We start from the raw sequence: 144,179 nt of genomic DNA on the forward strand, positions 1-144,179 counted from the left end.
TTTTGATCTTTAATTAGTTTTTATTTAATAATTTTTATTTATATATAATAGAGTGTATTTGGAATTAAAAGATGTAAAAACTATTAAAATAATAGTTGATTGTAATAAAAAGATTTATCATAGCCATATTTGTAAGATTAAGTGATCAAAATTATGCATTCACATGCTGAAGCACTCTAAATATGTAGAAATAGAAAATGAAAATGTTAATATTGGAACATATTTTTTTGTTAACTTTCTGTATGTTAATTAAACACCAATGGTTACATACGATCATACAACTACTTTGCTTTTGGAACTGATTTTTAACTTTCTGTGTCATGCTCATACGCCAATAGTTATATATGATCATCGATTCACACACACATAATATTATATATATAAACTGAGTTATTAATTAACATAAAACAATAGGCACAGTATCAGATGAAAAATTAAGATCAGATTACTTAACATATATACAGATGCATCCCCTAAGTTTACCAACACCATCCAAAAGTGGAAATTACACATAAAACTGTACCTATATTGCTTTACTTTTTCTCACCATTCTCTAACTAAGCAACACTAAACTTATTGCTCATATAAAAAAAAAACTAAGCAACACTACACAAGTGGAAAATATATGTAGAACCAAAGTATCGCACCCCAAAAAAAAAAGCAAAACATAGAAAAATATTTCTCCATTCATACTTGAAACTTAATTTGCTTGTCAACTAACTCCAGGATCTCAGCAGTGACTTCATCTAAATGCACAGTTTTCTGCGCATCAGCTTCAATGGCCATGTTCAGATCCAAAGAAAGGTATGGAATTTTGTCTTCTGAGTTATTAATATTCTCTTTCTCCATGTTTTCATCAGAAGATGGAGAAGTAGTTGTTGCAGGAGAAGAGGCTGAACTAAAGTTTTGACAGCTGAAAATGACAACTGCATCCTTGAGAGGCACAGATTCACCCCCGGGAAGTGTTATAGTGCCATTTTGAATTGCTTTCTTAACACCCTTTTTTGAAAAGTGATCAACTTGCTCCAAATCTTCCATGAAGAACACCCTATGAGGATTCTCATTCACAGCTTCCCCAAATCTCTGAAGATAACTGCCACCGAACTCATCTCTTGCTCTTTTATTTTTGGACGCATCATTCGTGGAATCACCACCTCTTGAGGTGGAGAAACTGCTTACACCAATGGAGACAAAGTTACTGTAAGAGCCAAACACAACTTTAGCTACCTCTTTTGAGACCATTTCTTTTGCTTCAGAATCTATACCTAGAAAGAAAAACCAAGTTTCTTGTCTATCTTCTCTCTTCACCAAGTGATTCTCTCCTTTTTTCATTCCTGACCTGCAAAGAAGCAAAGTGCTAGCAATCTCCTTAGCCATTTCTTTATTTTGTGGAACCTTTTTCTGCAATGCATCACTGAGAATCATTAGATTCTCTTCATTATGCTCCTTGAACATTTGAGTGCTGTCCAAACCTTCCGCTGCCTCACTTGAAGAAGCAGAATTGGGGCTAGAATTTGGATTAGACAAAAGATCTGGCTTAGGGATGTTTCTCTCTGGCATGAACATTATCAAGTTTCCTTCATAACACTCATCACTAACACTAGTCTCAGTGTATAACTCACATTCTTTGGGTACTTCTTTTGGTTCAGAAATGACTGGCCAATTTAGGTGGGTGAGATTCAAGCTAGACTTTCTTTCATGTGAAGAGACTGAAGTAGGGGATGAAGGTGCGGATGAAATGAACAAAAATTGTTTCTCAAGATTGGAAGGATAACCATGTGCTGAACTGCAAAATGAGTTCCATTTCTTGCAGATATCTTTAAGCTTAGCATTTTCCTGGTTCAAAACAAAAACGAATAAACATCAGTGCAAGACTTTTGAGCATAAATTAATACCTTATCATTAAGTATTTTGAATTAAGAGTGATTAACTAATGGTGATGATAATTAACCTGATCATCCATCACGTGACTTCTCTCTTCCTTGCAATTTTTGAGCCATGTTGGCAAGGTGGTAGTGCAATCTCTCTTGCTTATAGTACTGACGGTGCTTTTAGCTTCTTTTTCAAAATTCAATGCGCAGTCTCTGCAGCAAGTTAAATGTTTGCGCACTTTGGCCCGTTCTTCAAAAGATTCGTCCTTGAATGTTGCCTTGCTTCTCTCCTGAACTTGAAAATCACTGAAACAAAGAAAAAAACCAAAGTATCAGTACGAGGCGTTCACTAGTAGTAATAATAATAATAGTAAAAGCATTCCAAGCAGAGTAATGTAGAATAGAGAAGAATGATAATTAGTTACCTATCAAAATTTAAACCCAGGCTGAGGCTACCAACTGGAACGGTAAAAGGGTGAAGATCCCAAATAGTTTCAAGAGAAGGGTGACATGCTTTGCCCTTCATGTATGTTCTAAAAGTTGATATCCCCATAAGCCACAATCTACCATTCTCACCATTTCCACTAACTAGTTTTTTGAGCTCCATCACCATATGCTCCACAGAACTGTAATAGTTTGTTCTTTGCTCACAATAACTTGACCAGAACTCAAACAACCACTTGAGATCACCCAAGTATAGAATAAACCCTCTTCCAACGTGACTTTTTACTAGGCTTCTAAGCTCTAGAAGCTTCCTTTCAACCTCCTCCTTGCTAATGTTCCTGAAGGAGAAAAGAGGAAGACTCACAAATTGCACAAACCTCAACTCTCCTTGAGGATTCCCTCTCTCCAACCTTTGCATCACTCCCCTAGCTACTCCCTCAGCACTAGCAAGACTCTCCCCAACAATTACTGTGTTTCTCCTCTTGCTCACAAGTGCATTCAAAGCACTAGTTACATCATCTACACCAGCAACTTCATCACTAACATGGTCCATAGATTTGATGAATGAGCCCCCAAATTGAGTAAAAGATCTTGGTGGGGACATGTTCCTACCACCAAGAACTTGAAGCTTGGTGGTGTTTTCCTCGGAAGCTTGTTCTTGTGAACAAACTTCCATTGAAACAGCTTGTTCAACCCTGGTTTTAACAAGGGCACTAGAGAAGCCAGCTTCTCTCATGACCCTGCTAATACTAGGGTCATCAAGGATAGAGACTATGAGCTGCTCCACCTCAATCTTCAAGGCCAAAATGGGCTGCTGCTGGTTCTCAGTGGAGCCACGGCGTTGGTGAGCTTGAGCTCGCTTGAAGGCTGCAACCAAGGCATTGGAGAGTGAGGGAGTGGTGGAATATGAAGGGCTCAAAAGAGGGCTTGGAGTGGAGGCTGGCAAACGGTTGAGGGAAACATTGAAGCAAAGTTCTAATGCCTTATATTGGAGAGGGTGAGAGTGGCATTGAAGGCAAGCTTTGCGGAGAAGGCCAGTGGAAGTAGCAAGCATGACAGTAGCAATATGAAGAGGGGTCACTTGAGCATGTCCTCTTCTTGTGGCAAGAGTAACAGCTTGCTTAACTAGGGTTGCAGCTTCTGCTGTCAAAGCCTGTAGCTGTATGCTGCAAACTCCTGCTCTCATCTTTCCAATTTCTTGCTTCTACCACAAAGAGTATTTTGAAGACTCTTAACTATATAGAGATGTTGTGTTTAGAAGAAACAAGTTAAATGGAGTTTGGTTCAACAATTTTTGGGGTGGAAAGCAATAATAAGATTTTAGTGGAGAGATATTGGTAGTATGAGGAAGATGCAGATATATATTTATATATAGTGGTAGCTTATACTAGTGCATTTGAGGACACCAAGACTAGTGACTGCGCCATTGATATGATGAGGGTTTTGTGCCTTTCTTGTTTCTGAGGGAAATTTTGGCTTTGCATGTGAAAGTGGATTGCATGTGATGCAACTTTCTCTCTCTCTCTCTCTCTCTTTGGTATATGTATGTAAAGTTATGTGGATTATCAAAAGCTGCTTCTATTCAATCTTGTGGTACTATAAAATATGTTGCAAAGCAACAAGCTAGCTTTAATCACAGTGAATGGAATAATTGCTTTTGTCACAAATAAGCTCAAAACTTGATGATGGAAAGACAAAGAGAAAAGAAGGTGAAAAAAAGAAAAGAGGGAAGTGTATAAAAGGAGGTTGTTCTGCCAATAACGAGGTAGTGAAGAAAAAGAGGAGAGGACGGTCTGTCTGTTTGAATGGACAGTGAACAGTGGTTGTTGATTGGCTTTTCTTTTGTCTAATCTCGAGGAGATCAAGCTTAGGAATAATAATAATCCTTGAATGATTGATGGAATAATGATTCACTAAATCGAATAAAATACTAATAACACATCATGTCAATGTTCTTCAAATGTGTCTCTTTGTGTGTTCTCTTCTAACTTCTAATTCGTTCCAAAAGTTTGCTTTCTTCTGCATTTAGTATGTCCAAATCATGCTTACATAAATAGATAGTCCTGTAATAAGATGACAAGTTTGAAGAACATCGAAAATGGCTCATATGCATATATAAAATCATGGTTTTCACTTTCAGAAATAACATGACAAAATAGATGATATTGCATACAATTTGTCGGCTTTTACAAATGCAACAGAAGATGGCTAAGAAATGACGTGGCATTTTCTTTAATTTTTAACATGCTGTGCCAGATTTTTGCAAGCTTAAGGTAATGAGAAGATGCACCCAACATCTAAGGAAAAAAACACTGTTGTGAGTTACAGATAATTATTATCACTACTAAAAAATCATTTACATCACAGTTTCAATATTGGTTGGTAAAAGGATACGAAAAAAATGCACCATATATAGCCAGAGTATTTAGATATATAAATGCAGATTTTTATGTTATATATAAGGATATGATGTAAAAAGTAATTTTTATGTCAATCAATAACTATTATTGTATTCAATATATAAAACTAACTTTTTATTCTTATGACGTAAAAAGTTTACCTCTTTTTTAAAATTTAATTTTTATAATACTTCTTTTTTATTTTTATTTTTTTCTTCTTGGTTCATAATTTATGTTGTTTACCTTTGAGTCCTTTATGTATTTTTGTTGTTGCGGGTGGGTAAAGAAGATTTCTCCATTATCTTACTTTTTTTTATTAGCAAAATAAATAAATAAATAAGAATTACTTTAGGGTAATTTAACCTTTTACCAACACTCATTTTGAAAGAGAGATCCTATAAGTTTACTATAAGATGCCAACTCAAATCAACCGGAAGAAAAACCATACAACACCAACCTACACAACAAAAGTTCTTGATCAAGAACAAACAAGTCACCGGATCAAGACACCAATCAAAAAAAAAGAAATAAACAAAAGCAAATTTAGTTGTAATCTATGACTAAACCTTTAGTTAAACTAAAAATAAATAAAATTCAGAATCATCAATCTCTCCTTATTTAAAGATCTTACAGTTGTGTTGTGTTAAGAAGTTCTTCTTGTTATTAATAATTTTTTTCACCCAAATATGACGTGATTTGATTCAAATTATTGCACTAGTATATATAAAATATTTTTTCGTATTTCTCACATTATAAATAATTTTGTCTTATCGCATATTCTATTTATTTATTTAGATGCATAAAAATATATAGAAGTAATTGTAACGCATATATATCCATTAACTTATTATTGTTATTATTATACTTACACAAAACAATTATACTCCTTTACATAATTAAGAGTTTCAAGTTTTCTTTTTAATTTTATTATTATTGTCTTGTATGGGTCTTGAAGTATTATTCTTGTTTACACCATATTTGATCTCTAATGGATAGGGTGCGGTCCCTCTAAAAATGTACTTTGATGTGTATGTTAGGATTTAGTATATAGTAGGTGAAAGCAATAAATATTGTTCAATGGTATGTACCTTTATCTTGGATGTAATGCATATTTATATGGTCATAATGGACTCTCGATTATGGGTTAGGATAAGCCGCAAAGTTAATCTTGATGTTAAAGTAAGCTTTTGTACATTTGATTAGGTTAATTGTGTTATACAGAAGGTTAATCGTTAGTTTCATTATAAGAAAATCATTAAATAACTACCAAATTTAGAGACAAAAAATAATTAGTCATTATATTGACTAAATTAGAGATTATTTTATAAACTAACAAAATATTGGTATCTAAAGTGATTTTTATTATTAATAAAAAAATTATGAAATAATTTTTAAATTGGTATCTAAAATACTTATATTTTATATTACAAATTAGTTTATGGGATACTAATTTAGAATACAAAGTAGTAATTAACTAAAATCTTGGTAACTAATGGTTAGATACCAATTTAGAAACTATTTTATAAATTTTTATTAATAATGCAAATTACTTTAGATACCAATATTTTGTTTTAGTTTATAAAATTGTCTCTAGTTTAATCAAATAGTAGCTAGTTATTTTGGTCCCTAAAATTATTTTTTATTTAATAATTTTTCTGTAGTGTTTCCTAAAAGGGCAAAAAGTAATAAGTAGGAATGTACATCATCATCATCATAAAGATTTTACCAACTATAATTCTCACATTCCATACTTACATTGATCCATGAGAATCCCTATGTATCTTGGATTTGATCAAATGTTAGTTTTTCATAGGACATATTTAATATGAGTCTTTCAGAAGGTGTGAGTTGATATTTCATTTGTTAAATATCTTCTGATGTATAGATTTGTATGTGGTCTATAATGTTTTGTATGTTTGTGTTTGATGGAATTGAATTTCTTGTGGATGCTAATTAAAATGTTTCATTTTATATACACTTTTCTCATGTTAAAAACTTGTTTCAATAGTTCACCCTTGAATGTATTGTTAGTGTGATGATCTATCCGAAAGAGATTAGAGATTTAATTTTGACCCATTTTCTAAAAAATTGCATATATATAAAGTTGTATTTTGAAATACTTAATGATTTATAAAAAAAAATTATGGTGGATAAAAGGAATAAATGTTGATAAAGAAGATGGATATGAGAATATTTATAAAAAAAAATGAATGAAGAGATCTGTCATATTTAAATTTATGTTATTGGATTAAATAATCTACAATTCATATTCATTGTTATAAAAACACACAAATTCACAACACATAAATTAACATCAACTTATTAAATTTAACTTAAATAAATATTAAAAATATATTATATGAATATAACCTAATTGACTTTAGCTTAAATAAATAATAAAATTAGTGTTAGTTTAGTCAATATTAACTTAAAAAAAATATAAATACTTAAAATAAATAATATTAACATATTAAGTCACTATTAACTTTATTTATTTTTAATATTTATTTCAGTTAATTTTAACTAAGCCAAAACTAATTTAACATTAACAAATATTTTACTCATTGAATAAAGTTAAAAATTAGTATCTAACAATAACTAAACTATATTAGTATTGACTTAGACTAAACCAACACTAATATAACATTAATACAAATATTTTATTTATTAAAAAATTAAGTTTAACTTAAACTTGGCTAAATCGACTTTATGCTTATACTTACATAATATAAAATTAAATTTAAAAATAGAAACTTACGCTTTCTAACCTTAACAAAATTTATCTTTACACTAATATCACATTTTAACCAATATTATTATTTAAAAAATAATGTAATATTTTTATAACAATATCACATTTTAACCAATATTTTTATATAACAGTTATAATTCTTTAATCCTTGAATTATGTAAGGGATTAATATGAGAATGTTATTACTCTTCTTTTGTTATAAAGATAAAAATGTTTTTATGTTTAATGAATTGAAAATATTTCATTTCTTATCATATATGTATATACATATTTTGTGATATGTGATTTATTAAATTTAAGTTAGTTTACATTATGTGTTTTTTTGGTTTATAATGATTTATATGGTGATATGAAAACATATAATAATGTAGGTCAACTATTTAAAGAATGAAACTAAAGAAGTTTATTATATTTTATGTTCTGTACAAACATATTCTAGGTATCCAAATATACATTCTCAGTTCACCCATAACTGAATAACTGAAGATTCCTTTCTCCTAGGTATATCCTACCATTTATGATGACATGTTTTTGTTAAATAAGTTTATATATATACCTTGATTTAATTACTTCAAAATAAAAGTTTAAATAATTTTTTGCTTAATCTACTATTTAATCTCTCTGTTTTAAAATCTGCAATTTTTTTAATCTAGAACATCATCTTCATTTTTTTTATTTCTTGCATTTTAATTAATTTAAAGTATTTTCATAATAACGTAAATTTGATATGTTAAGTTTACGGCTATTGAATTAAAATAAATAAACAAAAAAGTATGTAAAACTAATTATATATTTTTTTCAAATTGAGGGATTCAATGTTTCTCTTTTTTAAAAAATAGGAAGATGGTGTTATTGAGTAAAAGATTATCAAAATTGCATTTAAACGAAAATCAATATAAGTTTTTCAAATATTCCATTTAACACCTCATTTGATATATTTTTCATCATCAAATAATTTTTATGAAGTTAAATTGAATAACTTAAATATATTTTATTACAAATATTAACATGAAATGTAGTTAATAAGAAAATTATAATATGTTAACAATACTTATTGATGATCTTAACATATAAAATAGTATGAAAGGTTCCTAGATGTAATTTTTTTATTTCTATATTATTTTTATTTATTTGAATATATAATTTTTATTTTCCTTTTTAATTATTTAAATAATATATTTATTTATTTTCATATTATTTTTATTTATTTGAATACATACTTTTTTTTTCTTTTCCTTTTTATTTATTTAAATAATATATTTTTCATAGGTTATTGAGCTAAACAGTGTCATGTCTCATGTCAGTTTTGTCCCATGTTAGATTATCAGGAGTCAATTATCTTTATGTATCGTTTCTTTCTAGTTTTCTGACTTTCTTAAGACCGTATAATGAAAAATTATGATTATATGACGACTTATTATGATGGTTATAATCTACTTGTCATAATAAATGAAACAATGACAAAATTGTAAATATGAATTCATTTATTATGTCTACTTATCATAATAAGTGAAACAATGGCAAAATTGTAAATAATAAATAACTTTTTATGTTGGTTATTTTTTTAAGTGACATCATAAAAACTTGTTATATCCGTTAAAAATAATATATTATTAAATATTTTTACATATAACATTTTTTTTGCATAGAAACATTGTTTTCAATCTCTTCAATTTTTTCGTGTGAATCGTCCCAAACTTGAACTTTCAATAAAACTCCATTCTCAACCTTAGCACGCATAACAACGATGGTCATGATCCCGATCCTTGTTGAAGATCTCGGATGCCGGTGTAAAACAAGGAGATATTAATAACAAAAATAAGTGGGAAAAGAAAAGTCCAAACCAAACAAAAATAAATAACTTTTTGGTGTTTCTTCCTACACCCTTACATTTTTCTTCCTGCACCCCTACATTCTCCAAAATACTGAAATTACCCTTTATAGTTTTGGATGATTATGGAATAGGAATTCTGGAAGACAAAAAGTTAAATGAACATAGTTAACAAATAACATAAATATGCATGGTATATATGTTTTCGATGAAAAGCTTGTGACTAGTTTAGGCCGATTAGATGGTCTTCCTTGTGTTGTTGAGGGGTTCTTGTGTTTGAGGGGACTTTAAGTAGTAGGTGTTCAAGTTTTATCATTTTGACGGCTTGGTTGGAGTTATTTGTTTAGTAGGTAGGTGCTGACACTCTTTTGGGGTGTGCTTAGATAGGGTGAGTGGTATGCAATTCACTATAATATGTATTAGGGTTGGTTTACTCTTAAAGTGGACCATATTTTTTTTCTTGCTAATAAAAAAATTGCATGCAATTGTTAATGAAAATACATGAATGAAGATGATAAAAGAAGGTATGTGCACTTGACCTTCTCTGTTTTTTTTATCAGCAAAAAATTATATAATTAAAAGGGACACTTTAGAGGTGTCATAACCCTTATACAAATACCAAAAGATCGTCCAACTAGGATACATTCCTCTAGCACTACAGCATAAAGAGAAAAGGCCTAGACCTCCCCACAAACTAATAGAGCAATGCACTAGGCATACCACTCTCTCTAGCTGTGCCACATCAATATGCAAAAAAAAATAAAAATACCCTATATTAAAGAGTCTTCTTTGACCATAATGCTTTCTACATCTAATTCTTCTTATGTCCAATTCTCCTTGACCATTCCCATACATCAACTAGCTAGGCCCAGAAAAACAAGCCCCAAAACTAGGCACAGAGTACCAACAATAGAAGCATAATCTCTACGTTAACTAAGTGTGTTGCATAGATTATACCAGCAACTGCATTGTTCTGGCTTCATTCTGTCATCCTTGCACCCACAACTTGCACTAAGAATACACCAACTGAGTCGCATCTGACTTAAGGCAAAACTTGGCCAATTCACCTTGCTTCCTCTCCTCCACTATTTGCCCAAACACAAACATATTAATCAAATGTTGCCCAATATCACAGAAAAAACATAACATTTGTCATTGGCCCTGAATTCTTAGCCTACCTTAGAGCCTAAACATCCGCCCTACTCTTGCATCACCATTGGTCAGGTCTGCATCATTAGGTCCACTTCTTCATAGTTTCACATTTAGGGGACACACTACTGCTTACCGAAGACACCACCCATAATTCTGCTTTTCTAACCAGATATCCCAACCTTCTAGCCACATCTTCAAGCATACAAAACACTTATGCCTTATCGTTCCTCAATTACCCATACCTTTTGATACATATGAGAGGATTTAGTGCCCAATCCAAGAAAGAATGGTTAAATAGTTGCACCCTATGTTTCATCCATAACCACAATTTAAGTTGTGCCAAATGAAATATTTCCTCTGAGTCAGCTACCTCTTGCTTAAAGACAACGTTGTTTTTTTGTTCCCAAATACTCCTTATTATAGATGCCCACGTACTTTTCCAAACTTCGTTCTACTTGTTACTAACGTACATTAAATGGAAGCTCTCAAAGTGAATTCTCAAATCCTTATGGTATACAAACAATATGTCAATCCATCTTAGACAAAATAACCACACACTACACATACTTACACTTCAGAAACATGACACATTGCACAAGTAGTTGTATTTATTGTCACTCTTCTCCTAATTAAACCTTCTTTGTGTTATTTTTATGAAATCCAAGTCACTCTAAAAGCTCTATTTATGGAAATAGATGAGTATGTTTTTCTTGAATCGTGTAACAATCATGTGGACTATGAGTGATCAACTTTAGAGTAGATTTATTCATCCGATGAAACTGCTGCATAATGACAAAAGATTTATAAAATGAAACAATTATTTAAAATTTTAATAATATGAATAGAAAGTCGAATGAATTCATACCAGATAAACATTTATTAGTCTTGAAAATCTCAAACATATTAATGATAATAATTTCAATTATGTTTTAATATATATATTAATTACTGTTAATTCATTTTCCTTTAGTTAGTTGACTTAATCCATAATGTTCATATCCATTTTGGAATTATTCAAATATATTTTGATAAAAACAACTCCAAATCTGTTAAAGAACCAAGACATCACTTATGATTTCATTTTTATACTTCTTCATTCATCTTTTCCAGTAATTGCATTTTCAATTCATCATAGTTTAGTCTTTTATAATTTCCCTCCTCCTGACACTAAGTTAGGTTAAACCTACTTTTTATTATTCGATTTTGATTTAAATTATATGTTCATAATCCACCTTTAAATAATTTTAAGAAATTTTTAGTGTTACTTATTTATAATAAAAAAATAAAAATATATTTTGTATACTTCTACTAAATATAAAAATATTAATTTGCATGTTCTTTAAATATTTGAAAGCATGACTATGGGAATTATAAAATATCATTTAAACTTTTTTTTACTTTATTTTGTTGAGACATACATTTTGTTGATACTAGTCTTATAATCTCTTGCTAGGAAAATATGTTGTTTTGTTATCTTAATGATAACTAACCTTTTTTTTTTTAGAAATAGATAATAATGAATATTAATAAGATAAAAAATAAAGTTTTTTCAATATACTGTATGGTAGATACGGTTAAACAAAAATACAGTGACAAGGGCACACATTTTAAGGAATCGAACTTTTGTGATTCTTGTCTACTTCTCTAATAATTTTTTTTTAAATAATAACTTGTAGTTATAATTATTAGAAAAATTAAAAATAGTTATATTTTTATATCTAAGGTAGATATATTCCTTCATTCCTAAAATCAGGTGTAATCAAGAATGTTTAAAAGTGGTAGATAAGATTATAAGTTTAAAATTTAGGTTTTATAAGATTTTTTAGTTGGGATGTTATCTAGAATAAATCACATTATTTTAATAATCTATACACATCTTCAAAATTAAAAAGTTTTTTTATTACATTTCGTAATTGGAAAATGAGAACAAATAAAAATAAAAATGTTATGTCGATTAATATAAAAAACTAACCTAAACTATATAATGTTAAACAATCTATAAAACACTAACAATTATGTTCATTACATGAACAACAACAGCATGTTTATAAACCTATTAGGTATCTATCTTAAATACTTAAAAAAAAATACTATAGAAATCTTCAATATCTGTAAATCTATGAAGACACAAAAACTACAAATTTGATATTTATTTAAAATCTACCCTGTGTATATAATTATAACAACAACATCAAAAATTCATATATATGTTAATCATTTCATGTGTTCTATCATTATCAATTTAGTAGATTTTAAAACACAATTCAAACTATACATAGATATAGAAATGGATATGAGTGAGTGATAATAAAAAAATTTCAGAGGAAGAACAGTAAAGAAGAACAGTGAAGGATGGTATTGGTGGACCGTTTAAGCATGCAGCGGTGGATGGTGGGGTGCTGCAGGGCTACAACATCAATGTAAAATTTGTCTTTATTTATAGAAGTGTCATATATTATTTGTTTCTTAACTTTTAGTCAACTTTAAATTATGATGTCAATAAATATTTTTCAATTAGTTACATATTATCAGATTAAAGATAAGTTTTTTTATTATATAAGATTCAATTATAAAAAATAATTTGTTTTGAAACATCAATAAAATAAGATATTAACAAGTATGTAGTCTTGCATTAAAATAAAAGTCACAACAATATGATTTTGGAAGAATTTAGATCAAAATAAAATAAAATATATATAACAAATAAGATAATCTACTTTTATTATGTTACACATTTAACACTATTCATCAATGATAAAGTTGATTATAAAATTTACAAATAAATATTACATAAAAAATAAGATACGTCTTTATTACTATATTAATTACACTTAAATATTAAATATTTACTTGAATATTAAATAACCTTTTATAGAAAAACTTTCGACAGATAACATTAACAATTTATTTTATTAAATAAAATCAAAAATCAGTGTTTAATATTTAAACAAACTATATTAGTATTAGTTAAGACAACACTAATATGAAACTGATATAAATACTTTTATTTATTAAAAAATTAACTTCAACTGACTAAATCGACTTTATTCTTAATTATACTTACATAATATAAATTAATTTTTTTTAATTACGCCTTGTAACCTTGATAAAAAATTATCTTTCTGATATAAGCGACTTACTAATATCACATTTTAACCAATATTATTTAAAAATAATTTAATATTTTTTATATAATAATCATAATTATTTAATCCTTAAATTAAGTAAAGGATTAATATGAGAATTTGAGTTATAAAGATAAAAAAAAAATATGTTTAATGAATTGGAAATATTTCATTTCTGCGCACGTACATATTTTGTGATATGTGAAATGTAATTTATTAAATTTAAGTTAGTTTACATTATGTGTTTTTTTGGTTTATAATGATTTGTATGGTCATATGAAAACATATAATAATGTAGGTAAACTCTTTAAAGAATGAAACTAAAGAAGTTTATTATATTCTATGTTCTGTACAAACATGTTCTAGGTATCCAAATATGCATTCTCAGTTCACCCATAACTGAGTATCTGAAGATTCATTTCTCCTAGGTATATCTTAACATTTATGATGACATGTTTTTGTTAAATAAGTTTAATATACCTTGATAATTACTTCAAAATAAAATTTTGCTTAATCTATTATTTAATCTCTATTTTAAAATCTGAAATTTTTGTAATCTATAACCTTATCTTCATTTTTTTTTTAATTTCTAGCATTTTAATTAATTTAAACTATTTTTTCATAATAACCTAAAATAGATACGTTAAGTTTGCGGCTATTGAATTAAAATAAATAAAAAAAATGTAAAAAAGTAATTATATTTTTTTTTTAAATTGAGGGAATCAATGTTTCTCTTTTTTAAAAAAAATAGGAAGATGGTGTTGGTGGATTGATTAAAAGATTATCAAAATTGCATTTAAACAAAATCAATTTTAAATTTAATAAGGAGTAAGTTTATATTAATTGATATATAATATCATAACAATCTCAATAAAATTTCTTCTAATATTTCATTTAACACCTCATTTAATATATTTTTCATTTTGAAATAATTTTTATGAAGTTCAATAGAATAAATTTAAATAAATATATTTTATTACAAATATTAACATGAAATTCAGTTAATAGGAAGATTATAATATGTTAACAATACTTATTGATGATCTTAACATATAAAAAAGTATTAAAGGTTCCTAGATGTAATTTATTTATTTCTATACTATTTTTATTTATTTAAATATATATATATTTTCTTTATTTTTTTTCCATTTATATTTATTTAAATAATATATATTTGTATAGATTTCTGTGTTAAACAGTATTACTATGTCTCATGTAAGCTTATCATGACTCATCTTTATTTATCGTTTCTTCTCAGATCTCTGACTTTCTTGGACCATAAATATTCAATTAGTTTTTTGGACCCTCGTGTGCAAATAATCAATATGATTTAATAAATATTAATTCTCTTTCACTAAATTTTCATTCATTTCATATGTTTTATTAATAACAATAATTTATTAATCATATGTTAATTAATAATAAAACCAAGTTCTTAAATTTTCATTATAAATGATTTATTTCATTTAAACTGTCTGCTGCAGTTAAAATTAAAATAATAAAGGAAGCCCACATCGATCAATCTGTGAGTATATACAAACTAAACATTACTATGCTATTCCGTAATGAGCTTCACTACTACTTTTAATAAATTATAAACCTAATCATTGTTGGAAAAAATTGTCTAATGTTGTTTCTTCTAAATCTTATATAAATTAAAATAAATTTAATTGTGTTGAATAATCAAATTAACATAATGCTTTGATTCTAACAAGTAGATATTTATAGTTTACAAAACAATTTAATCATGTTTTTTCTTGCTTCATATATGAATGTGGAATACCAACAACATTCTTGTTAATTATTACATACTATATATGTCTAAGTTAATCAAAACTTTAGTTTTTGTAATGTAAACAACAAGATCATATGATAAACATTTTTATTCATCATTGTAGTACAGGATACAAAAGTTTGTGAACCATGTAAGAGTCTACAATGAGTACAAACTGGAAAACCATGAAACATAACTGAAGAAAACACAACACAGGAAAGAAAAACACAAACACAGTTGCATGATTATTAAGTCTCTGCATGTTTTATTATCATACCAGGATCACTGAACTCTTGGATATAGCTGCATGCACAAACACATTCACATGTTACCACCAGTAGGTTTTGGTGGATTAGCATAAGGATCAAAGTTGGGAACAAATCCACCTGCTGCTCTTGAAGAAGAAGCTATGGACTGTGATGGATCATAATCAAACATTCCAAAACCATGAGGGTAAGGTGGATAAGGAGGGTTCATCTCAAAGGGAGGAGCAGAAGTTGAAGCACGCCTCACAGACATGCGTTCTCCTTCACTCTGGCGATAGCGAGTGAGGTAAACAGAAAGAGACTGAGCATATTCATCAAAACCAAGCTTTCCCATAGCCCACAGCACATCTTCAGCAGTCACAGTCTTGCGCTGCTCACGCTGGCAGCGATCATTTGCTTCAGCTGTGATGAAACTGATGTACTCAGAAACACATTCTTGCACAGTCTCCTTTGCCTCATCAGAAATCTTTGCATGCGGTGGCAAAATCTTCCGCATGATCCTTAGCACATTGGCGATTGGCATGTACTGATCTTGCTCCCTCACACCAGCCATAGCACCTGCAAGATGATAATCAAATGAACATAGTTAAAAAGACAACGTAGATATGCATGCAATAATGGAAGTACATGAATGAAGATGAAAGCAAGTGACCTTCTTTGTGTTATTCGTATAAACTTGAGTCTCTCTAAAAGCTCTATTTATGGAGAGAGACGAGTATGTTTTTCTTGAACAATGTAACAATCATGTGGACTATGGAGTGACAGATCAACTTTGGAATGGATTTATTCATCAGGGGAAACTGCTGCATAAGGACAAACGATTTACGGAAGAAGTGAATTGCTACATAATAACAAAAGATTTATGGAAGAAGGTATCACTTATTGCTTAGCCAATGAAACGAGATATGCATCACGTGAACTCGTATCAGAGAAACATTTATTACTCTTGAAAATCTCAAACTTATTAATGACAATTTCAATTCTGTTTTAATATATAATTAATTACTACTAATTCATTTTCGTTTGGTTGACTTAATCCATAATGTTCCTATCCATTTTGAGATTATTCAAAGATAGTTTGATAAAAGCAACTTAAAGGACATCACTTATGATTTCATGTTTATACTTCTTCATTCATCCATTTCAATTCACCATATTATAATCTTTTATAATTTCGGTTAAACTTAATGATAAATAAGAAATAGATAAAATATATTTATAAAATAAGAATTTTAATCTACTGTATACCATCAAAATGACAACGGCACACATATTAAGAATTCGAAACTTTTGTGAATATATACAGTTGACTTCTATAATAATTATTAAATTTTTAAAAATAATAACTTATATTTGTAATTATTATAATTAATATTTCACATATACTCATCTCAATAATGATAAGATTATAAGTTTAAAAAATTTAGGTTTTGATGTTGGGATGTACTAAGAAAATTAAAAAAAAAAAATTACATTTTGTAATTGAGAAATGAGAAAAAATAAAAAATAAATATTTTATGCCGATTAATATAATAACTAACCTAAACTATATAATGTTAAATACGGTATAAAACCCTAACAATTGTGCATAATTGTTCTATCACTCTTAATTTAGTAGATTTTAAAATAAGTACAAAATATACACATATAAAAATAAATGGAATAAGGAGGTGAACGGTGGGTTGTAGTGGTGGACAAGAACATGCAGTGGATGGTGGGTGCTGCACAAATGGGGTTGCAGCAGTGATTCTTGGTTTAATCCTTATCAAAGTTTGTCTTTATTTATAAAATGTCATATACATTTCTTTCTTAATTTTTAACCATCTTGAAATTATGATTTAAATAAATCTTGTTCAACTAGTTACATATTATAAAATTAAAAGTTTTTTTTATTATATAAGAATCAATTACAAAAAAGAATTTGTGTTGAAACATCAATAAAATAAGATATTAACAAGTATGTCTTCTATTAAAATAAAAGTCACAGCAAGATGATCTTAAAAATAATTCTCAAAAAAATAAATTAAAATTTAATTATATCATAATTCTTATAATTATTTTTCTGCCATGCTTTTAAATTATTTTTTATTTAAACTGAGGAATTTGTAGAAAGAATAAGATTGTTTTAATAAATTTATTTTAAAAGGTGATAAATTTATTGTTGTTAATAATATAATGATAAAGTCATCAGAAAACAAAACAAAATCATAATGTTATTATTATTACTATTATTTAGAAATTATTTTATGAGAAAAATTATTAAATAATCATTATTAGTAAATAATTATTTTCCATTAAAATAGGAATAAAAATGATAATTCATTATAGTATATATTTTAAATAAGTAAAATCAAGATATCATTATGATAAAATTAGTTAATACAATTTTAAGTAGATAAAAACCTAAAGAATAAAAAAAATTAATACATTTTTCGTACAAATATTAATAGAATAAATAAACGCATAGAAAAAGGTGGTTAGATAATTACTTAGAGGAGTGAATTGGTAGAAAGTTAGAGTTTAAAATTAACTTCCTGAAAATTGTAAAAAAACAATACATGTACACACTAAAAAGGAAATCTATTCAACATTTTTTTTTGAATGTCTTAATGTTATGCATATTTGAAGTTGGATTGAACAAATTTTCTTTACTTCTCGTTTCTCTAATGTGAATGATCTCCTTTATTTAATTAAGACTGATGGTAGTCCTTTGGTTAATTTGATTAAACTTGATATGATAACTTGATGATAGTCCTTTGGTTAATTTGATTAAACTTGATGTGATAACTTTTTCTATATGGATGATATGGTGTATGATGAATTATGCTAAATTTCAGATTAAAATTGATGTTTCTAGGGTCATTTCAGTCATTAAAGATTTCACTTGTCTACTGAGTAATTCATCTAAAAGTTTTATGCAAAATGATAAGTTTTACTTCAATGTGTTTAAGTTTTTTTTATTAATACTCGTAGTTGTGAAATTCTATCTCATCTTCCTGTTAGATGGGAGATTTCTTCTTCAGGTTGGGTTAAAATAAATACTTATGGTGTTGATAGGGGTTCTCCTAGTCTTCCTAATTGTGGTGGTATTTTCCGTGGGAGTATGAGGGAGTTTATTGGTGGTTTCTCTGTTTTCCTTGATGTTCAGACTGCTTTGTTTACTGAGTTTTATGGAGTTATACATGCTATTGAACAAGCTCAAAATATGAGTCTTACTAGTTTATGATTGAATGTGATTTTGCCTTGGTTTGTGCTGTATTTACTGTTATGACTAATGTTCCTTGAATTATTTGTAATAGGTAGAACACTTGCCTTAACTACAATGGGAATCAGGTTTAGGGTTTCTCGCATTTTTCATGAAGGGAATGCATGTGCTGATAAGCTTGCTAACTTAGGCTTTACTCATAGAGAGTATTTTCATTAGTATAGTAGACTTATATCTAGTCTTTTCTTAGAGTTTTTTATTAGTAGGTACAAATTACCTATGTATCGTTTAAGTTAAAATATGAGCTTTGGTCTAATTCCCCAATATTTTCTTGTATTTTATTTATTTTTTTCTTTTAATAATATTTTTTCATATGGTGGCAGATGATTGTTATTACTTAAGGTGTTAGTCTAGCTGAGATGTAAGTTTCATAGTGATGCCTAACATGAGAGCTTTAAAAAAAATATATAAGTAAAGAAAATGAGTATAAGCATAACTTTTTAAATTGGTTAAGTAAATACAATGGATCACTAGTTTTTTAATTATTTTTAACACATTAGACTAGATCATCACAAAATAAGCAACACAAAAATAATATATCACATATTGATACTAGTTCACCTGTTATGTCAATTTTTTCTTAAGACAACTACTTAAGATATTCTACGATAACACATATTTTGATCTTTTTATTTGGATTTGTTAAAATCATATTGTGGCTTTAAATAGCCTGAATTTTGTTGATTAAGATATTCTACGATAACACACTTCATTTACGTGTGCAGTTTGGAAGCGCTTTGTTTCTATTGTGTGCTAGAAGAGTGTTGCTTTTAATAATCACATCACAAATATTGTTTCTTCGGTTTGGTGCAATTGGGTATTATTGCTCTCTAAACATGTATGTGGTTCAAATTCTAGATAATAAGTGTGCATGGTAAGACTTGATCATTCTCATAACACTTTGGTCTTTCCTCTTTACCAAAGTCATGCTCTGTGTATAGGTTTTGTGACGTGGTCTATGTGAATTTATTTGCATGAATGTTATGTTGGAAATTGTAAACCATTTCTTATGAAGCTATAACAGAAAATAAAATGGTTAAAATTATGACATATTATTCGTCTTCTTTATTCTTCATTATCATTTTTCTTTTTACTTAGCATGAGAATTTGAAGTAATTATGAATGTCACAACAACACTAGGAAGGACATTGGATTTAGAAGTAGAAAATAAACATTACATTGACAATTAGATGTTGAAGTATGCAAAATCAAGGGTTGAATTGTTTAGGAATCATTTTATCCGATGACTAGCTTTTTTAAACATGTTTTCCATATGACAATTTTTAAATTTTGTATAAACTTGAACATATTAACTTAAAATTTATAGTTATTTATGTACTAGATTGTTATATTTTATTTTGAAAATACCTGCTTGAGAATTATGCTTATTGTGCATGGTATGTTATACAAGAAAATGAATATATCACAATTTTTTTAAAAAAATACATTTTTTTTTATCTAGGTTATTGTTAAACTTATTATAAAAAGTATTATTTTCTTTAATTGATTTGTATTTAAACATCATAAAAAGTAACACATTTTATGACAGTTAAAATATTATCTAAATGACATATTTTATAATGGTTAAAACATTATCTATCATAGAAAATTATATTTTTTTTTACACGTATTAACAGTCACAAAATGTTACTTTCTATGATGATTAAAGGCAAATCGGTCATAGAAAGTGAATTTTCTATTACAGATCTTTTAAGTCTATCATAATACTTTTTATGACGATTGTACACTGTCATAAAAAATACATACTTTTTATGTTATATGTATCTATGACCATTTTAAAATCGATATAAAAATATATATTTTAACATCATAAATTTTTGTTGTTGCATTAGTATATATTTAATTGCTTCTTTAAACCTCTTGTACACATAACTAATATGGTTTAATAAGTATTAATTCTCTCCCACTAAATTACCATTCATTTCATATATTTTATTAATAACAATAATTTATTAATCATACCTTAATTAATAATAATAAAAAGTTCTTAAAAGTGAATTGTATTCATTATAAGTCGTCTATTTCATTTAAACTTTCTTCAGTTAACATTATAAAATAATAAAGGAATCATATTACGTCATGTGCTTTTCTACTTTTAATAAATTAAGTTGGAAATGTCATTTCTTCTAAATCTTATATATAATAAATAATTTAATTTTTTTGAATAATCAAATTAACATATAGTTGATTATAAGCAAGTAGATGTTTGTAGTTTAGAACTTTTAAAATATCTATATAAAAATAAATAAATATTTAATCATGTTTTTTCTTACTTCATATGAATCATATGAATGTGGAATACTCACAACATTCTTATTATTTTGTATTATATGTCTAGGTTAATAAAAAAAACTTCATATGAATGTGAATACTCACAACATTCTTATTATTATGTACTATATATATATAAGTTAACCTTTATAAAACAACAATCTTAATGATGAATATTAATAAGATAAAATGCATTTATAAAAGGAAAGTTTTAATATAAGTTATGATTATTGTCAACTTTCATAATAATTATTAGTTTTTTTAAATAATAATTTATATTTATAATTATTAGAAAAAAATTATATTTTTATATTTAAGTAATTTTAAAATCACTTGTATTCAAGAATATTATGAGTAACCAAAGACATCTATGATTTCATAATTGCATTTTCAATTCACTATAATTTAGGTTAAACATACTTCTTTTTTTTATTATTATTCAATTTTGATTTAAATGATAGGTTCATGATCCACTTTTAAATAATTTTTAGAAAGCTTTAGTCTTATTTATTTATAATAAATTTTTTTCAAAATATATTTGAAAGCATGGGAATTATAAAATATCATTTAAACTTTTTTTACTTTATTTTACTGAGAGAAGTAGTCTTATAATCACATGTTTTTGTATGGAAGATGTTGTTCTGCTAATTTAATGAAAAATAAGGTTTGAAATAGATTAATAATGAATTAATAAGATAAAATATATTTATAAAATAAAAATTTTAATATATTGTATACGTACATATAGTTAAAAATATAATATGAGAATGACATATTCTAAGAAATCGGAATTTTTGTGAATATTGTTGACTTCTATAATAATTATTAGTTTCTTTAAAATAATAATTTATATTTGTAATTATTATAATTATAAAAAAAATGTTATATTTTTATATTTAAAATAGATATTCTCCATTTTAAAAACAGGTGTAATGTTTAAAATTTAAGTTTGATATATATTGGAGTGTACTACAAAAAATATAGTTGATCATCTAGAATTAATCACGTTATTTTAATAATATATGTAAATACTCATCATATTAAAAAGTATGATAGTATTCCAAATTTAAATATTTTTTACATTTTGTAATTGAAAAATGAGAACAAATAAAAAATAAAAATGTTATGCCAATATAATATAAAGAACTAACCTAAACTATATAATGTTAAACAATGTATAAAACACTAACAATTATGTTCATTACATGAACAACAACTGCATGTTTATAAACCTATTAGGTATCTATCTTAAATACTTAAAAAAAAATACTATAAAAATCTTCCCAAACTACAAATTTGATATTTATTTAAAATCTACACTGTGTTTAATTATAAGAACAAAAACATCAAAAATTCATATATATGTTAATAATTTCATGTGTTATATTATTATCAATTTAGTAGATTTTAAAACACAATACACAATATACATACTTATAAATGAGTGATAATAAAAAAATTTCAGAAAAAGAACAGTGGAGGGTTGTATTGGTGGACCATTTGAGCTGCAGCGGTGGATGGTGGGGTGCTGCAGTAAAATTTGTCTTTACTTATAAGAAGTGTCATCTATTATTTGTTTGTTAACTTTTAGTCAACTTTAAATTATGACGTCAATAAATATTTTTTAATTAGTTACATGTTATAAGATTAAAAAAAGTAAGTTTTTATTATTATATAAAATTCAATTAAAAAAAAAATAATTTGTTTTGAAACATCAATCAAATAAGATATTAACAAGTATGTAGTCTTCCATTAAAATAAAAGTCACAACAAGATCTTAAAAATAATTCTCACAAAAATTAACCTATAGTTTATTATAAGTAAGTAGATATTTGTAGTTTAGAACTTTTAAAATATCTATATAAAAACAAATAAATATTTAATCATGTTTTTTCTTACTTCATATGAATCATATGAATGTGGAATACTCACAACATTCTTATTATTATGTACTATATCTTTAAGTTAATCAAAATCTTATATGTCTAATTAGTTAATCAAAATGTTTAGTTTTAGTAAGGTATAAAATAGTAGAAAGAGATTTTATAAGATAGCATTTTATCAATTATGAATATTAATAAGATAAAATAAATTTATAAAATAAAGGTTTTAATATATTATATATAGATACAGTTAAACAAAATAAAATGATAAAGACACTTATCTTTAAATATTTTTATATTTAAGGTAATTTTAAAATAACGTGTAATCAATAATGTTTACCATTATTTCAAGAGTGGTGGATAAGATTATAAGTTTAAAATTTATATTTATAAGTTGCAGTGTATGAGTAAAACATCATTGTTAATTATTTAAAATAATTAAAAGTTTTTTTTTTTTACAAATACTTAAAAAAAATAGGAGAAATGAAGAGGAGGATTAGATATCGTAGTGATGAGAGTTTTATATTTATAGAAATGTCATATATATTTGTTGGGTAACTTTTAGTCAACTTTAAATTATGACGTAAATAATTTTTTTTTTCAATTAATTACATATTATAAAATTAATTTTTTTTATTATATAAATTCAATTATAAAAAAGAATTTGTTTTGAAACCTCAGTAAAATAATATAATAACAAGTATGTAGTCTTTCATTAAAAAAAAAGTCACAACAAGATTGAGCTTAGAATTCTCACAAAAATAAATTAAAAATTATATTATAATTCTTACAATTATTTTTTCTAGTATTCTTTTAAATTATTTTTTATTTAAAGTGAGAAATTTAAAGAAAGAATAAGATTTTTCTAATAAAGAAAGTTATGTTAAAAGGTGATAAATTTATTGTGGTTAATAATATAACAATAAAGTCAAGAAAACTCATAAATTTTATTATTACTATTATTATTTATAAATTATTTTATGGGAAAATTTTGTACGTAGCTAATATATATATATATATAAAAGAATAATTGTTAGTAAATAATTATTTTTCCATCTAAAATAGGAATAAAAATGATAATTCATTATAGTATATATTTTAAATAACTAAAATCATGATATCTATAAAACTAGTTAATACAATTTTAAGTAGATATAAACCTAAAGAATAAAAAAAAAATTAATACAATAAATAAACGCATAGAAAAAGGTGGTTAAATAATCACGAGTGAATGGGTAGAAAGTTAGACTTTAAAATTAACTACATGAAAATGGTAAGAAAAAAATACATGTACACATTAAAAGGAAAATTGAATTGGGTTAGATAAATTTGAAAACTTTATACAAATATAATTCAAAAGACTTTTACGGATATAAGATATAAGATGACTAAAACAACACTTATAATAGAAAAAAAGGGCGTGTAAAGTGCTTTCGTATAACAACTTTGGAAAAACAAATTTTAAGGAAATGTGCTATGTTAACTTCTTCTTATTTGTCGAGGGAGCTTTATTTTACATTTAAAACACTTCTAAAATGATTTATTTTTAGTTTTAAAATATTTTTATTTTAGTTGTAATAAATTAGACTCAATGTTTATATTTGTTTTAATTTTATATTTTTAGTTAATTGATTCATTTACTATTTTAATTACAATTTTTTTTAAAATATTATTTTTAGCTTATACGATTTGAATTGAATTATATATTTTTAGATTATTTTCTATCACTTTTTAAAGTCGAGGGAGATTTGTTGAATTTGTGTATGTGGATTCAATTTTCCTTGTGTTTAACTTAGACTTTTGTAATTGAACTTATATACCTAATTAAGATTCATGTTGTTTTAAGCTCTTATTTAATGTTGATTAGACAATATATATATATATATATATATAACTTAAATATTCTTTGAACAATGAAGGAGAACAGATATTTGCTTTGCTCTTAAGTTTCAAAAATTGTCTCTTCCTTTCATTTTCTCTCTAATTTCTATTTGTCTCTTCCTCTTCTCCTCTTCTTTGTGTTTTTTATTTCTTCATCAATTGAGAACTAATTATTGAAAATCAATTCAAGGAATCATGATGAAACAATCCAAATTAATTTTTGTACCAATTGTTTATTGCTCTAAGTTTGTTTTTCTTTCCTAGGTTACAAATACAAATTCTATACAAGTATATTCTACTTTATTTATACAAACCATGCTTCTGTCTTTATTAGTGTGTATGGTGATTTTTGATGGCCCGTCATCAAAAAGAGTTGTATATATCTTGAATAGAATATGTGAATTGACATATCACCTTCTTGAATTTATTTTCAATTTTATTGCTTTCTAGTTCTATTGTGTTTTATTTTTATTGTGTTTTACATAAAAAAAAAACCCTTCAAAACTGGTATGAGAAGAATATTTAGATTGAATACAATCAATATGTATCCTCTTATAATCGACTTAGGTTATACTCTATATTACATTTTTTTTAAAGAAAAATATAGTAACTTCGATTTCAAAATTACATTGAACATCATTCCACTAATCAAATAAATGATTACTCAAAGTACATTATAATCATTTCTTATATGATATGTTTAAGATTTAAAGGATTTACGACACATACCTAATATAATAATATTATGGATAATTGTATATATTAAAGAACTAAAAATTGTTAAAGAAAATAGAAGCCAAAATTAGTTTGTTAAAAATATAAAGAATAAAATTATAATCAACCAAAAAATATTTTATAATTTTAATTCATATATTATAATATTTATACTCTTTTTTTTACCTTGTAAATAATAAAAAAACATAATAAATAACTTAGTTATTACCCGTGGCAGTGGAGAGAGTAGTGAGGTTCTATGCTTGAGGTGCTCACTCACTGCGACAAACAAACCATAATCGATAACAATGGAACCCTTCTCTTTCTGCACCTCACACTTATCCATACCCACTAACACCACCATTTTCTCCGCCACACACCACCCTCCCTCCGCCACCGTCACCACCACCACCGTCTCCTTCTCTCTCAAACCTCCCTCAGACTCCGCCACCCCTCGCCGCCCCTCCAAACCCCTCAAAACCACTCCAACCTCAAACCCCCTCGCCAACAAGCTATGGCTCACAAGCAAACTCTCCCCTCCCCCTCCTCCGCCACCGCCACCGCCTCCGCCGCCACCGCCGCCCGTAGATGAAACCGGAACCATCGCGGAAGATAGCGGCGGCGACGAAGGCTCCAATTCCGATTCCTCAACCGATTTTCGACAGCCGGGAAAGATCTTCGTGGGGAACCTTCCGGCGTGGGTGAAGAAGCCCCTGGTGGCGGAGTTCTTCCGGCAGTTCGGGGCGATACGGAGCGTCATTGTGATCAAGGGGCACCACGAGATGGAGCGGAACGCGGGGTTCGCGTTCGTTATATACGACGGCGAGGACGAGGTGGCGGACAAGGCGGCAATGCGAGCGGTGGAGTTTGACGGCGTAGAGTTTCACGGGAGAGTGCTAACGGTGAAGCTGGACGACGGTAAGAGGATGAGGGAGAAGAGTCAGGAGCGGGCGCGGTGGTTGGAAGGGAATGGCAACAAGGGAGAGCATCCATCCTCGTGGCATGAGGAGAGGGACGGATCGAGGAAGGGGTTCCAGAAGGTTCTAGAAACCCAGCCCGAGAATTGGCAGGCCGTTGTGACAGCCTTCGAGAAAATTAAGAAGGTTTATCATCTTCTTTTTTATGTATATATATAAACTTTCTTATATAAGTAGTTCCTAAAGAGGTCTGTTTCAAGTTATGCTGTTGCATTATGACAAATTGCACTCTCAAGATTATTACATATGTCTAAAAATGTGTTTGGTTAGCATTTAAGAATTCTAGGAATACATTTTGAATTTTAAAATACTTAAAAAAGGAAAAGGAAAAAAAATAGGTGTTATACTTGGGTTAGTTGATATAACTTCTTACATTTCCATGTAAATATAACTTTCCTATCCTTTTAGTATAGGAATTCATAGAATGTAGATTTAGACCTACCTAACTGTGAGGTTAGAGCTGTCCCTTACTTATGTTCTCTTCCACTAGGTTTTAATTTCATCTTACAATGCATTTAGAGTTAATCTTACAAAATTGGCTTAGAAGATGAAGGTTGTCCTGTATATTGTGTAACAGGCTTTTTTGACTGGAAAAAAATGTGTGAAGGCATGAGAATGCAAATATTCTGCAAATTAAAGATATCCAAAAACCATTTTTGGTAATCTTCTAACTACCATGGGATAAATATTCTCCTTTATCACATTCCAAGGAATATCCATCAATCTAGTCACCTCCCCCATACTCAACCACAATATCATAAATACATAAGACTTACCAGAGATAATCCTTTCAAATATATAAGCAATGAATTAGACAGGACTTTGAGGCACATTACAATAAAAATACAAGAAAGTGTATATTTTACTAGCCTCCAAGTTCTAATTTGAAGAGGTGCTTTATAATACACAAGAGAGAGTAATACTTTAGGGATGGTTTATTCATTGGTTAATTGTGTAGTTTTTTGAGTAAAGTAGAGAAGTAGTTACTTGCTGAGGACACTTCTGATTGTACAACTATTTCACTTTTGTTTCAATAACATCTTAAAAGTAGAACTTGTTATGATTTCTAATTCCTTGGCATTACAAGGACAAGGCATAAAAGTTAAATTGGTTGATTTTTAAGGTGTTACACTGACTGACATTTTGACATTACATGAACCTTTAGGTAGCAGTGAAAACAGTAAACGAAAGTAGAAAATCATGAAGAGTTGTTCGGTGTTACTATACATGCTTCTCGAAGTAGGAAATAAAGTAAAAACAGAATGTTTTCTGAAACCAAACTTCCCACAATTGCAATTTGTAAGGTTCATCCATGAATTATGTGTCCTGTGTACCTAAATAATAACACAAGTGACATATTGGTAAAAGTTATATCAAAACAAGGGGGCTTGAATATGATGGTTTAGAAATTAAAGAGAAAAATTTATATTAGACTCATATCATCAATGAATATGTAAGGAATTAAAGTTGCCATTTTGAAGACACAAGCATTTTTTTTTGGGCCTCGAGTTCCAATTACTAAAGGGCAATTGCTAAGACATTTTTTTTTGTATTTTTCTTGTTGAATAGGTGGGTCTTGATGCCAGCGTGTTCTGTTTGATTTTTCACACCCTAATGTATGCAATAGTATGTGTCTAAATCTAAAGTCTCATAGTTAATGATAAACATAAAAATCATTGAGATAAGGGAGTAAGCATTATGGTAAATGCTACTTTTTTTGTTATTGGTTAAAAATGCTTGTTTACCTTTAATTATTAAGTTTGTCTATTTCTTGTGTGAAATAAAAGAAAATAAAATCTATGTTTTAGGTCAAAGCCAATACTTTTATATTTATAATAATGCTTCCTTTTATTTTGAGAAAAGGTAGTTACATTTTTTTCTGCATACACATAAAGGTTGCAAGGAAAATTTTAGTGTGCATCTTCGGTAATTTGAATTATAAGTAATTGTTCTTGGATTCATTTCTTTGTCATTAATTTTTCAGCCTGCTAGAAAAGAATATGGTTTAATGGTTAAATATTATGCACGACGAGGGGACATGCATCATGCACGCCAAACATTTGAGAGTATGCGAGCAAGGGGAATAGAGCCTTCTTCACATGTGTATAGTAGGTAAATTCTTTAAATATTTTGCACTAGATCTGGGGTATAATTTGAATATCAGCATCAACTAAAATTGTTTTTAGCTTTTAAGCTATAGCCACATTATGATTGTCAGTTGTTATCTTTTCAGAGATGAGTAGGAGAATGAATCAATTTTTCTTTGCAAAGTTGAATATTATTGAATATTGATTGCGAAAAAGAATATATAACTGTTGAGTCTTTGATATTTCAATTTTTCATCCTTCAAACAAGGTTCTTGGTTGAGATCCCACATCTACTAAAAATATCACCAAATTATAATATATAAGTAGGTATAAACCTGACTTTACAAGTGAGTTATGTTAGGTTTAGTTAGACTTAAAGTCTATTTTTTAAGATGGTATCAAATTCTATCGTGGCGAAATTTGTTGGGTCTATATCGTATTATTCACTATTAGGTCGTTATTGAACCACTCACAAATCTAGTATCACACTTGAGATATCCAGTTTTTAGATGTGAGGTGGTGTGTTGGAAATCCCACATTTTTTTCTCTTACAACTTTGTTTCTTTTCTGTCTCTATATACAGAGAAGCCTTGTTATTCTGGAAGTAACTTTTCATCAATACAAATTACCTTTTTTTGTTTCTCTTTTATTCTCTCTCTCTAACTCTAGTACTTCTTTAGGGATTCTATTTGGAATTCTGTATTTGTTATGTTTTTTCATTTTTATTTTGTTCTTTGGTTTAAGGAGAATTTATCCCCATTTTTTGCACTCTTTATTCTCTTCAAAATTAATTTTAAAAGCACAATGTTTATTGTTTCTTCTGACTTTAATAATTAATACATGTTAAATGTTTGCAGTCTGATTCATGCTTATGCAGTTGGTAGAGACATGGAAGAAGCTTTACATTGTGTTAGAAAGATGAAGGAAGAGGGCATTGAAATGACTATAGTGACATACAGTATAGTTGTGGGAGGATTTGCTAGAATGGCCAATGCTGAGTAAGTAAACCAGATAAATTTCTCCCATTAATGTATCTTTTTATTGAAGTATTTTTTCTACTTGTTAGTTTTTTCTATCTTTTGGTCATGTACCCACTATCCTTGAAGATTAAGCTATTAGGTGAAGTTATATATTGTTGTTTTTTTGTCTCTAACTTGCCTCATTACCTTGGGCTTGATGTATGATTAATACGCATGCCCACTTTAAATGTGCTGAAATTTTAAATTTTATTATAAATTTATAAACAATGTAGCCTGCAAGGATTGAATTCAGACTACTCGGTTGTTGAGCTTTGATACCATGCCAAAGGGGATAAAAGGAAAGGTGCCAAGGATGATTCTTGTGCATCTCTTGTGTGACTAGTCCAAAACTATCATTTTGGTCAGTTCAGTGCACTGGGATGAATCTTGAAAGGATAGTTTCTATACCATTTTTTTTCTTTTGGTTGAAAAGCTTTCTATTTATTGTGTAATGGAGAAACTGAATCCAAACAACAACAAACTTTCAAAACTTATAGTAAACTAATTCCAGAATGGAATCGTAGCAACTGATTGCCACTGGACTTTAGAAGTAGAATGCTATTTTTTCCAGTTTTTAAGGAAGTCATAGACCTGTATACTTTATTGTGAAAGTTGTTTATGTATGTTAAATGACATCAGTAACGAGGCCATTTGTTTGGCCCTTCTATTTTTCCCCATAAAAGGCTGGTAAAACTATTAAGTTGCAACACTTACTGTTGAGCTCACTTGGTCTTCTCATACCCAACCACCAAAGTGTGAAGACTGAAGTGAACCGCTATGGTTGGGTTTGTTGTTTGTCTCTGATGTCTAAGTGATTTGATATTTTGGTTATTTTCGAATTTTCTGGTTTCTTCCTAAGTATTTCATTTTCACACTTAAAATAACCCCACTTTCACATTTCTTGGTGCTTGTATAAAAGTTTTGATTAGTTCAATATGGGGAAATAATTTGATGGCCTGTTCATAAATGAGTTCAGAGTAATGCATGAGTGTTTTATCACTGAGGTAACTATTTGATGTTGTTTTGGAAGTGCTGCAGATCACTGGTTTAAGGAGGCAAAAGAGATGCTGCCATCTTTAAATGCTGTCATTTATGGTAGCATAATTTATGCGCACTGGTAAGCATGAATATTTCTTTCAAGGGTTTATTTTTATTTGGTCAAAACTGTGCTACTCCCTCATATCTGAATCCACCACAACTAGTAAAGAGAAAGTTCAACTATACCATTGTCAGCTGGGACATCCTTCATTTCAAGTTATAAAATTGATTTTCCCTTCCTTGTTTTAGAATTTTAAGGTGGAAAGTCTCCAATGTGAGGTGTGCGGGTTTGTTAAACACAAGTGTGTAAATTTTCCCATTAGCAATAGTCATGTCCCTTTTTATCTTGTTCCCGCTAATGTCCCTAATATCTCAAGTGCTAAATGGTTTATAAACTTTATAGATGATTGTACCCGGGTGACTTGGGTTTTCATATTGAAACACAGATTTGAGGTTAGTTATGCTTTTATTCAGTTTGTCGCAATGATTAATAATCAATTTGGAGTCAATATTATGAGAATTAGGTCTGATAATGCCAAGGACTACTTTAATCTTGAGTTCAACTCTTTTTACGAAAGAGGGGATAATCCATGAGTTTTCATGTGTTAACACACCTCAACAAAATGGGTTTGTTGAAAGGAAAAATGGGCACTTACTAGAACAAACTATAGCTCTACATTTTCAATATCATGTTCCTAAAAAATTTTGGGGGAAGCCCTTTATATTACCACTTATCTCATCAATAGATTGCCCTCTAAAATCTTAGGATCAAAGAGACCCATGGAAGTTCTATCCTCATTTTGCTCATACACAGACCCTACAATTAAGCTCTAACCTAGAACATTTGGGTGTGTATCTTTTCTGCACGTCCATATAATGGAAGGGGAAAATTGGATCCTAGGGCTGTTACATGTGTTTTTTAGGATACTCAACCTACACCTAATGAGGGTGGAGAATTTGGGAAAATCCTAGTTTATTCAAGGAGAGAAAAAGGCCATTCTAGAATATGTCCATGTCCGAGAATCCAACCTACCACCATTACATGAGGTAACTATTTCTAATCCTATAAATTTTGATAATTCTAATGAGTTTTTATATGAAAATTTAGAAGTCCAGGTGGACCAAATCCTAGACATTCCCATTGCCCTTAGAAAGGGAACTGGAACATGCACCTAACAGACCCAACAATCACTTTACCCTTTATCAATTTTTTTGTCCTTTGAAAAGTTCTCCCCTACTCACCAAACCTTTCCCACAAATCTAAACTTTATAACCACACCTTCCTCTATATCTGAAGCATTATCTGACAGGAAATGGAAACAAGCCATGGATGTGGAAATGGAGGCGTTAAACAAGAATAGGACCTAGGAACTTGTCACCATACCAATTGGAAGCAAAACCAGTTGGGTAGGGTGTAAGTGGGTATATACGTGAAATATCGTATTGATGTAACCATTGAACATTATAAGGCAATGTTAGTGGCCAAAGGATTCACTCAAACCTATGGAGTGGATTACTTGGAGACATCTGCCCCAATTGCTAAGATGAACGTGGTCAGAGTAGTATTGTCATTAGTAGCAAATCATGGGATCTGCTGCAGTTCAATGTGAAGAATGCATTCCTATATGAAGACCTTGATGAAGAAATATACATGGAGTCGCATGCAAGCTATGAAGGACAGGTTGCTACTAGAACTATTTGCAAGCTAAGAAAGGCTTTGTATAGGCTGAAACAATCCCTAAAAGCATGGTTTGGTAAATTCACCAAAGTTATGACTAGTCTGGGTTACAAGGGGAGTAACTATATTGTTGGTGTATGTTGATGATATTATAGTAATGAAGGATGGCAGAAGGGAGCAGCAAATGTTAAGTCAATGTCTTGCCACAAAATTTGAGATTGAGGTGGATAGACATTTTATCAAGGAAAAGCTGGACAATAGCTTGATTTCACCTGATGTGTCCATTCAAAATCAACTTGTAGACATATTTACCAGATGGTTGAACTGCATTAGCTTTGAAAGGATTATATCCAAGGCCGGAATTTCTCACCAGCTTGAGGGACAGTGTCAAAATCGTTCTTTTTATTCTTTATTACAGATGTGTCTTTCTATTAATACTAGGATTATGTATTTAAAAAAATCCCGTAATTACATGGATTTGTTTTCTTAGAATTAGCTCTTTATATTTCATAACATAACCAGCAGACTCATGTATTTATAGGTTCAATGACCTCATTATTATTGGAATATAGAAGAAATATATTATTCTTTCTAAAATTGATAAATACTAATTAAGTTTTTAGTGCTAAAATTTGGGGTGAACTGTGTTTGGTTCCCCAAATTAAAGAAAGTTCATTTTTGTCTCAAATTTGAAAAAAAATGGTTTAGTCCCTAAATAATAAATTTGAGGCACTAAAAGCAATTCTAAAAAAATCATTTTAGTCCCTCCAATTTAGTGTTTAGGGACTATAAGAATATTTTTTTTTGTATTTGAGAGACTAAAATGATTTCTTCGTCAGACTTATCCTAAATTTCAAGGACTAGAAACATAATATAAGTAGCAATATTTGGCAAGAGAAAAAAATTGTTGATCAAGTTGTTAATTAATTCAATATTAGGTAAAAAGTTAAACTCAATTATTCACTAATGTGTTTAATTTTTCTGTCTATTGTTACATTTCTGTTTCTGTAAATTTCCAACTTTTGTTTGTTTTCAAATGATTGCCATTTCATCTCAATTTTCTTCCTTTGTTCCTCTCATTGTTTATGATATCCTGATGCATTTTACAGTCAAACATGCAATATGGATCGAGCTGAAGCCTTGGTGAGGGAGATGGAAGAACAAGGGATAGATGCTCCCATTGACATATATCATACCATGATGGATGGTTATACAATGATTGGTAACGAACAAAAATGCTTGATTGTGTTTGAAAGACTAAAGGTATAAGCTCGTTCGTAGTTTATCATTTTCATCACCATTACTTTAGTCTTTCTTGGTTCTAGTGTTGGTATGTTATGTGTTTATTGTGCTGTCATCAATTGTATATTTTAAAGAAAATCCACACCATAAGAATGTTGAATACTAAAGGATGACTAGAACATAAAAAGTCTATTTTGGGTATCCTTAAATGAGAGTAAATATTGTCCTCTGTTTTTTTGCCTATACGCTAGCTAACATTAGTGCTTTAGTGATTTTATAACCTTTCTTCATATTGCAACATGATATTCTTCCCAATGCAACTATCATCTTTGTTTCTCAACATTTATTTATAGTATTGAATAAATGATATTTTTGGACTTGAAATCTCACAAAAATTCTCCTAGCCAGCCATGCATTTTTCCACTCCAGCCATTGGCTTTCACATAAAAGCAAGTGATGGATCATCTTCAGTCACAGTTGCTAAAAACCATTGTAGATTAGCTTACCTCCCCATGTTAGGCTCGGTTGGGCCTAGTCCAAATCAAGATGAGTTGGATTGGTCAAGCAGAGTCAGGTTTGGTTAGGTTGGGCCAAGGTTAGGCTGAGTCGTGTCAAACTCAGGTTAGGTTAGGTTTAAGTCAGGAAAGGTCTAGTCGGATTGCGTCCAAGTCATGCAAGGTCAAGTTGAGTCAAGCCTAAGTTAGGCTGGGTCCTGACAAGTTGGGCTAGGCCCTAACCCTGCAATTAAGTTACAAATAATAAAAATCAAGGATCGATTTACAATTAATGTAAAATATTTAGGGATCAATTTTGCAATTTAGAATATTTTAAGAACTTATGCAATTCTAATAGTATGTAGGAGTTATTTGAAGTCTTATTTTAATGTTATTGTGGGTCAAACAAGTGTTATCGTTAATTGGCCATGACAATGCCATCGCAAAAAGCGGTTGCTGGATTTGTCAGTGACCGCCATAGCAAGGTGGTGGCGAATCGGTTTTCATGTTGCAGATTATAAGTGAGTTTTAGGCCTAATTCAATATTACTAAACTAGCTTGTAATGTGAGGTTTGCACTCTCTTATATATTGTAATTTAACCATATTCATAGTCCATGTGGGATCTCAAACATGATCAATTCATTATAAGTTTATTTTTTACGTTTTCCAAGTTGTTTCTCAATGCAGTTTATCTGTCACTATGCAGATATTAATAGTTTTTCTTATAATATTTGTAGATTTTAAAAGAAAAAGGTGGTAAACTATTTCCAATTGTTTTATTATAGTCTAGAGTTACTGCATCAAGCATACATGTTTCTTTAAGTTTTGTTTCTTATCACAAGTCTCTATATCTTTAAAATTTGTACCCTTTATTTGTTAATTTAGCATGTGTTATATTTCTCACATAGTCACTGATTTACTCACATAGTCAATGATTTACTAACATAGTCACTAACTATGCAGATATTAATAGTCACTAACATGTGTTAATTTGTAGATTTTAAAAGAAAAAGGTGGTAAACTATTTCCAATTGTTTTATTATAGTCTAGAGTTACTGCATCAAGCATACATGTTTCTTTAAGTTTTGTTTCTTATCACAAGTCTCTATTTCTTTAAAATTTGTACCCTTTATTTGTTAATTTAGCATGTGTTATATTACTCACACAGTCACTGATTTATTTGGATATGGTATCTAAATCTGTTATGCATTGTTGCACTCTACATTAAATGACACCAAAATATTTTTTTGTTTTGATGAAGGAATGTGGTTTCTCGCCCTCAGTTGTCAGTTATGGTTGTCTTATTAATCTTTACACCAAGGTAAGATATATTACACTTTCTACATTAATTGGATCATTTATACTTTCAGTAGTTACTGCCTGCTTTTCTTGCAAACATTTTATTGAAGTTCATATAGATTTTTTTAATAAAACGGTAGTGGTAAAGCATCACAATGTTAATTGTCAACCCAACTATGGTGACACCACAATTAACAATAATCTGCAGCACCCCAATCCATAAAATAAAGGAGATGAAAACAATAGTGGGGGTATAATAAGGATGTTAAAATCTGTCTCTGAAAAAATCTGAATTTATAAATTAGCTGGAAAAAGTGGGGCTATAACAAAAGAAAATATATTATCCCACCATGCATAGCACTTTGAACTAATACCAAAATTGGCTAGCTTATTCTTACAATACTTCCCTAAAGATATGAGAGACACGAGGGTTTATCTTATCATGTAGAACTCACCAATAAAATTCACATTATGTAAGGCACTCTTCATATTAAGATTAATATAAATTTCAAATATATGGAAATATTAATTATTTAATGATGTTCTAGGGAATAAAAAAAATACAAGGGAATAAGCAAACTAGGAATGTGAAGCAGTGAGAGTTTGGATGTTTGACAAGAGCGCTCAGGTTTAAACATCAAGCGATAATCTGCCAATTTGAATAAAAGTTGTTCATTCTAATGAAGAAAAATAAGCTCCCCTGCAATTATCAATCCTTTTATTTATCTGTTAAATAAGTCTCTCTTATCAATTATTAATCCTCACTTTGATCCTTGCACTCTGTTATGAATTAGTTTTCGTTTTCATGAATTCTCCTTTTGAAAACTATGAAAGTTCTGAGAAGTTAGACCTTTTTTTTTATTTTAATTTTGTCAGAACAGTTTTTAAGACTGTCATACTATATTTGAAATACCATGATCCAATATTAATGTTTTGAATTCAGAACCAAATCCCTTGCAAAGCACATGAAAACAATATTTGACAGACAATTCATTTCCAGCTAATAAACTGACCATCATGTTCAATCTGTTTTATGTTTGACACAATTTCGCTCAAGCAAACAAACGTATATGCCATCAATAATTCTAGCTTGTTGATGCCAATCTGTTTTATCTTTTTTTTCAGATAGGAAAAGTTTCTAAAGCATTGGAGATAAGCAAAATAATGAAAATGAGTGGCATAGAACACAACATGAAGACATATTCCATGTTGATCAATGGATTCTTGAAGTTAAAAGATTGGGCTAATGCATTCTCTATTTTTGAAGACTTTACTAAGGATGGTTTGAAGCCCGATGTAGTTCTCTACAATAACATTGTAACAGCCTTTTGTGGAATGGGTAATATGGATCGTGCTATTCAAATGGTCAAGCAAATGCAGAAGGAGAGGCATAGACCTACCACACGCACATTTTTGCCCATTATACATAGTTTTGCAAGAGCTGGAGAGATGAGGAGAGCCCTGGAGGTATTTGATATGATGAGGAGGAGTGGCTGCATTCCCACAGTACACACATATAATGCGCTGATTCTTGGCCTTGTTGAGAAGTGCCAGGTAACCTGTAGTTGATAAAAAATTGTTTATTATAAATTATAATAAACAAAGGACATGACTTGGTCTTTACTTTTCCTTATCTTTATATGTTTATTTATTCTATTTTCAATAACTAAATAAATTTCCAAGAAGCTAATAAACACGCATACATATACAGTAGTTATAATGCTCTTTCTAGATAGGAATCTAAATTCGCCTGAATTTGCTTAGTTTTAGTTATTTCTTGAAGTTCTGAGTGCTGGAAGCTGTTGCATGCACTGGCTTCCATTGCTTCTTACTGTTAAAGATTTCAACAGTTCTGCGTGCTTTGGGAAACACTAAAATAAAGGCTAACCATTGATGATAAAAAGTGTTAAAAGGATTTCTCAATGATTAAGAAGGGGATAGAAGAGAATGGGCCAAGGGACCCACCACTAGAGTCATGGCCGGAAGAATCCATTAAGGTTGGGTCTGGTTTTCCTGAGTATTTTATTATTTTCACTCTTGGCTACAACATAAAGTTGTTTGAAGGACTAAAAGGAAAATTTTCGTATGAGAGGATATGACCTATGAACACACTTTGTCAAGAGAATACACTTTCACAAAGTGAAGGATTTACAAAGAAATGTCTCTCTCTCTATCGACAGTCTATATATTTAGCATTTAAAAGATTTGGCAACAACACCGACACACGTTGATTTTATACAGAAGATCATTAGTTTGGTTTACATGGAGAGTCTTCTGTTATAGGCGTCTTGAGAAAAACTATTGAAGCTTGCATGTTGATTGTGTCCTTATGTCTGTACTTTAGCAGAGGTTGATAGCATTTTCATTGATATCTTCCTTTGTTGCACTCATCTTACTATGCAGGGAAACTTTTCTTCTTAACATCTCTTCATATTACTAACAACACCAAATTTAGCATACAAACTTAGGGATGGTTGGCCTACTGTTTCAGAATCATTGTGGGAATTTGTAACTTGCATTTGGTGAAGAGTAAATGGTCTAACAAATGAAATTTGTCTTGTGTTGTACACGTGTTATTAGCGTCTACTGATATCATATTGATGTCCTCTATAGTCGTCGTCTAATTGTTGTACATAGTGGCTTGTGTTATATGTGTGGTTTCAACTGTCTATTGCTTTCATGTTGACTTTCTCTGATAGTCATCGTTTAATCGTTGTACGTACTCTATACTATCTTGCTTTAGCTGATCAAGCATTTGGGTGGGGCCATCTTATTCTCTTTAATTATAAGAACCCTTTTTTTCCAAATACACACTTAGAGAGACTATAATTAGCTCATCAAAATTTAATATTATATGTTATCATCCAAACCATGGGTTGTCTAGATGAAACTATATTTATTGATCAGCATAGACTCTTCCAAAAGGTCGTCTATTCACGTATCAAACTGTCTCTATATGATTGGATTACAAAAATAGATATACTGGGATCTTTCTGTTAGGTTTCTTGTTTTAGTGCTCATACATTATATAACACTTTCTGTAAATAATGTTACATTTCTTGTAGATGGCCAAGGCTGTAGCAATATTGGATGAAATGAATCTGGCAGGCATTAGACCGAATGAACACACATATACAACTCTTATGCAAGGTTATGCTTCAGTGGGTGACACTGAAAAGGCCTTTCAGTACTTTACAGCGTTGAGGAATGAGGGTCTGGAGATTGATGTCTATACCTATGAGGCATTGTTGAAGGCGTGTTGCAAGGCAGGCAGAATGCAGAGTGCCCTTGCAGTCACAAAAGAAATGAGTGCAAAAAAGATTCCAAGGAACACTTTTGTCTACAACATACTAATTGATGGGTATGAATAAATTTCATCTGACCATCAAAATTGAAGTTTTCATTTTGTCTAACTAACATTTGCTTATATATGTACTACACGTGTGTGTGTTCTTGAATGGTGACATTGTCTTTTTTTGTTGATATATTTTCGATGTGTACGTGCTTGGAATCTTTAATATTTTTATCCATTAGCGGCTTCACAACTTGCCTTGTATTTTAGTAACCTTGTTTACTTTCTTAGTTGGGCGCGGAGAGGTGATGTTTGGGAGGCTGCAGACTTGATGCAGCAAATGAGAAAAGAAGGAGTTCGACCAGACATCCATACCTACACGTCTTTTATAAATGCTTGTTGTAAAGCTGGGGATATGCAGGTATGATAAATTTAACTTATTAAGTTTGTGATTACTTGAAGTGGACTAAAAGCAAGGGTACAAGTGTTTCATTCCTTTCATCTTCATTGAGTGTTTGGATAAACTTCTTCACAAGCACGTTTGTAAGAAGAAAATAAGAAAAAGAACCAAAAGTTTATTTTTAACTAATGAAATTTTAGCTTTAGAAAAAAAATTATTTTCTGTTTATAGACAAGTTTATCCATAACCACCTTAGGGCATGGTTTTGGGTGGTAATTTATTTATATAACCTGTTAATCAGTTTTTATTTTCTTCCTGCCAGAAAGCAACTGAGATTATCCAAGAAATGGAAGCATCTGATATAAAACCGAACCTTAAAACCTACACCACTCTAATAAATGGTTGGGCACGTGCCTCTATGCCTGAGAAAGCTTTGAGTTGCTTTGAAGAGATGAAACTAGCTGGATTGAAACCAGACAAGGCAGTGTACCATTGTCTTGTGACATCTTTGCTATCAAGAGCCACCTTTGCTCAATCATACGTTTATAGTGCCATGTTGTCTATATGTAGAGAGATGGTAGAGTCTGAGATGACTATTGACATGGGAACTGCGGTTCATTGGTCAAGATATTTACGCAAGATTGAAAGAACAGGAGGGGAACTAACAGAAGCCCTACAAAAGACCTTTCCTCCTGATTGGACCTCACATAATGTTCTTGATGTCAATAGTAAAACAGAAACTGCAGATCTTGAGATTGATGATGATGATGATGATGATGAAGAAGATGAAGATGTTAACTAAGTACATTATAATGCCAATGGAATCAATTAAGATGATGCCATTATGATGAGGATTATGATAATGTTATCTCATAGTCATACAGTTTTGAATTATGTATTGTAAAGGGTATTGGCAGAATGCCATGATTGGTGCTAATCTTTTAGGCATTAAATTCTTTTTTTTTGTTTCTTTTGATAGAAATAGGAAAAATAGTAATTTTGTTCAACCCCCTCCCAGCAGGATCCAGAAATTACTGTGGATTTTAACTAATTTTGTATTCAATAAAAAAATCTTGTAAGATTTATACTGATTTTGTAAATAAATGCATAGTAGGTAATTTAATATATATATATATATATATATATATATGTATTCTTAAAGCTAATGGTTAGTTTTATTTAGAATAAATATATTTATCCATATAAAGCCCTTATTTTTCTTTTATTTAAATTTCATCTATAAAGTTAATTTAGTCAACATATACTAATTTTAGTTCAATCAGATATAAGTTCTATATAAATAAATGTATTATTATTATAAATTATAAATAACCACACAATATAAGTTATTTAAAATTTAAAATAAAAATTAAAATCTAATCATATCTATTAGAAAATTTAATGTATATACTGATGGATTTATCCTATTGATTGTTTAATTTAAATACAATACGATTCTAAATAAATCGATATAATTTTAGTGATTACCATTAACATTGAGTGATCTATTATTTTTACATATTTTTAATAACTTTATGAATAAACATTTTATTTTTATTTATTATTTTTTTAAGAGAAGTGATGTTTAAATGTATTAATGAATTGTTAAAATATTTCTAGTTAATTAGATATTAATTAAAAACTATTTATAAATAATAAAAATTAATTAATTTAGATATTAATAGTTTTTTAATTTTTAAAATAGTATCTAGTAACTAATTATTTTTAGTCTAGTATAATAATTAATTATTAATTATTTTTATTTTCTAATATTAGTTTTTATTTATTATTTATTATAGTATATTAATTAATATCACATGCTAAATTACAGTAGTTTATGACAAAAATAATAAAAATAATCATAATAATTAAAATATAAAATAACTTTTATCAAAATTAATAAAAAAACGTTAATCAACATTATTCTAAAAGTAGTAATCCAACAATGTTTTCTAATAATGTTTTTCAAATATACTATATATATATATATATTTATATATACTATATATATGTTGTTTAATTTTATGAATTACACCACCGTTTTAGAAAAAAAAATACGTTGAGTGAATGATAATACTTTATAAATAAATATATTAACGTAATATATTTATATATTATAAATATAATATTCAATTCAGATAATTCACAATATAGAAAAAGAAGAATTTTAATTCGTTTACTCCTAATTATAATTTTTACTCAAATAACTTTTTTGTCCGGTATATTAAATTAATATAACCAAATCGTTTTAAGAATGACTTTTAATTTTTTTTAAGAAAATAATTAATTGATACTTGTTTGAAGAGAAATTGTTTATGATTATAAACAATATATACTAAGTTTGAGAAAGAATAATTCACATGTGAATAAAAAAAATCATAAAAAATAATTACATTATAAACACAAATGAGTTACATTTATACATTCAGGGGAAAAAACCCTAGACCCTAAAGACTTTCAAGGGTTGGAATTGTGTTTTTATTAGTCTAAATTCACACACACACACACATATATATATATATATATATATTACTTTATATCTTTATAAAATTAAATTGTAGTAACTCACTATATACAAAATAATAATAATAATAGTAATAATAATAAACTTATAAATTATAACCTCAATACTAACTAGTATTTATAAAAAAAACACATGTGAAATTATTTAAGGAGAAAATATAAAAAAAATCCGGGTTAAGTTAGTCAAAGAAAAATCCTTTTGTTCTTTTTTGAAATTTTTATTACAATATAGTTTTAATATCATATATTTAACTGAGTATTTTTTTATAAAAAAAATATAAGCATATTAAAAACAATTTTTTGAGTATATGAAATTAAAAGGTAAGCTTATATCACTTTTTTCATAACTAATAATAAATTTAAAAGAACAGATTTTATTGAATTTAAAATTTAATTTGTTGATTTTCTAGTTTTACCTTTTAAAATCTAAATAAGAATAAACCCTAAAGTAGGTGCAAAACCCTAATTATAGAAGAGACTCCTTCACTCTCTTCTCTTCTCTTCTCCGCCTCTCCAAATCTTTTTCCTTCTTCTCTCCGTTCTCTCTTCTGAAGTGACTATCATTCTCATCTCTTCTCTGTTGTGACAGCGGTTAACACAAAATGGTGAAGAAGAGCAAGAGTACGAAAACCCTTATTCCTATTCTTTGATTCCAGTAGTGTGCAATGTTTTTTTTTTAATTAATTTTTAATTATTGTGGTGGAATTGTTTCGTTGCAGAGAGTAAGAGTAAGAGGGTTTCGTTGAAGAAGAAGTACAAGGTGATACGGAAGGTGAAAGAGCATAACAGAAAAAAAACAAAGGAAGCGAAGAAGCTTCAGCTGAGTGGGAAAAAGAAGGTTGAGAAGGATCCAGGTATTCCCAACGATTGGCCCTTCAAGGAACAGGAACTTAAAGCCCTTGAAGCTCGAAGAGCGAAGGCCATTGAGGAATTGGAGCAGAAGAAAGCTGAACGCAAGGAGAGGGTAATTGTTTTATCTTTATTAAACTTCCCATTTCATGCACTTTTCTTTATCATTGATTGTGATTTGTTATGTTACATGATAAGTTAAATGAATAAATAAATAAATTATGGTATAAGTTTTACGTAAACCGTGTTCTTGTAGATAGTTATTCATGGACAATTGGGTTTTGAATGTGATAGGAAGAAAGATGAATGACAGATGATAATGAGGGTGTTTGATTGCTGTTGGTATATTCAAGTGTTTTTGTAGTATTATATCCGTGCAGATTGATGTCCACTTCAAAATGGGGATGGAAAGTTAAGAGTGCTACGAAGAAAAGAGAGTCATTTGTGATTTCTGCAGTTAGAAACTCACTATTCATTACTTTTTTCAGGCTCGTAAAAGGAAATTGGGCTTGCTAGAGGAGGAAGATGACTCTAAGTTGCAAGAGAATTCTAAAAAAAACAATAATGATTTTGGTACCGCTGGGAAGACAAGAGGTGTGAATTTATTTGTAATTTGGTGACAGTTTGGTTAGTTTAAACTATCAAGTGCTTACTTGCCTATGTTCTTACATTTGTTATTTTTGGTTTTATAATTCCACAGATAGCTCAGATAGAGCCTTTTACAAGGATCTTGTTAAGGTCATTGAAGCCTCTGATGTCTTACTGGAGGTCCTTGATGCCCGGGATCCCTTGGGGACTCGCTGTCCTGAGATAGAAAACATGGTGATGAAATCGGGTCCTAATAAACGTCTCGTCTTGCTTTTAAATAAAATTGGTAGTTTACTGATCACATTTCATTCTCCTTTCTCCATTTTGGAATATTTATTTTGCACTGGCTAATCATTTGACCCTTATAATAGATCTTGTGCCTAAAGAAGCTTTGGAAAAGTGGCTCAAGTACCTTAGAGAAGAATTACCTACAGTGGCCTTCAAGTGCAGCACACAACAGCAAAGATCAAACTTAGGGTGGATATCTTCTAAGAAGGCCAAATCAAGTGATATTTTGCAACTAAGTGATTGTCTTGGAGCTGATACTCTCCTCAAATTGTTGAAGAATTACTCAAGAAGTCATGAGGTAACATATTTAATGGTGATGGCTGTTTGTAAAATTGCAATTTCATAATGAAAAAATTGTGCTGAATTGGTTGCTTGTGAATCATTTGACAGAGTTACAATTTTGGTTCTGATATTGTGCTTCCCTCCATGGAATTATTATTATTCTTATATTAGAGTTAATTTGAAGAAATGTTTGTAGGTGGATGTGTATTGTGCACCTGGCTCCAAAAGAAAAATAAAGTGGTAGATCACACTTTTTCTTCACATGTTAGTATAAATTAAATTATTACTAAACCCTATGTCTATAGCACAGGTTCCTAAAATGATATCACCCCTAGTCTGTACTTGAGAATTGTTGGCATTGGTGTGCTCTATATATTGCTGATGCCTTTTTTCTGCATCAGCGTTTCCTGTGTAAGATAAGTATCAATCTTATTACACAGGGTTTTTTTCAGAATCAGCGTTTCTAGTGTAAGATAAGTATCAATCTTATTACGAAGGGTTTTTTCTCACTATTGTGGTGTTGGTGATATTTTATCTATTGAAAATGATTTTGTTATCCAATATATTTTCTCCAGAATCAGAGTATAGAAGTGTCTGTTTAAGTGTAATTCAAATCTAGAAAAAAAGTTTGTAAGGTGAAGTTTACACCTAGTTGCACACACACACCCATATATATGTACACATGTATTCTATTGTAGTCATATCTAGATGACACTGGAATGTGCCAATTTTTGGTCAATCACGCAGCAAAACTAAAATTAAATATTTTTAGTTGGAAGAGTATGCTTTAGTGGACATCTGCATGGGTTATCATTTGCTACCTTTTGGGAATTTTGCATTTGTCTGATTATTTATTTTCCCTCGTGTAGTTACTTTTCTAGTCTTTATAATGTCTATTGCTTATCCATTAATTGTTTTGTTTTTTTCTGCTTTTTTCCTTTGATTTTAGATCATTCATTGTTTTGTTGGTTTGCTTCCTTGTCTTGACAGATCAAGAAGTCAATCACTGTGGGTTTGATTGGCTTGCCCAATGTGGGTAAGAGTAGTCTTATTAATAGTTTAAAAAGGTGTCATGTTGTCAATGTGGGCTCTACTCCGGGGTTAACAAGATCAATGCAAGAGGTTCAATTGGACAAAAATGTTAAGTTGCTGGATTGCCCTGGTGTTGTTATGCTGAAGGCTCAAGAAAATGATGCTTCCATTGCTTTAAAAAATTGCAAGAGAATTGAGAAGTTAGAGGATCCAATTAGCCCAGGTATACTAAGTTGCTTCCCCAATTATTATCTGGTTTATTCAGGTGTTTATTTGCATTACTGCATTTCGAAATGAATGGTAGACTATTTATAGGAATTTTACATGAAAAAATAGTAAAAGAAAATGAGCTTGTGATATTGAAGAAATACTAGTCACAGATTGCAGTTTTGCTAATTATTGGTGCATTTGGTTTGACTAGTTGCTGCATGTATAAGGGTTGCACTTTGTCCTTAAACTTGTGTGTTATAAGCAGAGGTGCTGTTGACCCATTGTACATTTGATTTAATATCTGGTTTGGTGTGAGTTTCTTATCCTCTATTGCTCCATTTTCTCAAATAGAATGACTTTCATTTATAAATTCAATTATTTCCTTAGGTTTCTATTTTTGCAATATTTACAACTTTAGTTTATTTTGTGTGTTACAAATGATGGTGTGAATGAGGTTAGTCTTTGGGCGCTGTGTGTGTACATTTTTATTTTACTATATGGTTATGTGTGGTTTGATCTATCATGGTCAGAATGTTGGTGATAAAAGCACCTTTTCATTAATTATTGTTACTTATAAAATAGAGTTCTGTTAGGTTTTAAAATGCAATTGATAGGTGATGTAGTAGAAAGTTGGATTTTTCTATGTGAAGGCTGTTGGATTATGTTCCCTGTTGTCTTGTTTTAAAATTCTATGGTTTTACATTTTGTTCAAATATAAACTAGTGTTTGATTTAGTGATTGAAATTACTTAGAAGTTTGCACCATACAATTATTTTTATTAATGTAAAATCCTGATTTAAGCTGTAGTGACTCTTGTTAAATAAATTGAAAGACTTATTCCTTTTCTTTTAACTTGGACAATGCAGTGAAGGAAATTCTAAAGCTCTGTCTGCCTGAGCAGCTGGTAACTCTGTACAAAATTCCCAGTTTCAATGAAGGTGATGTTGACGACTTTTTGCGGAAGGTAGCTACAGTTAGGGGAAAGCTCAAGAAGGGTGGAATAGTTGACGTTGCTGCTGCTGCAAGAATCATTCTTCACGATTGGAACGAGGGTACACATACATGGAGTTTCTTAAATTATAATCAGAGAAATTGATAATTTTCTGTGTTTTAAGTTAAAAATGAGGAAGAACTGAACGCAGAAATTTCTCTTACTGTGTCTATGTTTCAGGTAAAATTCAGTATTATACCATGCCCCCAAATAGGGATCAAAGTGAACCTTCAGAGGTGAAGATAGTTTCTGAACTTGCAAAAGAGTTTAATATTGATGAAGTCTACAACAATGAATCTTCATATATTGGGAGCCTTAAATCTGTTGATGACTTCAATGCTGTTGAAGTTCCTTCAAGTCAGCCTCTCAATCTTACTGAAATGATGTTGGAGGTTTGTTTCTTGAAACCGTTTAGACTTGGAAAAAGATTCCTTGGGAATTGACATATTGTTGATATCAATCGTATACTGGAAATTTGAATGTTTTCACACTTATGTTGTAGGATGAGACACAAATCAAGTCAACTGACCAACACGAAGGTCCGGAAAATGTGGCTGAGGTGGATGAAATCATGGAAGATGATGGTGGGAAGAACAAAGATAGAAGTGTAGCAAGTAAGCAAAATGAAAAATTGTATACTGCGGACGGTATGCTTAATACAAAACTGAGGCGCGCAGAGAAGAAGAAAAGAAAAAAGGCTAAGAAAGCCTCCTCGGATCCCATGGATGGTGATTACGATTTCAAAACTGATTACTTTAAAAAGGGAGACTCAATGGTGGATTCCGAAGACAACCAGAGTGAGGATGATGATGAACTAGTCAACTCTGAAGTGCCTATGTCTGGTATCCAAATGAACGAATGATAAACATGCCAGCACAATCATTATTTAAACATGATAAAAGGTTTCACCGAGGTATCTGCAAGATCTGTATAATTTTTTAGTTCTATTATGACTTTTGATCTTTGTAAGAGTTTTATAAACCATTCTTAAATTATATGCTATATTTAAGACTATGCTTTTGCACTTGGTTTTATATTCCATTAAACATTGAGTCATGGATTTTAACTATTATATGAAATGAAAATCCTAGACCATTAAGGTAAAAAGAAAGAAAAGAGACGGAAGAGAAAGGATATAGAAAATTACGTTATTTGAAATGACTTAAAAGATGAGTTAAAGGAAAAATCATTATTTAAATTTTTAGAAATTAAGATAAAGTTTCATGAGAGGAAGTATTACATTTTTTTAGAGGAGTTCACATTCTTCTAAAAGTATACAATTGATACAAAGGGATAATATCAACTTATACAAGAGTCCTGAACATTCAAAGTGAACCAGAACTAAGTTTTGGAAGCTTTCCTTGTGTGATTTTATCTTGCAAGTTTGCAAAAGGTATAGTCGACAAATTACATCCATTACTATAAGCTTTCCACCCTTAACATAAGCTATGTAAATAACATACTACAAACCACCTGTTATTTTAGTTAACCTGCAGAATCCTTCGAATTAACCACACCATTGCAGCCTCCATACCATTGTAGCAGTAATCTTAAATCTCAGATTAAGAAAAACTAACATCTTTAACACTCCTCCATTCTGGTACACCACACACTATTGCTCTGGATCCAAATGCACCAACTAATTAGCCACACCTTAATACTCTTTTAATTTAGCCACAAAAAGCCTATGTTACATCATATCATCCTTAACTTGACAAGGTAAAAATGGTGCTTATGCAACCCATTGACACCACATTTACCAAATCTTCATAGCAGTGTCGAGTTCCTCATAGCCTTATCAACGTCAAATGAAAAGGTTTTCAAAAACATAAGAAAATTAATTTCGATACGGTAAAACCAAACTCTGAACATAATCATAAGAGAAAAGATTCATTTTGAATTTGTTGTATTTTTGACGACCATCTATTCTTTTCTCTCTAATGTTGTACAGAATAAATTCTCCTTTATTTGTGTTTGCAAGCACCACAACGTTATCATTCTCACACATATAAAGAATCTCCAAGTCATCGCAAATGGGATTATAGAGATTAAGCAACTTTGACCAAGATTTTTCATCACTAAACTCCCTCTTTAGCCAAACAACCAAATAATGGCCATTAATATGAGAAAGACCCAAACAACCCTTCAAAGTCACAAGAGCAGGCAGAAAAGGCAAGACTTCTGAAGTGCCATCAGGCACAGAGAAATAACTACATGTCTCCTTCTTTAGATGGTAAGAAAATATTTCTAACTCGCTCATTTTAACAGTTCCTAGTTGTTTACCATCAGAACAAGATTTGGGAAATACTAACCAGTTTAAAGTGCCACTCACACAAGTTCCAAGCCCAGTCAGAGTGGGAACAGCATCACAAGTAAAAGTTTTTCTCCAGCATTTATCTCCTGAACAATAAACTCTTACATCCAGTTTCTGCGAATTTTTCCTATTATTATCTAAAAACACAACTTGGTAGGTGTCACTCCAATCATCGTACCCAAACCCAATCATAAACATGTAAGGATAGTTATAATGGTCGGGATTAAGACGAACATGTGGAGAATTTTTAGACATGATCCTTGTGGCTGGATTCCCAAACCGAACCCAGTATTCTTTAAATTCACAGTTATAATCTCCTAAACAAACCAAGCCATTGCAAACACCCAAGATACTGTAATTACGGTCAAATGGACGATATTTGTGACTTAAAGTTTCAAGGGTGGAATTTGGGTTGTCAAGTAAATCTTGTACCGGGCAAACTATGGCAAAATTCCTTCTTTTTGTGTAAAAGTAATCATGGAAGGTCAATAGGATGTGAGTGTTTTTGGAGGAGCGTTGAAGGTGCAGTTTCACAAATGTAGAATCAGAGATGAGGTGATTCCACCCTTTTGAAACGCGCTTCAATCGCAGGAGATCCTTCACAGAAAGCCTGCACAAAATTTCCATGAGCATATCTTAGGGAAGAACACAACTATTCTGAGAAGAAGACATTGATGTAGAAGGAAAAAACCTACTTTTTCTTGACAAAAAGTGCATAATGGAGAATGAAGGAACAAAGGAGAGGAAAGTCTCATGGTGAAGATGAAAACACAGCACAACATTTTATACATAGAATGAACAACATAACCCACACTTATTCATTTATTTTTTTATTTTTTTATTTTATCTATTAAAAAGATGTGACTAATAGTTTTGATTGTAATAAATCATGATGATGTAAAAGTTATATAAGAACATCACAACCTTGTTAATTAACACCTTCTCATATGAAAATAATAAAAAATCATTGTCTTCTTATATCAATTACAATATATTTTATATCAATACAAAAAATTGTACATTTCTTAATACAGAATCAAAACAAGTAAATAAGATGAAAAAGTAAGATAATAGTCACCTTACCTGCATATAAAAAAATAAATGACAAAAACTCAATTAAAAAATATATAATTTTTTTTAATCAACAAAAAATAATAAATACTCAATTAACAATATCCAAATTTGTTAGATTTACTCAAATCTTTTTAAGAGATTACGTATATACTTAAAACTGTAGGTCCCACACGCTTTGGTTGAATACAAACATTTATTAAACCATTTAATGAAAACAAAACTTTTAATTGCTGTCATTATTAAACTCTTTAATATAAATAGAGTGAATTCATTGCAATAATTAATGCTTTAAAGAAATATTTCAAAAATAAAAACATAACACATCCCACTTAAAACAAAATATTGGAAGTTTTATGAAAGACTTTTTCCTTCAGTTTTATGAAATAAAAAATAGATTTTTTTTAGTAAAAACCTTTCTTGTTAAGCAAGAAATAAAAAATAGTTCAATATTAAACTAGTTATCATTTTAATAACGTATCAAACAATTGCTTAAAATATATCTATCACAACAATTATTTTGTTTATCATCGATTACTTTTTGTTATTACCTCATTTTCAGTTAATTTACATATACATGTTTATTTTGATATAAAAATAAAAGTATAAGATAGAAAATTTTATAAATATTTATTAAAATAAACCTTAAACTAAGAAAAGAAAGGAATAACATTTGGATTAAAAAACAATTCTTAAAAAATAGGTAATATTTTTTTATAAACAGTAAAAGTACATTATTTTACACGTTAAAACATTTTATTTATAAAAATAATTTCATGTCATTAATTATTTTTCAACATTAAACAATAGTGTAAATAAAATATATATTTTTCTTTTTCATATAATATATTTGTTTTCAAAAACAAAATTTACAGATATAATAAAAATGGAGTAATAACTATTACACTGCGTGGAAAAAAAACTATTCACAATACTTTTTATTTTATGCAGTAATAGCTATAGTCTCTTCATGCCATAATTATCACAGTTTTAACTCCATATTCTCATTCAATAAAATATATTTTTTCCATTAAAATATCTCTATTATATTTATTTAAAGAATAATACTATTGTAGTAAAACATTTTAAGAAAGAGATATATATTAATTATTATTCTTAATACATATAAAACGTGTCCCTCCAAAAGTCTCTAACTAAACTTCTTCCATTTTCATTTATAAACAAACAACAATTAAATTCACAAGTTTTTATAAAATTTCTTTTAATGTATGATTCTTATAAATCCTAAACTCTTAACCATAAATCATAAATTCTAAATAATTATTGCTATAAAAAAATTATATAATTATATATAAATAAAAGAAAACTTTGAAATTATATAACCATAACTATACAAAAGAATAACTTTTTTATTATAAAATGTTTGACATTTAAACCGTATTTAAAAACTTGTTAGTAATTGAAATTGTCAAAACTAATTCAAATAGAGCTCCAAAATTTTAATTTAATTTAATTTTGGATTTTGTATTAAATTAAAATTACACAAAAACTTATTTGAAAATAAGTTGTTAGATTCAAAATAAAAAACTGAACCCAACTACTAATTAGTATATCTAAATATAATGTTATATTTAAAAGTTAATTAACAACTGACAAACATTTCATATTTCTTAAAAGCTGTTTTTCTCATTATATTCTAATTACACTATATTTATAAGATTATATAATTTATATATAAATATAAGAAAAAATTGAAATTATATAACAATAATTCCAAAAGAATAATAAGTTCTTAGTGACTGAAATCGTTATAACTAATTCAAACAGAGCTCCAAAGTTTTATTTTAATTTAAGTTTGAATTTTGTATTAAACAAAAACTTATTTGATTTTTATATTTAGTTTAAGTGAAATTTTAATAAAAAAAATTAAAGCATTTTATTTTTAATAATTTTATTTTTAAATTTAAAATACTAATATATGTCATTATAATATTATAATGGATTATCTAAGGAATATTTTGATTTTTTCTGGTGTGAAAGTTTTTTTTTAATAAATTATCTTTTCCAAACTTGAAGATATATTCTTTCCTAATATATATTCACCCAAATCTCTAGAGTTTTCTTTGGTAATATGATAACTAATAATGTATTGATTATAATATATGTGATTGAGTATATCTTCAGGATCAGTTTATTTTCCCTTTAAATACTTTTGTACTCACATTTTTTCTCTTCTTTCTAAACTTCAAATTTAATCAAATAGTAGATACACTTACCGAAAAAATCAATAAATCAATATTTTATTTTTAAATTTAAAATACTAATATATATTATTATAATATTATAATGGATTATCTAAAGAATATTTTGATTTCTTCTGTTTGAAAATATTTTTTTTTAATAAATTATCTTTTCCAAACTTAAACATATATTTTTTTCCTAATATATATTCACCTATATCTCTTTGTTTCTTTGGTATCGTTGCAATTTTTGTCTGAACAAATTAACTTTGACACGTTTGTGGAAACTAGGGTTTTTGACCTTGTTTTCTTTGTGTGCATCTCATCACATAAATGTCTTCATCATCTCAATGTTTTGCAGTTCTTCCTAAAGATGGGGTTCCAAGAAAGGATCTCATGCGATTCAGGTGCACTTCAAAATGGATGAACTACCTTGTCTTAGATCGTGCATTTGTTAAACTGCACTTTCAAAGGTGTTCAAAAAATACTAACATCTTATTCACCATCGTAGACTACGATAACAATGAAACCATGTATTGTGCGTCATCATGTTCTTTACAAAGTTTACTTCAAAATCCATCATCCACTGTTGATTATTGTCATCGATTCAACCGCAATTACACTTGGGTGTATGCAATGGCTTGGTTTGCTTGCAAGATTCTTACCGTAGAGTTGATTTTGAAGAATTCTGGGTTTGGTTTTGGAATCCATCCACAAGGCTAATGAGTGAAAATTATCCACGCGTGCGCATTCATTCCAATGATTGTAACCACTGTTAGTTTAAATTTGGGTTTGGCTATGATGATTGGAGTGACACTTATCAAGTTGTTTTTTGATAATAAATCACAAAAAGTTGTGAAACCTCTTACACAATTTAATTAACATATATTTAATTCCAATATGGCAAAATCAAGCTCTGAACATAATCATATGAGAAACAAGAAAATTTGTTCTTGTTGAAAAGTTCAAAACTATATTCTTTAAGTGACAAATGTTGGTGAAATATCTTAAGTTGTGATGCTTTGATCACGTTGAGTCTTTATGCAACTTATGTGTGTGGTTATCATCGAGGGGAAAAATTCATGAATAAGTTAAAAATATTTTGATACGATTTGAAGAATGAGAAATGCAATTATTTGTCAATGCCTGATGTTCATATTGAAGGGCCATCTGATGTGCCTGTGATTGAGGTTTTGAAGGGATGTTTGTATCTTTCTCATCGTCAAGGGACACAATTTCTCGTTTGGAGAATGAAGGAGTTTGGAGTTGCAACATCATGGACACCGTTGCTGAATATAAATTATGAAGGTCTTCACTTTTATGTTCCTTATGACATGCCAATTATTCCAGTGATTTTGTCCATATCTCACAATGACAATTTTCTGGTGTTTGGAAGCTATGGCAATGCAGAATTCCATCTATACAATAAGAAAGATAATAGCATATATAGTTTTGAACTTTTCAAGGAGAACAACTTTTCTTGTTTCTCATATGATTATGTTTAGAGTTTGGTTTTGTCGTATCAGAATTAAACTTATGTTAGTTAAATTGTGTAAGAGGTTTCACAACTTCATCATTTCAAGTGAATATATATTGTGTTTATTACTGTGCTGCATCATATATGAAGTGTTTTTACTAGTAGAAATTAAGGTTTGGTCTTAATCTCATCAAAAATATCGTAAGCTATTTTTTATTTTCTGATTGGTGTCTAGAACCATTGGTATCTGCTCAATTTAGTTTTTTATAATAGAATTGGGATACACACTAATTACGTTGTTGCTAGTTTATGTTTGATGTTTCTAAAAAGTCTGTAGACATTTGCTTGGTCCAGCAACTTTGCTATTTGCACCACGCTTCTTATGTCCGCACCCGCCCTTTCTGTAAAGCTTTTCGGCTGGTCCAGCTGTTTGTTATTTGTCACCCCTGTTTTTATTTGTAAACTCACAAGCTTTCATTTCCTCTTGAGAAAAATCTGGACACATACGTTTGCCCAACATTTCTAATATATAAAATAGAAAATAAATAAAAATATAACTTTGGTAGTATACCCTAATAAATTTTAAATATACGTATGGTTGTACACGTCATTTGATACGGTTGTTGAGTATTTGAATTATGATAAGCATTGCCTTTTACTTAATATATACATCTTTTCCAAAAAATTATAAAAAAATGTTCTTAATAATATTTACACAAATAATCAACTGTTTATAATTTATACCAATTTATAAATTATAGAACTTATTTATTAAATTATATATATATATGAGTAATTAAATAAAGTAAATCAGTTAGTATATAATTTAAGAAAACAATGTAAAATTAATAATCCAAAATAAGAACACTATTAATGTATGTGTCTTCTATTATTGTTAGTTGTGTGATTGTTGGTATATAGAGTGAAGTAGAGTATCACTAACATGATTTAATTTGAAGAGAAAAAACCATTAAAATTACAAGTTTTACATTAGGATATGCTATTTTAAGTTTTTTATTAAGTGATAAACCTTTTCAAAAAATTATATCATAATCAATTTTGCAATTAACAAATATAACAGTAGTATGCATGGAATTATTTTATATATAACTATACAACAAAAATGATTTCAGGAGTTTAAGGTTGTATAATAAAGAAGACTACTATTAAGAATAAATAAAAAATACACATTAACAAATTCTTCACCAACCAATGAATATAACATCATTTTCAATTTAAAATCTTAACATCATAAACATTTTCAACCTAAAATTTTAACGTTATAAGTATTTTCAAAATAAAATCTTAACATCATAAGTTTTGTGAGTTTTTTTTTCACTTTATTTAACTTACTTATTTCTATACAATATTATAAACTAACTCCTAAATATTTAACCTCTAATTTCAGCATTAATGTATGCACATGTGACATTAGCAATTCCTAAATTGAATGCATCACTTCCATAGATGACTGAATTGAATGACATTAATTTTCAGAATGCATTCAAAATGTTTGTAGTATTAATTTCTAAAATTCATTTAATTCTAGACATGAATGCTTTTCGGAAACTACACTGAATTTAAAAATGCATTAATTCTAGAAACTCAACTCGGAAACTAGCGAGAGATGAATGACAAAAAAAAAGTACTAGGAGTTATTTTTGAAATATATAAAATACAAAAAAAGATAAAAAAAACTATCTTATAATTTATTATATGAGCTTTATTCATTCACTAATTGAAATTTTCATACATTTCACTATAAGAAAATCATTAAATAGTAATCAGAGACTAAAAATAATTAGTCTCTATATTGACTAGATTAGATACTTAAAAAATATTCATATCTAAAATGATTTTTATTATTAATAAAAAAAATTAAAATAATTTCTAAATTGGTATCTAAGTTAATTAGCTACCTGATATTTAACTACTAATATTTAGTTTTTAAATCATTCTCTAAATAGTAATATAAACTAATTTAGAATATAAAGTAGTAAGTAATTAGTGTTATATACAAATTTAGAAACCATTTCAGAAACTTTTATTAATAATAGAAACCACATATTAATAATTTTTTGTATTTTATAAAATCGTCTCTAATTTAGTCAAATAATAATTAATTATTTTGGTTTCTATAATTAGTTTATATTCAATGATTTTCTTGTAATATTTGATCATTTCGTATCAGTGATACATCCTAAAATTGACGGTTAAAATATTTATTGTTAATATAGTAATTAATTATTTTTTAAGAATAATTGAATTTTTCGTTTTCATAATTAATTTTGATTTAATACGACATCAAATAATTTATGATTTGTATTTATTTTAATTTTTTATTTATATAGAATATTAATTAATTTAGGATATTTATTTATGAATTTTTAATAATTTAATAATTTATTTAAGATTTTTTAAATATGAAATTAAATAATTTAGATTTGTATTTATTAAGATTTTGAATATAGGAAGCTTATTTATTTTGAAATTTTAGTTATTTGAGACATTAAATAGTTTAGAATTTATATTTATTTAAGATTTTGAATAATTTAAAATTTTATTTATTTTAATTTTTGATTTATTTAATATTTTGAATAATTTAAGAATCTTATTTATTTTATACTTTTATTTAAATAGAACATTAAATATTTTAGGATTCTTATTTATTTAAGATTTTGAATAATTAAATTTTGTTTACTTATAGAAAATTTCAATTTAAATAGGATATTAAATAATTTAAGATTTGTATTTATTTAGGATTTTGAATAATTTAAATTTTTTATTTTTATTTTTTAAATACAAAATTAAATTATTTATATTTGTGTTTATTTAAAATTTTGATTAATTTAATAATTTTATTTAAATAGTACATTAAATAATTTAAGATTGTGAATAATTTAGAAATTTTATTTATTTCATATTTTTTTAAATACACCAATAAAATATTTTAAATTTATATTTATTTAGAATTTTTAAATAATTCAAAATAAGAATTTTATTGATTTATATTTTATTTTAATAAAGACATTAAATAATTTAAATTTGTATTTATTTATGATTTTAAATAATTTAATAAATTTATTTATTTTATATTTTTATTTAAATAGGACTTAAATAATTTATGATTCGTATTTATTTAAATTTTTTAATAATTTTATTTATGTAAAATATGTGCCAAAATTTGTAAAATACTTACATAAATTTCAATATGTTTATACATAAGATAATTTAATTATATTTATTTTAATTGAATTTTAATCATAAAAGTAAATTTGGAATGTTACACTGTTATTTATTCAAAAATTTATTTTATCAGTCACGTTAGTCACTTTACTTACATATTTAAAAAAATTCTATTCACTTTCCATCATATTTATCTTAATTCAAATAACAATATTTTTCACTAATTTTGACCTTAGATTCACCCAAACTCAATCTGTCAAATTCATTATTAAATCCAAACAAACCATAAAATAAAAGTTACACTAAGAATAACACTATCCATAGTTTAGCGATAAAATCCTCAAAGTATTTCTAATTTTTTGTTGGTTGGTATACACATATTTCTGGCAATGTAAATGTTTTTGACTTGGCTGAAAATATTAGTTTTTGAATCAAAAGGTAAATTTAATATTTTCAATTCTACTTTTTTTGGTATATTTTTTAACTTTCCAATCTCTTAAATTTTGAAATTAACGAATTTCAATATTTTATAATTACAAATTTAAGAATGATCTTAGAGATATTGATTTAATCTTTAACAAACTAAGTTATTAGTTAGAATTTTGGAATTAATTATTTTTTATACAAAAATTACTTTTAGTTCATTTATTTATTTTTTATCTTATTTTTAAATCATTTTCTGAGAAATACTCTTCAAGTGAGATCTATTAACTCAATATAGCTTTTAAATGTTATGTAGATGAAATACCAAAGTTATACAAACATGCTATCAATATTTTTTTTAAAAAAAATTCTCATTTTAGTTATTATGAAACTTAACATTTCAATTATATCTCCTGAAGTAACAACATGAAAAAAAATATTATTAAAAAAAATAAAATGTAAAAATTAGATCAAAACTCATAAATTAAAAAAAAAATGTAGAAATTAGATCAAAACTCATAAATTAACAAAAGCTCTAAGAAAAGACTAGATGGAAACCTATTAAGTTAATTAACAACTAACAAATATTTCATATTTTTTAAAATTTGTTTTACTCAATATTGTAATTACAAAATATTTATAAGATTATATCATTTATGTATAAATACAAGAAAAAATTGAAATTATATAACAATAATTATAAAAAAGAATAATAATTTGTTAGTAACTGAATCGTTAAAACTAATTCAAACAGAGCTCTAAAATTTTATTTTAATTTAACTTTGAATTTTGTATTAAATTAAAACCAAACAAAAACTTATTTGATTTTTATATTTAGTTGAAGTGAATTTTAAATAAAAAAAATTAAACCAAAAGTTACAAACACCATATAAGTTTGTAATTTATAACAAATTTTAGTAAAAAAAAGTAACGTAACATATTAATGTATTGATTATAATATATGTGGTTGAGTATATATTCAGGATCACTTTATTTTCTCTTTAAATATTTTTGTACTGAAATTTTTATTTTTTTTTTAAATTTCAATTTTAATCAAATAGTAGTTACACTTATCGAAAAATTCAATTATTTTTAAATTTAAAATACTAATATATATTATTTTAATGGATTATTTAAAGAATATTTTGATTTTTTCTGGTGTGAAAATATATTTCTTTCTAATAAATTATCTTCTCCAAACTTGAAGATATATTTTTTCCTAATATATATATTGACTAAGATATCTGTGTTTAGTTGGTTATCGGATTTGCAATTTTTCTCTAAACAAATTAACTTTGACACTTTTATGTAAACTAGGGTTTTTGACCTTGCTTCGTTTGTGTGCATCTCATCACATAAATGTCTTCATCATCTCAATGTTCTGCAGTTTTTCCTGAAGAACTGATGATAGATATTATGTCAAGGGTTCCAGTGAAGGATCTCATGCGATTCAGTTGCACTTCAAAATGGATGAACCATCTCATCTTAGATCGTGCATTTGTTAAACTACACCTTCAAAGGTGTTCCAAAAACACTAACATCTTATTAACCACAGTAGACTACGAGAACAATGAAACCATGTATTGTGCTGCATCATGTTCTTTACAAAGTTTATCTCAAAATCCATCATCTACCATTGATTATTATTGTCATCGATTCAACAACCACAATTACACTGTCTTGGGTGTATGCAACGGCTTGGTTTGCTTGCAAAGTGACACTTACCTAGTTGTTTTTTTGGATAATAAATCGCATAAAATAGAGGTTAGTGTTCATTCTTTAGGTGACAGTTGTTGGAGAAATATCTTAAGTTGTGATGCTTTGGTCACGTTGGGTTTGAGTGGAGCTTATGTGTGTGGTACTATAAACTGGTTAGGAGCTCCCAAATCCGGTTTTCGTTATGAAGGGGAAAATTTCATGAATAAGTTAAAAATATTTTCTTACAATGTGAAGAATGAGAAATACAATTATTTGTCAATGCCCGATGTTCGTTGTGAAGGGTCCCCTGATGCTCCTGTAATTGCGGTTTTTAATGGATGTTTGTGGTTTTCTTATCGTCAAGGGACACGATTTCTTGGTTGGACAATGAGAGAGTTTGGAGTTGCAAAATCATGGACATTGTTGCTGAATATAAATTATGAAGATCTTCACATTCATGTTCCTTATGGCATGCCAATTATTCCAGTGATTTTGTGCATATCTGAGAATGATGATGTTTTGCTTGGAAGCTATGGTACTGCAGAATTCTTTCTATACAATAAGAAAGATAATAGGATAGATCGTTATGAACTTTTCAATGACAACATGTTTTGTTGTTTCTCGCATGATTGTGTTCAGAGTTTGGTTTTGCCATATCCAAATTAAACTTATGTTAGTTAAATACTTTTCAATGACAACACATGTTTTGTTGTTTCTCGCAGTGTTCAGAGTTTGGTTTTGCCATATCCAAATTAAACTTATGTTAGTTAAATATTTTTCAATGACAACATGTTTTGTTGTTTCTCGCATGATTGTGTTCAGAGTTTGGTTTTGCCATATCCAAATTAAACTTATGTTAGTTAAATACTTTTCAATGACAACACATGTTTTGTTGTTTCTCGCAGTGTTCAGAGTTTGGTTTTGCCATATCCAAATTAAACTTATGTTAGTTAAATACTTTTCAATGACAACACATGTTTTGTTGTTTCTCGCAGTGTTCAGAGTTTGGTTTTGCCATATCCAAATTAAACTTATGTTAGTTAAATACTTTTCAATGACAACATGTTTTGTTGTTTCTCGCATGATTGTGTTCAGAGTTTGGTTTTGCCATATCCAAATTAAACTTAGGTTAGTTAAATTGTGTAAGAGGTTTCAGAACTTCATTATTTCAAGTGAATATATATTGTGTTCATTTCTAAAGAACTTCATTCGCTTCGCCAAGCAACTTTACTATTTGCACCACGCTTCTTATGTCCGCACCACCCCTTTCTGTAAAGCCCGTAAGGTTGTACACGTCATTTGATGTACGTTGTTGAGTATTTGAATGATGATAAGCATTGTCTTCTACTTAATATTTTTTTTTCCAAAAAATTATAAAAAAATGGTTTTAATAAGATTTACACAAATAATCAACTTTGTATAATTTATATCAATTTATAAACAATAGAAGTTATTTATTAAATTATATATATATAAGTAAGTAAATAAAGTAAATGAGTTAGTACTTCACATAATTTAAGGAAACAATATAAAATTAATAATCCAAAATAAGAACACTATTAATGTATAATGTATGTGTCTTCTATTATTGTTAGTTGTGTGACTGTGTGGTATATAGAGTGAAGTAGAGTATCACTAACATGATTTAATTTGAAGAGAGACAACCATTAAAATTACAAGTTTTCCATTAGGATATGCTGTTTTAGGTTTTTTAATAAGTGATAAACCTTTTCAAAAAATTATATCATAATTAATTTTGCAATTAACAAATATAAGAGTAGTATGCATGGAATTATTTTATGTATAACTATACAACAAAAATGATTTCATGAGTTTAAGGTTGTATAATAAAGAAGACTACTATTAAGAATCAAACAAAAATACACATTAACAAATTCTTCACCAATAAATAAAGATAACATCATTTTCAATTTAAAATCTTACCATCATAAATATTTTCAATCTAATACTACAAGAAAATCATGAAATAGAAACCAATTTTTAGAAATCAAAATAATTAGTTACAATAATAACTAAATTAGAGAATATTTTAGAAACTAAAAAAAATTGGTTTCTAAATTAGTTTCTATTATTATTAAATAGTTTCTAAATTGGTATATAATTAACAACCAAATTTTTGCTACCAAATTTTCTTGGTCGCTAATTAGATACCAATTTAAAAACTATTTAACAATAATATAAACTAATTTAGAAACCAATTTTTTTTTAGTTTCTAAAATAGTTTCTAATTTAGTTACTATTGCAACTAATCATTTTGGTATCTAAAAATTGGTTTCTATTTCATGATTTTCTTGTCGTGTAAAATTTTAACAGTTTTGTGAGTTTTTTTTTTCACTTCTTATTTAACTTACTTATTTCTATACAATATTATACACTAACCCCTACTTTAACTCCTAAATATTTAACCTCTAATTTCAGCATTAATGTATGCCCATGTGACATTAGCAATTCCTAAATTGAATGCATCACTTCCATAGATGACTGAATTGAATGACATTAATTTTCAGAATGCATTCAATATGTTTGTAATATTAATTTCTAAAATTCATTGAATTGTAGACATCAATGCATATATCAACAATTGATATTTTAAATTAGTCTCATTGTAATCCAGTAATAAAAAATATAATCATCCATCTATGGTTTATTTGAATGATTTATAATGGTAACTAAGATCCAATTCAAAACTAATGAACAATTGTTTTATTAATTATATTATAAATTAAGCATAATAGCCACAAGGTGATGATGATCCAATCCAATGTAATGGAGAAGGGATTCAAAAATTAACATTTGATCTATAAGTATGACCAGGTGTCCAACCATGAGGGATGACATTGCTAGCCACAACAGTCTTCCTAGACCTAAAGTTGGTTAGCTTGATAGATAATGGTGCTCTCAGTGGTGACCCTTTGTTAAATTTCCAAACTGCACCCCAAGATTTTTGCATGGGAATCCATGATCCTGCAGATTCTTCCTTCAGTTCAACCTTGTCAAGTTCACCATCTCCCTCCTCGTATTCAACCATCACTGCAAAATATTCTTGGTTCGATCCAGAGTCCACACGAAAAGCTATTGACATGCCGCGATACTCGCATTCAACCCTGCAAAAATTCAAATTCATCATTTTTCTCTAGAGTAAATCCAATTTTTGTACCATTTTCAGAGACAGAACGTTGGAGATTTCATAGAGACGAGGACAATTCATTGTATATAAATGGTTGCAAACATAATCTCATGAGTCGGTTTCATGAGGTTGAGGTAGTTAAAGTCCACTTTGTAATATGGTATCAGAGTCATTTCAAGTCTATCCTAACGAGGGTTTGTTGGGCTTATCGGACCACCTACTATTAGGCTGTTATCGGACCACCCATAATATGCAAACCTCATCTCATAACCGGTTTTATGGGATTGAGGTAAACTTAAAGTCCACTTCGTAATACAGAAACATGAAACATAATTAAAGCATATTTGAAACATGACTATGAAATACTGATAAAAATGTAAACCTATAGAAACTAAGATACCCACTTGCTGTATTCAATGACTATTTTGCCAGCATTGCGTAGCTGATTGCCTTGCCCTGGAACTGCCATTGCACCAAAAGCAGCACCACTCAAATCAAAATGTGCGGCTTCACATTCAGGACACAGATCAGTGATCACTACCCTCACAGGTTTGCCTGAGCACGCTTCATTCCCTCTGCACTTCACCTGAGAAATTGTAACAAAATTGGAATACCAACGTATATATTAATAACATATTGATACATTTTCTGTGTGATGTTGTTTAAAATTTATTAAGTATTTAGATACGTATATGTTTTAACTGGCACCTGGTAACAAGAACCACAGCCTTTGCCTGATTCAAACAATGGAGGGCTTCCTGCTGCTATCATTGATGAGAATGGAGGCACCCCAACAGTGCTGCCATAACCACAAGCACCACCTACATATATAATTAACAAATTTTCTTATTCAATATTCCTTTCAACCATTTTACCAAGGGAAAACTGCATGTGTCTAAACTTTTCTAATACCTTCACTTCCATCCCCATTGGCAGGTCCATACCAAGTAGCCACACCAGGTGACCAATTGGATGAATCAATGGAAGCATTAGCAATTTTTTTGGGGTTGAAACAAGAGGAAGGGACCACTAGGAGTATTGAAAGTGAAGCCAAAAGATTGAGTGAATGAGAGAATGCAGGTTTATGTGTAGGAGACATATTAGTTATGACAGTATCACTGGGATGCTGTTACTTCCCTTAGGTGCTGATAGTTTGTGATATATGTGTGAAATATAGGTGGTGCATAGTATGGTATTTATAGGAGTAAACAAGGTTGGTGAACCCCAAAACAAGTAAAAAGTATTCCATGTGTTTAATTCATGACCCAGAACTTTGAGTCTCTCTTTGAATGTTTACAAAAGAACAAGACAAATGTCACATTTCCCAAAAGAGTATTTGATTATTTGACCACCAATGTATCAAATTACATAAATTACATCTTCCAATACTTTATTATTTTACAAAATTGTCCCCGTCACATAAGTAATAGAGCATTTGAAGAAGTTGTATTATGAAGCACAGAAAAAATTGGTTGTAAGAAAATCATTTTGCTTCCCAAAATATGGTTTATTAACAGTTGAACTCACTATCATACAAACTTAATAATGATACATTGACCACCAAACTTAATAATGATACATTGACCACCTTGTTCTAGATTTTTTTTATTAGCAAATAACAATGAAATTAAATGAGACCACTACAGGGGTGGTCCAATCCTTATACAGTAAAATGATGTTCACAGAGTACCTTTTCAACTACATATCAGCCAATAAGACCTCCTACCGTCTAACCCATCTCTACCAAAATAACAAAGAATAACAAGGAACAATCATTGACCACCTTGGTCCAGTGATATGAAGAAATGATATTTTTGTCATTTCATACAAAAAGTTGAAATTTTAGATAAAGAAATGAAGTTGTATACTGGTGTAAGTTGTCAATATATCACTTCTCATAATAATAATAAAGAATAAGAGACAACATAAGTTAGAAAGTAAACTAAAGAAAAAACAAGGAAGAAATCAACATACAAAATTAAGGTAAAGTGTTAATGAAAGTCAATTTACAAAATTAACTGTAAAAAAATTATAATTACAAGTTTTCCTCTTTAGAAGATGAACTCTAATAAACAGACTGGCTTGGTATATAATTTTTTTAGTATGTCAAGTTTTTTTATCAATAAAAATAAATAAATAAATGTGATCTTTCAGAAATGGTTCAACCCTTATACATCTTGGACTAAAGGCCCATACAATATTCCAAACAAAAACAACAATTACTACTAATATTAGGTAACTTGAACAATAATTCTCATTTATTTGTAATTGTTCCTATACATATTCAACCTAATATATACATAACTACAACTTCACTAAAAGATTTAGTATTTCAAAACTCGTGTATAATCCCTTCAAAATCCATACAAACTGAAACATCAAAAGCATTAATAATGATATATGATCTACTTTTAGTAGACGTTGCAAAGATTAGACGGGTTAGTATTAGTGTTAGAGAGACTATCTTATAAGTATGATTAAATTTAATTTTGGATTTTGTATTAAATTAAAACTACACAAAAACTTATTTGAAAATAAGTTGTTAGATTCAAAATAACAAAACTGAACCCAAAACTACTCATTATATCTAAATATAATGTTATATTTAAAAGTTAATTAACAACTAACAAACTTTTGATATTTCTTAAAGGCTGTTTTACTCATTATACTATAATTACAATATATTTATAAGATTATATAATTTATATATAAATACAAGAAAAAATTGAAATCGTATAACAATAATTATACAAAAGAATAATAAGTTGTTAGTAATTGAAATCGTTAAAATTAATTCAAATAGAGCTCTGAAATTTTATTTTAATTTTGAATTTTGTATTAAATTAAACCAAAAAAAAAACTTATTTGATTTTTATATTTATTCGGAGTGAATTTTTAATAAAAAAAATTAAAGCAAAAGTTGCAAACACCATATAAATTTGTAATTTATAATAAATTTTAGTCAAAGAAAAAGTAATGTAATATATTCACACTATCTTCAATATGATAACTAATGTATTGATTATAATATGTGGTTGAGTATATCTTCAGGATCACTTTATTTTCTCTTTAAATATTTTTGTACTGACATTTTTTCTCTTTTTTTTAAACTTCAATTTTAATCAAACAGTAGTTACACTTACTGAAAATATTCAATAAATTAATATTTTAAATTTAAATTTAAAATACTAATATATATCATTATATTATTATAATGGATTATAAAAGAATATTTTGATTTTTTCTGGTGTGAAAATATTTTTTTCCTAATAAATTATCTTTTCCAAACTTGAAAATATATTTTTTTCTAATATATACATTGACCGCATCTCTTGATCTCTTTGTTTCTTTTGTTATTGAATTTGCAATTTTTTCTGAACAAATTAACTTTCTGTAAATTAGGGTTTTTGACTTGCTTCCTTTCTGTGCCTCATCACATAAATGTCTTCATCATCTCAATGTTCTACACTTCTTCCTGAAGAAGTGATGATGGAGATTTTGTCAAGAGTTCCAGTGAAGGATCTCGTGCGATTCAGGTGCACTTCAAAATGGATGAACCACCTCGTCTTAGATCGTGCATTTGTTAAACTGCACCTTCAAAGGTGTTCCAAAAACACTAATATCTTATTAACCATTGGAAACTACGAGAGTAATGAAACCATGTATTGTGCGACATCACTTTCTTTACAAAGTTTTCTTCAACATCCATCATCCACCATTGGTCATTCTCATCGATTCAACCGCAATTACAATGTCTTGGGTGTATGCAACGGCTTGGTTTGCTTGCAAGATTCTCACTATGGATTTGATGGTCAAGAATTATGTGTCCGGTTTTGGAATCCATCCACAAGGCTAATGAGCGAAGATTCCCCTCGCCTGCGCATTCCTTCCAATGATTTTGGCTACCCGTTTCAATTCGGGTTTGGCTACGATGATTGGAGTGACACTTACCAAGTTGTTTTGTGTGATAATAAATCACAAAAAATGGAGGTTAGTGTTCATTCTTTAGGTGACAGTTGTTGGCGAAATGTCTTAAGTTGTAATGCTTTGGTCACGTTGAGTCTTTATGGAGCTTATGTGTGTGGTACTGTAAACTGGTTAGCTGTTCCTAAATTCGATTATGCTTTTCAATGGAAAAATGTTAGCATGAATGAGTTAATAATATTTTCTTACGATGTGAAGAATGAGAAATGCAATTATTTGTCCGTGCCTGATGTTGATTGTGAAGTGACCCCTGAGGTGCCTGTGATTGAGGTTTTGAAGGGATGTTTGTGTCTTAATCATCGTCAAGGGACACAGCTTCGTGTTTGGACAATGAGAGAGTTTGGAGTTGCAAAATCGTGGACACCGTTGCTGAATATAAATTATGAAGATCTTAACATTCATGTTCTTCATGGCATGCCAACTACTCCAGTGATTTTGTGCGTATCTGAGAATGATAATGTTCTATTGCGTGGAAGCTATGATACTGCAGAATTTATTATGTACAATAAGAAAGATAATAAGATACTTCGTTATGAAGTTTTCGAGGACAATGACTTTTATTGTTTCTCATATGATTATGTTCACAGCTTGGTTTTGCCATATGGAAATTAAGCTGTCTTATGTTTAATTAAGCTGTCTTATGTTTCTTAAATTGTGTAAGAGGTTTCACAACTTCATGATGTGAGATTAATATATTGTGTTATTACTTTGCACCTATTCGGCTGGCCCAGCATTATTTTGCACCACGTTTCTTATGTCAGCACCACCCCTTTCTAAAAAACATGGGCTTTCAGCTGGCCCAGTAGTTTTATTATTTGTGACCCCTGCTTTTATTTATACACCCAAATAAAATTTAAATATCTGATCATAAGTATCATCTTTTATTCAATACCTTTTTTTCAATTTTTTTTTTAAGAAAACATGTTTGAATAATCTTTACACAAATAATAATATTATTTATAATTTACACTTTATCCACATCATTCGTAAAACAGTATTATATCTTTTTCAATCAATATAAACAATAAAAAACATAAAATATGAAAAAATTTAAAAATATAAGATATAATTAACTATGGATTTTCGATTTTGATACTATTAAGAATAAAAAAAATACACATTAAGAAAATCTGCATCAATGAAGATAATATCATTTTCAATCTTGGCATCATAAATATTTCAACCTAAAATTTTAACATTATAAGTATTTTCAATCTAAAATCTTAACATTATAAGTTTTGTGACTTTTTTTTTTCACTTATTATTTAACTTAGCTGTCTGTTACAATATTATATACACTAACTCATACCTTAGCTCCAGAATATTTAACCTCTAATCTAATCATTAATATATTTTTTAGAGATTAAAAATAATTAGCTACTACATCTGATTAAATTAAATACTATTTTAGACATTAAAAAAATTATTGATTTTTAAGTTAGTTTATAGAATTGATAAATAGTTTTTAAATTGATATCTAATTAATTACAAATATTTTAACTATCAATTATTTATATTCTAAATTTGATAAAAAAAATCTTGATAAATATTTAAATACTAATTTAAAAACTATTTATTAATAATAAAAACTAATTTAAAAATCAATAATTTTTTAATCTCTAAAATAATATCTATTTAATCATGGTCTTATAATGCATGTCACATTACCAAAATATATAATCATGTCATGAGAAGAGTCTAACATCACGAATCAACGATTTATTAATAAAAGTTAACTCAGACTATAACAAGCAATGAGATAAAATATGTATTCAAAATTTTGAAAATATGATATAGAATAATGACATTCAGGCTTAAAAAATTGTAAAATAATGATAGTTAAATTGTAAAATACTTAACTTAACCTAATTAATTTTTTAATTTTGTATATATGTTCACTTTCTCAATGTAATTCTGCAGATTATGAAATTTATTAAAAAAAATACATATATTTCCATAACATATTAATTAGAATGCATTAAATATGTTTGTAATATTAATTTCTAAAATTCATTTAATTCTTGACATTAATGCATTTTGGAAACTACACTGAATTTAAAAATACATTAAATGTATTTTAAAAATTAACTCGCTAAAAGTTAAAATTTTAGTTTATCCTCTGTTTATATCAACTCAACTCGAAAACTATGAGAGAGATGAATGACAAGAAAAAATATAAGGAGTTATTTTTAGAATATATAAAATGCAAAAAAAAAGATGGAGTAAAAAAATTAACTTATAATTCATTATCATGAACTTTATTCATCCATTACAAGAAAATTAAGAATTTTTTTTCGTATCCGGAATTTATGAATATTAAAAATTTTGATTTCTATAAATGATAAAATTTTATTTGGTTGATTGAAATTATCTCTAGGAATATTTATGAATATTAAAATTTTTGATTTCTATAAATGATAAAAATTTATTTGGTTGATTGAAATTATCTCTAGGAATATTTATGAATATTTTCTAATTTATGGGAATTAAGAGGAATTATTTTCAAAATAATGTATTAAAAATATTACTAAAATAAACTGCTTTCCATTTTAATTCTTAAATTAGATCGCTGGAGCCGAATTGTCAGCTTAAAACCTTGTATTGAAAAAGGCCCTAATCGATCTTAAAAAGTAAAATTCCAGCTTCATTTTTTATTTTATTTTTAAATAAGAAAAAAGGGAGGAAAATCTAAAATTCAAAACTTAAAAATTTATTTTAGAAAAGCACTTCTGAAATAAATAAAAAAATACATAATATGAATAAAATAAACATGAAACATAATAGGATTCTAAAGAAATAATGCAAATATGAAAATTTGACCTACACGCAGACCCTATTTAAAAAATTATAGAGGGTATTTTGGTTCTTTCCCTTAAGTGATAGAATGTATATTCAATAATTTTAAAGTTAGTAATTAAAATATTAATAATTAATTATATATCACTTTATAAATTTTAATAATAATGAAAAATACTTTAGATATCAGTGTACTTTAGAACAATCACCAAAACCAACTTAAGTGTGAAGTTAGTATTATATATATATATATATATATATATATATATATATATATTTATTGAGGATTTTAGAAAAACAGTATTATAATTTTATTGATTTTAATTAAATAAATTAAATTTAAAAAATGTGCATCCATTGAATGAATAAAAAGACTAATTAATAATTAAAATGTATTAAGAAACCAATAATTATGGGTAGTACTGATTGTTAAGTAAGTTTTCAAAAACCCATTCAAAAAGATAAAAAAAATATTAAAACTGAAATTTAGAGTTATTTATTTATTTTTCTTCAATCAAACAGTTTAATTTATATGTTATATTGAAGAAAAAAAAAACTGAACTTAACAACTTATTTTATTTGGGAACAGGCGTTACTAGTGGATTTTTTAGTCTTTATTTTTATTTTTATTATTATTATATATATATATTTAAATATAAATTTAGGTGTATTTGTATGTATGAAATATATGTTATTAAGTCTGTTAAAAAACTGTTATTCATTCAAATTTGTTTTTGATAATTCTTTTAAATAGAAAAATTAATATCCCTCACAATTAAGTGAAAACAAATAAAATAAAATTAACGTACTCTATTTTCATTTCCAGACAGTTAAATGGAAACAAATAAATTAAAAAAATTCTTATTTAATAAAAAAGAATATTAGTTTAAAATAGAAAATTAACCCAATCTCATTATGGTGTGAAAGTATTTTTTTTAATAAATTATTTTTTTCTAAACTTGAAGATATATTTTTTCCTAATCTATATTCACCCAAATCTCTTTATTTCTTTGGTAATATAATAACTAATGTATTGATTATAATATATGTGGTTGAGTATATCTTCAGATCACTTTACTTTCTCTTTAAATACTTTTGTACTGACATTTTTTTTCTTTTTTTAAACTCCAATTTTAATCAAATAGTAGTTACACTTACCCAAAAATTCAATAAATTAATATTTTATTTTAAAATTTAAAATACTAATATATATCATTATAATATTATAATGGATTATCTAAAGAATATTTTGATTTTTTTGGTGTGAAGGTTTTTTTTTTCTAATAAATTATCTTTTCCAAACTTGAAGATATTTGTTTTCCTAATATATATTCACCCAAATCTCTTTATTTCTTTGGTAATATGATAACTAATAACTAATATATTGATTATAATATATGTGGTTGAGTATATCTTCAATATCACTTTATTTTCTCTTTAAATACTTTTGTACTGACATTTATTCTCCTTTTTTAAACTTCAATTTTAATCAAATAGTAGTTACACTTACCAAAAATTCAATAAATTAATATTTTATTTAAAATTTAAAATACTAATATATATCATTATAATATTATAATAGATTATCTAAAGAATATTTTGATTTTTCTTGTGTGAAAGATATATTTTTTCCTAATATATTTTAACCCAAATCTCTTTGTTTCTTTGGTAATATGATAACTAATGTATTGATTATAATATTATAATATATGTGGTTGAGTATATCTTCAGAATCACTTTATTTTCTCTTTAAATACTTTTGTACTGACATTTTTTTCCCTTTTTTAAACTTCAATTTTAATCAAATATTAGTTACACTTACCGAAAAATCAATAAATTAATATTTTATTTTTAAATTTAAAATACAAATATATAGTATTATATTATTAATGGATTATCTAATGAATATTTTGATTTTTTCTAGTGTGAAAGTATTTTTTTCTAATAAATTATCTTTTTCAAAGTTAAACATATATTTTTTCTTAATATATATTCACTCAGATCTCTTTGTTTCTTTGGTTATCGGATTTGCAATTTTTCTCTGAACATTGTGTAAACTAAGATTTTTGACTTTGTTTCCTTTGTGTGCATCTCATGACATAAATGTCTTCATCATCTCAATGTTGTGCAGTTTTTCCTGAAGAACTGATGATAGAGATTTTGTCAAGGGTTTCAGTGAAGGATCTCATGCGATACAGGTGCATTTCAAAATGGATGAACCACCTCGTTTTAGATCGTGCATTTGTTAAACTGCACCTTTAAAGGTGTTCCAAAAACACTAACATCTTATTAACCATAGGAGATTACGAGCGCAGTAAAACCATGTGTTGTGCAACATCATGTTCTTTACAAAGTTTACTTCAAAATCCATCATCCATTGATTATTCTCATTGTCTTGGGTGTATGCAACGGCTTGGTTTGCTTGCAAGATTCTCACTATGTAGATGATTGTGAAGACTTCTGGGTCCGATTTTGGAATCCATCCACAAGGCTAATGAGCGAAGATTCTCCATGCGTGCGCTTTCCTTCCGATGATTCGTTTATATTCGGGTTTGGGTTTGGCTACGATGATTGGAGTGACACTTATCAAGTTGTATTTTTGGATAATAAATCAGAGAAAATGGAGGTTAGTGTTCATTCTTTAGGTGACAGTTGTTGGAGAAATGTCTTAAGTTGTGATGCTTTGGAGACGTTGAGTCTTTATGGAGTTTATGTGTGTGGTACTATAAACTGGTTAGCACTTCCCAAATCCGAATCTGGTTTTGATTATAGATGGAGAGATGTTACCATGAATGAAATAAAAATATTATCTTATGATGTGAAGAATGAGAAATGCAATTATTTGTCCATGCCTGATTTTCATTGTGAAGTGCCCCATGATGAGCCTGTGATTCAGGTTTTCAAGGGATGTTTGTGTCTTTCTCATCGTCAAGGGACACAGCTTTTTGTTTGCACAATGAGAGAGTTTGGAGTTGCAAAATCGTGGACACCGTTGCTGAATATAAATTATGAAGATCTTGATATTCATGTTCTTCATGGCATGCCTACTATTCCAATGATTTTGTGCATATCTGAGAATGATGATGTTCTGCTGCTTGGAAGCTATAATAGTGCTGAATTCTTTCTGTACAATAAGAAAGATAATAGGATAGATCGATAAGAAGTTTTCAATGACAAAGAGTTTTATTACTTCTCTTATGATTATGTTCACAGCTTGGTTTTGCCATATCGAAATTAAGTTGTCTTATGTTAGTTAAATTGTGTAAGAGGTTTCACAACTTCATGATTTGAGATTAATATATTCTATTTATTACTTTTGTTGCATCATTTGACACTTGTTGCTAGTTTATGGTTCTAGTTCTCTTTCTAAAAAGCCTGCACCTATTAGGCTGGCCCAGCAACATTTGCACCACGTTTTTTTATGGACGGTTTATTCCTGCACCTCCATATCTTCTTCAAGCACCTCCACACACAACATGAAAATACATGTTTATCCTTCTTATGCCACCCCATAGAATAACTTCCGGATTATATAATTCAGAAACGCATTTGAAAAAAGACTTCTGGATTACATAATCCAGAAGTTAAAAAAGACTTCCAGATTATGAAATCCGGAAAGTAATCATGCATCTGAAAAAAGACTTCCAGATTACATAATCCGGAAACTAATTACAAATTTAAAAAAATGACTTCCGGATTATGTAATCCGAAATATTACATAGGGGCATTTTTGGAAATACGAAAATCTATGGAGGTGAGAGAAGAAGGTATGGAGGTGTAGGAAGAAGTAGCCTTTTTTATGTCAGGACCACTTCTTTCTAAAAAGCCTGGGCTTTCACTCGGCCTAGTAGTTTTATTATTTGTGACCCCTGTTTTTATTTATAAACTCACAGCTTTCATTTTTGCTATATAAAATTGTAATTTTGGCAGTACACCCAAATAAACTCTGAATATCTGATAACAAGTATCATCTTTTATTCAATACCTTCTTTTCAAAAAAGTTGAAGAAAACATGTTTGAATAATATTTACACAAATAATAATATTAATTTATAATTTACACTTTCTCCACATCATTCGTAAAACAGTATTATATATTTTTCAATCAATATAAACAATAAAAACCATAAAATATGAAAAAAATTAAAAATATCAAATATAATTAACTATCGATTTCGATTTTGATACTATTAAGAATCAAACAAAAATACACATTAAGAAAATCTTCATCTATTGTCAATAGATGAAGATAAGTAATTATCGAGTTCCGTGATTTAAGTATAACACCTTCCCTTCAATTTCTTAAATTCAAGTAATCATTGATATTTTCATTATTTATTTTTAGCTAGCATTCATTAATCTTTTAATCTCACTCGAGTTTTTTCCCTAAATATTTGTGCATGGAAATTTCTCTTCAATTGAACCCAATTGTATATTTAACGCAAGAGTAAAATAGTCTATGAGTTTTTAGATTTTTAATTTATTTTATTTTATTTTTTTTGTAATTTCTTATATTAGGTTGTTAACTATTTCTATATTTTATAATTACACAGTTTTATGGAAATTGTTTTTATTAGTGTATTGACCTAGTAGTTTCGGTCCATAATATATAAACATGCTTATGTTGACTTTTGTAGAAGTTAAATCTCATTTTGTGAAATTGAGTTTTTTGCTTTGTGAGAGAAATTCTATCTAAGTTATTGACTAGAAAATTTGAATTCTTATCTTTTAATTTATGTGAAATAAGTAAAAACATTTCTTAAGGATTTTATACCCTCTTGACAACTCTCTTGAAACTTTTTTTTTCCAGAAATAGCAAATGAAACACAGTAGACTAAAATACTTATATAAATAGTATTTGAAGAAGAATCTAAGGAAGATGGAGAAAAAAACATGAAATAAATAAATAAATACAAGAAACATGACAAGAAAATAATAAAAAGTTGCTTCCAGAGGTATTTACAAGAGGAGGATAAAAATTAAAAAAACATTATAGCTTCTAAATTTTAGACATTATAAAATATTTTAGTAATATAAAAGAATATTTTATAATATCTTAGAATTTAAGGTGTGAATGGTTAAAAAGGACACATTCACAATAATAACTTTCTTAAAAAAGTTATCTCCAAGTATATGTAATGATTTTGACTACTTCACATGTTATTTCAAAGTATAAAAGAAAATAAGAAGTTACATGAAGAATTTCTACCTTCAAATGTCATGTACTTTTAAAACTACTTCTGCATGTCACTTTCAAGTACAAGTACATGTAAATGTTTCACATGTATTTTTCTTAATCCATATGATAATGAAGATTAAAAAATAAACTTTGTATAATGGTAGGATTAGTGAGAATTAATATTATAATTAGCTTAATTAAGCTTGTATTTAGCATGTGTCATCATTATTTTACATTTATAAGATTTTTTCTTGTGTTCACTTAAACTCAATTTTAAAAGTTTAGAATAAATTATATAATTATCAATAAGTTTAATTTATCTCCTAAACACACACCTGAATGATTGAATGCAAATTAAATATATGAGACAACTTTGAGAATCTATAAGAAAGTTTTACTCTTATCTTAATTCTTATGCAAATTAATGTATACAAGTAAGAACCCAACATAATTAAGTTCACTTGATGAGGAGTGTTGAAAATTGGATTAAACTTGCCAACCTTATAAATAATTTTGAATAATTTTAGCCCCAAAAGTTAGAAATGTTGAATATTTTTTGATTAATTTATTTAAAGTGCTGGTTGCTTGCAAGGAAGAAAACGGAAGAGAGAAAAAGGAAAACTTTCTTTCATTCTCTCTGTGAAGTTTATTTCATCAAGACCTAAATTCCTGACACCCACCGATAATTGATTTCAATTACATAACAACGAATCAAGAAGACTCTTTACAGAGAAATACACAGAAAATGGTGTCGGCGAACCAGGAGATGGTTGTTTTCTGCTTCGACACCCTCGTCGCTCACTACAACAACCAGGAACCTCCTCCTCCTGCTTTCGATCAGGCTCACCAGTAATTTTTCTCTCTTTTTATTTTTATTTTTTATATATAACTTTTAATTTTTCTTTATTCAACTTTTTTCTGTAAATGGGAAGAAATCTGTTTGGTAATTGTGCTGGCTTTTTTTTATGAGATGGGTTACTGTTTAAATTTTGTGATGATCGCAAAAGTTTTTTAATTTTTGCTCGAATAAGTGATTCTGCCATGGGAATATGCTCAAAGAAGGTCATAAGTTTTCTATAGGCACTTACAAGAGAAGAAAATAAGGTGAAATGAATTGAGTTTTTATTAAGTTGAAATCAATTCACGCACCTATGGGAGGAGTTTGATAAGATAACTGCTTTAAAAGTTAAGTGCATAGGTTGGTTTTAACTTGTGAGAGAAATTCACTTGATTTTTTTTCTATTGTTTCTAGAGGAGTTTATCCAAACAGAACTTAATTACAAATGGGATTTGGAAATGGAGGAAGAAATTTCGTCTTTGGTTTAAAGAAAGAAAAAAATTGTTTTCTGTTTAGTTAAGTCATAATTTATACCTGAGCTGTGTTATGGAAAAGGATATTTTACTAGATGGACTCAGTTAGGAAATTTCTTTGCCTTGAAAGGGATTAATATCTGATTTTTGATCGGGGATATTCTTTTGCAAAAAAAATAAATTCTACTTGTGAGTTGACATTATGATATGATATGATCTCCTTGTTTGAAGCAACTGTGTTTTGTTTTTAGTCCATTGTTTGTTACATGGAAGAAAGTTGTGAATGGAGGAGATCCTCGACTTCGAGGATGCATTGGAACTCTGGAAGCACGCAGCTTGATCAATGGGCTCAAAGATTATGCACTGACCAGGTTTGTTGATGTTATAGGGTATCTTCTGTTTTGTTGACGCGCAAATGCCACTTGCTTGCATTTATTTGAACTAATCATGTTGTTCCTCATACTTGCATTATTAATACATTACTTATGTGTCTGTGTTCTGTGTTTGCAACATCTTGCAGTGCCCTCAGGGACCGAAGGTTTCCACCCATACAGGCTAATGAGTTGCCGTTATTGGAGTGTACAGTGTCTCTTCTTACTGACTATGAAGCTGCTAAAAATTACCTAGATTGGGAGGTATGTGCTGATTTGATTTCTGGGTTATTGATGGCATAACGCAACTGTAGATAAGTTTTACCCTGTGGCCACATTTTCTAATACTGTTAATTTGGTCTTATAAACTCTGACATAAAAAGTTGATTAATAATTTGAAGTAGATGGGAAACCTATAAAGAATGATGTAATATCATTCAAATGAGATTACTAATGTTGACATGTTAAATATTGTGCTCTTCATTACTCCGATGCCATGAATGGTTTCCTTTATCAGCAACAGAGGATCTTCTATAAAAGCAAAGTCTACCTCTACTTAGCTCTAATGATTTTATTTTGCTACAATCTATGATAGGAAACAGTATGTGCGAATAAGGGAAGGAAAGCGAGAGAGAACTAGCAAGAAATATTCAGAGAGAATTTGAGATTTCAATTACTGTAAAATTTATGGATTGAATTGACTTAACAGTGAAAATAGAATTACATTATATTTATATTAGGAGTTAGGAAACTAACTGTATAACTTAACCAAATGGCTGTAATGACAACCTAGCTAACTAATTTAGTTTAAGTCTGGTAACAAACTTTAATAACTATTACTCGAGTATAAGAGAAACTGAGAAATGAAAATAAACTTGTAGAAGATGAAACTGTTCTATATTCTTACATAATATAGTACAAATATACCTAGCTAGCTGCTGACTCTGCAGTTTGTTATTGAGAGGTTAATTATGTATTGTAACTACCTGACTAACTAATTACCTAATAACCAAATGTGGATACAACAGAAAGTAATTCTATATATTGCCAGTAGTTACTCTAATATTCCTGTCACACTCAAGGAGAATGAAGTCGTGAAAATTGGTTTGAGGCCCTAAGTTTGTCATGTAACTCACATAGTGAGAAACATCAATAACTTATTTGAGCTGTTATTTGAGATTGGATTCATGTTGATAACCATCACTTGGACATCAAACAAGTCTAGTTCCATGTGTACCTCTAATGTATCTCTAAGGATACAATTTGCCACCTTCCAATTGTTCTCTAGGGCTGTTAAAGAATTACCGTGCTCATGCCCATAGTTAATCTGTTGTCTTATGCGAGTGGCATATTGCAAGGAACCTACAGTGGACTTTGCGTTTGTTATCTTCCATGTTTGCCTTGATGAATAGGTGATGAATATGCTTGTCTTAAAAGAGCAACGCGGCACCGTTGGAGAGGTGCTTGACCTCAATACCTTAGTAGTCTGGCAACACTGCACTAGTGTAAACTCATTCTGAACTTTAAAACATGGTAAAGATTATTTTTACATTCGTGTTCTTGAAGAAAAGTAGTTCACTAATTCTATTAACACTTAGATTGCATTTTATTTATTTTCTCGGATTCTATGGATGATGATATATACTGTTAGCTTGTTCTATCAATGTTGTGGAGCTAAATCAGTTGTTTACTTAGTTTTTTAATTGATGACGTTCAGTCTTTGAATGTAGAATACTGACTTGCTAGATAATGTAGAATTTTAAGTTATATAAAATATTAATTCTATGACACTGTTGTATTTATACTGTCTTTTGCACTTTTAGACTGCATCAGTTTGTTTGCAGATAGAAAAGCATGGTATAATTATTGAATTTTCCGATCCTGTCTATTGCACAAGGCGAAGTGCCACATACCTGCCTGAAGTGGCTGCCAATGAAGGTAACTTTTGTTCTCTATTGAATATTGTTTTACATTTTGGAAATGACATCTGAGTCACGAAATTGAAATGCCACAAATAAAAGTTGTCACGTGTTCCTTCCTCTACACCTGACTCCCTAAAATTTATTAGAGAGAAAGTTCATGATAAGGAGGAAAGCTTATACCCTATAACAGAATAAGTTAGAAAGAACTAAATAATTATAACAGCACAAGCTACCAAATACTACCTGAAATGGTAACTCCTAAAATTCTTGTACCATAGCAACTTGAGGGCTTAGAGGAACAGTTCCTATCTACCCTGAATGGATACGCAACGCCAATTGTGTATACTACATTTTAAAATTAATCTAATGGTTTGCGTTTAACTGAATCTAGTGAATTATTGCATGTCTCAATTTGTATTGCTTGGGTTTACTGCCAATAATATGTTAAGCAGAGAGACTCCTCTAACCAAATTCTAAAAGAGTGAACAACCACAGATTGCCCAAAAATTTCACCTCATTCTTACCATAAGCCGTTATTGTTGATAATCAAAAGCTACTTCAAAGTAAAACATCCAATGTTAACCAAATACCCAAAACAATTATGAGAAGGCACCGTATTGTGTAAATTACTTGCCCTTCTTCTGTAACTGTTCATTCAAGTAATTAATACTGTAAACATTTTTAACCTTTCATGCCCAATTTTTAGAAAATATTTTTTTATTTTATTTGCTATCACATTTTTTCAAAAACAAAGGATAATTGTACTAAGGTTTATAAATAATAGTTTTATGATTAAATTAAAATAATATCAAGTTTGTGATTAAAGAATTAGATTGGTGGTTTTTTACTTGATAAAAAATCTATTTACAAACCTTATGATTAATACAAAAATAATTTTTTTCATAAATTGCATTTTCATCCAAATCACCTAAAAATATATGATTAGTGTTCATCCAAATCACATGAAAATATATGGCTGTGTTTGAATATAAAAAAAAACTAACATACAGTTGGAGGCTCCTCTCTATCCGAAGGTATGAGAGAGGTTATGTTTGGTTCGAATCCATGACCAACTGGTCACCAAATGTGATAATATGGGTAAATATTTCTGTCAAATTTAAGTAATACTCTATTCTAAAACTCTCCTGCATGTTAAAGTTCATTATGCTTTATACCCCTCAGAAAAAAAAATAAAATAATATAATTTGAGAATGTAGAATGGAGGGAGTAGGATGATTATTTGGAACAATCATGGGGCCAGATGATACTTTGGGAATGATGAGTGGCAACATGATGACAGTGGAGAAGATTGAAACACTAGAAAAATGCATGCTGGAGATGTCATGGTGTTAGGAAAAGCTAATGAAGAAGATGGCCAGAATAGAGAATATGGCTGAATGCCTGAAAGAGGCTAAACTTGCGGAAATTGAACAAGGCAGAAGGGTAAAAAAATGGATTGACATGATAGGAGTTAAAGCTGATTTGAATGAAGAATTAAAACGTAAAAGTAGTACACCAAATTTTGGGAGCTCAACAGTGGAGTAGTAACAAGACTAGTTGGTATATAAGCTTTGACACAAGGTGGAAATTATGGTGTTCTAGGTAATGAATGAAGCACTAAATTGGTATGATATATATTATGTCTTCATAAAACCTAGACCAATAAATTTATACTAATCATATTAGGGAAGTGAACTTATCTTAAAGAACAACCCAAGAAGCCATTAGGAAACTTATCTTAAAGAAGCACCCAAGAAGCCATTAGATATTTTTGGATATTTCCATATATTCTATAGACAATTGGATCCATAATGACATTTCATGTGAGTAACTAAGGTTGTTGCACTTGTAACATTTTAATCTACATAATTTCGGCTTAGTCTTGTTTCTTATATTTTTGCTAACTGCATGGTGATCTTGTAACCATTGTCTTCTGGAATTCCTCGAACACAATTTTTTGTGAATTTCATTAATTTATGGTGGAAGTGAACATGCATTCCTTGCTTTTCTTCTTTGCTTCGGTTTCAGGTTGGACAAAAATAGAGGCCATTGATTCTTTGATACGTAAATCAGGGTACAATGGTCCAATAACCGATGAACTTAGGAAGGATTTACAGCTAACCAGATACCAAAGCACCTTATTTACCATGAACTATAGGGAATACGTCTCCTATGTGAAGGAGAGAAGAGGTGAAGCTCCTATTCTTGCAGCAGCTAAATCACCTAACTAATCAATTCTGCAGCTAAACTTTGTAGAGGCTGCGTAATATATTTGCTAAAAAAGAATTCTATTTTCAATAGAATTAACAAATAAAAAAGAGAAAACCCACTTGCCAAGGGTTGGAATCAATGTTTGTCTAACCCTAATTACTGAAGTGATTGGTGCAACTTTTCTATACTCTTCAAATTTGTGTGATTTTGTACTCAGTTCCTGTGAATGCCCTCTATCACTCAATTCAGCAGTTTATGAAACTTCTGTACTGTTGAACTGTTTTCTGTCACTCTTATTGATAACAGGAATTTCAATATTTCTCCTATGTTGACAAATATATTTGAAAACCCTTGAAACTAGTTCTTGCATTTTACTGAAATATATCAAAATTAGGGACTAGAATGATGAATATTTAGTATCTCAGGACTTATATGTTTTTATTACTTTTGAGACAACTTAGGTGGGGGAGAGTATGTTTTAAGTTTCTTCAGTTTTCCGTACATACCGTACGGATTTCTGCTAATTTTTTGAATAATATAATATATCTTTGCCTTTCGAAAAAAATAGAAACTAATCTATTTACAAAAATATAAAAATGGTAGTAATTATTTTCACAGAAAATAAAAAAATTTGTAATGACTAATATTTTTTTAATAAATTCTAAAACCAAAAACAGTATATACAAAAAAACACCACAGATATTTATAAAGAGTGGATTTTACAATATTACTGATGTAGAAAGTTCTATATATTCAATTTGTTTAATCATTATGTGTTGTTACTATAATCCTTTTTTTATTATTAAGCAATTCAAATGTAGTGTCTATTATTATTCTAATAGTCTTTGGCTGCAATCCAACACTCTTAAAAGATAATAATAAGGAGCCACAGTTAACTTCATAAATATAAACAATAAAAGATTATGAAATAACAAGTGTTGATAAAGTTTCTATATAACTGAAAAAGTCTTTTAATGGCTCTTAAATTAGTTTTTGGATCTGAGTATGTTTTAATACAATTTTTTTGAAAGGAGAAACTAACATTCAAGTTCTTCGAAAAAAAATAAACAATGATTAACAAAGTTGAAGACAATTTTTATTAATAATATAGTTATCATACATATATCATTATGTTATTTTATAAATAAAAAGAGTTTATTAAAGAATAGAAAGGATAAAAGATGTGGCCCAAGATTTAGACGAGTGGAGTAAAACATATAAATCAATCCAAATGAAAGAAAAATCCAACATATGTCAACCTTATTAATCCACATGGACCACGCAAAACTCCTTTTTCCCACAAGATCCTTTAAAATTGTTTAAAATAACACTAAACAAAATTATTAAATAAAAATTAATTTTAGAAATTAAAATAATTAATTATTATATTAATTAAATTAAAGATGATTTTACAAAATTAAAAAAATTATTAATATTTAAAATAATGTGTGTTATTAATAAAAAATTATAAAGTAGGTTATTTAATAATTATTTATCAAGATTTTAATTACTAATTATTTTATATTTTAAATTAATCTCTATTAGTATTTTTTAGAAACTTATTTTATATTTTAAATTAATTTTTATTAGTATTTTAGAAACTATTTTAGAAAAAACCTGAAAAAAAGACTATATCTTAACAACCTTATTATCAAGAAACCAATTGTAAGAAAATTATTTGAAAACTTATTAATAAGTAAAAGATTTTAAAATACTAATTGATTCCTTTATACAACTTATTTTTGTTTGTTATTAATGTACTGTTATCCAATGCCAGATTCTAATATATAAAAGAACAAATCCTTTAACAAATATCATTTAATTAATACAAACTCATAGTCTTTATTGGATAATTTTACTTTTTTATCATGAAAAAAATATAAATAAATATGGTCCACTTAAGAGACAGATCAACCCTAATACACAGCATAATGAAGGGCATATCACAAACCCTACCAAAACACACTCCAATAAAGTGTTTACATCTACCTACCAAACAAACAATACCTACCAAACAAACAATTCCAACCAAACCGTCAAATTAATAAAACTTAAAGACTTACTATTTAAAACCAAAAAAAAAAACATCCTCAATAACACAAGAAAGACCATCCAACTGGCCTAAAACAGTCGCAAGCTTTTAATAAAAAAATACATACCAGATGATAAACTTTATATAATATATATTATAATTATTAAGATGCACTTACTTTTAATTAAAATATTTTCAAAATATATTTTGAAAGAAACTAAAATTATAATCTGCTAATATTTTTCTTTAAAAATATTCTGAAATGTCTCTATTGGAAGCTTTACCTGCAGAAAAGTAGGAAGCAGTGTGATGGTCACGGGTATAACAGCAATGTTCTTGAATGAAATAATAATATTCCGAAGCACAGTGATTACAAGTTTTGTCAACAATAACAATTTAGGAAGTTTCTTACACTTTAATATTTATCTCTCTCACCACTGAATATAACAAGGAGTTACCAGATTCAGAAAATATACGTAAAGTGTTTATGAGCCACACTTGATTAGTGGTGACAAATGGTGATAAGTAAGTAGAAATTGTTCATGATTTGATCGTGATCGTTCATGATGTGATGGAGACTAGATATTTACTCACAATTACTTCTTTTATATAAATAACAATGCAAAAACAAAACATTGTATCAACAATCATATAACGTGTAGTCTAACTCTAACACATGTTTTCATTCTTCTATAACTTCATTTTCAGTGTAACTTATAATCTTGATTAATGATAAAATTATATCTGTTTAATTAAATTAGGTCATCGATAAATATATGTTGCAAAATTTATTTTAGAAGGTTCATAAATTTTAAGGATTCAAATTAACCAACAAAGCTCACAAGATTAATTAAAAGTAAAATTAATATCATTCACTGTCAGAAAATTAATTTTATAGACAAAATAATTAGTTACGATTGAATTAAATATTATTTTTGAGATTAAAAAATTATTAATATTTAAAAATAATTTTTAGTATTAATAAATAGTTTCTAAATTAATATCTAATAAACTATCAATTATTTAAATTGAAGTTCACAGTTAAAATTAAAAACTTAATAGTTAATTATATATCAATTTTTTTTTATCAATAATAGAAATTATTTTATATATTAATAATTTTTTTAATTTTTTATAACAACTAATTATTTTTATCTCTAAAATTAGTTTTTATTTAATATTTTTTTAATGATCAACCAACAGAAATATCTGTGAAAAATCTTATAAATTTGATGATATCACTACAAGAAAATCATGAAATAAAAATCAATTTTTAGAACCAAAATAATTAGTTACAATAATAACTAAATTAGAGACAATTTTAGAAACTAAAAATAAATTTGGTTTTTAAATTAGTTTCTATTATTGTTAAATAGTTTTTAAATTGGTATTTAATTAGCGACCAAAGTTTTAACTACCAATTATTTAGACAAGACAGTATATAGTTATACATTGTTCTTCTAAGGTTTGAGGTGTTCTTTTTTATTTTATTTTCAACAATTTAAAATCATAGTGTCTTTTTATTTGCAATAATTAGTATTATATTTAGTAAAATTAATAATAATAAGAATAAGCATAAAGATAAGACAGTCGTACAAAATGTAGGTTACAGTATAACAAAAAAATAATTCAGTCGTAGGTGAGTGCTTATAAATCACATATATGAACCTTTGTTCACCCACCAAAACTCCTTCCACTTTCTTTCTTCACAGAAAAACACAGAAAATTCATCACAGAAACCCACAGAATCATCAAGAAGGAAGCAGCATCACTCTGAGAGATGAAGAACACAGTCACAGACTGTTGCATTGGCCATCTCTTTGACCCTTTTAGGTCATTTGCACAGAGATGTACTAAACTGGCTAAGGAGCAAAGGGCCAGATTCTACATCTTCAGAAAGTGTGTTGCAATGCTTGTTTGCTGGCAAGATTCTGCAGCTGATGACCTTTGAAAATGGAAAATATAAATATTCATTACAGAGACACAGACATAATTTTCCCATCATCATAATACTTATGTATGTATAATCATTCTGATGCAACTGAAATAATAACTCAGTTGGAATGAATCAGAGTATTCTATTCAATATATCAAGCTTTTTTAGGTATTTTCTTCTCTTTTTCTGCTTTTCTCTCACCCTTATCAAATTTATATACAAAATATAAAATTATAAAAAAAACCATTGTCTTGTGTAAAAAATAGTGATTGCTAGGGTTTGGTTTTTTGTTTATTGTTATCTGAGAAATTGAATGGATTTGGTGGTGGTGTTTGTTCATACTGGTTTTGCTAAGGTCCACTAATTTCAAATTTAGTTTAGAAAGAAATGGGAATGGATTCAAAGTATTTGCGCACCGGCAATCATAGTACGTTCTCCAGGTACAGGAATAAAAATAAATTCTGAAAGAGAAATAAATCAATATTTCTGGCATAATTAGTTTTTGTTATAATAAATATATATGTATTCAAAATCATCTTTGGACATTTCACTTCTAGAAAAATACAAAAAAAAGTGAAGATTTTTTTTTGAAAAATACATTCAAATGAAATTTCAAAAGATTAAATCATACAATTAGTAACAAATAATCTTTTTTATAAAATTATAAATTTTTCAGACAACTAATCACAAAAATATTAGGATTTATCTGTCCATCTTGCATAGACTCATCCTGCGCTTGGTTCACAAACTCTCAACTAGGTTAGTCAATTTCACCTAATGAACGAGAAATCCACCTAATGAACGCGATTTCTCTGTCCTGTCTCACATGAGGGTCAACCTGTATATATGCAGGTCAGTTCATGTACAATTTTTTTAAAAATATTTGTTACTAAAAAATTAAATATAAAATAATTTAATCAAAATATTTATTACTTTTTCATTATTACTGAAAAATTAAATAAAAAATTGAACCTAAGTTTATTACTGATATAAAACACTTTTGTTTCATTTCAAAACATAGTCAAAATTAAAGTAATAGTTTTATGAGATTAGTGTGAAACTTGTTATCATCACTTTATGGTCAGAAAAGGTGCTTTTGAACTTTTTGTCCCCACGACTTCAAGTATTCATATCCACTTCGAGAATTAAAAAGAACTGTACAATCTAGTTAGAAATTACTATAATGGGAAAATATAAGAAGCACAACTCAATATTCAAAATTAAAATAATTAATTATTTTCTATTCTCGTTTTTAATTCAGTTTCATTTCTTTCCTTTTCAGATAAATTATATTTATGATTTTCATAAAATGTTCGAGAATGATTTTTTTTTTAAACTAAATGAAAACGTAACTGTTTTTAATTTTTTAAACAAGTGAACTATATAATATAATAAAAATGATAAATAATCAGTTTAATATAACACATAGTGTTTTTTTTAAGTACAATAAGAAAAAAGCAAGTAAAAAAATAATAATTTGGTTAGTTTTGTTTAAACTGGTTGAAAGTAATTGAACAAATCTTTCGTGCTTGATAATTCTCACGTGTATTTATTAAAGAAAAAAAATAATGTTAATACACAATTAATTTGAATAAAATATTTTATTTTTAGTTTTGTAATTAAATTTTTTAATAATAGAACAAATGTTTAATCTTTAATAATGGTTACATGTATTTATTAAAGAAAAAATTAAGTTAATATGCAATTAGTTTGAATGTAGCCTTTACTTTTAGTTTTGTAATTAGAATTCTTAATGACTTCTTGAATGCTAATTACGTATTAAGGTTGATTTTTTTAATAGATTCGCATGACAGGAACTAAAATCAAACGCATACACAATCAGCTTAGTTTGGGATTCAAATAAAATTAATGAAATTTAAATTTTTATTCTAAAAATATTATTTTTTTATTGTTCTAAAAATAAAATACGTCAACAGTACTTGTTGTATGAACAGATTATTTGTCCTAATAAAAATATAAGTAATTTTCAATTTATATTTATTCATTATTTTACTTTTAAAATACGTAACTAAAAAATATTTACTAGAAATTAAAAGTTAAATATTTTTTATATATAAAGGCTATGCAAATGAAAATATCACTATGAAATTTCAACTAAGTTGCCACCCAAAGTTCAAGAATCACTTCTGAATATAAACAAAGTATTATTATAAAAAGAAACAAAGGAGAAATACAATAAAACCATACTAAATTCCATGTAAATCAACAAAATCTAAATTCTCATAAAATTGTACCTATTTTTAAAGAAAACATTTTAAACATATCATAACCCTATTACAATGAAACAGGTTATGTATGTACATAATCTAAAAAAAAAAAACAGAATATCATCAAAATCGTATACATCAATTTTTTATATATCAAAATCATTTTCACCTTTACAACTTAAAAATTGTTATCGCATCAAATGTACACATTACACAAAACCAAACTTAAAAAAAACAAAAACACAATAAACCTAAAACAACTTCAAATAAGTTTATCATAATCCAACTATAATAGCAACTTTGAACACAAAAAAAAAACAACCTCCAAGAATATATATTGTTGGTGATAGAAACTAAAAGCTGCAAAATTTACCTTGTCCATGCATCTTCTATGAATTCATTTCCCATCTATCAATATAGAAAAACTCATTTGAATCCATTACAAGTTAATTATGCTATATATTTATTCTAATAAACTTGGATCAACAAAGTCAACCAAATCACCTTAAGGTTGTTAAGCAAATAGAAGGTTTTCTAACCATGATGGGGTTATTTTTTTTGTTTTTACCAAAATGGGGTTCGTTTAAAAAAAATTACAAATTTAGGCAAGTCGTGTCTAATTGGGACGACTTCATACGCAGAAGTCGTCCCAATTAGGCACGACTTCTGCCATGTCATATTAAAGTCGTGCTAACTTGGTACGACTTCTGCCCTGTCATACTGAAGTCGTGCCAACTTGGCACGACTTCTGCCCTGTCATTCTTTTATAATTCATAATTAATATAAAAAAATTAAAGAAATTAAATTCAATAACTTACATAGGTGTCACTAACATGATCATCTACCTATTTTTTGTCTTTCTTGGTGTGTGTGACGAAAAATAACTCACCGAGTTTCATAAGTCGACCATATTTACATTCTAACAAAAATGTATGTATTTAAAAAATATTATATTTTGAATTACATAATTTAACAACAAATAAATAAATTTACATAATTTAACAACATACAAATAAATTTACAGAAATAATGAGTAGTACTTACTAAGCTAGATGTTAGTGAGATTTGAAAAACGGTTTGGATTGCGGTAGTTAGTGAGATTTGGAAACATAGGAATAACGTCATTTTCAAATGGGGTGGTTGATGGTTTAAAACTGTTGGTTTTGGTTCAATTAAAGACATGATATTGGGTTACTTCCAAGTCACCCTCGGTTACTTTCTCTTATTCTGATTGGTGCCTTGATCCTTTGGCTCTTGTATGAGATTGGTTAAGTGATGTAGTTTAGTCAGACACTTCTAGGGTTGGTTGTGTAGTTTGTGAGGTTTGGTAGATTATGTATAAGGGTTAGATCATCCCTGAAGTGATTCATATTTAATTTATTGTTTATTGCTGATAAACTAAGTGAGATGTAATAAACTAAGTGAGATGTAATATTTATGTAGAATTTTCAAAAAGTTGAGTTCACTACTCCAACTTAAAATGAATAATGATTGACTTTCTTTTGAGATGATTTTTCTTTTAAACTGTTGGGTATACCATTAGTTTAGAATATCAATTGATGCTTGTTAACCAATCCAAAGATTAGTCTCCTATACCCTAACTTTGTTCAGCATAGAACAAAGGCCCTTTCTAACTTTTGCCTTGTAGAAATTTTGAATTTCTAATTCATCACGAGCTGTCCACTTAACTCTAGTATGTAAAAATCAAGGCAAAAAGAGATAAACACATTGCACTTCGTTCCTATGAATTTTTATTTTAAAGGAGTTGAAGAGAAAATTGAAGAGATTACAATTTATTATAAGGCAGAAAGAAATGCTTAATCTGAATGTGGGTAAAGAAGTCAATATGACACACAAGACTCCAACCTCATCTGTAATGAAAGCATGTGATGTGTACGGAAGGGATAATGATAAAGACTCCTTAGTTGATTTGGTGTTGAATCATGATGAGAAAATAGGTGTTATTCCCATTGTTGGAATGGGAGGAATTGGAAAAACCACCTAACTCAATTGATATACAATGATCAAAGAGAGTGCAAAAGGAGTTTGGTCTCAAAGCTTGGATGCTATAACATGGAAGTATGATTATTGTAACTACTCCTGGTGGTTATGTTGCATCCATCATGCAAACTGTTTTACTCTGTAATCTCAGTAAGTTGTCCAATGATTCAATGAAGATTCCTGGAATTTATGTTGAAAACATGCCTTTGATTAAGGTGATTCAAGTTTACAATTGCATCAAAGTTCAGACAAAGTTGGGAGAGAAATAGTGAGGAAGTGCAAAGGGGTTGCCTTTGGCTGTGAAGACACTTGCAAGACTTTTGAGGTCTAAAAGTGATAGACAAGAATGGTGCAAAGTATTGGACAGTGAGATATGGGAATTGCAAGATTCTGAGAGTAAAATTCTGCAGGTTTTGAGATTAAGCTACCATTATCTCCCATCACATTTGAAGAGATGTTTTGCTTATTGTGCAATTTTACCAAAAAATGAATTTGAAAAGGAGAAGCTGGTTTTGTTGTGGATGTCAGAGGGTTTTCTCCAACAATCCAAAAGACATAGAAGAATTGAAGAAGTTGGAAATGAGTACTTTTGTGAACTAGTATCTAGATCATTCTTCCAGCAATCAAGGCGTGGCAGGTCATGGTTTTTAATGCATCCCCTTGTAAATGATTTGGATCAATTTGTGTCAAAAACATTTTCTATCAGAATGGAATGTAGCAATTCTATTGAAATCACATAAAGAACTAGTCATTTGTGACACATTATTGCAGATAGTTCCTCATAAGTAAACTTGAAAGATGTTATCAAAACAAATTGCTTATCCACTTTTCTACAAATAAGGCAAATAGGTACCTCCATTGACTTGTTCAACAACATGCCAAATGATTTGTTAACAAAGTTAAAGAGCTTAAGGGTGTTATCTTTGGTAGGTACACCAAATTATTATATATTGCTATTTCATAGAGAGGTTTAGGAAGATTTGATTTCTTCTTGCTTTCAACTGCCTGTGCTTTTTACCTATTGGAGATGCTTTATGTGATTATATGATTATACTCTTACAAGTATTACTAAAGGGGAATAAAACTTCAAGAATAACTCTTTTAGTGCCTCCAAAAATCATAAACTATTTTCACTCTCTTTCAACTTCAAAATCCTCCTAATATTTTAAGGGAGGGGTTTTAGCTCCCTTGGCTCAATGTTTGAGCCAACGAGTTAAGATTAAAACCCATTGTTAGTAATAGAACCATTTTTTAACCTCCATTGGTGGTTTTCACATTCAAAATAGATGGTGGAAATAAGTCTAGGAGTTTGACCTATTTATTAAAAAAGTTAAGTCTAACTTTTTAAAAACTTTTTTAAAGTAAAATGGTTAGGCTGACTTAAAAAAAAGTTTATTACACCTACAACCTGATTTATAGTTAATTTTGAAGTTAAAAGTTGAAAAAAAAGAATGGTGGTAAGTTTGTAAAAATAACAAAGATTGATGCTTAGTTTGAAGGCTTCAAGATCTGATGACTAAGATTAATACCAAGACTATCTTGGGTATTGAATACATGTAAAAGTTATTTTTGAGATCTTTACTATTACATATATTGGATGTTTTTTTAATAGAGAAGTTCTCAAAATACACTTTTAGTTTTGTATTCAATCATCATAATAGCGTAAATCTTATGTGAAGGAACATGTAGAATAGAAGTTTTCTTTTCAAATATTAAAGTTGACATGCAATTGCAGGTTGTTTTCTTTTCTTTTTTTAGAAGGATCTTGATTATAACTACTTGGAGTTTATTTTGTTTAGTGCTCCAACAATTACTTGATGCATAAAGGTTGGTGTTCTAGTATAAGATATTGTGTGTACCATTGTAAAATAACTGTCATGTGAGATCAGTTAAAGATGTGTGGTTACTCAATTCCTTCATCTTTTTTAGTAGACACCCCATACAACAACAGTTAGCATGATTCAGATGTTTTAGCCTTATACACAAATGATATGGTAGTTTGTTCAACAATTTATTTGCAAAGTATTAAGATTAAAAAACTGTGAAGATGTTGGTGAGAAAAATACCTTAGAAAAGGACAACTACAAGAAGAGCAATAGACCAGTGGCAGAGAAGGCACTAAGTCATGGTGGAACAAACCAAGTTGCAAAAGTAGAGTATAGGTCAATATGTTTTGCAATGGAAAACATGCAAGAAACTATTTGTTTCTCCATAACTTCATATTGGGTGATATCAAAAGTTTCTAAATTACATTAATTTAAAAGTTAATTTTGTATTCTTTTAATAAATTTTTTTTCATGATAACATATTATGATCGTTAAGTCTTCGTCTAAAATGTCAAGTTTTATAGTAATACCTAACATTAAAATTTTTATAAAAAAATAATAATTTAATTTTGTGTTTTTAATTGTACAATATTTTATCAGTATTGTTTAATATTCTAAATCAATCCAAAAATAATATTTTTACTTGTGAATTAATTATTCTGAAATTGATTTTTTTGGTAAAATCAGGAAGTTTAGTTTTTATCAAAGCACAACATTGTTTTTTATATGAAAGGACTACTGTACAATAATAAACACTTAATTTAATCCTGAAAAGTACAGCCATCACATTACGATCTAAAATTAAAGAATTCATAAATGAGTTTTTAGAAGTATATAATCTGTCAATTATATTAGTCCAAAATTTATAAAACATTGTATGGTTTAAGTATTTAATGTTAATTTGTATTTAGGAACCAAAATAGCAAGTGGTGAATTTTAGAGGTTATGATAAAATAATTGATAGTTTGAAGAACTTATCTTATATTTCATTAGTTTTAAAATTTAATGGGATACATTTTGAGGGACTAAAATGGTAGTTTGCTCTAAAATTTGAATTTCAATTAACATCTTCTACAAGATTCAACAAACCTGCATTATCTATAAAAAAAAATGCAAAGAAATTTAGCTGTGTGGAGCTAGGGGCTGGTTGGATCAGGTCTGTGCTATCTGGCAATGTCATGGTAAACTGTAAACATAGACAATTTGCCTTTGCTGAATAAATTAACTTTTAGATGAGTAAACTGTAATCATAGACAATTAGTTTGGTTGACATACCTGCCACTCCATTCCCTTCTTTTTGTAAGTGAAAATGATAAACAAAAAAGAGCATAACTAAAATGGTAAGAACTTTGATTCTGAAACATACAACAAAGTTAATCTAAAGGGAACAAGGGGAGCTCATGGAGATGAACATATTATTTGCTACACACATTAAGATAGAAATTCACGAATACGGACCGGCCTTTTGACAGCATTGGTAAAGCCCTGCAATGAAATGAATATGTCACAATGAGCATTCTGTTCTCTTATAAGTAAAAAAAAAAAGGACATTATTTTTTTGGTAAAAAAGCATGAATATAAATGAAAATTACTGTTTCACCACAGGTAACCAATTAATAGATTCGTCCTACTTTCAGGCAAACTTCTGATTGCACCAAAAGTAGCAGTAGTAAAATTCGCAGCAGTTACATACAAGTTTAATATTGTGCTCTAAATCAGACTTTTAAAATTTGTTGGATCAGACTGTTTCAAACCAATCAGACCCCACTCTGATCCAGGCCAAACCTTCAAACCACACCCTAATTGTTAAACTGCTTAAAATCAGCCAAGATTCGAAAAAATTGTTGAACTTGACTCTTTCCAATTACACAACCTTCTTCTCAATATAAACTCCTCGTGACCACGAGCAGTTATGTTTTAGGCAACCGCCATCATGCAGTTTCTAATAATAGATTTGCTATCACATATACATTTAAATGCTAATATATCTTTCTCTTATAATGATTTTGCTATCACATATATACACATATATTTGAAACTACAAATAATGATTTTGCAAATATCTTTCTCTTAACATATCCAATGCCCTCGAATGAATGGATGGCTTTGAATCCACAACAATGTATCTTTATTAATTAATGCAATTACATTTTATTTTTCTGTCAAGTGCCAGATAAAATAAAGAAACTTCCATTTTCATTCAATACTAAAGAAATGCAGTGTACCTCGTTAAATTTAAAAAGTAAAGGGTATTGATCTTTCTGCAAGGTAGCTTCTTCCGGTTGAGATGTGTCATTACTTTGTACGCCCTTAGTATTTGCCTTTTTAAACCTGCCCTCCAAGCAAAGAAAGATCAGCAGTAGTAAATAGTGACTATATAAAGATAATCATTTAGTAAGGCACAATTGCATCCATTAATCCAACACTACAATAAAAACATCCAAGCGGGACCATTAGATAAATCCATGGACATAAAATCTTTTTGATTTAGTAAGTACAGTTGAAGAGGAGATTTTCGTTTTTTCCATGAAGCACTGTGTCATTCCCAGATTTTATCAAAGTAAAAAATAAAAAACTAAGAAAAAACCAATACTTAAAATAACTTTGATCCAGGGCTTGATGTAGCTGCCAACAAAATCAATATTTTTACCAGATAAAAACAGTGATACACTATGAACAACTGGAAAATAAAATAATGTGCTCTCGTACTAAACTTGACAAGATATAAGTAAGAAAATGTATAACTGTTTCGAGAATGTTGGGTAACTGTTATGGCGGATTAGACGAAAGAGATTTATTACACTGAAACCTACTAGGAACACGGACTTTGGAGTGCGTGATTTCTCCAACTCAACCATTATAACTCCAAAGTGTTTTTCCCTTCTAAATTTTTCTATTTGATAACAGTGGTAGGTAGCAACTTTAACCAAGTAACTTCTCCAACGAAGCTTCACCCAGTTAGCCTTTTCTGTTCTCCTAGTGTACAAACAAATTCTTAATAGGAGGTCTAAGACATGATTCATTATGCACATCAAATTTGAATTAAGATATGCTAGAAATACTTTTTAGGTACAGAAATCAATACCATGCCGGCCCAGGAAATGTCTCAACCTGGCCATACAAATTTATATAGAATACTACATTGAGGAAAGCCTGTGACTTCAGCTAGGTTTCCTTTTAAAAAGACAAAATAAGTTTCCAATTTCAGGCCCTTAATTAAATTTCTTAAATTAGAAGCTGTTATTTTGAATTTACGATACATGGATTAATTTAGCAAACATGATTATTCGTATATCATTACTCGCTTTTAAAAGTAATAATTGACTCAACACATACAAATAACTAAGGAAGAATCACCTGTCAAAGAAACTGGAAGAACTTCTGGATGGTTTTTTCATATTTCCCATGTTTAGTGGTTTCCCACTATCTGTTGCACTTGAACTTTTATCGGTATTCAAGTTTGATGAAACTATTGTGGGATTTGCATTTAATTTCCTTGCTACATTAACCTGATTTTCATTAGTTTTCATATCAACTGCAGTTGCATAATTGGCATTGGCTAATGGGATGTTGTGAGTTCTAGTCTCAATGACTTCATGCCCTTCATTTGCTAAAGCTCCAGTTTTGTCATTACCAACTTGTAAAATCTTATGCTTTTCAACCTGTGACGTGGAAAATAGTGGAACATAAATACAAGTGAAAAATGGATATGCACATCCCTAACATAATTACCAAAGTTTGAATGAGTTTTGCAAAGTCAGTACCAGAAGTTTTATACGAGAAGAAACAGAGAAAAGATTAACAGAAAGAGAACTGATTATTATTTCACTCAATAAGAAAGAAGACACAAGCTGAGCATATATAGGCCCAAGAGAGGTTACAACAGTTACACTAATCATGGAAGAAAACAGAAAAAAAATGTTTACATTTATATCTCTAATACCCCATTCAAACTAAAGGTGAAGGATTTTTACAGACAAAACCCTGCACATTGAGTTTGCACCAAAGAAGTTCAAAACGAGTACAAGAAAGAGGCTTGGTAAGAATATATGTCCACTGATCCAAGCTAGGAATATGATAAACTTCAAGTTGCTTGGATAACACTTGATCACGAACACAAAAGACATCAATCTCCATATGGTCCAACCTCCTGGATTTGAGGCCTCAGATAAATCTCTGGTCTACAGATTCAGTAAAGCCATTTATGGCCTAAAACAAGCTCCTAAACCGTGGTTTGACAAACTCAAAACAACTGTTGCAACTTGGTTTTTGTTCCAGCAAATGTGATCCTTCTCTATTTACCTATCAGCACGACTCTCAAATTTTTTGCATATTCACATTTGTATCTTATTCAGCAGCTTACTCATAAATTGCACTCTGATTTTTCTCTCAAGCAGCTGGATAAACTTGACTACTTTTTCTGGGTTTAGAAATCAACTATCTTTCTGACAAGACTATTGTGATGACTTAAAGTAGATATATTAGAGATCTTTTGCATCCAAAGTGTTGTTATGAATTAGAGCATCAGATTCCTGTTTCATAGTTGAAACCCAATTTGGATTTTTCATAGCCTGTCTAAAACTACAAGGTTCACTATTGGTTAGAAAAAATGAAGGATGAATTCTAAGATTATGATGACCAGATTTTGATCGTGTTTCAATAGGATGAGTATTAAGAGGCCAAGGTAGAGACTCAAATTCAGTGGGTATGATTTAAGTGAGACATGTTTTCTGAATTGGTAGATTATGATTGAAAGAATAATGGTTCGATTGGAGGGGAGAGAGAGATTAGGAGTAAGACTGAAATACTGAGAACTAGTAGGAGCAGGAGCAACAAATTAAGGAAAAATAACAAAATAAAGAAATTTGATTTCATTAAAGAGAACATCTTTTGATGTGTAACTATGACCCGATTTTGACAAACAGATAGCCTTTATGAGGTAGCATGGCCCAAGAAAATACATTCTTGTGATTAGAAATCTAACTTGTGACTATTCAAGGGTCTAACAAACGGAAAACAAGCACAACTAAGCACCTTTAAAAAAATGTAGTCAGGTGACTATTTATACAAGATAGCGTAAGGACATTAAATTGGAATGATGCAGTGGGCAATCTATTTATTAAGTAGACAACATTTTGAAAGACAGCCTCAAAATTTTAGAGGAATACAAGCATGATGCAGTAAGGTTAACCCTAAGTCAGTTATGGGCCTGTGTTTTCTTTAAACAACACCATTTTAGTGGTGAGTGTGAGTACAAATAAGTCATACTGTAATGTCATTAGTGTCAAGAAATGATGTAAAGGACTTGTATACTTTTCATTCCAGTATTAAATTAAAGTTCAACCATAGACTTAAAATTATGAAAAAACAGTAAGGGCATCAGATTTGAGTTTCCAAGGATAAAGCCAAGTGAATCTTGAAAAGGCATCAACAAAAGACACATAGTACAAATAACCATTGGTGGATGGAACATGTGAAGAACCCCAAAGATCACTAAAATTCAATTCAAAAGGTGAGTTATATACAGTTGTAGAAGGGGAGAAGTCTGTGAGATTTCCCTACACAACAAGATGAACAAAAATCCATTATTATGGATTTATTTTACAAGAACTCATGCATATCTGGTTGTCAAGAGAGGTGGCATGTAGATCGATGCGAAGCAATCTAACTCGTGCCTTGGTTTGGGCAAAGAAGTGATTATGAATTTGTTCCCACACCTGATACGAGTGAACATCTCCAAGAATGTGAGACTATCGATTTTGGAAGTGTTGATTAAAGTCAAGAAAGCAAGATTTAATCTTGCACTTCCTATTCTTTGGAAAGAAAGTGTGGAGGAATCACTGGGTTTACAACAAACCAATCAAGTCTGTGTGACTTTATGACAAGTTCAACATGATAATTGGAATCATCAAGTTTTTCAGCTATAGCATTGGGAAAATATTGGGAAGCGGAAGGGAGGGAGCTTGAATTAACCATTGCAAAACAATTTCTGGCACACAATACCATATCAGAATTTTGATATGAGAAGAAACGAAGAAAAGATGGACAGAAAGAGATCGGGTTATTATTTCATTGAAAAAGAAAGAAGACACATGCTGAGCATATATAGGGTCAAGAGAGGTTACAACACTTGCACACACACTAATCATGATAGAAAACAGAAAAACCAGATAACTAACATTTAGTTGAATAACTGAATGTTTACATTTATATTTCTAATAGCCAGATTATGAGTCAGTTTGTTTAAACTTAAAATAAGTATTTATGAAATAAGCAATTTTTAAAACAATCACGTATTTTACAAGATGATAGAATTTTCTTTTTTAAAAAAAGCATAAAACTATTTATTTTTAAAATAAACAAGTTAGACAAACACATAAAAAAACATAAATTTGCTTATTTTATTAAAAATATTTTTTCAAAAAAATATGCACAAACAAACGCACCCTATACTTGACATTCAAATCTCATTTTCATTTTTTCACACTTGAAGGTATAGACAAAACTAATTATTAACCTTTCAGTCACAAAGCATTAATTCTATAAATAAGTATAATTATAGGTGTGGTCTTCCGCACTTCTGTTTCTCTTAATGAGTTTGGTTTGGGCCCCCTACTTTTGTATTTCTTTTCCCTTCAATGATATTTCTAAATATGATACATATGATTGATACAAGTTGTAGAGCTAACCTAGTTATTCAACTTGTATTGTAATGCCATAACCTTCTCTCTTTCCTTTGATTTAGAAAAAACGTACTATAATTGTTCAACAAACATGTTTTATATATATAAATAAGAAGTTATACAAGAGGAGACAGGAGAAAGTTTGAATATTCTCCTTAAATAGAGAAGGATGAGAAAAATATGTAACTAAACTAAAACGTCAAAGTTGATGAAATCTAACCTCATGTGTCAAAACCTGCTTCATAGCAACAGAAAGCACATAATGATTTGAAGTATAATCCTGCACAAATGTAGACAACAGAAAAGATATTAAAATCTGGCTGAGATTGATATTCTTCAAAGACAGAAGACCAATGATCCAAAGTCCAAACCTTGAAGTTTATAAAGTCACTGATAGGAGGAACAAGAGACAGTGTCAAACCATCTGCTACTTCACACTTCAAGGTTTGAGGCAGCATATCTGATTTCACAGTCTTGTATGTTATAGCATATGATACCATTTTGCTAACTAATTGAGCAAGATCATTTTTCTCCTTATCAGATAGTAATTGTAATGCCACCTAAAGAAAAAAGAAAACCACATAAAAAAAGAGAATAAAAAATACAGTGTAACCGGTGCTGAACATGAGCTAAATATGAGTCTACTTAGCTAAGAGATACCATGTCCGTTAACAAGGTAAACAAAATGCATGAGAATAGCTATAGATGAAAAACAGAATAAAGAAAGAAAACATAACAATGCAGGATCTTGATAAACAAAACTTCAAAAACAGACGTGCAGTACTGTTGCAAGGCTGTGAACTTAGAGATTGGGGATTTATAGGTCCTATGGATTAAATCAAACTGGACTAGGGTTTTGTTTGAACTGAATTCAATAATAAATAATTTAATAAGTAACAAAGGCCAAGCGGCACTCTTTATCATGACAATTTCTTTCTCGTCAAGATCTCAACAAATAATTTATCAACAAAGAATTGTCTCTCTCTACAAACACACTTGAACATCAAATAATAAGGAATCTGCAATTAAATCTACTTGTGCAACTATAGATGATGAAGACAAGGAGACAAAATTGATTAGATAACAAAACTATATTCAGAACAAATAGAATTAGTACATCACCGGTCTTATAGTTGGCGGGGACAGAATATGTAACAATGGAGAAATTAAATCTTCTACAAAGGAACTTGCTGACAAGTGCCTTCCAATATGCGGTGGGATTTTCTGGCGCCAGGTATTTAAAATGTCCATTTTTTCCATCATCATTGTACGATATCTAAAGATTTGTATAAGAAAAACACATTAGGAAATTTATTTTGTACGAAAAGTACACCATAAAATTTATTCTAAACATAATACAAAAATAACAAGATATTACCTCTGATGTGACTTTGGCCACTCAATGTTTGGTTTCTGAACTTGAGATACTATATGATGTACATTAATTGCAACAAGGGGCAAATATACTGATGAAAGGGAAGATAGAGAAATAAGAGTGAGATTTAACTTGTAAACAAAATTAACGTAGGTAAATTATCTTTTTACCATAAAGGGACATATGATGTGTATGCATTATGTATTGATGCAATAGATCATAAACTCCAAGATTGTTGAAGCACTTGACCTTCAAACAGATATCAAAACAAAATTATAAATGATTCAAAAGAGTCGGTGAATGAATCCCAGAAAATCAGTTGGGTTTGATTACTGCTTACAGTTTTCTGCATCACTGGGTCATGATAATTGAGTCGCAAAACATTTTCATGAATTCCATCCAGAATCAAGTCACTATCACCTCTGCATATTATTATTCTTATTTTACCATGAAGATATATTTGAACAAAAGACCAAGAAACAAGTAAGACAGTAAAATATGGCCTACCGCTTTGACACAAGGGTGTACAATGAGTCAAACTCAAAGGAACTCCCTTTATGAGATTTTCTTTCCATCTTTTTTGTTCTTTGCTTATGGAAAATCTACATAAAGAATACCAATCAATGAAAACAAGATCATTTAAAGTAGTACTATTAGATACCTACTGGATACATAGACAAATTTAATGGGAGTGACTATTACCTCTTTCCAGATGTCTATAACATTCTTTGACGTGTCCTTCTGGCCAACTACTTGAGAACCAATATCAAACTGTGCACCAAGTAAAACAAGTGAAAATTAATGCCAATCTAATGAAAAAAAATACATTTCTCCACTCAAATAAAATGTACTCCAAGTTTTGAAGTGAACGACCATATAAAGCCACAAAATGCTCTTGATATTAATCACAGGGCCAAAAAGAGACAGGTTTCCCTTCTTTATAATACAAAATGATGCCAGAAGCTATATGACGGGAAACAAACTTGCAAACCCTTAACCGTTAATCCCTGTATTGTGTAAGGTAGTTGATTCTTGAGTGCTTGTGGAATGAGGTCACATTTGAAAAATGAAAGCAAATGGACAAAAACATGGCCAAATTTATGCCATGCTTGACATTAGACAAGCATTCTGCCATCGCAGCCTATGGAATGCCCAGTAAAGTGACTTCAATTGAAACCTCCACCAATACCAAAGGGCTGTTAATAGAGATTTCATGGCCTTGAAGTAAAATGGGTAGGCAAGATGTGCTTGAAGAGGGTGATGCACAGGCTGATAAGGAAGATTCTGTAACATTATGTTGTTGCCTTTCTAAACTTTTCAAGATAAGCTTCATGTGCAAGAAGCAAGGTGTTATAAAAACATAATATTAATATATACAAAATTTCTAATTGTATCTTGATATTTTTTTCTTGACTTCCTTAATCACAAACTTCCTAGGATTGTTTTGCTGAACCTGGACTGATCAGTAAACGTTTGAAGCTTTCTTGAAGTGACTAAAGAAAGCACCATCATAGTTGATAGATATTGCCTACTTGAGGCCTAACTAGAGAACAGTCAATTCCTCACATTTTTTTGCATGTATATCTTAGTCATTGTCCCATGACTGCACACAAACATGGACCTGAACCATAAGAAAGGGATGGTCATTGTTAGTGCGCACTCATCCAGTGATAATTATGATATACAAGCAGAAAATACAGGGAATTTGACTATTTTTTGCTGGTAAGGCCACAAGTAGGCAATATCCAACAACTGTGCATGCTGCTTTCTTGAGTGGCGTAAAGGAAGCTTCACACCACACCTATGAATCAGTCTGGGTTCAGCAATACAATCTTAGGTAGGATGCGCATCCATAAGAATGTTAGACCAAACAATAATATATTAGTTTATTTATTTAAGAGGCATGATTAGGAATCTGGGAAATTTTCTTTCTTTCTTTATCCTTCATCCGAAATTCAGTAGTCAGTGGGGCTTCTACAAGTCCCTTTTGATGGATTAAAGAACTGTGGCGTAATTAGGAAATAATTATTCTATGGTTAGTGCAGATTCCGTTTTCTATTTTTTAGGACAGATTTGATATTTTTTGGTGATTTGATTTGATTTGTATAGCTTTAATTACCTATTATTTCTTTCTTTAATTAGGTTGTAAATAGTCTATAAATTTAGACTGTAATCACATTTGTAAATACATTTAATCTTTTTCTTTCAACTAGAACTACTCAAATCCTACAAACCGGCCATTGCAATCTGACATTATAATATTCTGCAAATCAACTACAACAAATGGAGGGAGGGAGTGAAAGCACTGGTGACATTTAGTAAAAGACTTGGCTTAAAGCTTATGGAATCATATGCTTTGTACAACACAGGCAACATATCAATAAACCCCATACAACTTGAGCAGTTCTTTCTTTCCTACTTGACAGCTACCTTAATTGTGATCACCCCTAGCTCACCTTAACTGAGCCCTCTTTGGGAGTTGTCTTAATTGCAGCCACAATGTACTCGGGTGTCTATATCTTTGAAATCTTGTTCTCCCTAACCCATTTTTGAAGCAGAAAATGAGAACACATTTATTTGTTATACTTCTCTCACTTGTTTTGTGTGTTAGAGACAACATCTCACATGTAACACAGTTAATTCTCTCTCTATTTGAATTCATTTTTGCACTCAAACCACAACTACAGTATTGTGGATTCTCTACTCTCATTTCAAAAAGACACACTGCCCCTGTCGTTGCACCCACCCACTTTCAAAACACTCTTAAACAATATCCATAAACCAAATTTAACACTTATATGAATTCACTAGCCTTAAAATTTCATGAGAACTTTTGGGTCGAACTAAATCTTACCACATTGAGTGCTTCTTTCTTCTTCGAGAGAAATTGGAGAGTGTTCAAGCATGATCTAATATCACATTCTGTAATGAAAGGGAAAACAATAGAGCAAGAGATTAAATGGTTGGAAAGATGATTTGAAGAATGTAACATTGAGCAAACAAATCATTAATTACACAAGGGGTCAAAAGACACACCACAAAATCAAGTATTAGATTTAGCATGAATCAACCATTCGAGATGTGACAAACACAATCCATACTACATAAAGATAAACACAAGATTATGAACATGAGGAAGTGGTAGAACAGGAAATGGCAGTTGTCGTTGTTGACAAGGGAGAGGCTGCGAAGGTGGTTAAAATGGTGACCATTATTAGGTCAAGGCAAGGCAAATCTGAAAAAGGAATTCTTGTATGCTGCCACATAAGCCAAGATACCTTTTGTTTTATTTTCTATAAAACAGAAGCTTGTCAATTCTCTCTGCTATATTCAATAGTATAAGGAGTGGAAAAACTCTCTAGACACTTGTTTCCACTTTTCCCCCTCGACATAAAGCCAAACACTAAAGCATGCAAAAATGTCTGGGCAGCACCAAAATAATACTAAGTTGCACAACTTACAAAATACAAAATACGAAAAATTACCTGTATATTCTGCCAGAGCAGTGAGTGCAATTGCACTGGCTTTCATTCCCTCCTTGTTGCATATGTATGTCAGCCTACAATGAATAGGCAGATACTTATTAAATCCAAATTAGGAAAGCTAACATTCTACATTGAATAGGCAGATATTTACTCCTAATATATACAACATATAACAGGAAACAAAATAATAACAGAATCTCGTATTGACATCCACTCTCAAATTGATGCACCAGATTAAGAAACATCAATTTGCTAACAAGTGATGTTGAGGTCAAAGTAGAGCCTTGGTAATGATGTTTGCTAGTTGAATTTGAGAAGTAACATGAGGAAAGAAACATGTGTGCAATGCTTCTTGAATAGAATGGAAATTCTCCTCAATATGCTTCATATGCCACCACCATTGTCGACTCATATTGCCCACTCACCGCTGCCACAAACAGGGTTGACGGAACCTCTTGTGCCCAATCCAAGGAGTGGTAACATCTCATTGGCTTCGATTTGAGTAGATATGGATATTTTGGTCCTTTTGCCAAAAGGATTCTCTCATTATGTATTTGTTTTGGTTGTTTTTTCAGTGTCTAATATGAAGGCTTGTAAAGAGGAACTTCATCATTTGAGAACAATGATTGAATCAATGCCTACGTCTTCTAGGTCATATACCCTATCCAATAAGGTAAGGGTAATACTATTGACCCTTTGTCTTAAGGTGTTTGAATTCTTGCCTCAAAAGCATTTACTCATTACATTGAGAAAAGTAAAAGGATAGTGTTAAATATCCTTTTTCTCAATATGTCTACACTGACAATCTTTCTAATAAAGATCGAAACTTTATTGTTGTCACAGAAATTCCTACCTCAGTCCAAGAAGCCACAAGAGAGATAAATGTGTTAGAAAGAAACTTAAAATGGGAGATTGTTGACAAACCAAGAGACAAAAGGGATGTAGGGTGCAAATGGATATTTACATTGAATATAAGGTAGATGAGACAATAGACGGATATAAAGCTAATTGGATGCAAAAGGGATATACTCAAACTTATGAAATTAACTATGAAGGAGACATTTCTTCCTGTTAGAAAAGATGAATACAGTTCAAGTTGTTCTTGCACTAACTCATTTTAGATGGGACTTACACTAGATGTAGGCAAAGAATCTCTTTTTTCATAGAGCTTTAGAAGAAGATGTGTAATGGAGATTCCTTCTAGGATTTGAAACTCACTGGGCAAGAATAAGGCTTTATATAGTCTACATCAATCTCCAAGAGCATGGTTTGGGATATTACAAAAAAAAACAATGGTTTCCGTAGGATACAAGCAAAGCCAATAAGATTATACTTTATTTATAAAGCACTCATTTACAGGAAAACTCCATGTACTTCTGGTCCATGTGAATGTTATGATTACTGCAGGAGATGATGAAATAGAGAAATTGGCTTTAAAGGAAAAACTGGCAGCCCAATTTGAAGTGAAAGAGCAAAACTAATATTTCCTGGAGTAGAGGTTGCTTATCCAAAAAAAAAAATGATTTTCATCTCCCAGAGAAAATATGTACTTGATCTCCTCAAAGAAACATCTAAGCCAGGATGTAGAACTTTAAGAGTTCCTATTGAACAGAATCACAAAATTGGAAGGAAAGAGAGGTCTTCTATAGAAAAGATTCAATATCAAATATTGGTACAAAAACTTATTTATTTATCGCACATGAGACCAGACATTACTTATGCACTTCGTGTGGTAAGTCATTTTATGCATGTTCCAAGAGAAAGATACATGCAAACAATTGACAAAATTCTTCAATACATGAGGTCAAGTCCGCGAAAGGAGTTGTTGTTCATGAAAGAAAACACTTTAACCCTCAAGATATATATTGATACAAACTATGCAAGTTTTGTTACTGATAGAAATCTCCCGTTAGGTTAATATGTTTTTTGGAGAAAGTTTGGTAACCTAAAGAAGCAAAAAAACAAGATACTTCTAGTGTAGAAATTGAATTTCAAATCCTTGGTCAAGGTGTGTGACAAGTACTTTGGACGAAACTTCAGAGGCATAGTAGGCTAGCATTTAACATAAACATGACATGGTTTGGAACCAGTGTTATCAATATCGGATAACGGATCATATCAGAGACCCCAAATTTCCTTTATAGAGTTATAACGGAACCCATATCGGGTTATGGCGGAAGCATGGCGGTAAAAAGAAATATAATATATATATATATAAATAAATAAGAATGTGTAGTGGTTGTGGTTTAGGTTTAGGGTAATATGTGTTTTAATTGGGCCCAAAAGCCACACATCAGTTTTTAAAATTTTAAGGTTGAAATAGTGGCCCAAAAGTCATACTAATAAGGTGTTTAAATTAGGGTTGCAGCCACACCACACGCCAGTTTTAAACTTTTAGTACTTTTAATTTAAATTTTAAAGTTTTTATTATTTTAAATCTGAAATGGGCCTTTGGCCCAAATCTTTTTGTCTTAGAAATTAGGGTTAGGGCTTCTGCACCCTTCTTCTTCATCAGCCGCCTTCTTCATCAACTCCGAGTTTTTACACCCTTCTTCTTCATCAGCCGTCACAGCCCTTCTTCTTCATCAGCCGCCGCAGCAGCCCTTCTTCTACATCAACTCCTTCAAGCTCCGCTGCCTACAGATATTTTGGATATCTCCGATATCCGTTACCGCTCCGCCATGACAATAGCGGCCGCCATGGGCGCCATGCGAAATCCGATTCGCCACCGCCTTGTTGTGGCAGTGGTCTGGAATTCCGCTACCGAAATCCGCCATGGCGACGCCATGGCCGATATGTGATAACACTGTTTGGAACATTTCATAGAATGAGAAACATCAAAAAAAATAGAGGGTAACAAAATCATTAGAATGGTTAAAATATAGGAAAAGATCCAGTGGTAAAAAAACCACATTCCTAGAGATACTAAAATGACAACAAGTAGCATCATAACACAAAAACCCTTTTGAGCGGTACAAAAATAGCCTAAGAATGCACACATAATAGATTAGACCCCCTGCTTATGACGTTTAAGAGGTGAAGGGTGGACACAACAAACACACCTAAAGGAGTGTAGATCAATATAATCAAGATGAACTTGAAAAAGGCAAAAGAAAGGAGAATCAACCAACCTTAAAACCTAAGAAGGAAGCAAATTTATCAAAAAGACAATTGCTAAAAGAGCCTCAACCCAAATATTAGTTAATAATATCATGTAATAAGAAAATATTACTTTTCCCTTATTCTAGAATATTCTCTTATTTGTTGTACACAAAAAGACAATTGCCAATAGAGCCTCAACCCAAATATTAGATAATAATAATATCATGTAATAAGATAATATTACTTTTCCCTTATTCTAGAATACTCTTGTTTGTTGTACTCTCACGGTTTGTCATGACAACTGTATTTTTTTGGGTGATGATTAAAGTATATTTTGAGTCATATTAGATTCTTGTTTCTTGAAATTGTCTATAAAGGTGTTTGTTCTAGTCATCCTAGATGTCCTATAGTGGAGTTAATTCGTGTTTAGATTGTGAAAGATTAGGAAGTGAATATTTTGCATACCTACAAAGAATCAAACGAGGTTGTGATTGGTTAGTTTGATTGGCTCATCATCTTCAAGCTCAGGGAATGCATGTTATTCTACGACCTTGTGTTAAGGTTGCTCATATTTTAAAAGATGTAATGGGGTTCTCAATTGTGGTAGGATTTGTTGTAATTTTGTTCGGAGGCTTTCACCATCCTTAATATACCAAATATTTGCAATAAAAATCACCTTTATTTTGTCACCTGTAGCCAAATTTAGTGGTGGCCCCTTTGGAGGCTACAGTAATTGTAACCTAAGACTGGTGGTTTAGTTTTTGCAACAGCTACAGATGTGACCCTAAGACCAATTTCTAGAGTTGATTCCATTTACTCCATCATCATTGTCTTAAAATATCAACATTATATTGAAGATCATAATGCATATATAAATAGATTTCAATTGGTAAGCAGTTAAAGCAAAGGATAGAATTAATTAAAAATGTAACTAAACATTTATTTATTAAATTCAAATGCAGTTCAAGTTAGAGTAATATCTCCACCACTATCCTACCAACTGAATCTATTGTATATCCTCCATTGTGTACTAAGTGGCATTAGCAAAACATTTATTACCTTTTTCTAACCTTGTCCTCTCTCTAACCTAGTTGCTTAATAAGTTAATAACTATTCCTCTCTCTAACCTAGTAATATCTCTCTAAACCCTAACGAAAAAGGAGTAATTTAGTCCTATTCTACTTTTTTTTCTAAAACTTAGGAATTCCTTAGTCCTTAAGCGATATCCTAAAACAATATTTTAAAACAAAGTATTGTAGACTTGCCCCAAAAATAATAGGAACCAAAGAGTATCAAGTGTTTCAACTATTAGAAAATAGATTAAGTAGGCTCAGATATTATACATAAAATAGAACCCAATCTAGATACGTATGAGGTATAGACAATTTCGAGCTAATCATCACCTGCTCACTGCACGACTAACTGTTGGTTGAACAAATATATGAACCCTGTCATGGAACAAAAGTTTGTTATCAACAAATCAGATTGTATACACATTTGGATATACATTTAAAAAATGCAAATAGGAAAGACAAGAATACTAGCTTGGACAAGAATAAAAGTCAGGAGATTGGTTATCTCAATCAGAAGCTTACTTGGCTACGTGACGTAATGGTCTTAAGGCAGGTGCATATAGATCATTACAAATGCATATCACCTACATTGACAATCAATATCATCATCACTGCAAATGATTTGTCTACTCAACAATACTAACAATATGAACATCAGAACATCCAAAACGCACAGGTCTTGAAAGTGAAGCAGTTTTTGAACCCTTTTTTGCTGACTTCCTCTGCATTTGTCCTTTGCCAAAAGTTTGTTTCCCCACATCAGGCTTCCTTTCGGCAGAAATCTGCATGATTTAGTTTGAATAGAGATTTAGAATTTCCTAAAACAAACTTTCATTAAACTTCTACGTATCTGTTGTTTATACTTTTCCTAGAAAAAGGAGCCTCCACCTTAATCCCAACATCCCTTACCCTATTAATTGAAGATATACCAATGTTAAAACCATAGGAAATAGAAAGACACTGAACTGAAAACATGAGTTTTTTTAGACAGCATGAGTGCTTAATTAATATTGAGAAAATGGAATTAATACAATAAAAGAGGAGATAAGGAATCCTTTAATAATAAAAATGATACATGAATAAATACATTTATAATACATATAATCTAGATATTTCATATTCTAAAAAATTATAAAAAGATTTGTACCTTATTTATATTATTATAATACTCTCCCTCAAACTGGAGCATACAAGTCATATGAATCAGCTTGTTGCAAATATGATTGGTCCTTAGTTCTCTTACAGACTTGGTGAATGTTTGTCAATGGTTCACTAGAGTTGACAAATCTAGTGGTGAGGTCTCCAAAATCCAGCTGTTTTCTTATGCAATGACAATTTACCTCAATATGTTTGGTTTCCCATTAAAGATAATATTAGAGGCAATGTGTAATGATGTAAGGTTGTCACATATAAAATGTATTAAGAGGTGGACTTTAAGCCTAACTCAACCTCATAAAACCGGCTTATAAGGTGAGATTTGCACCCACTTATATACTATGAAATGCTCTAATCTCTAGTCGAGGTGGGATCTCCAACACACTCTCCTCACATCGAGACTACCAACTCGTGCGTGAGACTATATATTTATGGGTGGTCCGATAATGGCACGATAAGTCCAACAAATTTTGCTCTTTAAGGAGTTGCTTTAGCAATATAATCTCACAAGTGACTAGTGTCATGCCTTGTATTCTCACTACAATATTTTATTTACTTTTGCACGATATTAAATTACCTCCAACAAGAACACAATACCCTAAAGTGGAGTGCATATTGCTTGATGACTAATGAGTGCATGGATAAGGATATTAAATAGTCTTGAATTAAGAGTGTTGTAGTGTCACAACTCCATGAACACCTATCTTGAAGCTTTTCTATGTGGTGTGACATCCTCCATCCCTCTTCCATTCCTTTCCTTAGTTCTTCCTCTTTGCCAAATAATACTTGTTCTTCATCCTTCTTGTTTTATTCTACTCTTGTTCTATGCGTATGCTCATGTTCTTCTCTAAGAATCCACCTTTTGCACTTGAATAATCCTATGTTTATACTCATGTTCATTGACAAACTTTTTAGAGTTCACGTTCTATCTTCTTCCTTGTGTTGTTTTTGTTCTTGTTCTTGTGTTTTTGTTGTACCTTTAGATGCAAAAAACATGTGTAATCCAATGGATTAAAAATTCATGTATAGTGGTAAGCATCTTTGAGGTTCCTGCTTGTGTTTTAAATTCAAAAAAGATAAACAAATTCAAGTTTAAACACCATTTGAGTAAGTCCTCTTATGTTGCTAAAGTTATAAGAGGTTGGTCAGCTATGCCAGAAGACATTATTCACTTTCTGATTTTTAAATTTTATTTATTTATATACAAACCATTTAGCTTATGTTGGATCTCCAACCAGCATAATTTTATCTTGGTTAAAAAAGCTACATATTAGAGGCAATTATTTGTATTTTAATTAAAGCTTGTTAGTCAATTACAAGTGAAACAATAGACAAAGAGCGTCCTCTCAACCTAGGGAAATTTGTTAAAAAATAATTAAAAATAAAGTGCATACTAACAATATTTCAAATAGTCATAATGTTTAGATCCCAAAATTCCAACTCTACCCTCTCAAAAGTGTATATCTACTTTAAAAAACCAACAAACAAAAATATGGCATTTAGTTACATAAAAATGTCATCACGCCTGTCACAACATGTCTAGTGAGAAAATTTATGTTCCCTATTGTACTCATTGATGAATCCTTGAATAGTGAACACAACTAGTAAATGAGTTATATTGGAACCACACAAAAATCAAGGTACAAAACTTGTTTGATCACTGTGATGAAATTGAGACCTTGGACAATATTAAAGGAATCTTCAATATGACTACAATTAAGTAGGTTTGCTTAGACAATACACTTTAGGCGACATTGAGACCTTGGACAATATTAAAGGAATCTTCAATATGACTACAATTAAGTAGGTTTGCTTAGGCAATACACTTTAGGCAACAGATCAACAATTGCATCTTAACACTAACCATCTTTAGAAGAACCTCCACAGCACCCTTACCATCACCAAGAGCTCCATCAATTTCATCCACCACCTAAGAAATGAAAACAGATAAGCATTTTCACCTTTATGCACCAATGGTAAGATACAAATGAAAATATTCAAAAGCAAGAAAAGATACCAGACACTTTGGCATTGAATTAGACAAGACAGAGTTCATTTGAACCACATCAAGAATCTTGGCTTCAATTGTTGATGTAGAACGATCATCACTAGCATTAATCTACAAAAATTAAAACTCTTCTTTGGTATAGGTTGAAATTATAGGAATTTTTGTAGAGCAGGAGGAAAGTGATAGCAAGCTAATGAATAATTAGGACTTTGTATTGATCTGATTTGATAAGGAATACAAATATTGCCACTAACCCCTATTTAAGATAATACAAGACATCTAGACCCAATTAAATAAGGAAGATCCTGAAATACAATGATTGAAGCTAGTCCTGATAGATCATTATGATACTTTAAATATTCTAACATACGATAACAACGTGAGAATATTATCTAGTTATTATAACATTCTCCTTCAAAGTAAATTTTACAAAAGCTTTAAGGGAGTTATAATTAAAAAGCAAAAAGAGAAAAAAGGTACATAGCATAATGGCCTTCAACAAGTAACTTAAGACAAGACCAAGTAATACTAGACTAAAGACAAGACTAAATTTAAAAATGTGACAAAGACAACAAATGTGAGTCTTAGTCAATGCAAATTATTAATAGTATTATTCATCACCATAGATGAGTCACCAACCCAAAATCCTAAACCCTAAACCCCAACCCAATTTAAAAATCTAGGAGACTTCACCCCTAGAACCTAGAATACAAATAGTTATAGCACAACAACAATTCTTTAATAAACTTACTTGAAAATCATATAAACTACTCTAACAAAAGTAAAAGAGTTTACAACTGGAAGGCTCGTCATTCCATACGTAAAATAATACAAAAAATACCTCTACCACATGATATCCACAATGCCTAGCAGCTACATGTGCTAGTGTTGTTTTTCCAAGACCTGGTGGTCCACATAGCAGAAGGACCTGTAATCATTATAAAAATCTAATTACCAATGGGATTCAAAACTCAATGTCTAATATGATTGGTAATAAAACATTAATATACGAAAAAGGTTCCATCTTATGTTGTGTATAAACAACCCAATTAGCATAGTGCAATTGCAAGATTGCAGGAATACCACCTTCGTCCTTTTTGGTCCTTATTATAAGATACATAGAACCATTTAAAATGTATTAATGGATAAATTCCATATATCCTTAAGTAATTGTAAAGTCTATTAATGAGATATCCTCCCATTTCCCATGAAGTATACATGTATTTATTGGGATATTAACAACATAAGGCACACTCATTGGTAGAAAAATTATTCTAGAACAACAATAGTGTTGATAAATATAATCACCACCCAAACCATAATTCTCTAAATACTTTTGAAATAAAACTCAAATTTATAACATTGGTAATTAAATTTAACCAATTTTTATTGGTCTTGATGAATTAGATATTCATCTCTTTTTTACAGGACTGAAAACATAGTATTATCAAGAATCAATCCATTAATGCTACCTTTTTCCTACTACCTATACATGACTCCTTTAAATAATTCACACACTGTTAGAAAACTTACTTTTGTTAGTAACACTAAATTGTTTTACATTATATATAGTTTTCTAAAATTACTCTTACGATTATTGAAACTCATCATTTCACTCTTTTCACATAATTACTTCCAACATAATTAATTAACATGTGTTATCCCCAATCCTTACGAGAGACCAGATGCATTCCTCTTATTACTTTATAGCAATTATTGCTTATTAATTACAAAAAAAATTGTAAATAATTAAGTATTAGAAAGCATATCATGCTTCAATATACATCTCTTTCTTCTTATTTGTATTATATTGGGTTGTCACTATCTATCCCGTCTATAGCTTTTGTCTACTATAATGGTGATGGTTACTAGATGTAACAAACCTATACTTTTATAATTCTCAAGGAAAATGCAATCATGCGATTCTTATAAATACCTTCTGTTCTGGTGGACTAATATTCCTTGACTTCGTATTCCATGCATCTTGAATACTCTTTGAACTGCCACTCTCATCCATACTTACAGAATTTATATACCTCCCACCATTATTCCATTTGGGTCCTCCATTCTTCCTAGGAAACTTTGAGTTCAAAGGTTTCTGATTGTGGACAATAGAAGAATGTCGTTTCAAAGCAGACAAAACATCATCTGATGTGCTTCGAATTTCAGATCCAAATACAACAGGATCCCATTGCTTCAACCACAAGAGTACCTGTCCTGGTCAACCAATCAAATTAGTCAATGGAAATGAAACCATGCCTAGAAAGCCAAAGAATGAAGTCTTTAACTACAGCAGTTCTAACAAATTATTTTCATAGCTAAATGGTACTGTAGATACCTCACGATTTGTTTGTTCATCACTTAGAAGCTCAGTAAAGGATTTCGGAGCATACTTATCTACCCAAAGCTGTTCACTAACCATTTGTGCTTCAGGAACATCTAAAACACTTTGACCTTCAGAACTAGCTTCCAAGGCCTTCAACATCACAAGTACAAGAATAAGCAATCAAAAACATCAAAAGCTACATTTGATTACCAATTTCATATACTCTCAAAGTAAGTAACACAACCACAATGCAAAAACAATGAAATTTTCATTCGAGTTTCACACTCAAGCTCAAAAAGCACATCGTTAACCTTGAGTCCAAACCTTAGCAAAAGCCTCTTGCTCCAGCCTCTCAAGTATAACATTTATTGGTTCTGAACTAAGCTCTGCAACCAAATACAATTCAAGGAAATAAGCTCAGTAGTATTCAACAAATCTCGTTATCAAAATTTAAGAGAAAACCTCACATCAAAATAATAGTATTCTTAACAAAGTTGGAATCCTTAAGTAATCTTTGGGTGACAGACTTTGTACTGGAAAAAAGGGAGTATAATTATTTCTATTGAAAATCAAATTCGAATATTTTGTATTCATTTAATAGTTGCTTATAAGCAAGTCATATCTTATCTAGAGGAACAGAATCTCCCCAGTTTATATGCATCTACTTACTTTACAAACATTAAATAACTCTGTTAGTTCAAAAGTTATCCTTCCTTCTCTTTTGTTCCAAAACCTTTCCTCCAAACATGCCCCAAGGATCTGAAATTGTGATAAACACAAATAATCTAAGTGCATATTCAGATCAGGTTTTTTTTATTATAGAAAAAACATTAACTTTTTTTAAACAGTTTCGTCCCAACCACCAACTTCATCCTTCAACTATTAGCCACTCCCCTAAGCGCTCTTTATGAAAATAAATTGCTTATGTAATCTTAAAAATATTAAAAACCATGTTAGTACCACAAACATTGAAAGAAAAAAGAAAACCTTCAAACTAATCTTAAACTTCACAGCTAAAATACACAAAATAAAAGACTGATAAAAAAAATGTAGATGGAGTAACAGTTCGAAAAGAAAGTACCAGCAGAATATCCATTGCAATCGAGCTTCTTCACGCGCTCTTCTCCTTCAGACCGGGTCAGCTTCGCATAAACCCTGTCGCCGTTGGGCGCGGTGATCGGCATGCACTCGCCGTCAATCTCCGAGATGAACCTCGACAACGTCTTCTCCTTCGCGAACACTGTTTCCTGCGCCGCCGGCTCCTGCCGCGGAGGAGAGTAGCGAAGCCAGTCCTCGTCGGCGGCCGCAGTGGAGGAATCCTCCTCTTCGGCAACCCTAACCTTCGCTCTCTTCTCCTCTTCGGAAGGTGAACTCGGACGCGACCGCTTGTGAGCGTTGGATTCGATATCGAGCGAAGGAGCTGCGAGATCTGGCGGCGGTTGTGGAGAGTAGGATTCGGCGGGAGGATCGAGGTCTGGGAAGTAATAATGATGTTCTTCCTCTTCTTCTTGATTTTGCTCGGCGGCGTGAAAATTTGATTCAAGAAACTCGAGTTCTTCAGGGAGCGGAATATCCATGTCCATATCATCAAGCTCCATTGTTAGTGTCTGTTGCAAGAAGCGAGTGAGAGAATGAGGTGAAAGGGTTTGTGAATAGGTTAACTGAATATGGTTTTGGCGGGAATGTGACTAATTGTGTTGTGTTGTGTTGTGGTTTGGCTTATATAGCACGGATAAAGCATGTCTAAGGCTAATCAACCGTCAATATAGTAATTAATTTTTTTTCTTCAAAAATATTTTTATTTAATAATTCTTTTTAGTGATAGTTTAATTGTTCTGTCATATTAAAAATGAAAAATGGTTATTATAAACTAAATATAATGACACCAGTAAATCTTGAAGTCTCGTTGAGTCGATTTATACACTACTACGTGATGATGGGAAAAAGTTTTTCTTTTCTTTGTAAACATAGTTTTGAAATATTTTCTTTCAAAAATGGGTATATCTTAATTTTTACAACTTTTCCTTCATTAATATTTTTAGTTAATATTTCTTAATATTTTCCTTTGAGACTTTATATCATATGGTTTGATATGACATTCACTATAGTCATCTATAAAAATAAGAATAAACTAGTATATATTTTGAGATATTTAAACAATACTATATACCTATTTTTTATAAGTTTTGAACATAAATCTAGAAATATCCTAATCACTATTCATAATGTATTATTGACATAGTTAGTTTTTAATACGAAGAGTAAGAAACTCTACTTCATACTGTGTTTTGAAGATATTTATAAAGGATTTGGAAACCCTCTTAAAAACTAAATTATTCGAATAAATCTGTTAGGATTATATTTATGTTGAGTTAACCAATAATATTCTCCATGAAAAATATTAATACAAAGTTAAATTTATAATTAATCATAAGCTTAATATAATATTGTAAGATGAAAACACGACATATTTTGGGTACCATAGTAAATATATTAGCATAAAGTTGTGACATTCTCATAAAGATTTTTATACAAAATCTCATACACCTATAATAGTGCCTATATATTCGTTTATATTATAAATGACATAAAAAGTGGTTATCTTTGTATTTTTCTTATCATGTGAACAATTTATTTAGAACAAGAAGCTTAATTTTCATGTTTACTTTTTTAAGTGTGAAAATTATTTTCAAACGACTAATTGTTGTATAATTTGAAGAGACTTTGTATAATTGTTTTGAAGAGACATTGTGTACCAACACTTAATTTCAAAAAATATTATACATATAGCATGAAAAAATTGTATACTTAACCTAAAAAAAAGTTATAAATGAAGATCAAGAAAATGAGCGAAGAGCATGAGATTTTGGTGATTATGGTGATTAGACAAAATATTTTTACTTTCCAAAATAATATATTATTTTCATTATTTTGTGTTTCTTATGTTTAAAAGACACTTTTATTATCATTTTTTTGGGTACAGTTAGTATTTTGTAGAATAGTTGTTTAGTGGGCTAATCCAAAACCAAAAGAAATATCGTCAAGAAATTAGGGGTAGAGTTAGAGCTTCAAAAGGTGCAAAAAGAAAGAAATAAAATCATGGTTTTTTCAGAGAGGGAAAACATGCACCTTATAAATGTTTTCAAAAAATGAATATTTGTCACTACAACAAAAACACAAGTGAGATATAAGTGTTAGACAAGAGACATAAATAAAATAGATCAAATTGATTATAAATTGATGGAAAATAGGTAGTGTGAGTCAAACCAATCTCTAACATAACGCTACAAGAAAAAAAAATTAACAAAAAAAATGCATCAAGTCCCTTGATGAAATGCAAATAAAAACATTTTTTTAATCATATTATTAAACTGTGTATAAGTGTTAAAGTAAATTGAAGAAATGTTAATACTTTTATATATATGATATGATTAAATACGAAGTCCCAATATTAAAATTATTTAAAAAAAATCTGAAAATATTAAAGAAGAAATAAAAAAATTAAATTGAATTTATATTTATTAAAAAATAACTAAGATAATATTATATTATAATATATTTTATTAACCATAAATTTAAAATATAAATTATATATTAAAAAATAGATTACTATAGGTTTTAGTTATAATATAATTTAAATATTAAAAATACACTTAGAAAAATATGTGTGAACCTAAGTGATCTTAGGAATTAGGTGAGATATCATTTTTTTTTCCCTCTCCTAATTTTTGAAATTTCTAAGAGAGTACCTTATCTGAAGTAGCTACATCTCTGATGCACCTTTTTCTTCTAAAAATTATTGTATATATTAATAATTTTTTAATTTATAAAATAATATTTAATTTATTTAATATAATAATAATAATTTTTTATTATTTAATTATTTTATTATAGTAGAAAGTGACCTGTGACACTTAATATAGAATTGTTCATTTTTACAAATATTCGTAATAAGAATAATGACAAAAGAAATATTTTTAATTCAATTTGTGGATAGGGAAGCTAATGAAGCAACACGTATGCTAAAATATTTGGTTAATCAAATTTAATCAACGTGAATAAGTTCGGATTAATGGGTATAAAGTGTATGATGATAACAAATATTTAAAATTTAACCTATAAATCAAAGCACTTACTTTTATTAAATTCAACATTTCCAAATCACTCTTTATTTTAATTTTATATTGTATAACAAGTAACATTAATTTAGTTTTAATTTTTCATTAATATTAAGTATGACCAAATCAATACTATTATTGTAAAATGTTAAATATAAATAGTAGTAAACATCAACATTTAATAATTTGAGTTAGAAAAATGTATTTCAACACAATTCTTTTTTATATATATGTTGGATGAAAATAGCATAATATAGAGAAATTAGAGGGAGATGTGGCAGAATGTGATTAGAAGTTTTGTGCAAAAGCACTATTTTTAATAGATTGATAGCTACTTTTTGGGGTTAGAAACATTGGAGATATCCAAACCAAAACTCCTTCAACCCAAATAAACTCTTTCTTCTCTACTCCTAACAATTTTTTCTCTCTTCTTCAATCTGCCCCTCTCTTCATTCTCTTTGCATTTTCAGATATTCAAAATTTGTTCTGCAGTTTTTGAAGATGGGGCAACAGTCTTTGATCTATAGCTTTGTGGCTCGAGGCACCATGATTCTTGCTGAGTACACTGAGTTTTCTGGGAACTTCACCTCCATTGCCTCTCAATGCCTGCAAAAGCTTCCTTCTACCAACAACAGATTCACCTACAATTGTGATGGCCACACTTTCAATTATCTTGTTGAAAATGGATTCAGTACGTCTGCATGTTTTGATTTCATGCATCATATTGTTTTCATGATCGATTAATTCATTTCTGTATGTGGAATCTATTTGATCTAGATCTTGATCATAGCTTTTGTTTACATCTGTTTTCCTTTTTTACTTTACTGCATGTTTAACAGGTGAAATTGTCTCTTTTCTGATCCTTTTCTCAAGATCTAGCTGATAATTTTTCTTACCCTTTTTCAATCTCATACAGTACAGAATATAAAGTGGAAAAAGTTAGAGTGTATCTGGTTTATGTTTTCATAAATACTGAAGACAAAACTAAATAATATTATTGCATAGACAGCTGGTGGAAGTTGATACAAAAAACAAATTGTTGAATTAACATGAGACTGAACAAGATGATGAAATCAATAGAAAATATCATAGAACATCTCACATTTTTTTTTATTGATTATCAAAACACTTTTTTTGGAAATAATTTTTAAACTTTAACAGATTTTGGATAAATATTATATTGTGGGGGTAGTGTGAAATTGTTTTAGAAAACAGTTTTTAAAACCAAAAATAAAAATATAATCAAACACCCTAATTTTCTCTATTATATTTCTGCTTTCTATTTTTTATCAGGAAGAACAGAGAAGAGATTTATGTGTCCTTTTACACACCTAAACCAACAAAATATATATATATATATATATATATAATATTATATAATTTTAAAGTCTTTGAATAGAAATAATATTGACATTATTCTATAAAAAATTAATTAAATAGACACTTATTATATTAATTAAATTAAAAATTATTTTAAAGACTAAAAATTATTGGTATTTAAATTAATTTATATTATTATTAATAATAAAAAAATTAATTAATTATCAAATTTTAGGTACCAACTTATCAGATTTTAAAAATTTATAAATTTAGTCTGATGATTTTCATAATATGGTGTCCCTTTTACAAAAGAATTTTAGGATCAGAATTTGATTGCATATATGTTCCACTTTAAGAAAAAAAATAGAAACAGTTATGTGGATAATGATGTGTTCACAGGGATGAACATTGATCTGAGAAGTAGTTTGTGTTTAGGGTTTTGTGATAAAGTATTTGGTTTATTTTGGATTTTGCAGCCTACTGTGTGGTGGCTGTTGAATCTGCTGGTAGACAGCTTCCTATTGCTTTTCTAGAACGTGTGAAGGAAGAATTCAGCAAAAAATATGGTGCAGGCAAAGCTGCAACTGCTTCAGCTAAGAGCCTAAACAGAGAATTTGGGTACCCTATTTTTTCATCACTGCATTTTGCTATCATGCATTTACATGCACTTGCAGAAAACACAAGTAATTTTTTATGAGAAACCCTAATGGCATTCTCCAACAATGGTTTGTGAAATGTGCAGGCCAAAACTGAAACAGCAAATGCAATACTGTGTTGATCATCCTGAAGAGATCAACAAACTTGCCAAAGTGAAGGCTCAAGTTTCTGAAGTGAAAGGTGTTATGATGGAAAACATTGAGAAGGCAAGATTTATTTATATACAAATCACATGCTCGATTAATTAAAGTCATTTACTATAGAAAAATTATTATCAATAACAGTTTTATCTTTAAAAAAACATACGAGTAGGTTAATAAAAAAAAGTTTTATTGACATTGATATGGAACTATATTTTTTTGGACACATTAATATATTTAATATTTATTTTTTAATAATTTATGACACCCACCATTCAACAAATATATTATTATTAATTTGATTGAAATATTAATTAGGTTTTTTTTGCAGGTTCTTGATCGAGGAGAAAAGATCGAGATGTTGGTGGATAAGACTGACAATCTTCGTTCTCAGGTTCCATTTTCTTCTTTATTTTTATTTAATATTTTTTCGTTATTTTTTTTATTTTTTTTTTACATTAGTTTTTGCTTATGCCATTACTTAGATATTATTGATTACTGTTGCAACTTGTCATTACATGCTATTTTATATAATTGCTAATTTAGTTCTCACAAATACACTTTTTAATTTTTTTCTTTAATCACCCAACAGTTAGTGATGAGTAAATAATAGTAAAAGTTAACATCAAAACTAAATGCTACACAGATTATTTTACAAATACTAGATCAGAACATAAAAAAATAAACATCACAAGACCGAAAAAACAACTTTATATGATTTTTAATTTAGTCTCAATACCTATTTTTTAAAATTGTTTATCTTTAATCACCCCAACTGATAACTATAAAATAGTTAAAATTAAAATAAAGATGAAATATTGTTTTTTTTTCAAAGGATAAAAGCATTACAAGGTAAAAAGATGTTACTTAACTTTTAATTTAGTCACTATAAACATATTTTGCATTCTTTAATCATCCCAAAACTTAAGGATAAACAAATAATACTAAAAATAGCATAAAATTGAATATTATATGAAATTTATTTCTAAAAGACTAAAACAAAACAAAAATCAAGAATAAAAAAGTATTTGAAACCTTTAATTTGATGACTTGGTACTTCTGTGTTTATATTTTAATCATTCTCATATTTTTTTAATCTCTGAAATGAATAACGATGACTAAATAATAATTAACATTCTTCTTTTATAAAAGCTCTTATTACATTAAAACTTGATATTTCAACTAGAATTGTATATTAACAACAATTATCTGTTATTAAATAAAAAATTATTATAAAAAAATAATTAACATAAATTTGAGTATATATAATATAATTGATCTTGTTGCAGGCACAAGACTTTAGAACACAGGGCACAAAGGTTAAAAGGAAGATGTGGGTTCAAAATATGAAGATAAAATTGATTGTTTTTGGTATCGTGGTAGCATTGTTTTTGATCATGTTTATGTCTATATGTCGTGGCATCAGCTGCTTACATTAGGGTTTTCTTTTTTTTTCCTTTTCTTTCATCAATTTTCCAACATTTTATGTCTCACCCTATATTCTTAATCTCATTAATCAGTCTTTAGTTAATTATATTATCCATTGTCAATGCCCTCTCTAGTATATTCATTTCTCAATTATATTTCCTAAATATAATATGTACATCACACAATCAATAATTCATATTTAATGATTTTAAACTAATCATTCTATTTGTATATAAGTTATAAATTTTTAATCTATTTATTATAACGATGAAACTTATTTAAATTTTTAATCATTGTATTTATATATAAATTATAAATTATAAACTAATCACGTCATGATTTCCAATCTATTTATTATAACGATGAAACTTATTTAAATTTTGATAAAAATAATATAAACTCGCAATTTCTTTATTGTCTTTTTCTTATCTATAATTTAAATATGATTTTAGTTTTTATAAATTGAGTAAATTATAGTTTTAATTCTATAAATTGTTTTTTTAATATCTTCTACTTTTGAAATACTACTGTTGGTCTTTAACATTTATTATAAGATAAATAAATAAATATTGCAAATTTCATATTAATATTATATTACAAATATACTGTGAGACATTATTTGAAATAATCAATTCACGTCTCATTTAGTACATAAATACTTAACGAATTTCACGTAATAAAAGTAAAAAATACTTTTAATACTAAATAACAAAGATTAAATATAATTCTATTTAGAAATCAAAAGTTAACTTATTCAGTTAAAATTTATTTATTTAACTTTTTAAAATATTAAAATTAGTGTAGATATTTTAAAGGTGAAAAAAATAAGCAAAATAATTAAAATTAGCTGGACAATTCATTCAAATGTTCTTTTTGGCACATCTATCATACAAAAGATGTGAGGCTCCAACCAAAACAAGAATCATGCTTCAATGCCCTTTATAAAGAGGTAATAGGTTTTATATGCTACTAAAATTTTAACTACTCATTTAAAAATTATTTATTAATAATATAAATTAATTTAATTTTTTGATGATAAACCCTAAACTCCCAAAATCTTATTTTCGAAAAAGGTACTCACTTAATCACAATAGACGCAACTTCAAAAATATGCTTATTTTGTCAGAGAAATAACTCCAGATTACATTCGATCTTTTTACGAATACACACCTAAACTGGAATCTTGAATTACATAAGATTTTATGCTATATTATTTATATATATATATATATATATTAATTAGTGAAAGAAGAAAAATTGATTAAAAACTGGTTGTTTAAGCCTGAAATTCTAATTGAATTTGATTGTCAGCCCCACAAAGACAGAAGTGTGATTTCCAGCTATGGATGGTGGGCCAGCCGAAAGCACAGGTTTATGCGAATAGCAAAGTTCCTGACCCAGGCGAATATATGGGGTAAAACCAAACCAAGCCGTTGCATACAATGAACTGTAGTTGAATCGACGACAATAATCAAAGGTGGGTAATGGATTTTGAAGTAAACTGATGTCACACCATACATGGTTTAATTGTTCTCGTAATTTCTAATGGTTTGTTTTTGGAACACCTTTGAAAGTACAATCTAACAATTTTTTGATATAAATACGAAATCCTATTTTTTTTTTATTTAGAAATGAAATCAATTGAATTTCAAAGGAAACTAGTTTGATAGATTAAAAAAAAAATGGTATAATTAGGAAAAAAATGAATTTTGTAAATTTATTTCTCTTTTTTTCTAATGTATACATCATTGAATGAAAATCAATGTCATATCAAAATGCATGTATTTAGTTAGCATATGTATCTATCTATATAGATAGATATGCTAACTTGAAATGAGGTGATTCATCCATTTTGAAGTACACTTAAATCGCATGAGATCCTTCACTTAAACCCTTAACAAAATCTCCATCATTCTTTCTTTAAAGAAGTGCAAAACATTGAGATGGTGAAGACATTTATGTGATGAGATGCACACAAAGGAATCAAAGTAAAAAATCTTAGTTTACACAAAGTATCTGAGAACAAAATTACAAATCAGATAACCAAGAAAAAAAAAAGATATTGATCAATATATATTAAAAAAACATATCTTATTAGGAAAAAATAATTTATTAGGAAAAAAATACTTTCACAACAGAAAAAATCAAAATATTCTTTAGATAACCCGTTATAATAATACAATAATATATATTAGTATTTTAATTTTTTTAAAAATATTAATTTATTGAATTTTTGGTAAGTGTAACTACTGTAGGATTAAAATTGAAGTTTAAAAAAAAGAGAATAAATGTCAGTACAAAAATATTTAAAGAGAAAATAAAGTGATCCAGAAGATATACTCAACTATACATTAGTTATCATATTGAACACACTGTGAATATGTTACGTTACTTTTTTTTACTAAAATTTGTTATAGATTACAAACTTATATGGTGTTTGCAACTTTTGGTTTAATTTTTTTATTTATTAAAATTTCGCTTCAACTAAATATAAAAATCAAGTAAGTTTTTGTTTGGTTTTAATTTAGTACAAAATTCAAAGTTAAATTAAAATAAAATTTCGGAACTCTTTAAATTAGTTTTAACGATTTCTTTTTTAAATAAAAACTTTTATGTTATACATTATTATACAACTTAACTCATCTCAAATAATAACAATAATTTATCATCACATAAAAAAATATTATAAAAAAAATATAAAGATATAAGGAACTGTAAGTTTAAGGATTTCACTTATTATTGTTATATAATTTCAAAAAAAATATATTAATATATGAATTATATAATCTTATAAATATACTATAATTACAATATAATGAGTAAACCAATATATGAAGTGTTTGGTAGTTGTTAATTAACTTTTAAATATAACATTATATTTTGAATCTAACAACTTATTTTCAAATAAGGTTTTGTATACTTTTAATTTAATCAAAATCCAAATTTAAAATTAAATTAAATTTTGGAGCTCTTTTTGATAAATGGGATTTTCATTATAACTATTCTTTTATACACTTTTTATTTTATCTTTATATCAATATTTTATTTTATTATTTTACAGATATCTATATATATATATATTTATACTTATATATAAAGAGGACATTTTATTTAATTATTTTTGGCATAATTTTTTATTTTATTTTTATGTTAATATTTTTTTTTATTTTAAAAATATATATTTATACATGTATATGTATATAAAGACTCATTATAACGATTTTTGATATACATTTTTTATTTTTTATTTTATCTTAAATAATATTTTATTATTTTAGAGATATCTATACCTATGTATATTTATACCAACATAGGAGATTTTCCATTATAAATGTTTTTAACATATATTTATTTTATTTTATCTTTAAGTCAATATTTTATTTTATTATTTTACAAATATATATCTATACCCTCCCATTATATTTGTTTTTGTGGTATACAATTTTTATTTCTTATTTTATTTTTATGTCAATATTTTATTTTATTATTCTATACCTATACAAAAGATAATTAATTTATCATTATAATTGTTTTTTATATACTTTTTATTTTTTATTTTATTATTTTACAACCTATTTATAAAGGATTTTTCATTATAACTGTTTTTGGTATACACTTTGTATTTCTTATTTTATCTTTATGTTAATATTTTATTTTATTATTTTACAAAAATAAAATAAAAAAAATATAAAAATATATATATATATATATATATATATATAAATGAGATTTTTCATTATAATTGTTTTTGTTATACATTTTTTATTTCTTTTTTAATTTTTATGTTAATATTTTCTTTTATTATTTTACAAAATATCTATACATATATATCTATATAACTATAGATAACTATGTTTAAAGGAATTCCCACTATAACGGTTTATAATTATAAATTCCTTTATATATATTTATAAAATTTAATAAATAACTTTTATAATTTAAAAATTGATATTAAACTACACACGGATTTCTTGTTTATTTATGTAAATCTTATTCAAATTTATTTTGATATACTATCAGGTTATATTCTTATTTATTTTCTATATTAAAAATGTTGGGCCAAGCGTATGTGCAAATAAGAACAGCGATGACAAATACTACTGGGTCAGAAATGATGCAACAAAGTAAAAAAGTTTTCAGAATCTCTTACACAATTTAACCATATGGCAAACATAATCACATTCATTTTGAAAAATTCATATCTATCCTATTATCTTTCTTATTGTATAGAAAGAATGCACTACCATAGCTTCCAATCTCCATAACATTATCATTCTCAGATAGACAAAATCACTGGAACAATTGGCATGCCATAAGAAACGTGAATGTAAAGATCTTCAATATTTATATTGAGCACCAATGTCCACGATTTTGCAACTCCAAACTCCCTCATTGTCCAAAGTGACATTTCTCGATAAGAAAGACACAAACATCCCTTTAAAACCTCAATCGCAGGCACATGGAGATACACTTCATAATCAACTTCAGGCATTGACAAATAATTGCATTTCTCATTCTTGTTCATGGAACATTTCCCCCCATAACTAGAACCGAATTTGGGAGCTGTAAACCAGTTTACACTACCACACACATAAACTCCATAAAGACTCAACGTGACCAGAGCATCACAACATACTTAAAATATTTCTCCAACAACTGTCACCTAAAGAATGAACACTAACCTCCATTTTTTGTGATTTATTATCCAACAAAACAACAAACCATAACTTCGCTCATTAGCCTGATGGAGAATCTTGCAAGCAAACCAAGCCCGTTGCATACACCCCGTGTAATTGTGGTTGAATCGATGACAATAATCAATGGTGGATGATGGATTTTGAAGTAAACTTTGTAAAGATGCCACACAATCACAATATGCATGATCTAAGACGATGTGGTTCATCTATTTTGAAGTGCACCTGAATCGCATGAGATCCTTCACTGGAACCCTTGACAAAATCTCCATGCAGAACATTGAGACGATGAAGACATTTATGTGATAAGATGCACGCAAAGGAATAAAGTCAAAAACCCAAATTTCCACAAATGTGTTAGAGAATAAAATTACAAATCAGATAACCAAGAAACAAAGTGATATGGATCAAAATATATATATATATATATATATATATATATATATATTAAAAAAAATATATGTTCAAGTTTGGAAAAGATAATTTATTAGGAAAAAATATTTTCACACCAAAAAAAATCAAAATATTCTTTAGATAATCCGTTATAATAATACAATAATATATATTAGTATTTTAAAATTTAAAAATATACTCAATTATACATTAGTTATCATATTGAACACACAGGTGAATATGTTACGTTACTTTTTTATACTAAAATTTGTTATAGATTACTAACTTATAAGGTGTTTGCATCTTTTGGTTTGATTTTTTTTTATTAAAAATTCACTTCAACTAAATATAAAAATCAAGTAAGTTTTTGTTTGGTTTTAATTTAGTACAAAATTCAAAGTTAAATTAAAATAAACATTATTATACAAATTTACATGTGTCAAGTAATAATAATAATTTATCATAATATAAAAAAAATATTATAGAAATAAATAAATATAAGGAACTATAACTTTAAGGATTTCAGTTACTAATATTCTTTAGTAATTATTGTTATATAATTTCAATTTTTCTTGTATTAATATATGAATTATATAATCTTATAAATATACTATAATTACAATATAATCACCCTTTAAGATATATGAAGATATATGAAATGTTTGTTAGTTGTTAATTAATTTTTAAATATAACATTATATTTAGATATACTAAGTAGTTGGGTTCAGTTTTTTTATTTTGAATCTAACAACTTATTTTCAAATAAGATTTTTATAGTTTTCATTTAATACAAAATCCAAAATTAAATTAAATTAAAATTTTAGAGCTCTGTTTGATAAATGAGATTTCCATTATAACTATTTTTTATACCTTTTTATTTTTTATTTTATCTTTATATCAATATTTTATTTTATTATTTTAAAGATATTTATATATCTATATATTTATAGTTATATATATATAAAAAGAGAATCTTTCATTATAACTATTTTGACATACAATTTTTATTTTATTTTCATGTCAATATTTTATTTTTTTTATTTTAAAAATATATATTTATATCTATATAAAGGGAAATTCTCTTTATAACCGTTTTTTTATAATTTTTTATTTTATCTTTAAATCAATATTTTATTTTATTATTTTAGAGAAATCTTTACCAATGTATATTTATCCGTTTTTTTATAATTTTTTATTTTATCTTTAAATCAATATTTTATTTTATTATTTTAGAGAAATCTTTACCAATGTATATTTATAGCAACATAGGAAATTCTCCATCATAACTGTTTTTTACATATACTTTTTATTTTATCTTTATGTTAATATTTTATTTTATTATTTTACAAATATATATCTATACCCTTCCATTATATCTGTTTTTGTGGTATATACTTTTTATTTTTTATTTTATCTTTATCAATATTTTATTTTATTATTCTATACCTATTCAAAAGATAATTTCTCATTATAATTATTTTTGGTATACATTTTTAATTTTATTATTTTACAACCTGTATATAAAGAGGATTTTTCATTATAACTTTGTTTTATACACTTTTTATTTCTTATTTTATCTTTATGTTAATATTTTATTTTATTATTTTACAAATATATATATATATATATATATATATATATTTATACCTATATATAAATGAGATTCTCTATTATAATTGTTTTTGGTATACACTTTTTATTTTTTATTTTATCTGTATGTCAATATTTTCTTTTTTTATTTTATAAATATCTATACCTATATGTCTATATACCTATGTTTAAGGGAATTCCTCACTATAACTGGTTTTTTATACAATTTTTTATTTTATCTTTATGTCAATATTTTATTTTTTTATTTTACCGATATATATTTATATTTATATAAGTGAGATTTTTCATTATAACTATTTTTTTATACATTTTTTATTTTTTATTTTATCTTTATGTCAATATTTTATTTTATTATTTTACATATATCTATACCTATATAAAGACAATTTTCTATTATTACTGATTTTGATATACACTCCTTATTTCTTATTTTATCCATTTTAAAGATTAAAAATATATTAATATTTAAATTAATTTATATTATTATTATTAAATAATTTATAATAATTAACTATCAATTTTAAATTTAAATATTTGGTAGTTAAAACTTAATAGTTAATTAAATATTAATTTAAAAATTATTTATCAGTAATATAAAGTACTTTAAATATCAATAATTTTTATAAACTTAAAATATTAAAAAAATTAAAGATTTAGTAACTAATTATTCCTACTGTAAGATTAGTTTCCATGATTTTAAACCAATCATTCTATTTATATATAAATTATAAATTTTTAAGTACATGACAAAGATAAGTATTTCTAACAGTTTTTTCCAACAAATCCTGCAAATTTAAATTTAAATTTAAAACATAAACCAATTTATGGAATGAACCAATATCAATATTGTAGATAACAAAATTTTAGATTGACATAATCCTTTATAATAAATTATCCCAAACCAAAATCATATATTTGAAAGCATAATTGACCAATTAAGTATTAGTTGATACTTATTTATAACACAATTTATAAGTTGAATAACTTAATTTGTAAAATCGATTTAAGATAAATTTTATATATTTACTTATATATTATATTATAAATTGTCTTAATTTATAATAAACATGTTTATTTTGAAAGAAAAATAAAATTACACGTTACCTTAGAAATCTCAATTTTGACTAGTGAAAAATGTGGACATGATTTCCAATCTATTTATCAAAACTATGAAACTTATTTAGTTTTTGATAAAAATAATATAAATTCACCACTTCTTTAGTGTTTTTATCTATAATTTAAATATGATTTTACTTTTGATAAATTGAGTAAATTATAGTTTTAATTCTATATTTTTTTTTAATAATATCTTCTACTTTTGAAATCACTATTGGTCTTTAACATTTATTATAAGATAAATAAATAAATATTGCCAATTTCAATTCTTTTCATATTAATATTATATTACAAATACTATTAGACATTATTTGAAATAATCAATTCACAACTCATTTAGTACATAAATAATTAACGAATTTCAGATAATAAAAGTAAAAAATACTTTTGATATTAAATAACAAAGATTAAATATAATTTTACTTAAAAATCAAAAGTTAACTTATTCACTTATTTTCTTTTAATTTTTAAAAAATATTAAAATTAATGTATTTTAAAGGTGAAAATAGTCAGCAAATAATTGAAATTGGTAAAACTATCCCTCTGGAAAACAATCCATTCAAATGTTCTTTTCGTGACATGTATCACACAAAATGTGAGGCTGCAGTCAAAACAAATATCATGCCTTCCATTCAGAAAAGCAAATAACATTTTTATGAAAAATAAATATAAATACAAACAAACGAAAAATTGTTCTTTAGTTTTCGGTAGTAAAATACCTACTCCCTTTTCTGGTTCATGGTAGAATATTTGGGAAATTGGATGAATCGGTTTAATGTGTGTGGAATGTTTAAGTAATGAAAACAAATTGACATGAAGATTTCATAGGGTTGTTTGATTAAAATGTTAGCCGTTTTACAAAATTATCGATTCAGAGGTTGCCTTGACACCATTGATAAAAGATAAAAAAAATTAACAAAAGCTCAACACATGTGAAATAATATCAACTAATCCAACCTGAACATTCATATTCAGTTTAATTCAAGGAGCTACAAGGACATCTTCATAAATGGGTTTAAATCATAGCCGTCTGGGAGATACTCCTGCATCCGATTATTACAACTTGTATTATTATATTAATTGCAGAGGTATTTCACCTAATCACAATAGACGTCCATTTCAATATATTCACATATTTTAATATATTTCCAGAACCTCTTACACAATTTAACTAACCTAAGAATTTTGATATGACAAAACCAAACTTTGAACATAATCGTATGAGAAACAAGAAAACTTATGTTGAAAACTTTATGACGATCTATCATATTATCTTTCTTATTGTATAGAAAAAATGCAGTACCATATCCAATCACCATAACATTATCATTATCAAATATAGACAAAATCACTGAAACAATTGGCATGCCATAAGGAACATGAATTTCAAGATCTTGCCAATTTATATTCAGCAACGATGTCCACGATTTTGCAACTCCAAAATCCCTCATTGTCCAAACAAGAAACTGTTTCAGTTGATGACAAGAAAGATACAAACATTCCTTTAAAACCTCAATTGCAGGCACATGGACGTACAATTTACAATCAACTTCAGGTATTGGCAAATAATTGCATTTCTCATTCTTCACATCATAAGAAAATATTTTTAACTTGTTCATGAAACATTCCCCTCGATAACTAGAACCGGATTTGGGAGCTGTTAACCAGTTTATAGTACCACACACATAAACTCCATAAAGACTCAAAGTGACCCAAGCATCACAACTTAAGATATTTCTCCAACAACTGTCACCTAAAGAATGAACACTAACCTCCATTTTTTGTGATTTATTATCCAACAAAACAACTTGGTAAGTGTCACTCCAATCATCGTAGCCAAACCCGAATACAAAAGAATCATTAGAATGAATGCGCACACGTGGAGAATCTTCACTCATTAGCCTTGTTGATGGATTCCAAAACCGAACCCATAATTCTTCAAAATCATCTCCACGATGAGAATCTTGCAAGCAAACCAAGCCGTTGCATACACCCAAGACAGTGTAATTGTGGTTGAATCGACGAGAATGATCAATGATGGATGATGGATTTTGAAGAAAACTTTGTAAAGATCTTTCACCAGGCTGGGTCAAAATTAATATTGATGGGGCTGCTAGGGGTATCCTGGTCTTGCTACTTGTGGAGGTATTTTTCGTGGGAGTATGGGAGAATTTATTGGTGCTTTTTCAGCGTTTCTTGAAGTTCAAATTGCTTTGGTTGCTGAGTTTTATGGAGTTATACATGCTATGGAGGAAGCTCAAAAAATGGGACTTACTAATGTCTGGCTTGAATGTGATTCTGCCTTGGTTTGTGCAGCGTTTACTACCAGGACTAATGTTCCGTGGATGCTTCAGAATCGATGGAATACTTGTCTTAATTTTTGTGGGACAATCAGGTTTAGGGTAACTCATATTTTTCGTGAAGGGAATGCGTGTGCTGATAAGTTGGCTAATTTAGGATTTATTCATAGAGAATCTTTTCATTGATATAATAGACTCCCAGCTAGTCTGTTCTTATAATTCTTTATGAATAGGTATAATCTACCTATGTATCGTTTGTGTTAACATATGGGTTTTGGTCTAGTTCCCCTATATTTTTGTATTTTCTTTCTCTTTTCTTTTTTTAATAATATTTTTTTTCATGTGATGCCAGATGATTGTTGTTACTTGAGGTGTCAGCTTAGTTGAGATGTCAAGTTGCATAGTGATGCCTAACACGAAAACTTTATAAATAAATAAAAAAACATGATGTCACACAATACATGGTTTCATTGCTCTCGTAGTCTCCGATGGTTAATAAGAAACTCCATGTTAATATTCCGAAATATCGAAGGAATCAAGTGAAAACTCACAAGGGGGTAAGGAGGGATCTGAGGGAAACTCATGTGGATATGAAGAGGGGAGAAGGGAAGCTTAAGGAGGTTTGGGTGGAGAAGAAAAGGAACGTGACCTACGCTGAAGCTGTGAAAGGGGAAGTGCAACAGGAGAAATGGAAGGGGACACCGATAGAAATAAAAATGCTTATTCTTCCTTGGATGGTAAAAAGCGTTGTTGGGCAACTCAAGGAAGGCATGAGCGTTGATCAGGTGGGTGAGGAATTAGTGAAAGAAGGCTTGCATAAATTAAGAGCAAGATCTTTGGGAGACAACTTAATTCTTTTGACACCGAGAGAGGGGGAGCACACTAGGGATATTATCAGGGATAATAAAGATTGGTTTGACGGTTTTTTCTTAAGCATTAAGCCGTGGATGGTGTCGTGCGTGGCAGACCATAAACTCACATGGGTAAGATGCTATGGGTTACCCCTACCCTTCTGGAAAGAAGAATGCTACACAAAAGTGTTGGGGGAATCGGTTACGTTGGTTTCTGTTGACACTTCTTCTTTGCTGTGGGAGAAGCTAGAATACGTTAGACTTCAAGTGCGATGTAGGTATAATTACAATCCTAGAACAGTGAAGAGTATGCATATCAATGAACAAAGGTGCAATATCCTTATTGAAGAGGAGGTCCCTGTGAACTACGGAATCATGAATATGGATAACGAGTTTGGCTTTGGGTCGTCTGATAGTGGGTCAAACTCGAACACTTATGTAGAAGAAACAGTTTTCTCAACCAAAAGCGGCGAGGAGGAGATCCAGTTGATTTATAGGGAGGTAGTCCGATCAAAAAGGGAGGAAGAGGAAGGCGAGACGGTGGAGGGCGGTGAGAAGAGTAGGCAAAAAACGACAAAGCTTTTTGGGGAATCATATCCAAATCTTTTGTCATGTCAGAAGAGTGGGTGCAGATCTTTCACGAATGAAGTAAGCATAGGCCAGAGGGTGGCTCATGGAGCAAACCTAGATTGTAACCCTATACAAAGCCGCGAGTATTCATCCAACGGCTATGTTGTAAGTGAGGAGCTGGCAAAACTGGTCATTGAAGTTGAGTGCTATACTCCAGTGAGAGAAAAAATGGGCCACGTTAGAAAGTTGGAGGCCCAACATCACGTGGACCGGATTGCATTGTTAGCCCAAACCAAAGTGAATGGTCTTGAGACAGGGTCGTTGCAGAAGGTCTGTGAAGGAAAGGAAGGGAATGAAGATGGGTCGGACTTGAACACGAATGGTGAAAAGAAGGAGGAAAGCTATAACGAGAGTGAAGGGAGCGACACAGGGACCCCAATGATGATGTGCGCGTCGACAACTTTGAATGGGGTGAACGATCGTGGTCAAGAAAGGGGCGAGGAAATAACGCTGCCACTGGACCTTGCGGAGGGAGCAACCGTAGGAGGCATCACAACCACCCCACCACGAAGACGAAAATTGAAAGGGCTCTTTGAACTGGGGGATTCGATATCCTTCCCGAGAAGATCAGTGAGACTTCTATCAAGGCGTGCTAAGGCCAATTCTTCTTCATGTGGTAGAGACGGTATGTGTTCAAACTCTATATCTGATGGGAGAATAGTCAATTGTAATCTTCGTTCTGTTGGGCCTAGTCTTACGGCGGAACCATCTAATCTATGGGATATTGGAAAGAAATATGGGCTTAAATGTCGGGGGGACGAGGAGGAGGTAGTTAACGAATACCTCTGTTTGGAAGAGAGATACAGAGGTCATGAAGAACTTTGAGGAGGGAGACAAGAACGACCATATATGTTGATAGTAAATCTGAATATAAGAGGTTTGGGGGGTAGCCTAAAGGCTAGGTACTTGAGACACATCATTGCGAGAGAGGGTGCGGATTTTGCTTGTATTCAAGAAACGAAAGTGAGCTCCATTACGGATGTAAGATGCTTCAATCTATGGGGGAGTAATAATGTGGGGTGGTTACATTATGGTGGAGAGAATGAGAGTGGAAGCTTATTATCCTTATGGCATAAAGACGTACGATTCACATGTGATGGGGAAGGGGTACATTGTTGTTTATGGAAAATATATTAAAATCAATTGCAGATGTGTGGTGGTAAATGTCTACGCTGCATGTTCCTCTAGTGACAAGTTAGCTTTGTGGAAGGAGCTGTCTGATTTTAAAAAGACGTCCTCAGATGGGGTATGGTGTTACTGCGGTGACTTTAATGCCATTAGAAAGCAAGGAGAGAGGAAAGGTGTTACTATGAGGGATAGTAAGACGAGCGAGATGAGAGAGTTTAATTGTTTCATAGAAGCTAATCTTCTGTTTGAAATTCCTTTGGTGGGTAAGCCCTATACTTGGTTTAATTCAAATGGGAAGGCCAAGAGCAGGCTAGATAGAGTATTAGTAACCGAAGAATGGATGCAAACATGGCCTATGTGTAAGCAGTATGTGTAAAGAAGGGAGGTCTCTGACCACTGTGCAATAGTGGTGAAGTCTGTGGACAAGGATTGGGGTCCAAAACCCTTTAGATCCATTGATGCCTGGTTTATGGAAAGGGGGTTTGGAGCAATGGTTAAGGACAAATGGAACTCTTATGTAATACAGGGGAATGCGATTACTGTATTAAAAGAGAAGATGAAGAGGCTGAAGGGCGATCTAAAGGTCTGGAACAAGGTTGAATTTGGTAATTTAGAGAACATTAAGAAGTCTTGTTTGCAGGAAATAGAGGTGTTAGATTGCCAAGATTGCAATGGAGTCATGACGGAAAGTGAAAGGTTGCATAGGATTGGTTTGGTGAGTAAACTGAAGGAGACTGACAAGAAGTTGGAATCCCTTCTATGCCAAAAAGCTAGAGCCAGCTGGTTTAAGAGTGGAGATTAATGTTCAAAATTCTTTCACTCAACTCTGAGATGGAGACGCCTTCAAAATGAAATAAAAGGTGTGGAGGTGGGGGGTCAATGGTGTGAGGAACCGCCTACAGTTCGTTTTGAAGCAAAGAAGTTGTTCGAAAAAAGATTCAAAGCCTCAAGAGACTTTGAGGTTGTTCTAGAAGGGGTAGAGTTTAAAGCACTAACACAAGAAGATAATGACAGTTTGGTGGCAGAGTTCTCAGAGATAGAAGTGAGGGAAGCAGTGTGGAAATGTGATGGGTCGAAGAGTCCAGGACCGGATGGTTTTAATTTTAACTTTATCAGGAATAGTTGGGAGGTAATAAAGAAAGAGGTTATGAGAGCTATGGATTCCTTTTACGCCTCTGGTCATATTCCTAAGGGATGCAATGCTTCTTTCATAGCATTAGTCCCAAAAGTAAGGGATCCCGTTTTGCTAGAACAGTATAGACCTATTTCGTTAGTAGGGGCTATGTATAAGATTATCTCTAAGGTTATAGCGGGAAGAATAAAGAGAGTTCTACCCTCCATCATAAATGACACCCAATCGGCGTTCCTAAAGGATAGAGGGATTCTAGACAGTGTTCTATTGGTCAATGAGGCGATAGAGGATATGCGGAGGAGCGAGAGGAGTGGGTTATGTTTGAAGGTAGACTTTGAGAAAGCCTACGACTCGGTCAGTTGGGTATTCCTTTATGACATGTTGCAGAGGTTGGGGTTTCACAGTAAGTGGATTTCTTGGATCCGAGGATGTATGGAAAGCACCACAGTCTCAGTGCTTGTCAATGGAAGCCCCACGGAGGAATTTAAACCCTCTAGAGGAGTACGACAGGGTGATCCTCTAGCTTGGTTTCTATTCTTAGTGGTAGCAGAAGGATTGACTGGTATAGTAAGACAATCTCTGAAGGCTAGGTTGCTCACATGCCTTAAGTTTGGTAGGGACGAGACCGAATTAAGTATTCTCCAGTTTGCTGATGACACAGTGTTCCTTTATGAGGACTCCTACCCCAATGTGGTGACTCTAAAGGCTATTCTCAGAGGTTTTGAGGTGGCGTCAGGGTTGAAGATTAACTTCTATAAGTCCAAATTAGCAGGTATCAATGTCTCCAGACACAATATGGCATGCTACACAGAAACTTTGAATTGCGCACAGATGGGTATTCCATTTAAGTATCTGGGTCTGGAAGTGGGAGGAAACCCTAGGAAGAAAAAGTTTTGGGATCCGGTGGTAAACAAATTAAAAGCCAGACTTAATGTGTGGAAAGGGAGATTCCTATCTATGGCAGGGAGAATATGCCTAATCAAATCTGTTCTTACTGCAATACCACTCTACTATCTGTCCTTGTTCAGAGCACCGGTTGCGGTGTACAAGAGTATTACCAGAATCCAGAGGAGGTTCTTGTGGGGGTAGGGGAAGGAGAAGGAACCCATTTCATGGGTTAGCTGGAAAATGGTATGCAAACCAAGAGAGGAAGGTGGGCTGGGACTAAGAAATATTCAAAACTTTAATATTGCTTTATTGGCTAAATGGAAGTGGCGTCTTATAGCCGAAGAGAAGGGGAGATGGAAGGAAATGGTGGTCTCGAAGTATGGACAGGGCTCAGAAGTCTCACGAATACCAGTGAACTTCAATCATGGTGGTGGAGAGATCTGATTAAAGTATGTGAGCCGGACGGAGATGGAGGATGGTTCCAAAAAGAAGTAGGGTGGAAACTAGGCTGCAGAGATAAAGTAAGGTTTTGGGAGGACATATGGAATGGGAATTCCAACCTTAAAATCTTGTTTCCTAGATTGTACTCGTTGTCTTTGAATCAGGGGCAAAAGGTGGAAGAGATGGGTAGATGGGATGACGGGGTATGGAGATGGAACTTAAGATGGAGGCGTGCAAGATTTGAATGGGAATCCAAGCTGGAAGAAGAGATGTTAATATTACTATCTACGACTAGACTGCATCGAGAAGAGAAGGATGACCATACGTGGGGGAATGAAGATGAAAGGTGTTTTTCAGTGAATTCTGCTTATGCATGCTTGGTTAACCAAGGAAGAGGAACACACCTAGAGGTGTTTAAACTTCTTTGGAAGGCTAAAGCTTTTCCTAATGTAGTGACCACAGCATGGAGGGCTCTGACGGACAATCTACCAACTAGAGAAAGGCAGAGTAGGAAAGGGGTGATGCTGAATAATACTTTATGTGCTTTATGTCAGACCACGGCTGAATCCAGTCAACATCTCTTCATGGAATGTAAACTTGCGCTGAGTGTTTGGTCGATGTGCTTCAGATGGTTTGGTATAGTGCTTGCCCAACATAATGATATAAAGATCAATTTTGAAAGTTTCCACTTATTTCAGGTCAATTATAAACAAAACTTGGTGTGGAAAGGGGTATGGACATCAGTTGTGAGAAGCATATGGGACCAAAGGAATGAGGTGGTGTTTAAGCAGGGTGTAGTAGATGCAGAGGAGATATTCCAAAAGGCCCAAATCAAATCATGGTTGTGGTTAAAACATAAATCAAACTCTTTCACCTACTCTTTAGTGGACTGGATTTTAAATCCAACATCATGCATTACAAGCTTTAAATAAATGGGGTGGAAGGTGGCTGGTAGATGTGAAGAAGGTAGGAGGCGTGATGGGTGTATTCAGAGTGAGAGTAGAGATGACGTGAGAGGGAGGGTGCGGTGAAGGAGCTGCATCCTTTTTTATAAAAGTAGGGTAACTTTGGAGAACATGTTGTCTGTTCTTTATGCAGGGGTGCTTAAGGATGGAAAAACCTTACTCTTGATACAGAGGTAAACCAGATGGAGCTATTAAGTGGACTCACGGAACAGGATGATGTGCGCATATGGGAGATGGACAGACACACAGAGTTGTAGACGAGAGCTAGGTGATGGAGGTGTGTGGGGCTTTAAGGAGTAAACCTCTTGTGATCTTGGATGGAAAATTCTATGGGCTTTGCCGAACAATGCAAGTTTTTCAATAAAGGGGCAACAACACTCTATATCTGTTAGTGCTGGTGTATAGTTTCTGTGTTTATGTTTTTAGCTGGATGAGATTAACACCAAATTATTAATGTAGATTCCTGTTATTTTGAAACTGGGGTGTATCCCAGGGGAGTAGGGATTTGTTGTAATGTACATCTTTCTCAGGTTTGGAAGCTTTAAACCACAGTGTTCCTCACATGTGGTGTATGGATATTGTATAAGGGTTGGGACATCCCTGAAATGTCTCTCTTAATTTATTTATTCTTTGCTGATAAAATAAATAAATAAGATATTAGTGTTTTTGGAACACCTTTGAAGGTGCAGTTTAACAAATGCACGATCTAAGACGAGGTGGTTCATCCATTTTGAAGTGCACCTGAATTGCATGAGATCCTTCACAGGAACCCTTGACAAAATCTCCATCATCAGTTCTCCATGAAGAACTGCACAACATTGAGACGATGAAGACATTTATATGATGAGATGCACACAAAGGAATCAAGGTCAAAAATCCTAGTTTAGACAAAGGTGTCAGAGAAAAAAATTACAAATCAGATAATCAAGAAACAAAGAAATATGGATCAATATATATATTAAAAAAATATATCTTCAAGTTTGGAAAAGATAATTTATTAGGAAAAAAATACTTTTACACCAGAAAAAATCAAAATATTATTTAGATAATCCATTATAATAATACAATAATATATATATTAGTATTTTAAATTTAAAAAAATATTAATTTATTGAATTTTTGGTAAGTGTAACTACTATTTGAATCAACTAAATATAAAAATCAAATAAGTTAATTTTAGAACTCTATTTGAATTAGTTTTAACACTTTCTTTTTAAAATAAAAACTTTAAACCATAAACCCTAAACCATCTCACCTACACTGACATCTCAATTTATCATCACATAAAATTTAAATTAATTTATATTTATATTTAAATTAATTTATATTAGTATTAATAAATAATTTCTAATAATTAACTGCCAATTTTATAATTTAAATATTTGATAGTTAAATTTTAATAGTTAATTAAATATCAATTTAAAAACTATTTATCAATAATATTTTAAAGTACTTTAAATATCAATAATTTTTATAAATTTAAAATAATATAAAATTTAATGATTTAGTAACTAATTAATCCTACCGGTAAGATTAGTTTCCATGATTTTAAACCAATCATTCTATTTATATATAAATTATAAATTTTTAAGTACGTGACAAAGATAATTATTTCTAACATTATTGTTTTTTTCCAAATAAATCTGCTAATTTAAATTTAAAATATAAGCCAATTTATGGAATGAACTATATCAATATTGTAGATAACGGCATAATCCCTTTAGCAAACGAAGTTATATATTTAAAATATTTAAAAGAATATATCAATTGATCAATTAAGTATTAATTGATATATTTTTTTTATAACATAATTTATAAGTTTAATATAAGAAAGTAAATTTTAAAATCGATATCTATTTATATACTACGAAATAAATGTTTTAATTTCGGTGGATTTAAAAGAAAAGATGTTTATTTTTGAAAGAAAAATAAAATTACACGTTACCTTAAAAATCTCAATTTTGACTACTGAAAAATCTGGACACATGTTTTCCAGTCTACTTATCAAAACGATGAAACTTATTTAATTTTTTATAAAAATAATATACATTCACTGTTGGTCTTTAACATTTATTATAAGATAAATACATAAATGTTGCCAATTTCAATTCTTTTCATATTAATATTATATTACAAATACTATGAGACATTATTTGAAATAATCAATTCACAACTCATTTAGTACATAAATAATTAATGAATTTCAGATAATAAAAGTAAAAAATACTTTAATATTAAATAACAAAGATTAAATATAATTTTATTTAGAAATCAAAAGTTAACTTATTCACTTAATTTTTTTTTAATTTTTAAAAAATATTAAAATAAATGTATTTTAAAGGTGAAAAAAAAAATCAGCAAATAATTGAAATTGATAAAACTATCCCTCTCCAAAACAATCCATTCAAATGTTCTTTTTGTGACATGTATCACACACAAAATGTGAGGCTGCAGTCAAAACAAGTATCATGTCTTAATGCCCTTCATAAATTAGGTAAGAAAATTTTCTGTTTCAGTGATTAATTTATTTTTTACAACAAATCTTTTAGTTAGTTTCTGTTATATATATTTTTATGTCTATATTTAATTTTGGTCCAATATTTGTAAATTGATGAATTAATCTCCAACATAAAAATATATATAAATGCATAATCATCATTTAAATACATCATAGTAAAATATTATATTTTAAGAGTTTAAGTACAAAAAAATATATTAAATTTATGCATTTTAAAAAAATTATAAGATGAATTTATCAATTTAAAAATACATTTATCAAAATTAATTTTCAGAAAATATTAAAAACAGAAAAAATATTAAAGACTTATTCAATCTTATATTTAAAAAATTGTGATATTCAAATAAAAAATTATTCTGTAAAAGGTAATGATATTCATTTAAAATTCTAAAAGATACAAAAAAGAAGAAGTAATTCTTGGGATATTTAATTAAGAGTTTTTAAAAGGTATAGTAATATTCAATTAAAATTAGAAAAGATAAAAAAACAATAAAAAACTGATTGAAGTAGTTAATTAAAAATTAATAAATTTTGTGAGATTTAATTTAATCATAAATAATATTTTAAGAAAAAATACCTTTTTTTTACCATATTTTAGTTCTGAAAAAAATCATATTAATCTTTCGAAATATCTTACCAACTAAGTATTTTTAAATTGAATTAGTGATGATAAAATTTCCATAAACTGTTGTTGTTTATAGCCTGAACTTGTTATAATTATACAGTCACAGTATTATTTAGCTTACTCATTATTATTGTCATTCTTACAATTTTAGTGCAGATGTAACTTTTTAATACTTTATTTTTTGAATAAATATTTAATAACTAATTAATATAATATTTATGTATGGACATGAAATTTCTAATTATTAACTTTTAATAAAGATTTAATTATATTTTTTTTCTTGATAACTTTAATCAATTTCATCTTTAAAAATTTAATGTTGAATAAATAATTTTAATTATACTATTAAATCACTATTTAATTTTTAAAATATATGATGATATGATAAATTTAATAAATATTTACATTAATCATACAATTTTTAAAATACTTTAATGTATAACATTAAATAGATCATAAAAGAATTTAAACAATAAAATAATCTATAAAAGTCACAATTCAACTTAAAATAAATTAGCTACTTAAATTAACATGATAAAAAAGAAGGAAACAACAATTTTCCTCTACATTTGTAAATTTCAAACATTACAAAACCATCACTCTCTTTATTACAAAAGAAAAATAAAAAGGCATGATGTAATTTTTTCAAAACCAACCAAAAATAAATAGCACTTGAATTTTTTTAAAATCAATTTAACAAAACAAAAATAAATAAATTCTGAGATCATGTGGCTGATATTAAATATAATTAAATATAATTAATTTTTCATTTCTCCCTCTTTGGCTTCTTCTCCAAACTCTAGCAGCATCACAAGCAATTCATCTGTTAGCATATTCCCACCAAAAACCACAACCACCAACCCTTTCACTTTTTCTCTCATAACCAAACTCAAGAAGAAAACCGTTACTAGTTCCGTCATGGATGCAGCATCGCAGCTTGCTTGCTGCGGAATCGATTCGTTTCCTCGCAGCTCTCCTTCTCCTCGCCGTCACCACAGTCTCCTCCATCTCCGCCGCCGCTCTGGCCGCGTCTTTGCAGTCTCTGCCGAGCCCAAACCGGCGCGGCAAAAAATTGTCGGTGGAGCTAATTCAAACAGATCAGTCAACGGAGTCTCCACGGTAACCTCTCTCGAATCCTGTCCGATTGGAATTAGTTCAAATTCTATCGAGTTAATTAGTATTGCTTTCTTTTGTTGTTGCTTGTGTTGGTGACAGAGAATTGGAGATGTTTCGAAGGAGATTAAGAGAGTGAGGGCTCAGATGGAAGAGGACGAACAGTTAGCGTCACTCATGAGAGGCCTTCGAGGCCAGAATTTGAGGGACTCTCTCTTCGCTGAGGATGATGTTGAGCTTCGTCTTGTTGAGGTGGTGAATTGAAATTTTTTCCAAAGAATTCTGTTATTTTCTCAGGAGATACTCTTGTTATATTTTGTTTAAGTTCTGTTTTGATCAATTATAAAAAAATTGGATTCATAAAATATTATACTTAAAGCAATAAAAAAAAATTACGAGTTGAATGTATTTATAGTTTTAGACTGCATAAAACACATTTTACCATAAAAAAATTTATATAAACAACTTTCACATTTAGAATTTTCTAATCTGATTATTATTAAACTCAACGATGCGGAATTGAAATTAGACAAATGTAAGAAGCTAGTCTGTCTTATTTTGTCATGCATGTATAATATTCAGCAAAGTTTAAAAATATTTTCAATTCTTGGATTTTTTTTAAAGTTTTTGTGTATAATAAAAGTGGTATGTTTTTAGTTCTTTAACTTAGACTAAAATCACCAATTTTTTGGATATTATTAAATTTTCCTATAACTACCAGAGTTGAATAGCTATTGCCATATATTATTTTCTTTCAGAAGTAAATTTGTTTGTACTTCATTTTGGAAAACATTTTTTGGTAACATATAACATTGCCCTGGAGAAAAGACATATTTTTAGGTGAAAGTTATTACTATTATAATTTCAGGTTGTTGTTAATTTTCAATGGGAAGGTAACTGTGGTAATTTAAAAATGCTGCAGGTGGATGAGAGTAGTGAGTTTTTGCCTTTGGTATATGATCCTGCTAGCATTTCTGCATATTGGGGAAAACGACCACGGGCTGTTGCAACTCGCATTGTGCAGTTGTTATCTGTTGCTGGAGGTTTTCTTTCGCGCATTGCCTTGGATGTGATTAACAAGAAGGTTAAGGAGGTAATTCTCCATTGTCCCTGTGGACTAAAATAGTTTACCTGCATTCTTAAGCTGATGGTTTCTGTTGATGATAAATGTCCAATGTCTCTATGATCTAAAATAGTTTACCTGCATTCTGAAGCTGATTGTTTCTGTCGCTGTAATTTTCTTCCGTCTGCTTGCTGCATTCTGATTCTTGTGTTTTCTTAGTTCCTCTGCTTCGGAGAATAAATTAAAAAAAAAAATCCGTGATATAGGTTTTTAGAGTTTTTATTACCTGCGGAATCTACATATTCTTGCTTCCATGAAAAACATTAAAATAGGGTATTTTTTTCTCTTAAAGAATTTATGTAATTTATAATTTTTTTAAGCGAATTTTATTAATTAAAACAATTTATTATTTATAAAAAAGACAAACTAGTCCCAAATAAAGCTCACTGGCGAAAATACAAAACAAACTACACAATGAACATCACATAGTAATTAAGTACCGTTATAACTAACTTATTTGAATTACCCACTAACATAAATATATATAAGAAGTTTTCTAGTTTTCGAAAAGGTGATAATATTTAATAGAAGTATTTTAGTCATTATACAATATACAGTTTACGATAAACATATAGTAACAAGTAAAACCTTGAAAGCCTTTTTTTTTCCTCCTAGGGGGAGTTTACTACATGGCTGAAACTAAAACAATGACATAATGTCTTAACATAAATCGTGTCTTTGTATATTGTAAATATATAAATTAACCATGTTACTATATTTTTTATAAATATGTAAGTAATACGGTACATTTTTGTTTTATATCCAAATAATGAATAAATAGGCAGTATTGAACAGCTTATGGCTTAAGCTTGTGTTATGTATGGATTGATATTTAAGCTTTTAATGGTTTCTTTATATTTTGTAGTCATTGTTCAAAATGCAATTTTCAAGATTACATTTTGATTTTTGTTGTCTTTTTTGCATAACTAGAATGAAGTTGCTCGAGCCATTGAGCTACGTGAAATTGTGACATCTTTGGGTCCAGCGTACATTAAACTTGGGCAAGCATTGAGCATTCGACCTGATATACTTTCACCTGTAGCAATGACGGAGCTGCAGAAGCTTTGTGATAAAGTAAGCTTGTTATTGTTTTTCTCTTTGGCACAGGTTATTGTTTCTATTTTAAAATAAAAATCTAGGTGTCATACTTGTTATTAGACAATATATAGTCAGAGATTTTTTTTTTCTTTTAACAATTTGATTTGTTAGACAACTTTGATTTATTTCTGCAGTCAATTTGAGAACTTTAAAAACAAAATTGCGTATTCTTTATTTCAGTAAAAATGTAACAAGTTAGACGGGTAGCATTTTTGAAAATTTATGTTCTAATTTTTTAAATAACTTACAATATTTATTCTGTTAGATTATTTAATTATTTGGAATCAAATCCTTTTAACAAGAATCACATATTAGCATTCGCACAGGCTCATCTTGATTTCTGATATTTCATGTATTATTCTTCTTTCTGAGATTGCCTTTCTAATGGGGGTTTGGGGGATACCATAAAATATGAAGGTTCCTTCATTTGCCGATGATGTGGCTATGGCTCTAATTGAGGAGGAACTTGGTCAGCCATGGCAAAACATGTATTCTGAACTATCATCTTCTCCCATTGCTGCTGGTAGTTCTCCAGACAACCAGTTAGATATATTACTTTCTTAGTAGAAAAGTACAGTCTCTCAGAGCTGGTTTTCTATGTTAATTAATGAACAGGTATTTATCTTTCTTTGAAACCTATGCAGCATCTCTTGGACAAGTATACAAGGGTCGCCTAAAGGAAAATGGGGATTTGGTTGCTGTTAAAGTGCAAAGGCCTTTTGTTCTTGAGACAGTTACAATTGATTTATTCATTATCAGGAATCTTGGTTTGGCTCTTCGAAAGTTTCCTCAGGCAAGTTAAATTCTCGAGAGCAGAGACTTAAAGTCGGATCCATATTTATTTCCTAAAGATGACACTTAGTAGTAACTTGGCGATACTAAATTAATTAATCATTATAAATTTTGTTCTCTCAACCAAACCTTTTTTTACCTAATATTTTGCAGATCTCCATTGATGTGGTTGGGTTGGTTGATGAGTGGGCTGCTCGATTTTTTGAGGAATTAGACTATGTGAATGAAGGTGAAAATGGGAACCGTTTTGCTGAAATGATGAGGAAAGACCTACCGCAGGCAAGTCTGTTAATTTTTAATTTTTCTTTGTTTACCACTTTTAAATTTTAATGATGTATAAATCATACATTTTTATTCAACTTCAATATATACGGTGAATCAGATGATGGTAGTGGTAGGTGATGCAACCATTCTCTTTTCTAGGTCTGTTCATCACAGCAAACATCTTAATTCATTAGATCATCTTCCTTAAACCTGCTGCTGTCCAAAGGAAAACATGTAATTATTTGACGTCCCCAAGTAACTCACACTTAAGCTCAGAAAGGGAAAATAAAGATATGTAATTTAGATGGATGACCTTTAATTTGACTTAATGACCGAATAAAAAAAAGCCTTTGTAACCTTTTAAGATTTTTCATAAGTTTCTTACACCAGAGAAAACTAGAAGTCAGCTGTCTCTCACAATGGGACCTAAGAGCACATGAATTATATTTAATATCTAATCTTCCCAATTTGGTAAACTAGATTGTTTGAGCATAATATTCATATAGCTTGTTCTAAAATCTGTTGCTCTTGCTTTTCTTTGTTCAAAAGACAAAATGACAACGATATTAGGTATCAATGAAGGTGTGATTGGGACAATAGTTATTTGTTTGTCATTTTTCTTTAATATTTTTGGTCTGTTTTAGACATATATGTAGCTACTTTAATGTACAGTGGAGTAATGATTTGTGGTTTTGTACTTTATAGAAAGTAGAAATACCAATATAGTTTCATTCACATTGTATGAGTACTCTAAATGATCTGATACTTTATTTCATGGAAGAAAAATTAAAAGGAAACGAGGCTGAGTTTTATCAGGATGGAATTATACCACTTTAAGGGCCTGATATTTACTAATGGCCAAGATGTTATTGTATTTGCCTAACGACTATATGTTTTGATTGAGAATATTAGACTATATTTTCTGGCCATTAATTTACAAATTTATTGTAAGTAATGGATATCTAGCTCATGACCAATTGTTAATCTGTGACATCTTCTCCACCACTCATCAGTATCAGCAAATAGTGTAAGTGGTCATGAAGAGAATTTTCTTGCATCTTCTGACAGTTTTAGTTTCAGGTTGTCATACCAAGAACCTACCAAAAATATACATCAAGGAGGGTTCTTACCACAGAATGGATTGATGGAGAAAAGCTTTCGCAGAGCACAGAAAGTGATGTTGGAGAGCTAGTTAATGTTGGAGTCATCTGCTATCTGAAACAGGTAGTTTTGGTGCTTTCACTGGTATTATGCATTAGAACCACTCAGCTTTCAGCTAACATTTTTCTAATGCAGTCATTGTGTGTCATTCATCTTATTTATATATTTGATTATTTATCCTTACAATAGGTAGGCTATTTACTAAGGTTTCTAATATTCAGTAGACCGTTGCGTAGTTTAATGTAACACGGTGACATTCCTAAACTTGGGTCCATGTGCATATTGCATTGCCTATGGTTATTGCAATTTGCAAGTGTGCAGACAGTCTTGTATTCCAATAAAGTATTGTTATATATTAATAAATAAATTCTGGCTTAACTATTCTATTTTTGTATTAATATATTTTCCTTTTATTTCAGCTTCTTGATACTGGATTTTTTCATGCTGATCCACATCCGGGAAATTTGATCCGCACTCCTGATGGAAAACTTGCCATACTTGACTTTGGTAAAAGTTATTTTTGTTGCAGTTGGTACTGAAATATTGTATATTTGCAGATTAATTTTTTACTTGTGATTAGGGAGAGATAGATGCAACTTCTTCTTTTAGTGCTAGGTCTACTGTCCCAAGTCTGATAAAAATTGTTATTTAACAAAGTATTATAAGAAAGAAACTATATATTTCCTTCTTGTTTTTATATATAATCATGAAGACGTTATTTTTACAGCACCATTTATCATCATGGTTTTTTAATTTTCCATTTCTTATTTTGAAATGAAAATATCCACTCTGTTCTTTTTGGCTGAAAAAGGAATATCCATTCCTGATCATACAACGAATTGGAAAAGTATGTAGTTACTGGTTAAAAATTTATTAGATAAGATTTAGAAAATTATTTTAGAAATTTTTTTCCTTCAGTATTTTATGAAATATTTTCAATATAATTTGAATGAGTAACATTATATCTTCTTACAAATCTTTGTAAGAAAGTAATTAAGAAAGAATAAATATATTTAACATAATATTATATTTAACATAATATTTTTGGTGAACTATATATTTAATTATTGGATACATAAAAAAAATCAGTATTCTCTTGGGAAGGTATTGGAGGTGATTTTAGAATTGTTCAATTTAAAGATGGGAATAGTGAGATTTTTTTCATCATACACTCCAAATATAAAACAAAAGTGCTTCCGTTACCTAATGATGC

The 144,179-nt window shown here is 29.3% G+C and overlaps 14 protein-coding genes and 2 pseudogenes across 25 annotated transcripts in view; 9 read left to right on the forward strand and 7 right to left on the reverse strand.

Moving 5' to 3' along the window:
• Window positions 1–422: 422 nt before the first annotated feature.
• On the reverse strand, window positions 423–3,889 carry LOC137830404 (protein SMAX1-LIKE 3). The gene is made up of 3 exons (XM_068637720.1): window positions 2,297–3,889; window positions 1,952–2,177; window positions 423–1,836 (listed from the first exon to the last, which is right to left on the reverse strand). Exons 1-3 carry the CDS (start codon window positions 3,499–3,501, stop codon window positions 688–690), a joined length of 2,580 nt encoding a protein of 859 aa, XP_068493821.1. The 5' UTR covers window positions 3,502–3,889; the 3' UTR covers window positions 423–687.
• Window positions 3,890–15,442: 11,553 nt separating this feature from the next.
• Window positions 15,443–16,330, reverse strand: LOC137828331 (nuclear transcription factor Y subunit B-9). Its single transcript, XM_068634851.2, has 2 exons — window positions 16,267–16,330; window positions 15,443–16,172 (listed from the first exon to the last, which is right to left on the reverse strand). Exon 2 carries the CDS (start codon window positions 16,165–16,167, stop codon window positions 15,670–15,672), a length of 498 nt encoding a protein of 165 aa, XP_068490952.2. The 5' UTR covers window positions 16,168–16,172; window positions 16,267–16,330; the 3' UTR covers window positions 15,443–15,669.
• A 9,539-nt stretch (window positions 16,331–25,869) lies between these two features.
• LOC137830406 (pentatricopeptide (PPR) repeat-containing protein) lies at window positions 25,870–40,261 on the forward strand. Of its 4 annotated transcripts, none has more exons than XM_068637725.2 (10): window positions 25,870–26,752; window positions 28,611–28,738; window positions 29,571–29,711; window positions 30,763–30,849; window positions 33,558–33,711; window positions 35,447–35,506; window positions 36,610–37,038; window positions 38,550–38,845; window positions 39,068–39,197; window positions 39,499–40,261. In XM_068637725.2, exons 1-10 carry the CDS (start codon window positions 25,958–25,960, stop codon window positions 39,976–39,978), a joined length of 2,700 nt encoding a protein of 899 aa, XP_068493826.2. In that variant the 5' UTR covers window positions 25,870–25,957; the 3' UTR covers window positions 39,979–40,261. The 4 variants fall into 4 exon arrangements, with proteins under 4 accessions (XP_068493826.2, XP_090161071.1, XP_090161070.1 ...); XM_090304945.1 differs by having other exon boundaries at window positions 25,881–26,752; window positions 29,591–29,711; window positions 30,771–30,849; XM_090304944.1 differs by having other exon boundaries at window positions 25,888–26,752; window positions 30,771–30,849.
• A 1,852-nt stretch (window positions 40,262–42,113) lies between these two features.
• On the forward strand, window positions 42,114–46,953 carry NSN1 (GTP-binding family protein). The gene is made up of 9 exons (XM_068637726.1): window positions 42,114–42,320; window positions 42,419–42,663; window positions 43,037–43,142; window positions 43,249–43,422; window positions 43,508–43,722; window positions 44,697–44,961; window positions 45,815–46,000; window positions 46,120–46,331; window positions 46,442–46,953. Exons 1-9 carry the CDS (start codon window positions 42,302–42,304, stop codon window positions 46,799–46,801), a joined length of 1,782 nt encoding a protein of 593 aa, XP_068493827.1. The 5' UTR covers window positions 42,114–42,301; the 3' UTR covers window positions 46,802–46,953.
• Window positions 46,954–47,113: 160 nt separating this feature from the next.
• On the reverse strand, window positions 47,114–49,075 carry LOC137829441 (F-box/kelch-repeat protein At3g23880). The gene is made up of 3 exons (XM_068636245.2): window positions 49,066–49,075; window positions 48,949–49,003; window positions 47,114–48,863 (listed from the first exon to the last, which is right to left on the reverse strand). Exons 1-3 carry the CDS (start codon window positions 49,073–49,075, stop codon window positions 47,777–47,779), a joined length of 1,152 nt encoding a protein of 383 aa, XP_068492346.2. The 3' UTR covers window positions 47,114–47,776.
• Window positions 49,076–51,858: 2,783 nt separating this feature from the next.
• On the forward strand, window positions 51,859–53,030 carry LOC150026005 (uncharacterized). Its single transcript, XM_090304853.1, has 3 exons — window positions 51,859–52,063; window positions 52,183–52,299; window positions 52,690–53,030. The coding sequence occupies exons 1-3, from the start codon at window positions 51,859–51,861 to the stop codon at window positions 53,028–53,030; spliced, it is 663 nt and encodes a 220-aa protein (XP_090160979.1).
• Window positions 53,031–57,970: 4,940 nt separating this feature from the next.
• Window positions 57,971–58,975, forward strand: LOC137829442 (F-box/kelch-repeat protein At3g23880). Its single transcript, XM_068636246.1, has one exon. It carries the CDS (start codon window positions 57,971–57,973, stop codon window positions 58,973–58,975), a length of 1,005 nt encoding a protein of 334 aa, XP_068492347.1.
• Window positions 58,976–61,010: 2,035 nt separating this feature from the next.
• Window positions 61,011–62,609, reverse strand: LOC137830408 (putative expansin-B14). The gene is made up of 4 exons (XM_068637727.2): window positions 62,370–62,609; window positions 62,166–62,278; window positions 61,862–62,043; window positions 61,011–61,434 (listed from the first exon to the last, which is right to left on the reverse strand). The coding sequence occupies exons 1-4, from the start codon at window positions 62,554–62,556 to the stop codon at window positions 61,110–61,112; spliced, it is 807 nt and encodes a 268-aa protein (XP_068493828.1). The 5' UTR covers window positions 62,557–62,609; the 3' UTR covers window positions 61,011–61,109.
• Window positions 62,610–64,898: 2,289 nt separating this feature from the next.
• LOC137829443 (F-box/kelch-repeat protein At3g23880) lies at window positions 64,899–66,053 on the forward strand. Its single transcript, XM_068636247.1, has one exon. It carries the CDS (start codon window positions 64,899–64,901, stop codon window positions 66,051–66,053), a length of 1,155 nt encoding a protein of 384 aa, XP_068492348.1.
• A 4,287-nt stretch (window positions 66,054–70,340) lies between these two features.
• LOC137829445 (F-box/kelch-repeat protein At3g23880) lies at window positions 70,341–71,475 on the forward strand. Its single transcript, XM_090304854.1, is given in 2 exon segments — window positions 70,341–70,627; window positions 70,629–71,475. Coding segments are annotated over 2 exon segments (1,134 nt in total).
• A 2,336-nt stretch (window positions 71,476–73,811) lies between these two features.
• On the forward strand, window positions 73,812–79,590 carry LOC137830409 (AMMECR1 family). 2 transcript variants are annotated; one of them, XM_068637729.2, is made up of 5 exons: window positions 73,812–74,264; window positions 74,978–75,097; window positions 75,247–75,361; window positions 76,942–77,035; window positions 79,048–79,590. In XM_068637729.2, exons 1-5 carry the CDS (start codon window positions 74,161–74,163, stop codon window positions 79,248–79,250), a joined length of 636 nt encoding a protein of 211 aa, XP_068493830.1. In that variant the 5' UTR covers window positions 73,812–74,160; the 3' UTR covers window positions 79,251–79,590. The 2 variants fall into 2 exon arrangements, with proteins under 2 accessions (XP_068493830.1, XP_068493829.1); XM_068637728.2 differs by having other exon boundaries at window positions 73,879–74,264; window positions 76,921–77,035.
• A 10,625-nt stretch (window positions 79,591–90,215) lies between these two features.
• CTF18 (P-loop containing nucleoside triphosphate hydrolases superfamily protein) lies at window positions 90,216–112,156 on the reverse strand. Of its 6 annotated transcripts, none has more exons than XR_011084213.2 (24): window positions 111,542–112,156; window positions 110,785–110,846; window positions 110,473–110,610; window positions 110,071–110,346; window positions 108,976–109,062; window positions 108,144–108,245; window positions 107,991–108,056; window positions 105,646–105,753; window positions 105,494–105,555; window positions 105,302–105,346; window positions 100,797–100,870; window positions 100,166–100,233; window positions 98,014–98,082; window positions 97,819–97,913; window positions 97,652–97,733; window positions 97,482–97,560; window positions 97,315–97,402; window positions 97,059–97,212; window positions 96,308–96,496; window positions 96,157–96,216; window positions 92,611–92,915; window positions 91,479–91,584; window positions 90,529–90,738; window positions 90,216–90,439 (listed from the first exon to the last, which is right to left on the reverse strand). XR_011084213.2 is itself a non-coding variant. In XM_068637730.2 (23 exons), the coding sequence occupies exons 1-23, from the start codon at window positions 112,056–112,058 to the stop codon at window positions 90,685–90,687; spliced, it is 2,886 nt and encodes a 961-aa protein (XP_068493831.1). In that variant the 5' UTR covers window positions 112,059–112,156; the 3' UTR covers window positions 90,449–90,684. The 6 variants fall into 6 exon arrangements, 3 of the variants coding, with proteins under 3 accessions (XP_068493831.1, XP_068493832.1, XP_090161242.1); XR_016523342.1 differs by having other exon boundaries at window positions 97,054–97,212; XR_016523341.1 differs by lacking the exon at window positions 90,216–90,439 and having other exon boundaries at window positions 90,449–90,738; window positions 97,054–97,212.
• A 2,823-nt stretch (window positions 112,157–114,979) lies between these two features.
• Window positions 114,980–118,229, forward strand: LOC137828335 (putative vesicle-associated membrane protein 726). The gene is made up of 5 exons (XM_068634854.2): window positions 114,980–115,269; window positions 116,375–116,516; window positions 116,641–116,761; window positions 117,027–117,089; window positions 117,985–118,229. Exons 1-5 carry the CDS (start codon window positions 115,080–115,082, stop codon window positions 118,132–118,134), a joined length of 666 nt encoding a protein of 221 aa, XP_068490955.1. The 5' UTR covers window positions 114,980–115,079; the 3' UTR covers window positions 118,135–118,229.
• A 4,170-nt stretch (window positions 118,230–122,399) lies between these two features.
• On the reverse strand, window positions 122,400–123,098 carry LOC150026006 (uncharacterized; annotated as a pseudogene).
• Window positions 123,099–127,113: 4,015 nt separating this feature from the next.
• On the reverse strand, window positions 127,114–135,108 carry LOC150026007 (F-box/kelch-repeat protein At3g23880-like; annotated as a pseudogene).
• A 3,075-nt stretch (window positions 135,109–138,183) lies between these two features.
• Window positions 138,184–144,179, forward strand: part of LOC137830412 (Protein kinase superfamily protein) — a 10,175-nt gene continuing 4,179 nt past the window's right edge. Inside the window, exons 1-9 of one of the 3 annotated variants that reach the window (XM_068637732.1) lie at window positions 138,184–138,534; window positions 138,631–138,780; window positions 139,451–139,621; window positions 140,582–140,725; window positions 141,167–141,272; window positions 141,394–141,542; window positions 141,695–141,820; window positions 142,886–143,029; window positions 143,386–143,473. In XM_068637732.1, the coding sequence (XP_068493833.1) occupies window positions 138,334–138,534; window positions 138,631–138,780; window positions 139,451–139,621; window positions 140,582–140,725; window positions 141,167–141,272; window positions 141,394–141,542; window positions 141,695–141,820; window positions 142,886–143,029; window positions 143,386–143,473 (1,279 nt within the window). In that variant the 5' untranslated portion in view covers window positions 138,184–138,333. Of the gene's footprint in view, window positions 138,535–138,630; window positions 138,781–139,450; window positions 139,622–140,581; window positions 140,726–141,166; window positions 141,321–141,393; window positions 141,543–141,694; window positions 141,821–142,885; window positions 143,030–143,385; window positions 143,474–144,179 lie in introns of all 3 variants that reach the window. The other 2 variants (XM_090305476.1, XM_090305477.1) reach the window with 2 other exon arrangements.

Source organism: Phaseolus vulgaris, chromosome 7 (genome assembly GCF_051622355.1).
Source record: "Phaseolus vulgaris cultivar YP4 chromosome 7, ASM5162235v1, whole genome shotgun sequence".
NCBI lineage: Eukaryota > Viridiplantae > Streptophyta > Magnoliopsida > Fabales > Fabaceae > Phaseolus > Phaseolus vulgaris.

What these genes read in the sequence shown, in the direction of transcription:
- LOC137830404 (XM_068637720.1), bottom strand. Translation starts at nt 3,501, where the DNA reads ATGAGAGCAGGAGTTTGCAGCATACAGCTACAGGCTTTGACAGCAGAA. An exon ending in CTGGGTTTAAATTTTGATAG is followed by an intron (nt 2,178 to 2,296) that starts GTAACTAATTAT and finishes TCTTTGTTTCAG; the next exon opens with TGATTTTCAAGTTCAGGAGA. An exon ending in GTCACGTGATGGATGATCAG is followed by an intron (nt 1,837 to 1,951) that starts GTTAATTATCAT and finishes GTTTTGAACCAG; the next exon opens with GAAAATGCTAAGCTTAAAGA.
- LOC137828331 (XM_068634851.2), bottom strand. Translation starts at nt 16,167, where the DNA reads ATGGCTGGTGTGAGGGAGCAAGATCAGTACATGCCAATCGCCAATGTG.
- LOC137830406 (XM_068637725.2), top strand. Translation starts at nt 25,958, where the DNA reads ATGGAACCCTTCTCTTTCTGCACCTCACACTTATCCATACCCACTAAC. An exon ending in AGCATAATTTATGCGCACTG is followed by an intron (nt 30,850 to 33,557) that starts GTAAGCATGAAT and finishes TGCATTTTACAG; the next exon opens with TCAAACATGCAATATGGATC. An exon ending in GCCTTGTTGAGAAGTGCCAG is followed by an intron (nt 37,039 to 38,549) that starts GTAACCTGTAGT and finishes CATTTCTTGTAG; the next exon opens with ATGGCCAAGGCTGTAGCAAT.
- NSN1 (XM_068637726.1), top strand. An exon ending in AAGCTGAACGCAAGGAGAGG is followed by an intron (nt 42,664 to 43,036) that starts GTAATTGTTTTA and finishes TACTTTTTTCAG; the next exon opens with GCTCGTAAAAGGAAATTGGG. An exon ending in AGAGGATCCAATTAGCCCAG is followed by an intron (nt 44,962 to 45,814) that starts GTATACTAAGTT and finishes TGGACAATGCAG; the next exon opens with TGAAGGAAATTCTAAAGCTC.
- LOC137829441 (XM_068636245.2), bottom strand. An exon ending in GCACTTTTTGTCAAGAAAAA is followed by an intron (nt 48,864 to 48,948) that starts GTAGGTTTTTTC and finishes AATTTTGTGCAG; the next exon opens with GCTTTCTGTGAAGGATCTCC.
- LOC150026005 (XM_090304853.1), top strand. Translation starts at nt 51,859, where the DNA reads ATGTCTTCATCATCTCAATGTTTTGCAGTTCTTCCTAAAGATGGGGTT. An exon ending in TAACAATGAAACCATGTATT is followed by an intron (nt 52,064 to 52,182) that starts GTGCGTCATCAT and finishes TTTGCTTGCAAG; the next exon opens with ATTCTTACCGTAGAGTTGAT. An exon ending in TTCCAATGATTGTAACCACT is followed by an intron (nt 52,300 to 52,689) that starts GTTAGTTTAAAT and finishes TTCATATTGAAG; the next exon opens with GGCCATCTGATGTGCCTGTG.
- LOC137829442 (XM_068636246.1), top strand. Translation starts at nt 57,971, where the DNA reads ATGTCTTCATCATCTCAATGTTCTGCAGTTTTTCCTGAAGAACTGATG.
- LOC137830408 (XM_068637727.2), bottom strand. Translation starts at nt 62,556, where the DNA reads ATGTCTCCTACACATAAACCTGCATTCTCTCATTCACTCAATCTTTTG. An exon ending in CAATGGGGATGGAAGTGAAG is followed by an intron (nt 62,279 to 62,369) that starts GTATTAGAAAAG and finishes TTATATATGTAG; the next exon opens with GTGGTGCTTGTGGTTATGGC. An exon ending in GCTGTGGTTCTTGTTACCAG is followed by an intron (nt 62,044 to 62,165) that starts GTGCCAGTTAAA and finishes ACAATTTCTCAG; the next exon opens with GTGAAGTGCAGAGGGAATGA.
- LOC137829443 (XM_068636247.1), top strand. Translation starts at nt 64,899, where the DNA reads ATGTCTTCATCATCTCAATGTTCTACACTTCTTCCTGAAGAAGTGATG.
- LOC137830409 (XM_068637728.2), top strand. Translation starts at nt 74,161, where the DNA reads ATGGTGTCGGCGAACCAGGAGATGGTTGTTTTCTGCTTCGACACCCTC. An exon ending in AAAGATTATGCACTGACCAG is followed by an intron (nt 75,098 to 75,246) that starts GTTTGTTGATGT and finishes AACATCTTGCAG; the next exon opens with TGCCCTCAGGGACCGAAGGT. An exon ending in AAAATTACCTAGATTGGGAG is followed by an intron (nt 75,362 to 76,920) that starts GTATGTGCTGAT and finishes TTGCACTTTTAG; the next exon opens with ACTGCATCAGTTTGTTTGCA.
- CTF18 (XM_068637730.2), bottom strand. Translation starts at nt 112,058, where the DNA reads ATGGAGCTTGATGATATGGACATGGATATTCCGCTCCCTGAAGAACTC. An exon ending in CCATTACGTCACGTAGCCAA is followed by an intron (nt 105,347 to 105,493) that starts GTAAGCTTCTGA and finishes GTTCCATGACAG; the next exon opens with GGTTCATATATTTGTTCAAC. An exon ending in ACATCATATGTCCCTTTATG is followed by an intron (nt 97,403 to 97,481) that starts GTAAAAAGATAA and finishes CCCTTTCATCAG; the next exon opens with TATATTTGCCCCTTGTTGCA.
- LOC137828335 (XM_068634854.2), top strand. Translation starts at nt 115,080, where the DNA reads ATGGGGCAACAGTCTTTGATCTATAGCTTTGTGGCTCGAGGCACCATG. An exon ending in TCTTGTTGAAAATGGATTCA is followed by an intron (nt 115,270 to 116,374) that starts GTACGTCTGCAT and finishes TGGATTTTGCAG; the next exon opens with CCTACTGTGTGGTGGCTGTT. An exon ending in AGCCTAAACAGAGAATTTGG is followed by an intron (nt 116,517 to 116,640) that starts GTACCCTATTTT and finishes TGAAATGTGCAG; the next exon opens with GCCAAAACTGAAACAGCAAA.